At 38.8% G+C, this 143,161-nt stretch overlaps 8 protein-coding genes across 11 annotated transcripts; 5 read left to right on the forward strand and 3 right to left on the reverse strand.

Annotated features, from left to right (window-relative positions):
- Nucleotides 1-1,628: 1,628 nt before the first annotated feature.
- On the forward strand, nt 1,629-28,525 carry mertka (c-mer proto-oncogene tyrosine kinase a). The gene is made up of 19 exons (XM_015362987.2): nt 1,629-1,916; nt 4,113-4,497; nt 6,112-6,212; nt 6,738-6,911; nt 12,869-12,955; nt 13,136-13,251; nt 13,796-13,988; nt 14,574-14,719; nt 18,693-18,831; nt 19,034-19,184; nt 20,804-20,892; nt 21,377-21,472; nt 21,808-21,888; nt 22,358-22,450; nt 22,672-22,790; nt 24,010-24,119; nt 24,639-24,798; nt 25,052-25,188; nt 25,618-28,525. The coding sequence occupies exons 1-19, from the start codon at nt 1,829-1,831 to the stop codon at nt 26,051-26,053; spliced, it is 2,901 nt and encodes a 966-aa protein (XP_015218473.2). The 5' UTR covers nt 1,629-1,828; the 3' UTR covers nt 26,054-28,525.
- Nucleotides 28,526-29,386: 861 nt separating this feature from the next.
- Nucleotides 29,387-46,979, forward strand: tmem87b (transmembrane protein 87B). Of its 2 annotated transcripts, none has more exons than XM_069179687.1 (20): nt 29,387-30,281; nt 32,177-32,237; nt 33,570-33,661; nt 34,044-34,178; nt 34,956-35,009; nt 35,311-35,364; nt 36,866-36,959; nt 37,251-37,312; nt 38,319-38,502; nt 39,207-39,306; nt 39,737-39,830; nt 40,085-40,155; nt 40,833-40,942; nt 41,024-41,082; nt 42,578-42,681; nt 42,777-42,847; nt 43,659-43,726; nt 44,213-44,265; nt 44,510-44,540; nt 45,381-46,979. In XM_069179687.1, the coding sequence occupies exons 1-20, from the start codon at nt 30,132-30,134 to the stop codon at nt 45,420-45,422; spliced, it is 1,689 nt and encodes a 562-aa protein (XP_069035788.1). In that variant the 5' UTR covers nt 29,387-30,131; the 3' UTR covers nt 45,423-46,979. The 2 variants fall into 2 exon arrangements, with proteins under 2 accessions (XP_069035788.1, XP_015218474.2); XM_015362988.2 differs by lacking the exon at nt 40,085-40,155 and adding an exon at nt 40,514-40,585 and having other exon boundaries at nt 29,389-30,281; nt 40,834-40,942.
- Nucleotides 46,980-55,855: 8,876 nt separating this feature from the next.
- Nucleotides 55,856-71,729, reverse strand: LOC102694635 (fibulin-7). Its single transcript, XM_015362705.2, has 8 exons — nt 71,294-71,729; nt 68,695-68,857; nt 65,454-65,624; nt 59,837-59,962; nt 59,073-59,210; nt 58,429-58,566; nt 57,741-57,879; nt 55,856-57,123 (listed from the first exon to the last, which is right to left on the reverse strand). The coding sequence occupies exons 1-8, from the start codon at nt 71,366-71,368 to the stop codon at nt 56,751-56,753; spliced, it is 1,323 nt and encodes a 440-aa protein (XP_015218191.1). The 5' UTR covers nt 71,369-71,729; the 3' UTR covers nt 55,856-56,750.
- A 4,974-nt stretch (nt 71,730-76,703) lies between these two features.
- On the forward strand, nt 76,704-88,423 carry LOC102694834 (zinc finger CCCH domain-containing protein 6). The gene is made up of 12 exons (XM_015363204.2): nt 76,704-77,136; nt 80,286-80,466; nt 81,163-81,282; nt 82,518-82,755; nt 82,870-83,003; nt 83,453-83,581; nt 83,719-83,833; nt 84,374-84,483; nt 84,770-85,002; nt 85,145-85,653; nt 85,985-86,209; nt 86,521-88,423. The coding sequence occupies exons 1-12, from the start codon at nt 77,051-77,053 to the stop codon at nt 87,984-87,986; spliced, it is 3,546 nt and encodes a 1,181-aa protein (XP_015218690.2). The 5' UTR covers nt 76,704-77,050; the 3' UTR covers nt 87,987-88,423.
- Nucleotides 88,390-98,263, reverse strand: LOC102695029 (catenin alpha-3). 3 transcript variants are annotated; one of them, XM_069179854.1, is made up of 8 exons: nt 98,184-98,263; nt 97,563-97,767; nt 96,281-96,464; nt 92,680-95,970; nt 91,683-91,874; nt 90,755-90,927; nt 89,652-89,769; nt 88,390-89,476 (listed from the first exon to the last, which is right to left on the reverse strand). In XM_069179854.1, the coding sequence occupies exons 2-8, from the start codon at nt 97,763-97,765 to the stop codon at nt 89,279-89,281; spliced, it is 4,359 nt and encodes a 1,452-aa protein (XP_069035955.1). In that variant the 5' UTR covers nt 97,766-97,767; nt 98,184-98,263; the 3' UTR covers nt 88,390-89,278. The 3 variants fall into 3 exon arrangements, with proteins under 3 accessions (XP_069035955.1, XP_069035957.1, XP_069035956.1); XM_069179856.1 differs by lacking the exon at nt 97,563-97,767 and having other exon boundaries at nt 98,184-98,244; XM_069179855.1 differs by lacking the exon at nt 98,184-98,263 and having other exon boundaries at nt 97,563-98,156.
- An 804-nt stretch (nt 98,264-99,067) lies between these two features.
- Nucleotides 99,068-108,821, forward strand: ttl (tubulin tyrosine ligase). Its single transcript, XM_069179918.1, has 7 exons — nt 99,068-99,715; nt 100,479-100,557; nt 101,461-101,693; nt 101,815-101,950; nt 102,314-102,583; nt 102,873-103,016; nt 104,116-108,821. The coding sequence occupies exons 1-7, from the start codon at nt 99,547-99,549 to the stop codon at nt 104,231-104,233; spliced, it is 1,149 nt and encodes a 382-aa protein (XP_069036019.1). The 5' UTR covers nt 99,068-99,546; the 3' UTR covers nt 104,234-108,821.
- A 1,631-nt stretch (nt 108,822-110,452) lies between these two features.
- On the forward strand, nt 110,453-120,591 carry polr1b (RNA polymerase I subunit B). The gene is made up of 15 exons (XM_006638656.3): nt 110,453-110,655; nt 111,565-111,732; nt 112,114-112,260; nt 112,353-112,485; nt 113,131-113,267; nt 113,773-113,996; nt 114,644-114,815; nt 114,908-115,079; nt 115,162-115,443; nt 116,253-116,386; nt 116,680-116,850; nt 117,379-117,535; nt 117,869-118,065; nt 118,389-118,642; nt 118,913-120,591. Exons 1-15 carry the CDS (start codon nt 110,479-110,481, stop codon nt 119,793-119,795), a joined length of 3,408 nt encoding a protein of 1,135 aa, XP_006638719.3. The 5' UTR covers nt 110,453-110,478; the 3' UTR covers nt 119,796-120,591.
- On the reverse strand, nt 119,967-123,919 carry nanp (N-acetylneuraminic acid phosphatase). The gene is made up of 2 exons (XM_006638814.3): nt 123,679-123,919; nt 119,967-121,542 (listed from the first exon to the last, which is right to left on the reverse strand). Exons 1-2 carry the CDS (start codon nt 123,766-123,768, stop codon nt 120,907-120,909), a joined length of 726 nt encoding a protein of 241 aa, XP_006638877.2. The 5' UTR covers nt 123,769-123,919; the 3' UTR covers nt 119,967-120,906.
- Nucleotides 123,920-143,161: the final 19,242 nt, after the last annotated feature.

A 143,161-nucleotide genomic window follows, 5' to 3' on the forward strand; every position in this document is an offset into this window, starting at 1 on the left:
TCATCAGGTGTTAGATGTGTCCAGTTTTCACTCCCAGAGGACGACATGGCCAAAGCTTCAGCCTGCAGCATCACAACTTCAGGTAACAGATGTTAAACACATTTTCTATCATTCTAAATTACTGTTCATGAAGTTATTATACTTGATTTGTGTCACTCTTTTATGAATAGTGCTACTATTTCTGTTACTATACTTTATATAAGGAAGTGCTGAATAGTATCAGGGCAGGTGGTAATAGAGATGAGAGTTTTATAGAGTTTACATCAGAATGTAATACTAGTCAAATGTTAGTCAATCCTAGTGATTGACAAATAGCCAAAACGTAGTACAAAGAATCAATATGATAATCACTATCACATTCAGAATGGACTCAAATCTTTAGACAGAATAGTAAGAGCTCAAAAGAATAATATCTCATTACATGCTTAAACAAAGGCAAAGCGTGGTCCCCATATAATATCCATCTACAAACTATACTTCCAAAACTGACAGGTTAAAGGAATGTCAAAACCATGCCTGTACATTACAAGCACTTGAGCACACACCCTATTGTATGGGTGTGTTTCCTATAACCTGGATTGAGCTCGAGTACTTCGAGCTACAAGGTGATAGAGAGTAGACATGGAAAAACATCTGCGTGAAACGTGAACTGTACCAGAACAAGAACTTTCATCGACCGCTGAGATAAGCAAACATGCTGGTAAGTCACCTGCGGTTAATATAGTACAAAGGAACAAATAAAGGTCTATCCCGTGCTGAAAAGAGAAGGAAGAAAACACAACGTTTCGGCTGTGGAGCCTTCTTTTGGTGTAAGGTTCATTTACGTTTGACTGTTGGAAAGGTGTAGTAAATGCAAATTTCTTTTGCAGGGTAACTTAAACGTTCCCGAATTCCCTGCTAACCTAAATGCTGATCTAGAAAGGAAAAGAGGTATTATTATATGATTTTTAATATTCTATATACATAATATAGATGATAATAATATCAATATTATTATTTAACCACAGGTTCAAGAATTTGAATCCCAGAATAGAAAGTCACTGATAAAAGTATATTCCTAATATACTGTTTGATGTTAGAGTCCAAAATGTTTTTTTAGAACATTCAATTTGATAGCGTTTTTTACAGAACTCTCTTGCACTGATTTCAAGTACGATGTAGGAGGTAGGATTATCAAAAACATGTACTTGACCAAACAAATCCAATGCAAGTTTATTCAATTTATTTCCACACATGATAGGATTGATCGATATTGTGCAATGACATAGAAACAAATTATATGACATATTAAATGATCTGAAAATATTCTACATTAAATCATGTGTTGTGCAACAACGAGAGCACATGTTTCTGTCATATATAGATACAATATGATGTGTTTTGTTTATGAGTGATTCTAGAAAAGGGCATCTAGGAAGTTACAGTTATGTTTTTATGTAAGTATTAAAAGACTTTAATGTAATAAAAAAAGATGAAAATAACGTAGTTTCATACTTTTACTGTAATTATGTGTTGCATGATTACGGGATTCCCATCAACAAACACACACAAAATCCCTCCCCCAAACGCGTGTCTCAGTCCAATTCACGTGACGTCACTTACCAACAACTTTAGTTTGTCCCGGAGAACGTGAGGAATGAGACCTGATGCGGACTCAGCGGGAGGGGGGGAAGATCTTTAACGATTGTCCTGTTACATTGTTTTTAAGATCATGCTTCAGACGAACACTTCATGATTCCTTTTTAAACTTTCAGGGTAACATCTGCTTTCTTAACATCGTGCATAAAATAATAAAATTGACGTAGCAGTCGGACGACTCCGGCCAAACATGGGAAAACCGATCTCCAGAAGCTCTAGTCTGAGCATTGTGATGATATTTTTAAATGTTTGGATCCTATTTGGACAGTGCACAGTAGGTAAGTGATATATAAACTTTGAAACTTTGGTCTTGCATCTGTTGAGTTTAGTGTAGAAATCTGCCGAGCTAAGCGATCGTAAAGTTTAAAGGTTTGCAGGGATTAGTGTCTGAGTGGAAATGTGATGTGTGCGGCTCAGTAGTATGCTTTTTCATTTTAAAAAGAGGCATTTAATTTACTGGGCGCTCCTTTGGTGTGTTCATTTTTACATCACCCTTCTCTGTATAAAACGTCGAGGTTTTCGAGCTAAACAGTTTAAGATTGGAAAGAGAGCCTGACATGTATATTCTAATGAGCTGCGGCTCATTCATTACGCCAGTCACAGCATCAATTTAAGACTAATGCATCTAAGGCTGATTTTTTTGGTGATCCTTGTCTGAACATTGCTAAATGTTGAACATTGTCTGAACATTTCTAATTGCAACGAACTAAAGGTATTGCACTAACTGTGGATGATCCAGAGATACGGTACTACAGTGCTAACTAGAACGCTTAAAATTTAGCGCACCACTCCGTATTTAATCCACAACGTCGTTGTGATAGACCCTTCAGCGACACTCAGATGCGTGCATTACCAGATGTTGCAAATATGTTAGTACATGTCAGTCTTTATTGTTTCAAAGTAATCTTTTCTGTCGCTCTCAGCATGTAAGAACTCTACTGGTGCCTTTTTATTGTACATCAAAGCACAGCCAAGTGGGAATGATTAGGTTCATTGGAAAATTGGATCCATCTTAACCAGCTGAAATAGCAGTTTCCTATTGATGTGCGTCTGAAACACGATTAAAAAAAACAAATTAACAAAATGCAGATCTAAGGTGAGGTATATGGACAGGTTGATTCTTTGCTGACTGTTCAAAGGTTATATATAATATTGCGTGTGATAAGCAACTTTCTGAACTTTGAGTGCTTAAGCAGCTAGTTAGGCCTGCTGATGCTGTATTTTGATGAATAATGATGTGATACGAATTTCAAATGGTTATTGTGCAGTAGTATTTTCATGGCATAACTTAAATATGAGTGTCAGAAATCAGTTTGTGTGATAGATGTATCCTTCATGTATCCTATGTAAGTTGATGGATGGTGTTGTATTGTTTCCTACATAATGTTTATTTATTGGAAAGTCAGTTCAGTTTGCAGCCTTGGATGTATGACATAGAGTGACTCTGGTTGTTGAGCTACTGTAACATCACATCACGATGTTAGAAAACAGCAGTCATTTATGAAAGTAAACTATTTAAATCTCAAAATCTTTCAAAACACGTTTAGACCAAGCTGAGTTCCTTGACTTAAAATAGACCCCTGTACTAGAGGTATCATTAGAAAGAAAATAATGGAAGTCAACAGGTCTCACATGGGGAAATTTTGACTCGCATAAAAATGTTGACTAATATTCGTATAAGCCGAAAATGAGCAAATGGAACATTACTTCCTGTCAAAGTAATATGCTTCCTTCGATAACAGGTTTCCATTGCAGGAATGTGAGGATTTCCTTTGTGATCTAACATAAAATATGTCAATTGGATGCAGAAAAGACATGTAGCTGAAATGTTATTGCCCTTAGTCATTGAGAGTAGGAAATTATCTGGGTATTCACTGTTCAGGAATTTCAGATCTGAAGAACTGCACACACTGCAGGGAGGAGAGTGAAGGTTTCTTTTATTTCCAAAGGCAAAAAACAAATTTCTTTTTACCCAGTTAACAAACAATTCATTACCTACATATAGTGCTTAGCATCTCAAACTGCTTATCATGTAAGTGGGGACCTACTTCATCCACTACTGAAGTTCAGCCCCTACTGGGGGACACCGAGCAGACCCTCTGCTCAGCAGGTCAGGTAGAGAAATGAGAAATTACTTCACCAGGTGCATTGAAAGGAACTTTTAGGTAGGCCCGATTGTGCAGACCCCCAGTAGAAATCTCTGGGATACCAGGGTTGATTCTTTGAATTCCTGGTTCTTTAATGACCAGTTGGCAGGTCAATGTGACCACCTGTCATATATATCTGTTGTTGAATCCAATAGCATTATATTGGATTTGAGGTTGTGGCAGATTAAATCGGATCAACTCACCAGCATTCACAAGTCTAATCATTTAATTTCAGCTTAATAAGAAGATTAAATGTTTGTCACTAATGTGTACCATACATTCCTGTCATTGTTCCAGTTAACACGAGACTTTGACTTGTAATTACAGAGGGGCAGAGTAAAGGACTTGGAAATATTTCTCCCACAGCTGGGGATAGGGCCAGTGTACCTCAGTCTTGGTCACGTCAGCCCACTGAAGGAGCTCCACTGGCACCCATCACAGAGTCCCCTGTGGTGCAGAAGAAGGTCTCCAATGTCCACTTAAAGCCGGAGGACATTGAAAAGCTGAAGTTCAAGCCAACAGTGGGAAATGTGCACCTGTCGGAAGGCACAGAAGTGAAGATTAACTGCTCCATTGAGGTCCACGACATTTCTCCCAATCTGCACATTCAATGGTGGAAGGATGGCGAGGAGCTCTCGGGGAGTCAGCAGGCAGTATTGAATGACCTGCAAACCACAGATAAAGAGGTGTCCACCATTCTTTCAACACTGAGGTGACGACAACAGACTTCTCTTATTAACAGTGTTTCTCTAACAGATTTTCTCAGTTCGTATCCTGTTTTTGTTCCACCTGAGTGTAGCCATCACTAATGTTAAGCAAACCTTTAACTGAATTAAGTGTCTGATAAGACCAGCTTTTAATTAATTTCAGGTTTTCCCGAGGTATTGAGAACTAAATTAGGACTGCCATTTGCCTCACATGGGAAGTGAGGAACTGTGGGCAGACTCCTCCAGTGTATCCACCTTCAAGCCACTCGTCATTTAACACAGCACAGGCTACACAGCCCTGCACTGGAGGTGCAGCTCTCTTTCACAGAACTGCCTTCAGTTCCCCAGGAGGCTGCAGGGATGGCCGTCTTGCTGAGAGAATCTTAGTTAATCAATCTCGCACTACTCTTGACTGTGCCCAGTCAGTCACACACTATTTCTGGGAAACCCAAGTTTCAGACAGATAACCATTCTGGTTAAATGTTTTTGCAACAATATAGCCAAAGCAAAGTACTACTAAAGTCTCTCTCTAAGGGGAAAAAATTCTGTAAGCCTCAATCATTTCAGAGAACAGCTGTAACACATTAAGTGAGTGGCCTGTGAGGACGAGGAAGGAATGTAAGGAATGAAAACCTCTGGACACCAAACTCCTAATCAGCTGTCTTTATATTTGTTGCTCCTTTCCATGTTCTGCCTAAGCATAATAGAAACACTAGATTAACCGCATTCTTGCAGGTGTGCATTAAATTGTGTCTACTTCTGCCTGTACATAAATATTTGCTAATCATTCATATTTTATCACTGGTTACCATAGGTGCAGAAACTTTTAAATATATAAAATTCTAGAATTGTATATAGAAAGCAAAGAATTAAATGGCTGACACAAACCTCTTGACATTTACTCATTTATACTTAAATAGTTTACTAGAATGCAGTTTATTGAAAATTTCAGCAAAATATTTGGGTTTCCTAATGTAAAGGCATTTCATATTAATAGGTTTATGTGATCTTCTTAAACTATAAGTACACAACAGCAGCCCTCAAGGGCCTAAATCCTGCAGCTTTTCAAATGTCACCAAATTATAACACTTGAAGACATTTGAAAAGCATTAAACTGGTCTGGTTAAGCTATTCAGTTAGGTCATTATGTGCAGAGGTGGAAACGAAATGCACTAACATGGTGGTCAGCTTTGAATAGAGCTGTGTGCCACTGCTTTAAACACTGTGTTTTACGTCAGGGGGGTCAGACTCAATTTTTGGAAGGCCTTTGTGTGTTCTTGATTTTGTTCTACTTAAGATTTAAGATTTACAGTCGGTGTAATTGTGGTCAGTTGGTCTTTTAACCAGACTTTAAGATGTTCTATAGGTAACAGTGCCTTCTATGATGTGAATGTTGTGAGTAAAAGAAACAGTCTTAAGAAAAACCCTAGATATGTCCAAGAAAACAATTGGGTTAATTGTTCAATAGACTGCTGAGATTGCAACGAAAAACAGAAGATACTGAATCCCTCAGAGATTGAGTTAGACACCCCTGCTGTATGTCAAATAATAACATTGTATTTAAATAAGATGTCACCATTATGTGTTAATTACTGTACCTAGTTCGTCTTCTGTTGCAGTATTAAGAATGTACAGCGCTCTGATGATGGGGAATACTGCTGCATTTTGAGTATCAGTGATACACTGATAGAGTCTGATCGCATCCAGATACACATTGAAGGTGAGTTACCTTCCTGAAAGCAAACCGGGCTGTTTATAATATGTGTAACATGAATAGAAAGAGATGACTTGTGGTTATTTGTATTCAATAGGTAATATGTTTTGTGCAAGCTGAATTAGTCCTGGGGCTGCATGGTGGTGCAGCAGTCAGCAGTGGTGCCTCTGAGTGCTGGACCTCAGTTCAGTTCCAGACCCGGGGTGCTATCTGTCTAGAGTTTGTATGTTCTCTCAGTGTTCGCGTGGGTTTCCTCAGGGTGCTCCAGTTTCCTCCCACTGTCCGAAGACATACTGATAGGTTAATTGGCTTCCCGGAAAATTGGCCCTGGCATGAGTGTGTGTGGCTGTCGTCTTGCCTTGCGTAGAGTGCTGGCTGGGATAGGCTCTGGCTCCCCTGCGACCCTGAATTGAAAGAGGAAGTGGGGAGAAAATGGAGGGATGAATAAAGCTTATCCTTAAAAGAGCCTTTTCTCAGTGGTGTTTTTAGGAGGCAGGTTAACAACGTGTTGTTTTATGGCTTTATGTGTAGGGTTGCCGATGTTCATTAAAGAACCAGAGCATCTGAATGTCAGCAGAAACACCCCTTTTAACCTGACCTGTGAGGCAGTGGGTCCCCCAGACCCCGTCAGGATCGAGTGGCTGCAGAATGGGGTGAAAATCAACACCCCAGCATCTTTCTCCCCTTCATATATCACCGTTCCAGGTGAGGAGTACTTCTGTAAAGAAATCCAAAATTGAATCTTTTTGTGCAGGTTATGCTTTACAAAATGCATTTGGTTGTTGTAAATTCTGTCAGAACAAAGAATCGTTTCATAGGAAGCACTCATTGGTCCAATTTGTAAATGTGTGAAGGCTGAGTTCATACATTGCTAGCATGAGTCTGTATTTGTGTAAAAAATCACTGGTTTTCTCTTATACTGGAAATAATAATATTCAGGAAATAGTTATCTTTTTGGCAGTATTGTTTATAATGTTTTAAAATGCTAGGAGAGAAGGCATGACCACATAAATGGTTGATTTTGAACTGACGCAGTGGATAATACACAGCCCTGAATTATGCTGAAGGAGTCTTTTTTTAGTAAAAATTTAGTATTTCTAGTTTCTAGTCAGTGATGACCATGTACATAAGATCCAAACTTAATCTGAAACATCCCCTTGGAAAAAAGGTTTGGGTAACTGAGACTGACATGGTTGTTAAAAGCACTGCTGCAGCTCTGTATGAGACCTTGATAAACGTGAAGGTAACTGGTAAAGGCCTTGTTAACATGAGTGCTCAAAATAATTATAGTTATGTTGAGCTTGTAATTAATTGAGTCTTAAGATGCAAACTTAAACTGAAACTAACAAATGCTTGTATTCTCCTAAATGGAATTATCTGACATTAGGGTTTTCAGCCCTGGATTTGGGGCCCTGTGGGGTTCCTGAGAGGCTTTCTAGAGAATAAACCCTACGCTGTCACACAGTAGATGTGCTCTTATAACATTTTTTAATAATAATTATGATAATTCTTTACACTTATATAGTGCTTTTCTGGACGCTCCACTCAAAGTGCTTTACAGGTAATGGGGACTCCCCTCCACCACCACCAATGTGCAGCCCCACCTGGATGATTGTTTGTGGATCTGTTGACCAAACAGCTTTTCTTTTAATATTTAGTTGTAATATTATTTACACAAGCTTTATTTACACAAGCTCTAAACTTAAAATTGAAAGCGTGTGTGAATAGAGAATTACTGAAATTACTTTGTTTCCTGAACAGGCTCATTCAGCCAGAAAGGTTGAAAAACTCAAGTAATTGTTTCAGTGTTCAGGCATGTAAAAAGAGAGATTGTTGTGCTGTGGAGTTTGGAAAATGCCTTGCTGAGTGGTGTTGGCAGTGCAGAGGTCAGGCCTGTGCTGTTTGTTGGAGGAGGTGGGTAGACATTGGGACAAAAGCCTTATTCATGAGCCTGCCTGCCATGCCTCTCATTACCAGACTTAGTCTGTCTCAGAGGCCAGTGGTCTGTAAAGATGTTGCTCTGTGCTGTATACAAATGCATAACTGCGGGTCAAGGTAGCACGAAAAGATCTAAACGTAGAGTACCTGAGCAGTACGGTACAGTGGAGTTATCAATCAGTGGTTGCCAGTGAAAGTCTGTTTTATCACAGAGTCGGGAAGGGAATTCCAGTTCTGTGTGCTGAAGTCCTAATTATTGTTATTTCTCTGCTCAGATGGTTACATAACCTCATTAACTCTGAGGGTTTGGGAACTGTTTAGAATTAAGGAGCAAGACAATGTTATCAACTCACACATCCTACTGAAGGATGGCAGATGTTTGAAGCATGACGTGATAAAATATACTGGCCAGCAGAATTTTCCACACTACCCTGTAATTTATTCAAAAAATGCTGCAAAACATTACAGATGCTAAAGGGTGCTCTTAACAGGGAATATATTTTACTTTTTTTTTCAATTAGTGTAGTGGAGTTTTAATCCTTTCCACAAAAGGATCTGGAGAACAACATCTTGAAGGTCAATAAAAGTAGTAGATAACAGAATAAAATGAGCAAACAAGTTAAACAAATTTGGCTCATAAAGTATTCTCCTTTTGATATGTCTGTGCAAAGTCAAACTGTTCTCTGAAGATCTCTGAGTCTAGAATTCCTTGAGTGTCCTTGAGATAACCGTGTGCTGTCTATTGTCGGGTTTCTTTCCTTCTAAGATATGACCCAGTCACTGGTGGACTGGAGCGATTCTACATTTGTAATGCCAGCGTCACACTACATGACTCGACACGGCTTCTAGTCAGAGTGCATGTCAAAATTATCGACTGCAGTTGCTGAATCTCTCTGCCTTTTCTGTCCTAGAGGATGTCAAATTATACGATTAGGAATCGCAGGCAGTGACTAATTACACGATTCTCTTATGACTTTTCATTGTATTGCGTCGGGACCAATCAACATGGAGCACACCAGAACACGCATCATGCTGTGACTCTCTACATATGCAAATGCATATAAAAAGGCATATTTTGACCATTGATATAGTTTTAAATTTGTATTGCAACCCAAACAGGATAGATCTTGACCAATGTAAGCATTTGTGTTTTTTTTTTGGTCTCGGAGAGCTGATATGTTAAACTTATTTCCTGAAGAGCCTCGTGTCTTCTGCTTTTTGATCCATGTGGCTTCTGGTGACTTCCAACCAGCCCCTGATTAGTTTTGTGGAAAATGGTACCTTTAATGATGTGAATTTGTGGATTAAGTTAAAGTGTTAAGTAAACAACTAAATATTTTGAGTAATTAACTGGAAAAGTCCTAAAGAAAAACAATTGAGAAAATAATTGTTTAATAGACTACTCTGATTGGGTTAGTCAGAAAAAAATCAGAAGATACTAGGCTACCTGCTCTAGAGTTTTCTTGCAAGATTGTAATAAGAATTTTTATGCTTATCATCCTTTGAGTTACAATTGACACCTTAAGTGGTATAAAGCATAAGATCCTTATACAGCAGTACATTTCTGTTCTCTGCTCCTTGTTTCTACTTGTTATCTATGCATAGTATAGTCTCCAGCTTTGATTACCAAACTGTTTTCAGAGACCTAAAATAGATGTGCAAGGTCTAGCTGTTTCATTTGGTGTTTTTGGAACAGAAGCAGCTGAAAATTGCTGTCTAAGGGAAAACATCTGTTTTAAAAAACCAATGTGTTTTCAGTAGGTAATTTCACTCTATATTGTTGGCTTCCATCCTCACAGAAGCATGTCAGAAAGTTCAGTTTTGTCGGTGGTTTGTGATGTAGATCCACATATTTGAACAGCTTTAAAATCGCAGTACTTTTCTAGATTTCTAACAGGCTTCATACTGCCTGACTTCACAAAAATGTTTACTGTCAAAAAAGCTTCAAAACTTAAGCTATAACTTAGAGTAAATGTTTTAACTGAAATCATTTGGTACCTTTTAATTAAAAAAATATATATTTTAGTGTATTCTCTTTTCACTGTTAAGTGATGCTATACATTGTGTATGATTATTAATTTAACTTTAATTTCTTAATAAATAATAACTATTTTATTGGAGCTGGATTTTTCCATTTCCATAAAAGTATGCTTTTAATAAGGATCATATACACAGGCTTTTTCTCTACAAAACTGGTCTAGCAGTGATGCAGAAGAAAAAGATTAATAGAATTCTTTAGAAATTAGCAAGAGGTGTCACAAATTTCAATAATACTTTGCTAAAATGTGTCGTTGCTTCTGCCATTAATGGTTCACCTTATAAGTAATAAAAGAACAACAATAATAGTAACATTTTTAATAAAACATTTAAAAAGATTTAACCATCTTAAGGGAGGTTTATATTGTCCAACAGTTAAGAATGATTGTTTTGCTGTGAAAGAAACAATGACGTTGTAAGATTTCTCAGAAATTTATAATTAAAACATCTGGAATTATTGACATTAATATCACAAGCAAATAAATGCTACTATACTGTAAAATGAATAATCCCTGGCTTTGTTAAATGATTCTCAGCAACAGATTTAGGATAACAAATAGCACATTATAAGCCTTACTTGCCTCCTTGGAAAATAATTGTGGGCAATTATAAGCCAGAAGTGGAATGACTGGCACTGTGTGGGTTATGTTAGAGTAATGGAGCTGACCTGGCACTGGATTAGCGAACATTGTCTTGCAGTCATTGAAAGAGGCAAATATCAGAACACTTACGGAAGAGTCCCACACAGTCCATTACTGACCGTTCAAGGTTCAAGCCCTGAGCATATAAACCTGCGACCTTTCTTGTGTTTTTTGCTACTGTTTATGCCAACTGGGAAATAGGAAAAAGGGGTAATAAGAAGAGGAAGGAATAAAAGATTGCATTGCCTGTGTACCTCTAGGACTATATTTATGAGAGAGCAGTTATTGTGGAGGATATGACAGATTCAGGAACTCTAGGAACATCCAATGACAGCTGGGAATGTGAGGTTTAAGGGCACAGCCTCCCACTCTCATTTCCTTTATCTGATTTCCTGCATGTTTAGGGTATGTAAACACAGGAGTTCTATCTTCCATCCTCCTACAGCTTTTATTTTTTGTTCTTAATGTCTCCACCCTGAGGACCTCACTCTAAACCCTCTGTACCATTTCTGGAATGTGTGCACGCCATCTCCCACTGACTGCATGTACCTTTCTCAGGGGCATTCTGTTAGTATCTGGTAGTTGTATGGTAGCTGAGCCAACAGAATATAGTGCGTGTGTGGGAGATTAATAGTCTCACAGCTCCAGCTTCCCAGATCAATTCCAACTTCCTAAAGACATGGCTGGCTAGGTTTGACTGTGAATTCTATGTGGCCATGTGCTGGATTGGTATCCCAGAGTCAGTCCTGCCTTGGCACCCTGTGTTTCTGAGATAGGTGTCAGCTTTGCGTCAGTATCCTCACAGAACAAGCATCTTTCTGCTGAGGGATACATAGAAAAGTGATAAACATTTATTCCTTCCTCTTGTGGAGAAGGACTTGCATCTAGCAATGACAAGAAGGTTTCCATTACTTTACTTTTCTAACAGATATTTTTCCAAACTGGGTAGACACCTTAAGTCATTAGGTTGCATTTAATGTACTAAAGTACAGGGTATTACATGCTAGTAGCAGAAATGTGTATTGTGTATGTGAAAGGCATGATACTGAGCTTGAAGAAGCTACTTAAGATAAAGAGGTCCTCTAGTTAGAACTACTAGTTTTTACTGCTTTAGTTAAAAAGTAAAGCGGCATAGAATTAATCTTTTTTAATACCTGCTTCTTAGCTGCATGATGAGCAAAAGGTTCAAATATAACAATACATTGCTGTAACTGTGGTATTCAACTTTTAACAGACCAATAATGCCAGAAGGGTTAACATACTGAAGTAAAGAAAGAGCTAAATCCTCACCCTTTGCCCTTCCTCACAAACACATACCCACCCTTAGAAACAACACGTGTTTTGCAGAAGTGAAATAGTTGATATGCCATAAACAATGCTTGCATCCCATGTTTTACTTAAGTGAGACAGAAGCAAATTAATATGGAAGTTAAACAAAAATGTGTTTAACAGAATTCTTAGGTAATGTTTATTTCTGTTAATCACTGTCATATTACAAGGTGAAATGCTGATTAATTTTCCTGTAAAGTATTTTTATTCAAAATTTATTTTTTGAAATACTGATTTTTACCTATTTTTACTAAACATCCCAATAATTAGGAGAACATAAATGTTTGGGAAATATATAAACTAATAAAGCAAGTATTTGAGGAAGTACAGGGGAATTTTACTGAGGAAATGAATGTTGAAATCACTGATTTACTCTACATTAGCATCTCAGACCATCTGTGTTTCTGCTTGTAAATGTATTTTTTTAATTTAATTTGTATTCTCAGAGCCATGTCAATGAAAAAAAAACATGAGCTTGTACAGGTTTTTTTTTTTAAATCTTGAAAAATTCATTTTTGTATATGTGTTCAGAGATTTGTTTGTAAACTACTTTCAGCCTTCCAAACCTGCTTTTATCAAAATCACTTGCTTTGAGTACATTCTTCATAACCACAGCATCAAAAGAAAATACAGTAGTATCTCCTGTCTCCTTGCGTGGAAGAGCCCTTTTTAAAATAGTCTGTAAGACCTGCTTTTTGTTGTGTCATATGTCCTCAGGTATAGAGGAGGCAACACACTTCAGTTGTGAAGCACATAATGACAAGGGACTTTCTACTTCAAGAGAAGCACAGATTAACATCAAAGGTAACCACAATGCTAATAACCAAAGATATTTCTTTCCTGCAGTGAAATTATTTATTGTACCTGAAAAGGTGTTAGTTTGCCTGAATTTACAGTCCATTCGTAAATTAGTCTTTTGCAAAAGCCAAGGAAGGTTACATGCATTTTGATTTTTTACCTGCATTTTTTTTCTTCTGAATGTAGAAGCTCCTTCACCACCTACTGATCTGTGTGTGACAGCCCGAGCGTCTCACAGCTTGCTTCTGAAGTGGACACCTGGTCATGATGGCTTCTCTCCTCTTAGCACCTGCCAAGTTACAGTAAGCCTTTCTTGAAACTGTGAGCGTATAGGGGCCCCAACAGCCTCAATTATTCGAGCAAAGCTTGAGCCTGGCAGTCCAGCTGTCTGTGGGCATAGCCATTAGCTAACTGTACCCACACAGCCCACTCGGGATCCCCTGAGTGACAGGTTCCACGCCCTGACTTGTGCCACTTTTGGGTGGGTTTGAGACGGTATTCTTTCCACACTAGCACGTCCACTCCTGGGAACTAATGAACTCTTGCAAGTCTGCAGAGTCGTGAGACATACCAGTTCCCCTTTAAAGCTCCATGGCACTCACATCATGTCAAATGATGAATGGCTCTCGGGGGTAAAATATTTCAGTAATGCTCAGTTGGTGAAGAAGGTCTAACATTTGCGTCAAGTGTAATGCTAAGCTGAGTTGAGTTCCAAGTTGGGAATATAACATTTTTATAATGTTCTATGTTCTGTGATTATTATCAATTCCAAAAAAACAGAATTATGAACCAAACATGTTTGTTCTGTTTTGTGGGAATGTTAAATCTTTAATCATGCTTTTCAAGGTGGAACAGATCCAAGAGGTTGTGATTCTAGATGGCGTCTCCCAGAGAATCATGAACATCTCTGTGCCACCCTTTGAGTGCAACATCACGGGCCTCCAAGCTGCAACCTTGTACAATATCAGTGTGTCCTGCAGGAACGAAATTGGATGGTCCCAACCCAGCTTTTGGATTGAAAGCAATACCACTGAAGGAGGTAGGGAAATTCCTCCATGCTTGCTTATTTAGAGAATTGAAAAGCCCTGTAGTTCCTGTAACAGGCTGGGTCTCTTACCATTATACTCCATTGTCATTATCTCAGAACACTTAACTCCTAAACGGAAGAGTTTCAGAGTCAAAGCATGCTGTTTTAGGGTGGAGTGACTTTAGATTTCCTTTGTATTCCTAGAGGCACAGAAGTTATTTTAAGCAGCTGATGGTGATGTTTTTGATTCATCCTGGAAATGTATTAGAGTCTGTTATGATCCTATTAGTATTTTTAAAGAATTACTTCGTTGTCATTTTGGATTTTGGCTAATGGTTTTACCATAAAAGGCTTAAATCTTAGCATGGCTTAATGTTTTTATGATTATTTTTCAAAGACTTTGTTTGCGCATCATCACTGTTATGAATGTTTTATTCTATGTTTAATTTAATCTGTAGAAGACGTTAGTCTACAAAATTGAAATAAGGATTGTGAGCTTGTTGCATGGTGTCTTTATAAAGATACCCTTTAAACGTGTGCTGGCACAAGTAGCACAGACTGGTTACTTCACAGGAATGGGGTTTGTCTCCGTTTCAGTTCCCTCTGTACCCCCGTGTAATGTGACGGTGCTGCTCAGTGGGTCCGAGCTGTTGGTGACGTGGGAGAGCCCTCCGAGAGACAAAATGAATGGAGTTCTGCAGGGATATGACCTCCTCATCAGCAGTGTGGCAAAAACATATACTGTAAGCTATAATACCAACTTTGTAAAACAACTTAATGTACAAAAATCTTAGTACTAGACTTAAATATGCTACTTTGCTTAATTGAGTATGTGGTGCGTTCTCACTGGTGACTATGTGAGAATTCGCCATTGAATAAAATGTTGGATCTCTGCAAGTCACAAGGATGATTTCTGTGAGGTTTTGAAATATTTTTGCTGAAATCTCTTGTATTCTTTAGTAAGGTTACTTTAAGTTGCATTGTGGAAGGTGATGGGGATGTTACGTGGGATTCAGCTGTGTGTTCTGTCATGCAGGTCCGCTGGCTGTCAGTCTGTTTGAAATCTGGAGACTGTTCCACACAGGAGTGTGCTGGAAGTCTTGCTTACGATCCATTGGGTTAATTTCACTGGGGGTTCCTAAAATTTTGGACAGCAAGAATAAGAGATGTAACAGGAATTCATTTCCGTGTGCTCTGTAGAACATGTTCATACATATAAGTTATATTTTCATAACTTGTTAACATATAATTTATGTAGTAACTGGTTTCAGAAATCCTAGTCAGGCAGCAGGACTGCAGAGTAGCCCTTTGCTTTCAGCTCCCTTCATTCAGAAAGGTGGACTCTGGTATTCCCCACAGTGTATTCGAAGACCTGATTAAAAGGGTTACCTAAATTTAAGTTTGTTGCTTTGATCCTTCTATTCACCAGCTTTTATTAACACAAAAATAAAGTCCCACATATCACACATCGTAAAGAGCAAAGGGGTTTTATGTTTTATTTCCCAATCTGTAAGAACTGAAATCTTGTGATAGCTGTTGTTGTTTTTTTGTGGCTTTTCTTCAGTAGGACAAAAAATAGTGCTGACGCCCACATTCTTTTATTGAAATGAAGTCTGACTTCCTTGTTCTTGTCTCTCTAACGTTTTTTAGGTTTGTCATCCTTGAACATATATGCCCCTAGTTTTGCATTTCACGATACATTGGTACTTTGTAGAACATCCATTTTTGGGGAGTACAATACAGTCTATTTTGGGCAGTCTAGTGACAGGGCAGGCTAAGAGCTATTAAACATTTTACTGTGTCCAAAAGAAACAAATCCTGCAAAACTGAAATTTAATGTAGACCTACAATATCTAATCAGTCTTCGGATTTCTTTAGTTCTTTAAACTAGTACTTCTTGATTTGCTGCATGTTTTCAGTTCTGTTTATGATAAATATAAGTCAATTATTAAATAAGTTAATTTGCTCTCCATTGAATAGAAATGTCCTTTTAATGAGCGTTCTTTTTCTTAAAGAAGGGCTGGACAGCTTTCGGGACTAATGGAAAAGTAAAACATTTTCCGCATCCTGGAAAGATTATACTGCTGTAACATACAGGAGTTTGGGGAGAGCTGTTATAGAATCCAGTCTAAAATATAAGGCATCAGTACATTATCATTATTCAGCATCTTGACTCATTTGTTACAAGAAATATTTTGTAGTTCAAATGATTTAAAAAAAATAATTTGTCATTTTTTATTTGGACTAGCTGTGAGGTTTGGATCTTATCCAGTGCTAGTAAGCTTAGAAATGGTCAAAAAGTGTTTCTGTCTGCAAGAATTATAGGACATCTTGATTATTATATCACCTAATTGTTTGATCAGTTTATGTGTTAACTGTTAAATCCCTTTTTTCTTACATATGTTGTTTATTCATAAAAAAGCATTATTCAGTATTTGATTCATCAAATAATTTTAATACTGTCCTCTTCACTTGGACAAAGGCACCGTGAAGACACCAAAACAATCGACAATATTAATAGGTGCAGGTAGATAGCGATGATAAATATGGATAAAATGTAGAGCTTTCCTTTTCAAGACTGATATCTTTTAGGAACACATTTGATGTTTTTCACTTGTTTTCATAATAATAACAGCCACCTTTATTCTTTATTCACTTTTTATTGTACATCATCTCAGGATATCTTACTCACTAAGATTTGAAACATTAGTAAGATTTTTCACTTTGAGTTTTACTAAGCTGGTTTTACTTTTAGCTGTCTCTCGACCACAACTTTTAAAGTGTGTCCAAAACCTAGTTGGTGTTTAGAAAGCTGATGTTCTGCCGTGTACTGATGCCATGTGCCATTGCGCACTTGTTTTGGGTGCTGGCAGGAGACCCGGCATGCTAGGATTCACGGTTTTTGTCTGGGGAGATTAGGCGTCTGTGTTTTGGTTTCTCCTCACTTGCTAACTGTAAGTTGAGCTCGTTTGCCGGAATTCCGTGGCACAGCCCTATTGTGCTGACTGAAAGTCATTGTGTGCATGTTAATGTGCTGTTTAAGGTCATCCAATTGAATTCTGCTTGAGTGGGGATAGGGAGTGAATTGATGATGCGTGGAATTTTACTGCAATCTGTGAATACAATAATATTATTGAAATATAAAGAAATAGATGATGTCATGCGCAATTTGACTTACAGTGCCTGTTTTTTGTTTTTAAGATACAAGCTCATGTATTTTGCCCCAGAAAAAATGGCTTCAGCTAAACATAAGTAATAAGTCATGTTTTCAGTACCTCTGTAATCCCTGTGGCAGTGATAGAGAAGGAACAAGCCTGAGCTGCTTCCTCCCAGCTTCCCAGAGCAGCACATTTCCTTTACACTTGTCTATTGTAAAGAGGAAGTTTGCCCTATTAAATTAGTTTTTAAGCTGATCGTAGCTGACTCATATGAGAATGAATGGAAAAATAAAAACAATGGACATTATGAATTCAGTGCTCCTACTATTATTTAAACAGTGTAATCCGTGTGGTGTAAACAGTGATTCACATGGATCAGAGTGAAACATGAGGAAATGTGGATTAAGTTTAGCCCATTCCTGAAAGTCACCTGTGATCTACAACTGGAAAGGGCTGTGACAGTTACACAAACATCTTTGTCCGCCTAATAAAAGTCTTCTAAATTTGTGAGTTTTTAAGACACTGAAGGAAATTTCTGAAGGAAATTGAATTTTTGCACTCTCTGGAACAAGTCGTACCTGATTAGTCTTTTTTTGTTTAGTAATCTAATAATGCCGTTGTTAATAATGCAGATTGAAATATTTACAGAGATCAAGTGTGGAAACTAACTTAATACATGTAAATATTTTTTATGTCTTTTAAACTATAAAGAGTTTTAATTAGACGTAATGAAAAGGGCTTTTCTTTATCTTTATCGAGACATTCTAGACATGATAGGTATAAATATTGCCTCAAGATGCTTTGATGAGAGTTTAGTATAGAAGTGTTGAGTACCCTGACTCAGTAACCTACACCTCCATTTCTGTCCATGCAGTCAGCATGTCTGTGAGGAACGCCAGCACCGAAAGTGTGATGACATTAAGCAATGAGCATTTCATTATCACATGCTGTCTCCTCTGCCTCTGCACACATGGCACTGTTCCTGTTTTCTTTTTTCACAAGCAAAAAAAAAAAACAAGCATGATTGTAGCGCATATCCGTTATTAGTAAATTAATCTAAATGCTGGCCTCCTTTCACTAGACCACATCTTGAGCAGTGTTTAGAAGGCTCACGGCAAACCCACCAAGATTCTTTCATTGCCCTAGCTTGTTCCATTGGAAAAGAAACTGCTCAAAAACTAAATGGTTTTGGCTACTTCTCATGACCACAGGATTTTCCCATTCTCCTTTCTGTTGAGCTCTTAATCGTCCAAAGTAATTATTTGCTTAATTACCATTGAAACACATGTTTTGGCTCTTGAACAGCTAAAATATGCTGGACACGAGCCCTTATAACCAGTGTCAGCCTCTCCTCCTTTTAGCTGAATCTAATTCTTGAGTGCACTCTTTGTTTTCGGATTTTTTTTTTTTTTTGGACTGCTGTCTGACAGATGAAAAATGCAGGATAAACATTTCTGATCACGGAAAGACAAATTTTAACGAGACTCTTCAAATTTTACCCAAATTCACATATTTGAAATTATTTGCAGGGTATTGAATAATTTTTCTGTTTTCATAGGTCCGCAAAGGGCTTGTCAAAGCAACTAACATTTCCTTGGAAACTTTCAACATGACCTACAGTGTTCAAGTGGCAGCATATACTCAAGGGGGGACAGGCATCTTCAGTGATGCGGTGCAGGTCTTTTTACCTGAGCGTGGTAAGATAATTAAGAGCCTTAGAGGAATTTATACTTGTATTATTAACACACAATAATAACTGTCTGGAGAACACAGCTGCTTGTAGATTCTGGCTGTTTATGAACAGAATAATAGATAAATGCAGTCCCAGAGCTTGTGTGCTTTGTATTTGCAATTTCTCCTTTGGAGAAAAGAAGTGATTGGCTTTCCTCTGTGTTACAGACCCCAGGTTGGCTCCATCTTCTCTTCCCCCGACTGGAAGCTCCAATGCAGTGTACATTGTCTTGGGCATTGTGTGTGGCATCTGTCTCATGATGCTCATCTTGTGCTTGGCAATTTTTATCAGGAACAGATCCATGGACACCAGGTTTGGGTAAGAGAAATCTGAAATCAAGAATTCAGAATTTTGAGTCCTTAAGTCCATCACCAGTTAGAATCTGGGAAATGTCATTAGTCAGTTATAATAGGACCCCCGTAAACAGCAATGTTCAATTGTCCACAAATCTGGGAGAATTGTGTAGACTTGTTGGTGCAACTTGCTGAGCCACAGCGACACTAGTTTGACCTGCCATGCCTTTAAGCTTGTACACATCCTTTTGTTGGTAGGTCTGATGCTCGTACTGGGCTGCGTGTTGGGTGGACATAAAAAGTTAAAAGCAACAGGTTATGAGTTTTTTTTTTAAAAACAGTGTTGGTACAATAAAGCACCAAGCTTCACCTTTCATGTTGTAAGAATATTTTTCTGAAGTAGTCTCTATTTTGAACACGATTTCAGTTGAGTTGTACTGTGGCTCAGAGATCTTGTCAAGTCATCATCACAAGGATGATTATTTCACAGCATGCTTTTTAACGTCTCTCTGTGGCACCAAAGGTTTGTTCTGAATTGTTTTTTTTTTTTTACTATTGGCTAATCTTCTTATGAGGCTGGAAAACCAGATTTTATTATTCATTTACACAGATGTCACCCGGAAGCCTTTCTGCTTAAAAAAAATGTGCGCATATGTTATCAAGTTTTATATTACATACATTTTTCATGTAAGTGGTTATCAAAATAGGATGAATTAGTGGAATCAGTTATTTTAATGAAGGATGATTTGGACATTTAACAATTAGTTTCTCAGTCACAGTCATAGCAGCGTGCACTTTTTAATCGGTCAGCTTGCTCTTTAAAGAACATCAGCCATTGCAGATGTGCTTGGTCATGTAGAATGTTCGTGCTGGACCTCCTTCATCATTCCAGATGAAAGAAAAAATGAGGTGGCCAGGATTCCACAGGACGCAGTTGTTGGTCAGAATTCTCTCTTCCTGCTTTTGTCATACAGTAATAACAGTTCTGGAAAGATGGTCAGTTTCCTCAATACGGATTCCTATTGCTGAAAGGATTGAGTGCAGCAGAACAGTGAATTTACTCCAGACTGTTTTCTAATAATGGCAAAGCACTTCCTATAATTACTGCCCACACCTGTGACTGAAAAGACGTCATGGCCTTGGAGTTTTTTTCAGCTAAAGTTGGTCAAAAATGAAAAACAACCCATTTTCTGGAGTGACTCAGGACAAGCGACGCTCTGACTCATAGTTGCCATTCAGGATACTGATAAGGGAACTTCATCATGCAGCTGTTTTGTCACGTCAGCTGTTTACTATAAAACACAGCCATTGAGATGGCATTTTGCCAGGTTTCAGTTTTACTATTAAAGATGAAGAATGGCGAGGAGGAAGCGCACTTGTTAGAGTAAAGGTTTTCTACCAGGAATCAGGTGACCCCTGGGGGCTGTCCGACACAAAAGGAAAATTGTTCACCTTGCTTTTATACAGTGTACATGCTCTGACCACACTCACCATGGACCTTTTGATCTGCAGCTCTGCTTTTAATGTTCTAATTCAATCTCAGGATTAATAACAATTGTAAAAATCAGTGCATACATGAGTGGTAACATTTTTTTTTAAGAAGTGTCAGTAACACATGAGAAATACCTTTGACTGTCCCCACAGACGAGTTATTGGAAACGGAGAAGAGATGCAGCCAGTCATACTGTACAGAGCCAAGAGATCCTACAACCGGAGAGCCATTGAAATGACATGTAGGTTATTGGTATATGTAATTCTAATAATGTAATGGTACATTAAGTATAATGCGTACGAATTTCCTAATAATAATATTTATAATTGACAAAATAAGTTGATTGTGGCAGAAAGATAGTGCAGTGGTTAACATTGTTGCCTTGGAGCGCTGGGGCTCTGGGTTCAGTTCCGGACCTGGAGTGCTGTCTGCGTGGAGTTTGCATGTTCTCCCAGTGTTCGTGTGGGTTTTTTTGACGGGTGCTCTGGTTTCCTACCATGGTCTGAACACATACCGTTAGGTAAATTGGCCCTGGTGTGAGTGTGTGCATGTCTGTGCTTGTGTCTGTGTGTGCCCTGTGATGGACTAGAGTCCCTCATGACTAGTGTACCCTGCTTTATACATGGTGCCCCTGAATTGGATGAAGAAGTGGAAGAAAATGGCTTGATGGATAACAAGCTTATTATTATTCATGCAGTGTGTTTGCAATGTTTTCTCCCCTGCAGTAAGCAACCTGGGAATTAGCGAAGAATTGCAAGCAAAATTGCATGATGTCATGATTGAGAGGAGCTTACTTTCAATAGGAAAAATCCTTGGTGAAGGTAAGAATTACCCACTCTCACTGTTATCTTACTGGCTCCAAAGCTGACTTCATCTTTTGGCATTATTTTATTTTGAATTTACATTTTGCTTAATCCTCTTGTTCAGCTGCATTTAGAAAATGTCAGATTGGGGAGGAAAACAACCTCTTCTAGTACTTGTATAAAGTATTTGAAGGTTTATTTAATCCATTTACTCTATTTTTTGAGTGCTGGAAGTAGTCAGGATTGTCTGATTCATTTCCACTTTTAGTGAAATTTACATTTATTAGTTAAACTTGGAGGATGGAGATTTACATTAACAGAGTGCCTTATTTTACAACTCTGTTTCCCTACAGGAGAATTTGGATCTGTAGTGGAAGGTCATCTGAAAAGGACTGATGGAAGAAATGAAAAAGTAGCAGTGAAAACTATGAAATGTAAGCCGTGTTCTGTCATTAAGGTTTCACTAGCTGTCTAACCTTGGCAAAGATGCAGTGGATTTTGTTAAAGGAGAATTTTAATGCCATTTAAAAATGAGGTTCTGGTGATGCTGAGATGATTGAAAAGCTCATTCATTCTTACAAACTCCTATCAAAGATATTCACAAAAAAGCTATTTTAGAATTCCATTTGATAAAACAATTATTGCTGTAACATCTGAAATGTATACAAATCCAGTTGAAACTGGATCTTAAACTTATTTTTAAGATCAATCTAAATTCAAAAGAATATATTCCAAGTAAAACCTCTTCAAAATATAGTCTGGTATAAGTTGTTCTCTTTTTAAGTGTTGCTGCATTTTAAGGTGTCTGCACACCCCCTTTTTAATTCATTACGTACCGAGTGTTTTCAGATTCTTTTACTTTTAGCAGCAGAAGTATTATTATTTTGCCTTTTGTTCTTGTAGTGGATAGTTTCTCACAGCGAGAGATTGAAGAATTCCTAAACGAAGCTGCCTGCATGAAGGATTTCCACCATCCCAATGTCATCAGGCTGCTCGGTAGGTGGGAACAGTGTTCAGTAACTGTGAGGGTCGAGAAAGTAATAGAAATCAGCAAATGCTTTGGGGGTGATGATGTTTTTGTTGAGAATGAATAAAAGACAACATTTTGAACTCTACAGAGTAATCAATGGATATAAGTCCACCTATTACAGTGCTCTTTTTTTCTTTCTGTAGTTTTATTTATTATTATGTGGAGAAATATTCTTTATTTCATGCAGGCGTATGTTTGGACGTCAGTTCCACCCACTTCCCCAGACCTATGGTGATCCTGCCCTTTATGCAATACGGGGATCTTCATAGCTTCCTACTGCGGTCACGACTGGGAGACAGTCCGCTGGTAATGCCTGCTTTTTGCTGATGTATTTATTTGACGAGGATTGTAATTTGGCAGCTTCTGCTGGTGGTCGAAGATGATGGAAGGCGATCTTAAGCTTTGAAAGCCAAGACAGTCTGCTTGTTTGAGTGGGGGTGATGCTTTCCCCAGTACAATGTGTTCTAGATCTAATTTAAGATCATATGAAATAAAAGAATCGTACCGAATGGCACGGTGGCTCAGTGATTCAGCTGGGGCCCTTGGTTTAATTCCAGACCCAGGGTGGAGTTTGTATGTTCTCCCTGTGGTCACATGGGTTTCCTCTGGATGCTCTGGTTTCCTGTCACAATCCAAAGACGTAACAAAGACATACAGTACTGATAAGTTAATTGGCTTCTGGGAGAATTGGCCCTGCTGCGAGCGTGTGCGTATCTGTGTTTGTGTCTGTGTCTGGTCTGCAGTAGACTGGCGTCCTGTTGTATCCTTGAGACTGTGGCTTGCTGGGATAGCCCCCAGCTTCCCTGAGACCCTGAATTGGATGAAGCCCTTAGAAAATGGAAGGATGATTCTTACTGTCAGGTCACATAGTATATATGTAAAACCACTCTTAAAGTTTTGGAAAAATTACATAATGTGTGAGGAGTTTGTTTGGTGCAGAAAAAAAACAAATGTAATCTTAACAAAAATGCAATATGTGTGGTGGAGAGCAATAGCAGATTGTGCTGTCTGAACGGGTGAGTTTTGAGGAGATGCTAGAAGCTGATAAGTGAACATAGTTTACTCATTATCTATCAATTGGCATTGAACAAAGAACTACCAATGATGCTAAGCCACATTTGCATGTATTAGCAGCAGAAAAGTATTGTAACGCATACGGCCATCAGGGTGTGTAAGAGCCGGCTTACCAGAGCAGGTGACGTCGCCGCCCTTCCCTGTGATAGCAGGACCACAGCCCCTGGGCTGTGGAGAGATCTCGCTTTAGCTCACCGGGCTGGGTCCCTGTTGAGTGACGCGGGAGTCCCGGGTTCGATGGTGGGGGGCCGACCTGATGCAGCAAGGGCGCCCGCCTGAACCCCCGTTGCGTTACAGTATGATGTAGATTACTTAGGTGAAGCATTTTGTAATTAATACCGTATATACTGGGCATTTACAGTGTGTCTGGAAATTGTAACTGGAAGTTTGTCTTTACACTCACTGTGTGTATTTTGTTAATTTGATTGACTTTTTAATCATTTTTTTTTAGTACTTACCACTGCAAACGCTGTTAAAGTTCATGATTGACATTGCCCTAGGAATGGAATACCTTAGCAGCAAGAATTTTCTCCACCGGGATTTAGCTGCAAGAAACTGCATGTAAGTCGGAAGACATGCCTCGCTATGCATTTTGAACCAACACGATTGCCTTGTGAAAATCTCAATTTTGTTACTATCTGAAATACCACAATAATTCAGCAATGAGGGAATGAGCTAAAAAGCACCTAGATAGACCGATGTATCTGATAATGACCCATTACATTACATGAGTCCTTATTTTAGTTTCCAAACCGTAAGCCGTTAGATCAGAGAGAAGAGAAGTCCTTTTAACTTTTTTCTTCAGCTCCATAGTGGAGGGAAAGACCTATAGTGAATTAGTGACTTTGAAATAGGGCAATCAAGGAAAAGTTCAGTTGTGCAGTCAGAACAAGCCAGTGTTTTGACAAAAGTCATTTTCCAGCTATATAGAAAGAAGAGCAAACATTGTTTTGGTTTTGGGGGAAAAAACTTTCTCTGTCTTTCATTTTTGTTCACTATGTTCCCCTAAAACCATTTATTTGTCTCTCCGCTGTTCTGCTTAGCTTCAATCATGACAAGTTTTCTTGATCCATATTGCAGGTTGCGAGATGATATGACTGTCTGTGTAGCAGACTTTGGCTTGTCAAAGAAGATCTACAGTGGAGATTATTACAGACAAGGAAGGATAGCAAAGATGCCTGTTAAATGGATTGCAATTGAAAGTCTAGCAGACCGTGTTTTTACTGTCAAGAGTGATGTGGTAAGACTTATTTCTAGATTTCTTAAAGAAATGTAACTACATATATTTGTTTACAGTGGCAGCTAAATAGTACAAATTGTGTTCCTCTAGACCATTTTCAAATGGCTTGTCAATTTAAAGTAACATTTTCCTAGGTGTCATGTCTTCAATGATTATTTTAAGACTTTTGTAGTCTTAGACCACAATGTTAAAAAAAAAAGTAACATGGTCAGACTGTTCATTCGAAAGCACTTTATTTTATAATTGCTTGCAGTGGGCGTTTGGCGTGACAATGTGGGAGATTGCAACCCGTGGAATGACCCCCTACCCAGGAGTCCAGAACCATGAGATTTATGACTACCTCCTTGAGGGACACAGGCTCAAACAGCCAGCGGACTGCCTGGACAAGCTGTAGGTGTCGACCAGAGTCGGGGGAAGAAAGGAAGTGTGGAGCAGGGGGCAACTGGGGGTTGCCAGAGACAAGCAGTGTCTCAACCAAAGATTGGGTTCTGTTTCAGTCAGTGTCATTCTGGATGAGTGTTTGACTGTTAACACAGGTGTAGACGTAGCAGTATTATTGAATGTCAACATTTCGGAAAATATTGTGTGACTACAAACAACTTTTTCCAGTTTTTAAAAATAGTATTTATTGATGACCTTATATGCAGCACAGAAACTAATTCTCCTACTTTTTGTGTGTTTCATGGTCTCTAGTTGATCTTAGTTGATCTAGTTGATCTTCATGTTTCTTGCTTTTAGAAAACTGCCATCTTCATCTTTACTTTGCATGTCAGGGAGAATCTCTTAAAGAATCCCTCTAACCCCCCCGTGTCTCCCCAGGTATGAAATAATGTCCTCCTGCTGGAGAACGGAGCCAGCGGACCGGCCGTGCTTCACACAAGTCAGGGTGATGCTGGAGAGGCTGGCGGAGGGGCTGCCGGAGGCATCCAGCAAGGAGGATATCATTTACATCAACACTAGCCTGCCGGAGGAGCCGCCGAGCCCAGTGATGCACCTCCCTCCCGACTCCGAGCGGGCCCCTGAGACCTGCGCAAGGACTGGCCGTGGGACCTCTGCCGTGGCGGTAGACGTCCATGAGCCCATGAACAGTGAGGACAGATACGTTGTCGTGATTGCTCCCGAGGAGCCTGTCTCGTCCGGAGACCCGAGTGCTCCTCTGCTTCAGGATGGCAACGCTGAGCAGCCCGGTTGCAGTCGGTCCTGTAGTGCGCCTTGTGCTGATCAGTCTTCGGAGGATTCTGTGATTATGCTGTGAGAAAGTGTTACTGAACACCGGTGGTTTGAATTGAAAACAAACCCTGACTGTGACTCAAAAACATCCTGCTGAAGTTGTGCTTTTTTTTTTAATAAGCAATCCTCCCGCTGCTGAACCAACAGAAGAATCTGATTTCACCACCACATGGTAAACCAGCAGGTGTTGTTATTGTAGGCCATTGAGTCACGTCTGCAAATAAGCCTCTGGCCATGTGGAAGGCTAAACAATGAAGAGCTTTCATTTGTTGAAGGTTTTGCCGGCAAGTGTTATCTCTTCCCGATAGAGGCAAAAACTACCAGTTGTTTTATTGATGACTCAAAATGAGAGAATAATGGGTAGTAAGTATTTTTACAGTTGTTGTTTACTTTCAAAGGCCAGTGTAATGGATGTTTGAAGTATTGTTAACATTTTTATGAACTTTGATTCTTTCAAATATACATTATTTTCATCTCTAAGCTGTGACAGCCCATATGGGACTGTCATTATTCTCTGAAGCAAAAAAAGAGCTGGAGACTGCAGTTTTTCTGTCCATTTTCTTGTTCTTTATTGAGTTTCTTGCAACATCACGATTTTCCACATCTTTCCATTGTCCCTCTTTCTGTTCTTCACTGACTCGTCCTTTTCATATAAATTTAAACTGTGACAATTCACACATCCCATCGCAAGCAATTACAACAGGTGCTAACTAATTACATAAGTGATCTGTTTACAACTAATTTAGTCTCTGATGCTGCCTCTGTGATGGATTGTAGTTGCAGCCCAAGCAGTCAAGCAAGCTCCTTCGTCTGCTACACACTTATATGTGGAGCTTTTGGGGAATCTTCTCACATCATGATTCATACCTGTCAAGCCATGTAGCTTATATGTAAACTGCTCTTACAAACTGTCATACAGAAAAGTAAAAACTCCTGGATTAATATATTTCATGTCTTACATGTAAAGATTTCATGTTCTCCCAACATTCAACGTGGGTTTTCAAAGAAACCTCTGATTTGATTGGCTATTTGATACTGTCCCTTTCTCTGTAGCTCTCTAATGGCTTGCAATCCTGTCCAGGGCAAGAGCAGTCATGTGTACCCTATGTTTATGTAATAGGCTGCCAGTTTGCACAGAAATCACCAGGATAAGCAGGTTGAGCATTTTGGGCTTCCTAACATTTTATACTTAAACAGTATTTTTCCCCAGTTTCATTGCAAAAACCAATTTACGAACAAGAATACAAACTACGTCTCGTCAATACTCATTCTCTCCTATCCTTGGTATAAATAAGTGTCTCTTGTTCTCCAATCTAAATCTGTTCTCTCATAACCTCTACTGCTGTACTCAGATTCTTGTGCCAGAGCTGAGTTTATAAGGGAATCCTTTGGGTTCACTTATTAATAAACTTTTTGGATTATGAAATTAAGTATGTGAAAAAATAACTTGAATGTTACTCTTTTCAATGTACTTATTTGTCTTTTGCCTGTTTCTTACACCTAATGATTAGGAAGATATTTATATTTTTATTTTTTTAAATGTCATTTGCTTTTTACATTTCTTAGTATGGTTTACCATGGACAGCAGTATTGATACAGACTTAAAACTATGAAAAAGTAATCTCAACAGTTACAAAATGTACTGTATGTGCTCTTTTCCATCTTTAAATTGCTGTCTAAATCAGTCTTGTGAAGCTAAACAATCCTTAACACTTCAATATTTTTGTAAGATTTTATACCTAAAACTTAAAAATTAGTACACTGTACACTGAAGTGTAAACTGAATTATATCTGATTATGCAATTCAGTGTGCCAGTTTCTGTATGAAGAATGATATGTATATTTTTTTAACCAGATCTCATTGGTAATTAAGTATGGCTCAGAACATGCTCACCAGTTCTATGACTGGCATTTAAGTTGCAAAGATTTTGTTATTTAAACAAAGGAGACCTAAACTGTGATGATAGTGTTCTTTGGTGCAATGCGATTCTATTCATTGTTTTAGAATCTGTGTATATTGTATTTTCTGAGAGGATCTTCAATTATATCTAGACTTTTGTCTGTCTAAATGTTTCTGTACATTTATGGTGATTTGAAAATATTGATAGTCTCAGAGTTAATGTAAAACACATTAAAATGAACTTTTTGACTGCATATAATCTGTACCTTCCATGCAAAATGTTTTATATATTCCTAACAAAATACTATAACAAATTATTTTAACAAATATTTGTAAGACCTTGCATTATTTAAGTATGTTGATTTTTTTTCTGTGTATACACAACAAAATTTCAGTTGTTTTTCAAGTGAATCTAGTATTCATACATTACATTTACACGACAAAAATACCGTTGTCAAATTTCGAATACCCACCAGACTTGATGAAATGTAAACTATCATTTTTTTTCCCAATTTTAAACGAAATCGTGAAAATATTTCAAATGATTTTATTTCGTGGTACAATATGGGAATTCTAAAATTCGAATAAACTGATGTTCTGGCAGAAAGGGTATCGCCTCTTTCTCAGTGGTAGAGACACAGCTCTTTCTCCATCTGGTGGTAGTTTCTAGCACTTTTGACGGGGGTGAGGGGTTCGAATATTACCCAACCACTGTTGCTTTCGACAACTGTCACAGATTGCACGGTGACATCATCTTTAAATAGTGAACATGCATTACGTTTTATCGGATTAAGTGCAATACACCAGCCGACCAGCAAATCCCGAAACCAGTCCTTGCAATCATCTTTACACAAAAAAAGTGTCTGGCAAACACCAGCTATTAGTTTTCATTATTCGAATTTCTGCTTGGCAGATTGACCAAAAAAGTATGCATTTTAATAACTGATGCATTTTAGTGCAAGGTTAAAGGTTGAAAGAATAGCTAGAAAGGTCTTGACGATTGAACAATTAAATCCTGACAACGATGTACATACAGTACACGCTACTTCTTAAATTAAATAGCAACGTTATGGTTCCCGGTCTTAATACTTTTGATTTCAACAACAAAAGGAAATACAATACAAACAAGAGTACATATAACATACCAATAAAATCGTCAGGGCTACGTATTGCAATACAAATACACTCTATGAAAACCATTTAAACTGTAAATAAAGATAAGGTCCGCACAGCCATCATGTTTTTACATTTCGAAATAGTCTGCAAATACCCCTTTACATCTATTTTTAACTGTTCAAACAGGACTCTTCTCAGACCATTTCACTTTATGTATTTAATAACGTGCCCCCATTCTTAATACTGACCCTACATTCACAAGTTCCGCTAATCAAGGAGCTCGCCGTACGTCAGTGGTCACATGACCTTTAGTGGGCGGGCACTAGATAGGAAGTGATGTAAACGACGGATCTAGAACCAAAACAATGCTATTTAAACTTGTATAACCCTTTTTTTAATCAAGATTCAAAAACCTAGATTTACCATATTCTTAATGTATCCCAACACTTTTGATCAAATGTTTGCTTTTTGTAAGGTTCCAAAGCATGCATTTTTTAAGGAATGATAATTACTGGACTTTGGGATAAATTGACTTTTCTGTGAATACTAATTGATATGCAGATATTTCATAGTAATGCGATTTTATATCTGCAATAAAATTGTTTCAAACGAATGTAACATTTAATTGTTTCAAACGAATGTAACATGCAATACTATTTACTTGGACACTAACATTCTGTTGCAACGGCAGATGGTAAGACAATACGAAAACAGGGTATAGACTTCAGGGTGGACCACAGGCATTGCACAGGTTTTGGCAGTGACTTCATTCTAAGCAAAATCCTTACTGAATTAGCACGACTTGTTGGTGAATTAGACCTGGCAAAAATAACCCCCTCCATGAATATAGGTTCTGTAGTTAAGCTTTACATTTCCCAATTCAATTCTTTAAAAACAATCGGTGAGAGACCGTCTTTATTGATATTTCCAGTTCCAACCACAACTGGAGAAAATCTGTGTAGGTCTATATCCAGCCATCTCTGCTCTCTGCGATCGATTAGTCTACCTCGGTGCAGCGGAATGCAGGTGAGGCGCTGACGTCGCCTTCAGGTGAGCTGGCAGCGCTCCTTCGCATCCTGATTGGAAAATGGCCGCTGCGGTCCGGTGGGCGATACAGAGCAGCCCATGGAAAACCAGACTGTGGTTTGCACTGCTCGCAAGGATGCTTCTGTGGGCTACTGACCGTGGAGCTGAAGCTACCCCTGAGCCAGGGCAGTGGACGTTCACGGTCGACAATGTAAGTACTTTGAGGAAGAAAAGCGAAAGGGGAGGCTGGCAGGGAGGGAAGACCGCTGCAGACTGAGCCTTGAGTTATGAGCCCGGTGCTGCTTGCAAATCCGACCCCGCTGTTGGAATCACAAACAGGCCCCGCCAACGCCGCATAGGAAAGGACTGGCATTGCAGATTTGAGCAAAGCGACAGAAAAATCCAACGTTACTAGCAAACGTCCGGATCTATTATCAGTAGCATCTAGAGATAAGATGTTTTCGTTAAGTTAAGACCCTTAATATTTGATTTTATCGGACCTTTAAGACTTAACATGTCATGAAACTCCTCACAAGTGTCACGGATGTGCAGGACTGTTTTTAAAATGCAGCCCCAGAGCCGAACTCTTTGTAAAATTTCTGAATGAAGCGAGGTGAAGGTGTGCAGAGAAAGAAAAATAATTAATGTAGGAATGCAGGACAGTCCTTTTAGCTGTCTGTTGCTTTTGCTTGAATTTAGTGTGGATGCAAACGTTTTACCGATATCGCAGAAGTTTTAAATTTAATCCTATTTTTAACAATGCAGAAAGGGTATAGCTCAAGACAGGACTAGTCTGGTTCCCGTTACGTTACGAGCTGTCATATACCGTGTCCCTTGTCTGAGCAGTGCTGCCTGAATTTCTGTGCCTCAGGCTGTGCATTGAGGTTTTATCTTAATTTAACAGCACCGTTATTTTAACAATAGTTATTTAGTTTTGTCTAAAAGATTACATTTAACGATATGACGTTATTTTTCAAACGTTTTTCTTTAACGAACATTAGAAAAAATTGCTGTTACTGCAGATACAGCAGACTAGTTTATTGTAGTTTGTTTTAACTCATTATTCATAGTCATATTTTGGTCGTAGAAGGTTACACTATTAGTAGAAGGTTAAAGTATTAGTACTAAACATGTATATTAAGACTTAGGTTTAATATGCGGCAAGTTTAGTATTTTTTGTAAAGATGGGTGGAGAGCTTTCATACATTTATTTTTATTAAAGGAAGATCTTTAAATTTACGTTATAACATGAAGTCTTTCAAAGTAAATTATTCATGCCAGGTTCCCCTTTTACCGCTATGCCTGTGACAGTGCAAGTATCCGATTACAGAGCCAGCTAACAGATGCCGGAAATACTCTTGGGTCACGTTGATCCATGTCATGTGTATTCTGTGTAAATATGTCATGTGGGAATTTAAGCCTTGAATTGTGAACAGTGCTTTCTATTATATGGGTTTTCGTACTGTAATTCCACAAAATGGCAGGCAGTTATGTGTTTAATTTAGTTTTCAGATCCCTGGTGTGCAGCTAGAAATCTGGACTATCCATCCATTTTGTCACAGGGGAGCTGTTTAGCAACCACCAGGCTAGCAACGCATGCTATGGAGGGGACGCCAGTCCATCACAGGGCACGCACAGACCCAAACATATACACTCGCCCTAGGGAGATCTTTCCTTGAAGCCAATTAACCTACCAGTACGCTTTTGGACTGTGTGGAAACCAGAGCATCTGGACAAAACCCATGTGAACACAGGCAGAACATACAAACCTCACACAGATAGCACCCCAGGTCCAGCATTGAACCTATGACCCCACCACTGTGACGCAGCAAGACTAACCACTGTGCCAATGAGCCCCCCTTATGTATAATAATTTTGAACAAAAAAAATACTTTGTTGTATTAGACAAGAGTTGTTTAGAAGTGTAACTGATACCAGTTCATATGAAATATCGGAGCTTGTTAAAACGTGTACTCACATTAAAATGTAGTGTAATATTGTTCCTGAAAACCGGTATGGGGAGAACAGTGAAGTTATTCATAGCGCAGAGAGAAAATTGAGTACTGATTTTTTTCCATTCTTAGTTACCATTCCCGTTTGTTTCAGACTTCAAGGCCACTGCTCCTGCAGAAATCCTTGTTTGAAAACACCGATATTTACCTTAAAGGTACAGTATGTGCTCTTGGGTTCAGCAGAGAAAATGTATACATTTTGCACGTTGGAGTGACTTTTGCAAAACAAAAGGTCAATGGTATATTTTTATTTCACTTCACAGTAATGCTGTTTGGTACATCCACGTCTAGGCTGATTTTATGTAATTGTCATCCATCAGGTTTCCAATGAATATGATATAGTACTGCAATAACCGCTAAACTTGTTAAACAGTAATTATTGACTGTCTAATGGATTCTCGTTAAGCAAATATGGATCTTTCTTGGATTCTGAAACCATTCCTTAGTATACCAGAACTTACTCTCCAAAACAGTTGCTGAGTTTAGTCACTGTTAAAATATAGTTATTGCCAATCATTTTGAATTGTATTTTAAAGTTTGTTAAAAGATAGATGTTCGTGAGTAATTTCAACAGTTGTGATTTTTTAATGACATCTCAGTATTTCTTACTCAGCAAACATCCAAAATATTGCATCACCAAGCATTTTCCGTGGTCTCTGTTTCGTGTTTCACAGTGACAGTGTTTAAAAAAATTACACTTTGTTTATAAAAAGTTACTAACAAATGCTTCTTTATTGCATGACAACTTAGCGATGTGTTCATTGTCCTCTGGGTAAAGGATTGTGTATCAGTGTAAATTTGTAGATATATTTTAGTGGTGATTATATTACACCACAGCTATAGTGTTTTTAAAATAATATAAATCAGGGAATCTTTTTTAACAGTTTCTGAAAATAAATGTGCGATATTTAAACATCAACTGGTAAACCAAAGGACTGAAATGGCTTGTGATCACAAAGCAGCATCTCCTATCAACTGTGCATGTGAAGCTGATGTTAAAGTATACTCGGTGACTAAGATGTGAAAGATATGTGAAAAGTGTAAAGCTCATTTTGTTTTAGAATTAAAAGTTGTTTAGTTTTTTAGCTACAAAAGAGAATTGTCGAAATGCAAACATTAATGTTCTTGTGACAAAGAGTGAAACTATGGAACATGCATGTTTCTGTACTGGATGTGTGTGCTGGAGTGTAAGTAACTCTTCTGTCCTTCAGAAACATATAGCTCTGTCAGCATGCGTAAGCTGCAAAGAAACTGTTGCTTAATTTCTGATCCACTAAATTAAGTTAGTTGGTCTTATTATTAAAAAAAAACCTGTGTGTAAAGACTTTCGGCTCAGCGGGTGTGAAGTTTGTATGTAAAGCTGAGTAGAATCATTTGGTTTAAATGAATGAAGCATTTTTAAAAACGTATTAAGTGTTGTAAAATAAAAGGATACTTTGAGTACATCTTAAATTGCTTTTCTCCTTATTCTGATGTCTTTTTTTCAGTGAAGTCCTTTCATTGTCCGGAAGTGACGAGATTAACAATCAAGTGGTATCTAAAATATTACCCCTGTCACAATGAGTTTAACAATATTGATGTAAGTAAAAGACTAACATTTTCTTGAAATACTACTAAACAGACTTCCTTCCTAAGATAAGTTATACACACTATACATCTGATTGAATGATGTACAGTTAGACCAGTTTTGAAGTGTTTTAATGCAAGGAAATGTATTTTTTATAAATAAATATGAAGAACATGACATAGTTCAGCATATCTGATACCAGTATTCATTAGTACAGAGTATTAATCATACAGTGTATCTCTCAGAAAGCCTTAAAATATTAAGTCTTCACGGGTGTGATAACATTCCTCTTAAAATTTTAAAAAAAGGGTGATGTGATGTTTGTAATTGGTGTTTTAAAACTGAAATGAAAGCAATTATTATATCTACCTTTATCCTTCTTTCCTTTTCTTAGGAGATGTATGATAAAACATATCTCAGTCGTGGAGAAAGTCTTGATCCAAACCCTTTTGGAACAGGAGAGTATATTAATCACACATACCATAATGTTGTCTGCCATAACGAGCTGCAAGTCTTTCCAGTGTTAAATGTAAGTATATTAAGTTCACTCCTTTGAAAAGTTTTACATCCATTTGTCCTTTTTTGCTTTGAAGAAAGGACATGAATAGAGCCATGGATTTTGTTTGTCTTTATAATAGTGTTTCAATTCTTATCCTCCAGGTGTCTCCATAGTCTCTCTGATTAAGCAAACCTAAGCAGGAAAATATTATTTAAATTCAATGAAGTCATATGTTTAAATAAAAAAAATAGTGTCTGAAGGGGAGCATAGGGGCTAATTAAGAAAAACATTCATTGAGTAAAGCATGCAAAATTATGAATCTGGTTTACTGTACATTCATGTCACAAAATGTCACATTTCACACTTAACTGCAGTTTAACTTTGGGACACACTTGAAAGTCACAAATAGACTGAAAATTAACATAACAAAAACATGCAACACAAAATGTTGATATTGAAAGAAATGAGGCCAAGGCCACCACAAGAAAGTCTGGAACACCGATTCCTTGTAATATCTGACTTGACAGAGGCATGTGTCTGTGTTTTCAACTTTCACTTGGAAAGAAACCTGATAACCCCAAGCTGTGTGCATGCCATAACAAACATAATAAAACATGATTACATTTCTTTCATAGTTTGGTTACATTTCTTTTTACCCAACGGAAGAACTTTTTTCCAAAACATCCTGAAACAAATGCTTTAAAAAAATAATTTAGACCTTCAGTACAACATAAAACTTATTGTTCTAAAATGTCCCTTTACAGTACTTGTATATTTAAAATTCCAAACTGCCACTTTTATTTTCAGAAGAGTAATTCATTGCCACGTTCAATCTTGCCACCCTCAGCACCTGCTGAAAAGGTAAATGGATGTATACTTTTGTATCAGATGAAAAGGAATGAATCTGAATTAAGTACATATTTTAATTTTTAAGTGTATTTAAATTCTGGTATTGTACTTAACCACTGTTGTGTTTTTGTTACCCACTAAAAGCTAAATGCAATGAATCAATAATCAATCCATAATAATCAGCTTTTATCTTATTTATCACAAATTCCCTTCTCTTTCAGCAGGCCATTAATGAATGCAACCAAATGAGTGCATGTTGATGGAAATCTTTGTGTGTTTGTCTCTGTAATAATTTTTCCCCCTCTTCTTTCAGTACACATTATCTTCTACACGGACACAGAATGGAACAGCTGAATTTCACTCTCTGGTAAAAGCCCTGAGCAGTTACAGTATTTATTCAGTGCATGTGTAGCATATTATTTTACTTGGTAATAATTCAAACTGTTTTTCAGCTAGTTATGTTCAACAATATTGACACACATTTTTAAATCAAACATTTGAGGTTTTTCAAAAAGCATTGTGAGCAGTGTCAGAAATTGGAACCATTATTTAATGAACTGTTTTGTTATTTAAGTATTGTACATTTTTAACATCTAAGCACAGGGTGACATTTGTGGTGACAGATTTCTCATCTGCCAGCATCACTCTATAATTGGAGATGGTATTCCGTAAGAGCTGCTGTGTGCTCTGACCCTTCACGCTGTTTAGATAACTGGGTCTGTAAGAACTCTTAAATTTTAGCACTAACTACTACTTTATCTCATTGATATTAATGTGCTTGGATGTTTGCTTTGCCATATTCTGGAGCTCACTTTTTTAATATTTACAAAAATACAATAAACCCTCCCTTTACTGGACTTGTAGGGGAGGAGGAGTATGTGGTATTGGTGGGTATCCATTAAATTAATGATGAGAGATTGTGACCTCACAAAACACTGATATAGTTTCTTTATCAATTTTTTAAAGCCTTTTTATATTTATTCTAGCGTTTTAATGTTGTTCAATTATGTACATGATGTCTAATGTTACATCTCCCTGTGTTAAAGTTGAATTTTCATGCAATCATTCTTCAGCCGTGATGGGAAATCAGTAATGTACGGTGTAATGTAAAATACTTTGCTACGTTAATGGTATTTTACAACTACTTTCCTACTTTTATTTCTGCTATACTCATAATTTGTCCTGAAAAAAGTATATTATAGTGAATACCTCAAGAAAACCATAAAAGTAATACCATAAACTCTGCTTTGGGTCAATAATTATGGAGAGATTTGTACTTAAATGAACTACTTTACTGTATGTCCGGAATTGCAGGGTGGTCCGTTAGTGTTTGCAGACCACCCCCCCACCAGATTTTGTCTTTAAATCCAGTGTGTGTTAAAGAGAGGGTTTACTGTATAAAAATATTTGAGGCTAAGAGAGCCCACAACTGGTTCTTTTGGTATATTTTATTGGTATACTGCAATTTGACTGCTCATCCCAGTAACAAGCCTCTCTCTTTCTCTGCACAGTTCAACCTGTGGATAGAAGTGGATAGACCTACATAAAGATTTGATTTTGTTTGCTAGTCTGGGTGCTGACCGGTAAAGTTGCTTGTTCATAGCACAGGTTGAGCTTGGTGGCTCAGACGTGAAAAATGAGCTTTTATGGTTCATGTGACTATCAGAGTGTAACCAGGACTATCAGGCAGTAAGAAGTGGCAGAGCACTACTAGGGTAGGTGGACATTAGTCAGCCATGGTCCTCAACAACTCCAGTATTGTGCCATGCACACATTTGTATACTCATAACAGACCTTGGTGTTACTAAACTTGGATGTTGTTTCTTCTGTGCAGACATAGGTTCATGCAATCCTCATTCTCTCCTTAGGAGGATGTTATAGTCACAGCATGGAGAGATGGGCCGTATTTATTAGTGGTTTCTTTTAAAACATATGATGGAAAAGCAAACTGGAATTTGTCAGGTAACTATCTTATTAACCAGATTGCATGTGATCTGTTGTAAATAAGTAATGTAATAAGGAAGTCTCAACAAACTAAAAGTCCTGAATTGTGACCCATAAATAGCCAAGGAGCAAAAAACAACAGAAAAGTTTCTGTATAAGTGTGTGCCTTACTTTTAAGTGATTCATGTCTGTGTTAGTAGATATGTTACATTGATAAATCGGTTTCTCAGTACTAGTTGGAAGGAGTTTGAACACTAATGTGGTGTAACACTTGTTCTTTTTGAAAATAAAGCAATCCTTTTCTTTTAGTGCAAGTAACTATGAAAGGCAGCCATGGATATATATCCGTTACAGAATGGCCACTGATGATTGTAAGTATTTTTTCTCTCAAGTATTTTTTCTCCATATATTATGTTTTTTTCAGTCATATATATTTTTGAATCCCTTCAGCATGCTCACTTTATTTAACATTGATGTTTGTCAGAAACCTCCTGCCCCACTGAAAGCTTTAAACGTCATGAAACATTGTTCATACTGCATTGCTTTGCTCTTCCGTAACTATGGTGCCTTGATTAGTGCTGTTAATCGGTTCCATGGGTCAATATCCAGGTTCATTCTAATATGGCTCCTATGAAGTTCCTGGCACCTCCCAAATTTGTAATAGATTGCTTAGAACCACCATCTTGGGTATTGCTGTTAAGCACAGCAGTACATCAAATAGACCAGTACAAACGTGAAAAAAGCAGAAAATCATTCATTTAAATGAGTCGACCCTCTCTAGTGAGCCATATCGGGGCCTGTCTGTTAGCTGCCCACTGCTGGACTGAAGGAGGTGCTGCTGTGTTTTGCTCCATCTCTAGGTCAGAAGCATTTGTATTCACCTGCAGAAACACCTGTAGCTTTCCTTTAGTGCTTGTGTGCTAAAGAGCTTCTCAGTTTCAATCACATCTTCCTCAGTTTTTCTCAGGACACTATTTGTTATTTCTAATTTCTCTCACAATTGGCATAAGGTTGCAGGGAACTGGAGCCTGAATTAGATGAACCATTTAGAAAATGGATTGATGGATGCCTGGATTATACACATCAATAAATATAAACAAACAGTATATATATGTAGGTACAGTATAGTAAAAACTTTGTTGCACCATAAGCTTTGTCTTATGCTTGGTTTTTTTTTAATTACATTTTCCTAGAGTGTTAACCAAAATAGTGCTAAGCTGGGTACCGTTAACTGAGGCCCCATAAAATTGACTTTCAAAATCACTGCCTCCCCTTGTCGGTTTTCTGGTAACGTCACAAGCCTCTCACAGCCTGTGTTTTTTCATCATTGATGAGATGAAATTCATTCTCTTATGAAACATTGTTGATTCATTTTAGTTCTACATGGTGATGTGCATCATCTACATTCTTTATGGAGTGCTGTGGTTTCTGTGGTCAGCGTGCTATTGGAAAGATCTCCTGAGGATCCAGTTTTGGATTGCTGCTGTTATCTTCCTGGGAATGCTGGAGAAAGCAGTGTTCTGTGCTGAGTATCAAAATACCAACATTGTAGGGTCAGCATGTAAGCTCCATTGTTTTTTCTAGACAAAGGGTTGCTGAGCACTTTATCATGAAATTTAAATACTGACATGAACCTCTCCGTTTCCTTATTAAGATCCTGCTTATTTCCTTTGTCCTCTTCTGATGCTAAGAAAGATAAAAAATGTGCCAAGCAGCTTCAGTGATGTAGTTCTAAGGACTGTGCACAGAAGGGTAGAGTTAAGACTCTGGCTCTGCAACTTGTTCTGGAACTGGAAGTTTGTGGGCTCAAGTCAGAGTGGGGCAGTACAAGTTGTTTACTTGAGCAAGTTACAGTACGTCTTTCCAATTGCTTTTGTAAAGTACCCAGCTGTATAAATGGGTACACAAGAAATTTGCTATGAATAAAAGCATCAGCTAAATGCCCACCTCTTTCATACCTTAGAACACCCTTCTTTAACCATATACAGTACATGATCTGCCTCCTGAGTCCTTAGATCTGACAGCACTTGAAGATAAGGCAGAGAGTGTCATCAGCAATTTGAATGTGCTCTTTGCAGGTATTGAATATGTTTTATGTCTCTCACAGCATGATAAATCAATAACAGCACTGGATTTGAATACCAAAATGGAAATTGAGTCTACGTTTTGAACATTTAATGTTTTATGTAGACCTTTAAGTGTGTGCACATATACTGTATTAAAACTAATATCTAGTTATTGTTCTTGATTACTTAATCTTCTCAGCGCAAGGACTGCTGATCTTTGCTGAACTTATTTCTGCACTGAAACGGACATTAGCACGGCTACTGGTGATCATTGTGAGCCTAGGATATGGAATAGTCAAGTAAGTGTCTGACAGATCTTTTATATTTACTGTATCACCATCATGTGTCACAGTGGTCTAGTGGACTTGAATATTGATCATAACCTAAGTATTTTGAGCTTTATATTTCTCAGAATTAAGTCTTATTTTTTTACACACTCCAGGGATGCCACAAAATCAGCAGAGAAAACACAAGAGAAATATTTAAACGGGAAGTGGCAAGCAGCCACCTCTAACTTTGCGGTCAGCATTGCATTCATTGGCACACAAGTGACGGATCAGCCAAGCAAAGCCATATTAGTCATAAAATGTGCATGCCTCTCTGTGGGGGGAAGTAAAAGTCCACTGTCAACTTGTACATAAAATTCTTGCATCTTTTTATGTTGCTTCTTTTTGAAAGACCTTTTTTGCACACTGCCTGTAATTTTCTTAATTTTTCTGTCCATAACAGGCCCCGACTAGGAACAGTGATGCACAGAGTTGTTGGGTTAGGAGTTCTCTATTTCATCTTTGCAGCTGTTGAAGGAGTTTTGAGAATAACAGGGGTAAATTATTTTATTTTATGCGATTGATGAAGTGGAAAAATAATTATACTAATGTGTTAATATATGCTGGTATATATATCACTATCCTGATTATAGAATGTTTAAGTTGTTTTGTAATCTATTTTTTGCTGTTAAATATGAAATATATCGATGCAAAGCCAAGTCTCTCAATAAGTTTATGGTACTGGAATCTTTTATGTCTGGAGTACTGAGCATCCTTGCTTAATTTCAAATTTGTTTTCCTAATTTGAAAGGGTCGCGATAATGCTCCTGCCCTCATATCAGAGATTGTGTTAAACATGTTTAATACCGGCTTTGTGTGGTTCATATCCTTTTCAAAATGTTTTTGGGACATGGAAAAGTGAAGGGATTTAGTTTTTTTTAAAAAGCTAATGCAGCAGGAGTTTTATTAAATAATATTGCTGTGAATAGACTATTTATTCACAGGGAAAATTGGGCCACAGTATTTTCTGAGAGTGTTCATAAAGAAGGCCATTTCAACTTTAAAATAAGATGTAGTTTTCAGGAGTTTCAGACCTTGCAAAATACTTAGAAGAATCAGGTGGAGTGTTTTACACTATCTGCATGCATGTTTTATACTCTTCCAGTGTAAATTTTTTAACAATCCAGAATTTACCACAGCTCTGCCACTGAATTCCTCAGTTTCACATTTTCTTTCTTAGGCAAAAGATTCTGACCTTGCCCTTCTTGCCAGTATTCCTCTGGCTTTGCTTGACTCTGGTTTATGCTGGTGGATATCCTTTTATTATGCTACTTGTTTCTGTCAGTTGCTTGTGTTGGTGCCTATATAAATACAATTTCTTTTTCTTTTTAAAGATTTGATTACAGTACTGGCTTCTTTACTCTTTACTTTAGTTATGAAACTGATTCAACTGGGGTAAATGTCCTGATGGTGAAGTATTACAAGCGTGTGTGGTCAAACTACATCTTAGTGTTATGCATTTTAGGACGCTGTTTTGTTTTTTCCTTGACCATTTTCCACATATTTGTCAGTTTGGCTCAAACCCTAAAGACATTAAAATTAAGGAGAAATCCAGTGAAGTTATCTCTTTACAGGCACTTTACAAATACATTAATATTTGCAATAATAGGTAAGTATTCCAGTGCAATAATTCATTTGAATCCAAAATATTTGGATGCACAAAGAGCTAATGTCCGTTTTCTTTTTACAGCTTCAATAATTTTCATGATATGGACAACAAAAAAGTTTCGATTGGCAGATTGTCAGTCAGTGAGTACTGTGAATTTTGACAGTTCATATCACGTTGATGTTGGTAAGACAAGTGTCTTACTCACTATTGTAATTATTTAAGGCACTACACAGCACTATATGATATTTTTTGTTAAATTAAAAACTTTTAACTCCTGGAGAAAGTTTATTTAATTTCTTGTGGATTCATTATTAAAAATGAGTTGGGCAAGTATTTTATGAATGGGATGAGGCTATTCAGCTCATCCTTCTCATTTGGATGCTAGTTGTGCATTAATCGCATCAATATGTTGCTTGAGTGATCTCTGGTAATGAGATTCAACACCATGAGTAGATAGCTTCTTGTATTCAAATCTCTACAACCCTGTCGTCTTAATCACTTAGTTTCTGCTTTAATCGTTCTGTGCCTATTGGTCTTAACAACATTGACAAAGCTCTCCTTTAATTTTCCTTTAAAGATCTTACCTGGATCATGTCCTCTTGTAGTGTCCTTTGTTTAACACACAAGATATTTCAGTTATTTTAACATTCGAAATGAATGGACAACAGAGGATCATGATACTAATAAATGGAATGGTAGCTTTTACTGGTATAGATTGGTATTTATGGATGTGTTTGCACAGTTTGTGGTTATCATACCCAATAAAAACCCCCCAGTTGAGTGGACACAACACATATATTACAGCTTTTGAAACTGGGATTTATTGGAGAACTAGGCAAGATCACATGATCGGCAATGTGCTTGCAATGGCCTGGCTGTAGACTGGTACAGCTGGAACTGGAGTGGGCTGATATTGGAACCAGAGGGTTCTGGCACTACTCTTCACCCCTTGGATTCCTCAGGCATTTGGGCACCAAAGGGACTGAAATGTAGGGAAATAAGCTGTAATGTTTGTATATGTAGAATTTTTTAACTTCCTTTTTTAAAATCTGCCAGGCAAGGTATGTCACTCTTGTTTGTATTTGAATGCATTATTAACTAAGAACCAGTGGTTGTCTCCTCCATTGAGATTAGAGTGTGGTCTCACCTATAGTGGACATTTTTTAATGAAATTGGATTTCTTTCTTCCATGTCTATTTTTGAATGCATTAGGCTTGGTCAGTTTTAGTAAGTGAGTATGTGAAGTCTGGATGCAATTGTGGGATCTGGAACTCATTTTCAACTGTACATCACATTATGTAGATATTGGTGCTTTGTGTCTTTGCATTAGTTGTGTTTTCAGTGTTTTTAGCTACAGCCTGTTTATTTCTCAACCACGAAAATGTTCACAGTATATTAAAGAAGTCATATGATGTCATTTGGTATGTTCTCAGTGGGAATGTTTAATTATGTGTTTTTCGTACTCAAGCTGACGTCAGAACTGACTGACTATTATCCAACATCTGTTAACTATTACAACCTCCCCAATGTGTAACAGTATGATACTGTAAGTTTTATAATATAGTGCTTGGTAGTTCTTTAATGCAGCATATCATCCATGTTTACTTCAAAGTCAATTTCTTTGTGTGTCTGCAGGACTGGAGAGAGCTTTGGGTGGATGAAGCCTTCTGGAGATTCTTGTTTTCCATCATACTGTTGGTAATCATGTTTCTGTGGAGGCCATCCGCAAACAATCAGAGGTCTGTATACAGTATAAATCTGAATGTTAACCAAAACCCTGTGCTGGCTGCCTCCCTTTTAATCTTAAATTAAATGTGCGTTTATTTTTCCAAAGATATGCATTCACACCATTAATGGATGACTCTGATGAAGAGATTGAAGAGTTTTTGCTGTCAGATAATTTAGGTAGGTTCTGCGAGTATTGCGATGTACCTGATCATATAGTTGTGGGGGTCTGTTACAAAACAGCCAGAGATATATGTGAAACGTGAGACTTCGAGATGGTTCCAGAACTCGCTGGATGAAATTTTGGGGATCAAGAACAACCAAACCAGCCTAATAGGAATAATGTCCTTTCTTCCTTAGAAACCCTTCTAATGCTGTTCTACAGGTATATATTCACTTGGTTTGGTACAGCTATTAAGACAATGTTTTAGTTTTTAATTTGGCATTTTGTTTAAATAGGCTTATTCTCCTGGATCTGCATCCGTCATACTAAATATAATGCACTACTAAAATGAAAGCAATTGTGGCTCCTATGTCGCTCAGTAGACTCATAGGAACAGGTTGTTTGGTTAAGTGCTCTTTTTGTGGACTTGGGGGTGGGGGATAATCTCCTTCACCTTTCTTACCATCACATAGAGAAACTGTGAAGAGACAAAGGAAACTGCAAAAAATGCATTACCATTGGAGGTAATAACACAATTACAAAATTTAGAGCTTAAATCATTCTAAAATGGACTACCATACACACCATCATTTTAATAATAAATCTGCTGCTATAATTAGTAATTTGGATGATTTCAGAACTGCTACAATAAATAAAAAATTGTGATTTAAATTATATTTTCATTCAGGAAATCTGGTAATCTTAAGAATTAAAATTTTGAATATCCTGTAGGAAAGGGTAAACTTTTGAAAGCTTTGTGTGTGTGTTTTGTGCATTTGTGCTTTCTGTTTCTGTTACTGGAATTTAATATATTGTGTTCATTTTTAGCTGATGGCATCAAACAAAGATCATCAAAAACTGAATCAAATGGGACATCAAACCCTGTAGCTCATCCTGTAAGTATCAGTGTGTCTGAAACAAATTTGTCATCTTTAGGGAGTGATTGGGGGAAGTTTTTGGTAAAGAGGTGGGTAAAATAAAAGCTGTTAATTCCCCCGACCCAATATCCTTCTGTCTGCTTTCCTCGTCCACGGGCAACAGAAGAGCTGCAGTCCCCCTCTTGAATGGAGAGAGGCGAGACAGACTGATCCAGGCAGGCGAGGTGCCTGAGGTAACACACCAGAACCCCTCAGTGAGTGGAGTCTGCAGGGAGGAGGTGACCAACTCCCCCCCTTCACCACCAAACCCCATTTCTCTGCAGGCTCCATGACGAACAACCTGAAGGGTGGACAGGGCTAGAGCTAGTCTGCCTTGGTCTTGTCTCCTTGTTCGCTAGAGAGCCTCCTTGCTACTCTTTATATAAAATTTGAAATGAAGTTATACTGATGAAATTTAACAAGTGGACTTAAGTCTGAGGTTACCTTGTCTTGTTCTCTTTAAAGGATGAAGACTTAAGATGGGTGGAAGAAAACATTCCATCTTCACTTTCAGATGTGTAAGTATAAGTGACTGTGTGTTTTTTCTGTTAGCTAGACTGTTAGGTGTGCTCTCTGAGTCGGGTGTCTCTCGTTCATATTTCTTTTTGCTAAGAATTTAGAACTGTAATTGTACTGTTGACCTCGAATTTTAAAAGATGCCATGTTTCATGCAAATCTGCTTTGCTTTCTCAGGTAATTAGTGTTTTCATTTTACCTTGTCAGTTCATAACAATGCCCAAAAAACATTTTTGCCAATTACAGAGCCCTGCCAGTCCTCCTGGATTCAGATGAGGTAAATTAATCTTATCCCTATCAAGAATTTAAAAAATGCATGCATTTTTTCCTTTTCTTGAAATTTAGGAGCACTAGTGCTAAATATTTTCAGATGTTCTTTGTAGAAATGTTCATTTCCACAACTATATTAATCCTTAAAGAAATCATTCTATCAAACTTTTCAATGCCAAATGTAGCAAAAAAATTAATAGAAAAATATCTACATTTGTTACGCACAACCAGATTAAGAGGTTTCATACTATTTTTATTTGGGAGTATAACCTAAAATTGTTATAATCACGTGGAACAAATTCTGAGGTATTTTTAATATTCAAGACTTTTTACCTTGTTTACTGTTGTTCACTGACATGAATAGGCAGAATGGAGTTTTGTCTCATGTTTGGTATTATCCAAGTGTCACTTTGTAAACTACACTTGTTCAAAGCTGTACCATGGTTGAATGAGCAGTCTTGACTTGACGATACTGCTGCTGTTGTATAGCTCCTTATGTAAAATGAAACAAAGTGGATTGGACCTAATACAAGCAGATGATGATAGGAATAAAAGATCAGTTCTGCTGTGTTGTGGGGCTGTGCTCTGTACATTAGAAACTAGAATTCATATTTATTTTTCTTTCCTTTTGGAAGTAACAAAGATGGTACCCTTAATGGCCATAATAACATTTTTCATACAGTCTAATTTAATGCATAGGTCAGAAATACACTGCATATGCAAAGAGCTGATTTGCTAAATGCAAGACAACCAAATATTTTATGGACTTGACATGCCAATGCTTTTAATAAATAAGTGTGTAATACAAGCACATTGTAATTAGTAACTGTCTTTGTTTTCACCCTAGGAAATAATGACAACAAAATATGAGATGTCGAAGATGGAGTGATATAAACGGCTGTTCTCTGTCAGTGGTTTGCCTGGCAATAATGATGACCAAATATATAACAGATTGCCTGGTCATTTGATAATTTAACTTAACGTAATGAGCCTCTTCAGGGATTGCACACTTTTTTTCTTTTATAAATATCATTCATTCTCCATTTCATTCCTAAGCAATATACAAAATGTTTCCATTATCATTTTTGAAAATGTAGTTATGAATACAGGTGAGGTCTTAAATATTGGATGAAGTCGTAAATGCGCTTTCAGTATTACTGGTGTTCCATGATTTAAATTGGAAATGGGTCATATTTGACAGTTTGTCTAATTTTTGTGGGCCTCACAATAAGGAAAACCTTTTATATGCAAAACTGAGTAGTATGCAGTTCAGGCCAAGCAAGGAAAATAAAAAAAGTCACTTTTTGTTTTCTTTCTTGGACTTTATTTTGCTCTTACATTTTGTCAGTTCTTTGTCCAAAATGGAAGAAAAAAGGAAGGATTTTCTCAAAGCTCCTAAAATACCAAAGCTAGACTTCTATAAAACCAATTACACCGGGTCTATGTGGCTGTCATTTTTATAGCATATTATTTTGTGAGGCTGTGCTGAACAAAATCAAGATAACGTCTGACACCAAGATATTTAACGGTTTGCATTTCCTTTACTGGTGTTTTTCTGCTGTGTAGTAAATATAGTCTGACATAAGTGTTTAATCATCGTGTTTTTGTCTGAGTTGTGTTTTGGAATTATGTTTGGATTTTTGTTCTGCTCCAATTTGAGAGTTAGAAACAAACTTTTTACTCTTTGCATAGCAGAGAGTATTACGTTGTCAGAAAATGCAAAATGACAAGTTTGCATTCTTCATGGTTTTTCTGTTATTTGCCTTTAAAGCTGTTTGAAGTGTGCTTAACCCATTGAAAGCCTTTAGTATAATGGGTTTTTTTCTTTGCTTTTGAGGAATAGTTTACGAAACTCAGTTAAGCCATTTATCACTGATACAGATTATTTCGTCTTAAAGCAATGGTATTATTAAATATGAGGGAACATTTTTTTTTCTCGTTTTAATAAAAAGTGCCTCTTTTAAAGTCAGCCTTTAAAAGTATGTATATTTCACTGTATTGGGAACACTTTACAAAAAAAATAGGTAATTATCTTTATTTCTACTGTACAAATCCAGTAAATATGAGCAGTTCAGTTGAACTTTTAGGAGTACAAATGTGACAGGGAGATATTCTGCAGTTAAAACACATGCCATGCCATGGTTTCTGAGTGAATTGCACACTGCAAATTTTCTTTTTTCACCTAAACAGTGTTTTTATCTAGTGGGTGGTAGGTTCACCAAAAATATTTTTTTCTTTATTATTTATATTTTTTCTCATGCCTTCCATGTTTTACTTTTGCTATTGGTATTGCAGTGATGTATTGCACAGAATATTGGTCGTCAAACGCTCTGCTCTGCTGATGCAGTTGTGTTTCCAGTTCTTTTCCATTTCATTGAATGGGTGTTTTTTCAGTATTAATTAAATTATTGTAAATATGAAATAAAACGGTTTTATTGGAATTCAACTGTTCTGCATATGCACTTTTCTTTGACTGGATGAGTCTTAAAATGTTTTTTGAGGTTTACAAGGCTATGTCTGTTATGTTGTTTTATTTAACAAGAATAAGGTTCCCATCTTATGTTCCTGTGTGGTTCCCCCATTCTTTACCATCATGTGGAACAACACAGGAACATGCTGTAAGATGGAAACATTTGTGTGGTCTCAAAACAGGCTGGACTTGGTAGGAGGTCCACACTGTCTCCTGCAGCTGTGCTGCAGTCTGGTGGGTCACTGCTGATGTGCTCTTTACTGCAGAGTCTATATTCTACAGATCTGGGCTTCATGCTTGATTTTGACACTGAAGATTGTGGTCTTGACATCCTGGAGTTACAGATTGTAAGTATGGTTTGTCCTATTGATAGAATCACATTCTCGGGACAGTCGTGGATTCTTTTAGATCCTCTCTTTTAACCACGTTAACAGTGTTATTGATGGACACTGACTCCTTAGCGCCCTATTTCAGGTATTTGGAACTAGTTTGTTTCCTGGTTTTAAGAAAGAAAATTATTTGGACGTAAATAAAGGAGGACAGAATTCAAATATTTAAATTTAAGAATGGAAAATTTAATTGGAATATTGTGATAATGATGGGTCTAAATATTTGGAATACATGCCGAACATTATTTTATTGTCCAGTGATGCCACTGATGGTGCAAAAAAAAACCAAGATGCAGGCCAAAGATACATGGACTCATATGAATTCTCTGATGTATGAATTCAGCCCGCTTTGATGAACTTTGTACTGTAGAGCGAGATTTACCTTGCCCTCTAAGGGGATGAGTCAACCCAAACCATGCCAGGAAAATGCACCCATCACCTTAACCCTCCAGAACACGTCACCCTAGGCAACAAGCAGTCGAGCCTGGAGGCTTCTACTGGCCACACATGTACTCATCTGCTTGTTGCAAACAGGGTGAAGGATGACTCATCTATCCATATAACTTTCTTCCACCACTCAGTCGACCACTGCCCGTGTTTTTTGCACCACTTTACTTGCAAACATCTATTTTTAGCTGTACTAAAGGGTTTATGCACCGCAGCCTTTTCGTAGTATCGGTCTCTGTGAAGTACCTTGACAGACTCGATGAACTGCCTGCTGCCTGCTTCGACTGGCATTTGCAGTCAGCTGATTCAGAGCTGCTTGTCCATTTTGCATCTCGAACCGATGCACGGACATCATGGTTGAGGAGTATCCACTTTCCTCCACTGTTGCCCTTAGTTGATGACACCTTTCCCTCAGATTTCCGTGCCGACATCACCCCAGCCACTCCTTCTCATGAAACTTCAGCACATTGAGCAGTTTCCTCACTGAAACTCCTGCCAAATGTGCCCCAGCAATCACCCCTCTCTCAAAGTCACTGAGATCTCTTCCTCTCGCCATGTCAGCCAAAATAATGGGCACCTGGGCCTGCCTAGCATTTTTATACATGACCCTCAGCATGATGGGATGGCACCTGTGTGAAAGCACCTGTTTCAAATATGCTTGTATCTACTCAAGTGTTTCCTTTATTTTGGAAGTTACCTGTAGATTGCTTTGTATGTTGTAAGGTAGAGCAACACCTGTAGTATTGTCATGTGTTAATATATTATTTACCACTAGGGGGAAGCATGGGACCAATTCTCTGATTTCCACTCGCAGTATTCAGTTTTCTTTAAAAATTAGTTTAATACACTGTAGTTTGATATTATCACTCTACACCACCATTTAATGAATAACCAGCTTTATTAGTTGTGTAGAAACACCTGCTAAAAGTACTTCAAAAATGAAATAAAAGTATTTTTTGTGCTTCCAGAAAAAGTCCTGGAAAGGACAACACTGAGACATGATGATATGCTAGACGAGGGTGAAACACCTGCTGTGAATATCCCACCCTCTACCCAGAGATATTTCTGAGATGGTCACTGGACATCGGCTGCAAACAATGGAAAAATTAATCTGAACAAATGAGCTTCTGGCCGACATATTCTTTGGCACAGTGGGTCTATTTTGTGCACAGAGCTGCTGTGATCTTGGGCTGACAATGGTTAGGTAAAGAGAAGGCACCCCATACTGCTTGCATTTAAAAGATTTCAGCCATTAACTACAACTAAATATTAGGAATTGTGACACCTTCTTGTGAACCTGTGAAGATCACAAAAAGGTCCTGGCAAGTCTGTGAATGCTGGTTGATGCCCATAAGAAGAACAAGGATTGCCTTCATTGTGGAGAGCTGTCAAGATAATGGATGAGTTCCAAGGGTGATCAGTAGAACCTTTATAGAGACCTCCTTAACCCCTCTCTCACACTGTTAGGGTTTTAAAAAAAATAAAACCCTGTGAGTCTTGTTTATCACTGTGAAGGATCCTCCTTAATGATGGAAGGATGCATACGAACGTATTAATACAAAATTCAAATGTTGCTCAAGAAACAGTTTATGAAATTATAAGTGGTATCCTTATGGCATGAATGCCCCAGTGACTAGTAGTAATGGGTCTAGTAGTAATGTTCTTTCTGACATGAAGATGTACAATCAAATCAAATCTTTTTGGGGAAGCTGGATTTGTTATTCTTGAGCAAGTCAGCAAGTTCTGTTGCATGAATCCAAATATTTGAGTATCGGTGTTGTCGATGTAGATGAACATTTGTACTTGGTTGACTAACCTGGTATAATAAGAAAGGAAAATTGGAGAGATTTTATAAGCAGCGAACTGGGAGCAGAGTTCAGAACCAATAGGAGACAAAGACATGTCAACACTTCAGAAATGCATTTGCCTAGGAAAATATTGAAAGGCCCAAAATTTGTTCCTGAAGTCCAAATCTAGGAAAGCATTGCAAAGTGGAGAAATTAAAAAACTGAGGGAAGACAGTGCTCTTCAGAAAGCTTAGTAGAACCAAGATTCAAACATGGAAATGGTGTATACAGTACCAACCTACAGGCACAGCTGAAAAAAGGACATTCAAATTTCAGAGGCAGAACAGAATATTGCAATGCAAGCAACAAATAACAATCAGCATTTTTTAGGACTAGCTACATCAGAAGCACTCTAAAAGCTGGAGTAATTTTGAAATAAGAGGATTATTAATACAAAAAAATATTCTTTGCATGAACATTGCATATGGGATTTCACAATAGAAGAGATCAATAACATGTCCTATATTTTGAATGACCAACAACGTTGGGGGTATTTTAGCATAACTGACAGTGAGAGTCTACATCTTAATAGTAATGAATTTCTGGAGCCTGATATTGCAGTCATACTTCAGAAAATGAGGGATGTTCTTCCTAAACCACTAACTAGGAGAGTTCCTCAGCCCCAGGCCTGGGATCTCCTGTATCTAATGGCTTGTGTTTCAGTTGAGCTGTGAATTACCAGTGCTACTGGATCCCTTTCATTATTTTGCTCAGTTAATTAACTTTAATTTTCTCCTAAATTTCAGAGATACCTGACTTCTAACTTACTGTTTGTCAAACAACAGTGTACAAAACTTACGTGTGTCTTCCACGTTCTTGCCCTTATTTTGGACTAAATAGATCTTAAAATGTGATCAATTGCCGGTGAGCTGATAAAAGTGGTGCTAACAACGTATCATTCTCTTCGCATCCTGTAGAAGTCCAATCGGTAGTCTTACATCTGTTATTGATACACAATAGATCTGAGCTACAAGAATACTTACAACGTTTTAAGAAACAGTTCACATGGGTTAAGAAAGTAAAGATATTTGAACAAATAACAAAGTCAGCTGTTAACAATAAAATATTTGACAAGATACATTCAGACTTCCAGAACCTTTTGCTAGGGTGCTTTATAAAAAGTTAATTCTCAAATTGAAATCCATAGTAATCCAGGGTAATGTCTGAACGTGGATTGAGGTTAGCAAACATGCAGTGGAAACAGTGTATTATCTGAATATGTGATAATTTTTTTTTAAACCGTTCAGCCTAGAAAAGGGAGAAGAATAGATTTTACCCAAATTTATAAAATCAAAAATATCTAAAAAGGCAATTCAGGAGACCACGAGTGGAGTACCACAGGGATCTGTATAAGGACCACTGCTCTTCTTTTCTAGATTTTGATCTAGATTCTGGTAAAGCTAGAAAACTGGTCAAATTTGCAGATTATAATTAGGAGGATTAGCCAACCCTTTAGAGTAAACAAATGGAAATGACATTTTTTGGCACAGGCTTCCCTGCTGGGAGGTTGAGGCACAAACTCTGGATTCCTTCAACAAATCGTTGTATGACATTTTAGAATCAGTTAGTTCCTAAACTTTCAAAAGAGCAAGACAGTCTGAATGACCTCCTCTAGTTTGCAACCATTTTCATGGTTTTAGAATACTGTATCATCATAAAAAGAATATGGGGTTTTCCCCCTTCCGGACAAAAACAAATCAGTTTGGGTTCAAGTTCTCAGTCCCTCAGAACTCAAGGTTCATGCAGTGCTGTGCTCAGTGGAAGACCGGGCTGTGGAGAGCTCTCAGTGACAGCAGAGATCATTGCACTGCTGGAAAAATGTTTTTAGCTTGTGTTCAGAATTGTACTGTGGCTTCTGGAACGTGTTTCTGCATTAAGCACTGATAGTTTGTGACAGTCCTACACGCTCTCTGTTCAAACATAATACCGCAGGGCCATTTTCATTTTAGGGATCATGATTTTTAGTTTTGGTCCATGGGGCTTTCGTGTATTTGTTACTAGAGAAATTATTCTTCTATTCTTACTCAACAATGTTTTTTGTTTTCTGTGTGATGCTGTTCAGAACCAATGAAGTCTGATTACTAGGATCTCCGTAGTTATATAAATTCTTACCACATTTTGGCTGAAAACTGCCTCCCCTTAAAATTTAAGGCTCCTTTGTTTCACAAGTGTATTCATTTTGGCTAGTTTAAAGGTAACGTTTGATAAAATTGTAAGGAACCCCACATGTAATTTTGTATGAGATCATAAATTGCCCTAGAGGTTTCTGACAGAACTGCAATGAAGCAATTGTTTTAAATGTCTGAAACAGATCCAACTTTTATAAATTTTGAAGTAAAATGATTAATTATTTGCTTTTTGGTCATAAAAACCTGCTAGTGCTTGGTAGAAAATGGTTTGCATATGTGGGTTTGTATTTGCTTTCAGAGGTTGAGGCAAAACCTGGTGTTACTAAAACATGCTTAGTTGTTTATATCAGTGCTCATGACATGTGCTCTCCCTACAGGATAGCCCCCAGAACATAACCCAGAGATAACAAATGACCCTTACAATGGTATCCTTCATTGACTGCGAATAACATTCACGTGCAGTTGCACTATTAAACTGAACGACCCTGAGATTTTATTTTTATGCAAAACTTCCTTTATAGATATGTTCTTTCCTCAGATAATCAGAAAAATCTGTTTGGCAGATTAATGTCTGGGCATGCATTGAATCAATTATTAAAGACTTAAATGCAGCCTTTTTTCTGGGAAATAGCTACTGTTGAGAGAATGTGAGCCCTTCACACTCGAAGAGATGTGTTGGGTGGCATGATGTCTGTTGACTTTACTCCTCTTTTTCTTTTGTTTTTCATTTTACACGTCCATTATAATTTGGTTGCCAGACATTAAATGAAAAAAATCCTTTCTAAACCTAATGAGGTGTTTGTATTTTTAATTGTGAAAATGATGCATTTGTCAGTTACTCCTACAGAGGTTTTGCATTTCTGATCCGAATAGTTGGTATTACAAAAATTCCACGACACAGCACTCATTTCTCCTGAAAGCCAGCACATATTTCCATCTAGAAATAGTCTCCATTCTTCTTCAGATCATCAGCTTATTGGACATTTTTCAAAATTATTAACTGGTAGAAAGAGAAATGTAGTTGTCAAAGCTATTTGTCCTTCTCGTATATCCAATGACCTCCTGTTTCCTTCCACAGCCCAAAGACATACTGGTAGGCTGAGTAGCGTCTTGGAAAATTGGCCCTGGTGTGAGTGTCATAATGTTTGGGTCTGTATCTGCCCTACGATGGACTGGCGTTCCACTCAGGGTATATGCTGCCTTGCGTCCTTACTTGTTCAGATAGGCTCCAGCTCCGCGGTACCCCTGAATAGGATTAAGTGGTTAGAAAATGGATGGATGAATGGATACAGCTATTAAGAAATTCAATTCCACAATTCATTATGAATACATCCGATTCATTTTACAGTGCCTACTTTGTGTTTTATAGTTGAAATATGGTTAACTGTTACATTTGTCCTTTATGTTGTTGCATTGGGGGGTAAAGGAACAGATTTTTTTATACCGTTCTTGTATTTTTCTTCTGCTTCTTTTGTGCAGTTCACTCTGTCATATTCGAACCTTAAATATCATGTGACTGATACAGGTTTATGGCTTTTTTCCATTGCTAATCTGTAGTTTTTTTCAGCCTTGCATTACATTTCTTTAAATATAAAAAGTTTTTTTTTTCTAGGATGCAATATAAAAATGTGATTGAAAGGCCAAGCATTACCCACGTTGTTTCAAGAAATAGGAAGAATTGTGAGTGGGATTTTTTCTTTTAGGAGTATTCAATTTGTAGAATACAGTTTTTGAAAAAGAAGCTCTATGTGATGTCGAGTACTTGAAATAATTGCAGAATAGTAGAAATAATGTAAATCACAGAATTCTATTTTGTGTAAAAATGAAACTCACTCCAGGGATTGTAAAAGTGTGGTCTAGAATAGCATAGTGGTGTGGTGAATTCATGATAAGTGCTATGGTATGTGTCACATGATAAGACTAGTGAAGGCAAATTCATGAAAACACATTGTCTCCTGAATCCATGTTTCAGGAGAAGCAGTATGTCAAGAAAGTATATGCAAAACTAGCACCGCTCAAAACAGCTAGAATCCCAAATACTCTACATCTGCTGCTGGACTGAAAGAAATCTTTGGGCATGCAGTCATTCTGTAGACTATGTAATACAGACAATGACTGATAATGATTTTATAGCAGTAAAATATACATTATCACAAATTAAGAGTTTTTTAACCTTTTATGTTTTAATTTAGCCAGTTTCTGCCTTTTCATTTGGTTCATCAATTCATGTAAATTGTATGTTATGTCCAGTTTTCACTGTTTCCTAAGTTACTAAGATTGTATTGTATGCTTTACAGGGCAGAAACTTTTAGTTTTCCTTCATGATGTCCAGCAGGGTTTCCTATATCCAAAAGTCTACCTATTGAGTGTCTGAATTGTTTTTCCGAGTTGATATTTTCCAGGTATTTCTTGTCGGTACAACACTCTAAACTTAAGTGCTTTGCCAAAGGAACTAAACGGAGGGGAGAGTTTGTTTTGTTCATTATTTACTGTACCTGAAACTTAAGTACCATGTCTTGCAAAAGTACTCTGCCTCCTTCCAATGATCTCCCATTTTGTGCAAATAACATTTTTTCATTTTTGTAGTTTTTGCTGACATTTAACTTCTTTAACCCATAAATGTGTTCACTTTGAGAATTCAGACTTTGGTTAAAAATATTCACTTTTTAACATAATTTTAATTCAACAGAATGGGACGTCATTGAAAAGGGGGTGAGTATTGTAGCAGACCTACTACTAATTGCTGGTGAGAACATTTTCTCAAGTTCATGTTTGAAAGGTATTCTTTGCAGCCAAACAAAAATACAAGTATTGCAGTATTGTTGTTTGTCAATCAAAAACAATATGGACATAGATGCAATGATAAAAACATAAAGCAGCTCATGAAATCTGTCTGCTCTTCCAGTGCTGTCTCATTTCAGAGCTACTTATAAGACCCAAGAATGTGCATCTTCCTTCCTAAACAGCGTGTGGTTCTTTCCAACCCTTTTATTGAGATTTAAAGCCCAAGATAGTGGAAAACAGACTAGACACATATGGTTGACATTACTCTTTGTTTCTACAAATACATAATTGAAAAACACATTGAAGTATATTTTCATTTCCTGATGCTTATTGTTTCAGTCAATATTAAATACTTTTGGCATAGTTATTTCTAGTGCAGACTGCTGTCTGGCAGGTTCTTCAGTCGATCTCTTGTTAGAAAAGGAAACCTTGTGTTATTTAACCTTTAACAAATTAATAGCAGATAGAGGCTTTTCTCTTAAAAACACTATGAAAGTTGAACAGACAAAAACACAATAAACTACTGTTAAGACGTAATTGGTGTTACTGGAAATATTATTTTATTTGAAAATGAAATCAGTGCCATTTTTGAAAGGTGGAAATGGTTTTCCTTCTGAGCTGTTCATCATGTAAAAGGTACTGGTTACTGTTTGTAGAGCAGAACTGCAGTCTGGAGTCTGCAGCCTCAAGTAGTCAATAAATTGTTATAAGATTAGATTAAAGAATTAATACTATCTGGATATCCTTTGCTAACATGGATGCAAGTTCTGCTGCAACTCCAAAGGTATGAGCTAAACACATATCTGATAAGAACTGGAGCAGCGGTTAAGGGTTAAGGGTTCTGATGTATCATGGGAAGGCTCAGGGTTTACATCCCCAGGCAGGCTGTGGCTGTAGTACCATCGAGCGAAGGACTGCTCCTGAATAGCTCCAATAAAGTTACCTGCTGCATAAATGAGTGCCAGGGTAAGTTGCTTTCAATAAAAGTATCAGCCAAATAAATCTGTAAAAAAATATATATATGTATTTTCTGTGTTCCAAGATATTACAGCGGGTATTACTTATAAAATTGGGAATCCCAAAAGTGAAAGAGGAATTTCGGCTTTTAGCCATGTGAAAAATAGCGCTGTGATCAGCTGCAGCACTGCACACTGGCATTGACATGCAGCTGTGGTAAGCACTGTGGAAAACACTTTTATTGGAATGGGTGGACACCAACACGGGTGGGTGAACACAGAAGTATAGACTACAAGATAAACAATTATATCGAACTTTATTTCTTTTAAAACATTACAGTTTGTGCAATACAAAGGCTGGTTGTAATGCAGTACCATATTACAGGCAGTGGGATGAAGTTAAATATCTGTTAAATACTGGAAGCTATGTCCGATTACTGTAGTTATGACATAACATAAATAAGAGATGAAATGTGTCCAAGCTGATTTACTGTGTAATCAACTGCTCATAAAAATTCTGAGATTTGCTTAAATCTGGATAGATTTCACATGTTGTGGTCATATAAAACTACAAGAGACGCTAGCTTACATAAATTAAAAAAAAACAGACTTGCTACATATAACAGAGATGAATAAACACTACTGGTAATTATCTGTCTGAAATTTCCATTCATTATTTTTTGTTAAGATTATTTCCAACAAATATGTGATAAGGGAATAGTCTATCAGTGAATCAAATCTATTCCAATGTTCCACTGATTTACACACAGCAGTGCACAATCAGGAAAGAGACTTCAAGCCACAGAAATTGTTTTGGCCTCAGACCTGAACTACTCAAAGGGTGAGGTGTGTAATTCTACAAATTCATACTCTGTTGATATTACATTCATTCTCGTTACCCCCTAACTAAGTACAAATCACACCAAATGTTCTTTAAATGCTACTGACAACAAAAGTACAATAATTTTTTTTTTATTTCTCACTTCCAGCCCTATTTTATATATATATATTTTGGAATTAGTGGTAGCTAAATTGATCTCAGGCTGGTCACTTAGCTTATTGCTAAGTCTATTACTAAGTGTGTTTTGCCTGTGGCATTTCAGGAATTGGGGTGGCATGAAATAATGCAATAGAGTCCTTAAGAGTCCATGCTTTCAATTGCAATAAAAAGGCAGAGGCCGTGTCCTCAGTTCCTTCAGAATTCATAGGGGGAAACGAACACAGTGACCTTTGCCACGTGTTTAGCCTGGAAGGTGCGCTCCAGGTATTCGGACATGTCCACCTCCACCTCTATGTCCTGCATGCCCTCCAGGGCTTGCACAAGGATCAGTTCTCCAGTTTGCCGGTCTGAGCGCTGCATCACAAAGTGCCCTTTGCTGTTTCCTCCCACGATGCCAAAGCGCAGGCTGTCCGGGCCGGGCCGGCCAGGGGCCGCCGCCGTGGCCATGCGAAACAGAGTGACCGGCGTCTTCAGGTTGGAAGGCAGGGAGAGGTAGTGGAAGGAAACAGTCTTAGGTGCCAGGTGGCACAGCCTGCTGTCCATTGGGCACGGGTTTCGCTCACACTGGCTGTCGAATGAGAAAAAGTGATGAAATAATGACATTTTCCTCACAAGCGCAAAGCATTTTTCTGAACTGCTGGAAACGTGGAAAAGATAAATTATAGCCATTTGTAAGGTTAGTTTCAAACCTTTGACTTTAGTAGATTTTTATCAATTATAAATTATAAAGAAATTTGCACTTTGTTATGTCTGAATGTTGTTCAGAATGAGCAGAGCAAACTGCAGCGAACATTTAATCATAAAGAAACAGCAAAACCATATTGATGTTAGGCACTAACAGAAGATAAATGCTGTTTTCAATGTGCATTTAAATTTATAATAATGAAATAATTAATAATTTAATGAACAAAGAAGTTTGGTGACTGTTATTGCTGGATTTTTTTTTGTTTAAGAACATTTGTAGAATCACAATGTGCATGGTAGTTAACAATATGCAATTTAGCACTTAATGCATACGTTAGTGTTTTGAAAGATGAATTCAGGATTCCATCCTAACTGAACGTGTTCCAGGGATTGTAGGGTCATATGGTCACATACACTGGATCAAAAGCCTTTGAAAGACATTTTGTTGGTGCTACCAATTACCGGTGTATTATAATACTAGTGTGAGAGTGGTGCTCTTACAATGACGATGTCTTCACATAGCTGACGTTGCCATGGGACTTGGGGCACTCTGGGCTCACACAGTGGAAGCCCCCTCCTGTATTAATGCAAGTTGTGCCCCTGGTGCAGTTGTGCTGAGAGGTGAGGCACTCGTCGATGTCTGCAAAACAGGAGTTTTCAAGACAGGGCAAGATGCAGACACGAGTCCCAGTTTCGTCATGAGATGAGAGAGGCAGCTTTTCGGGAAATCTCTTGAATACACTCAGTTTATAGACACATTTCCCCGTTGCACCAGCGCACAGCTGTTCCCAAAAGATGTGAGATCTTTGACATTCCCCCAGCCTGCAAACTGTGAGGTCATTTGCTCCAAACACCTCCTGGAAGCCAGAGTTAGTGAGAACCGACCAGGTTAGAGGAGTTAATAGACTGAATTTGACCAAACCGCCGCTCTGCTGTTAAATGGCCAGAGCACATTTATGACATGGCTGTGCTTTTCTGACAGACAGACAGTAATAAGCCCAAAGCTTTCCTTTCACTTCTTTGTGATTTACAACTGGAGCCCCAGCTCATGTGACCTCATGAGTCCCTCGGCAAATAAATCATCGTGTGTCTCCCCAAGCACAAGGCTCCTGGCCATGAATGAGGCTTCTGTCAAGCTGCAGGGGAGACCACAGGGCACTGAGTGGGGATCACGGCTTTGGCGACTTACCCTCGCAGCTTCGGCCATCGCCAAGCAATTTGTATCCAGAGGGGCAGGAGCAGCGGTACGAGCCGGGGATGTTGACACAGGCGTGCACGCAGAGTCTGGCAGCTCTGTCTAGCTTGTACACCTCGCACTCGTTCACATCTGCATGCAAACAGAGTTTCATAATGCAACATATGGCTAAAATCAGGGCCTGACGCCAGGGGTTTAGTCAAAGGAAAAAGTCTTCCATATTCAGCCCAGGAGCTGAGTCTTCATCTGCATGCCTGCTTGGGGCCCAGGAGGCAGTGTGTTAAATGGTTTATTGAAAGTCAGGGAGCTTAACATCCCTGGCAAAACATGGAAATAGGAAAGGGGAAGCATACAGTTTTTCCATTTTCCTTTGCTGCACTTGGATGCACATTTTACCTGGCTAGGGAGCTGTTGTATTTTTTCCTTTACACAGTATTTTATTTTACATCTTACAAGGATGACTGCAGCTTTCTGCCTGCCCTGAGCTGGCTCTTCTTTTCCTGCAGAAGCTGTTTGCATGTTGTCTCATGCATTCATTCTGGCATTACTGGGAACCGAAAGTCTGAAAACAAGGTAGCTTGGCTAATGTGCACATTGGCATTTTGCTGCCAGGCCAGAAAGGCCTTTATGTGGCCTACCTTGGCAGATGCTGTTGTCCGAGGTGCCGCTCATGTGAAATCCGGCGTCACAACTGCACTGCTGTGTCCTGTCCACCTTGGCACAGCGGGGCTTTCGGCTGAAGGCCGGGTCATTCATCACGCTCCATTCTGGGGGTGCTGAACACAACAGATGCAGCTTTACTCTCCAACCTCCACTCTACAGTAGATGACAAATATGATATACTGCTGTCCTACTCTCAATAGTATTATAATGTACATTTGGCTTCAACAGGTGTGGAAATACATAATGACCTCATGCTCAGGTCTATATTTAGAATTTTACATGCTTATACTCTGCCCTTTTACAGTAAGCACATAAATAGCTGTTCATCTGGTATGCAAATATTTATTGAAGAAGGTAAATATATGCAATTACACACACAGGTGCAATTTTCTGAGCATTTGTGTAGAGATTTTAGTAAGTTTATGCTATCACTAATAATAATGGCCTAGAAACAGCGCTGTTTGATGAATGAGGTCCTGGAAAGGATTTAGCACAGTTTCTTTCTAAAGCAAGGCTTCCTTTTCCTGGTCAGCAAGGGCTGCATTCCCGCACAAGATTTCTCGGTCTCCACCGTTAGATAATTAACATCGGCTTATGATTTGTTGCGAAGGGCTAAAGGGATTCCAATAAGACTTTATTGCACCACTTGAAGCTTTGGACTTGACTAGATAATGTAAGGAGACCTTGAAAGTCCTGGATTGTGGCCCCACTGGACTGGGAGCAGAAGAGTTCTACAGACCTGTCTGAGTCTGATGTTGGCAGTGAGAGCCACTCCAGTTCTGAGGACAGACGCACTTGTACTGGTTGACACCTTCCACACAGCTTCCTCCATTCTGGCATGGGTTACTGGAACATTCACTGATGTCTAAAGAGGGAAATGGGTTCAGCTGGGTTTCTCTTTAATTGAAGTTGACCGACATAGAAACAGGCTGATACAGTATGTGGGTCTGTATCCCTGCTAAATCTAAAAAAAGCGAATTGTGAGGGAACTGTTTTGAATCTCTGTCAGGTGTGACACGTTCTTTATGTTTTGCGATCACAGAGGAGCTGTAGCTCTGAGGTGAATGTGTGTTTAATATTTTAAGGGTGTTGTTTTTGGCTTGGAGAATGCACATTGGGAGAATGGAAACGTGTGCAAAGAAATGACGAAGAGTGAGTAATGGTTATTAAAGGACGGAAACAACACTTCATTATTTGATAGAAATGAGAAAGAAGCCTTTTGGATAAGCCACACAGAGGCCTACCCCTGGCTAAAGAGCCCAAACAGGGATAAAAATCACCACAGAAACAGACACAAACTTGGTGCACTGACAGCTGTCATTTTCTCTGGAATCATGTGGTTAGGACTTTGTGGTTAGACCATTAATGGGGGCAACACCTTGGTAACATTCAGACATAATTCTGCTAGTATACATAGCAAAGAGGGATTTTGTTTAACTCAGAACCTATTTTTTAAACAGCTCTGTCAGTAGCAGCCTTGGGGACTCCTATTCAGTAAATTAGGATAACACTCAATATCACTCTCTAACAGCTATTTGGAACCAGGCAAATTGATTCTCATAGATGCTTCCTCCAATATATGAGTGACCTCTTCTTAACAAAATAAATGTATTTTCAACTCTTAAAAAAGTATTAAATGGGGTCCAGAGCAACAGGGTTACTTTGTGTTTTTATTTTTTAACGTAGTTTGCAAAAACTCTGGACATAGAGAAACCACAGCTGACAAATCCAAGTCCCCCTTATCCCAGCTCTATACATCTACCTAGTAGATTTTTCTTTTTTGGGGACAGAAGTGAGATGAGGCAATAACAAACTGTGCTTTTGCATTTTTTTAAATTGGTCACAGCAGGGCAAAAAACAACTAAGCCTGAATACAAAAACACTCTGAGGGTTTGAAGTATTTTGTTGCAGTATGAAGCAGATTGCGCCCAGATAAATAAATGATCTTAGGACATTGTGGGTATGGCACATGGCATTGTGGTCTACTTATGGCCTTGTAGCCTTTTTAATTTTTTGTGGTTCTACTGCATTGCAATGTTGTTCTACTTTGTCCAAAGCTGTGAAAACACAATCCCGATTTTTGAAGTTAGCAGCTGTATTAGCTAATGAGAACCATCCCAGATGTTCTTAATTAGGAAGTGGGGAAGCCTATGTGCTTTGAAAGTTAAATTTGTAACATATCCGAAGTATGTAAAAACAAGTGTGTCTAACATGCAGGCGGTGTGTAGTCATTCATCTTTGAGTACTTTATTTCTGCACATGAGTTTATTAAACCTTTGAGTGTCAATACTCCAAAACAAATCTATACACATTCAGTCGTTTTTTAAAAATTCATCACATAATGGGCGACACGACATACTTGCCAGGATAAATTACAGAGTTACACAGTAACACAGTTGCTGATGGAGACTGGTGACTTTCAAGTCCTGATGAGTTGCAGTGAAAGGCTAAATCCAGCTGTGACTTTTTAGCCTTTAGCTGAGTAAAATAGGTTTTTCACATGGCTGAAACTGACATCAGCTTCATTACTTAAGTGAAAAGGTATGTTTCTGAGGAGCATCTGAAAGGGTGATCAAAGTACAATTCACCAGTGTCTCTAGTATGTGATGCCTTTCTGTCGGTTCTGCTCAGTTTTCTCACTGTTGTCTTCTGTATCATCCATCCTTTCTCTAACTACTTCATCCAATACAGGCTTGCAAGGAAGCCAGACCCTATCCTGGCACACAACAGGAGCGAGGCAGGATACACACTGAATGGGACACCAGTCCATTGCAGGGCACACACTCACACTCACACCAGGGCCAATTAGGGTCTTGGGAGTGTAGAGCACCTGGAGGAAACCCTTGAAACCCTTGAAAACACGGCAGAACATGCGAACTCCACGCAGATAGCACCCCAAGATCTGAACCCAGGGTCCCAGCAAGTATACGGCAACTATACTGCAAAAAACGACCAGCAGTAGCTGTTCTGTAGCCTTTTGTGGCTTAAACTGTATTTTCTGTTGATAATAGTTTTAGAAGTTGATCACTGCCTACTGCTGTCTGAACTGGCACATTCGTCAGTCTGTTGTGGCCTTTAATTACGCATCAGAGGATATAAACCAATAATCTTTTTGAACATTTTTTTTAAGTTTACCTTAAAATACCTAGGTCTGATGTCACAAAGTGCTGTAGTTGTACATATGTGACTGTGCTTAATTTGTGTTTTTAATTATTTACCTTCTAGAAAAATCTGGCATGTGTCACTCCCCCAGGGAGTGTGTGCACCCCAGGGAAAGACCCACTCTCCTCTAACATACGGTGTTGTGCAACAATCATGGAGAGCAAGCTGGGGTATGCAAAAAGACAAACTCATAATACAAGAAATTGTATATGGCCAATAAAGTGATCTTAAAACAAATCTTAATCTTAAAGAATGTTTTCTTTACCACTTTTTTTGTTGTTGTTGTGGACTCTTTCCTTTCCTTTGATATAAATAAATCACACAATAGGTTTTTTTTTACACAAAACAAATAACTAAATACAAAGAATGTAAATGCATAATAGCATAATAATAAGCAAAAAGCTGAAGAGTATCTTGACTTTTTGTTAAGCATAGTGACACTTGATACACATGGGTCTACCACTGCAAACTACATATTCAATACCACAGTATACAATGTAGGAGCAGGAATCCCCCACTCACCTCTCACATTCAAACGGAAGAGACATGGTGACCTCCTGGTTTCATTTTTAATGACACTTCATAAGGATCTGCACTATTATGGCTGTGATTCAGCCCATCTTGTTCATTTGGTAATTTAGCACCAAAGTCAAAGTATAATTTCAGCCAGCCATTTTTCCCAGGAACAGTGTCTTGTTCCAGATGCCCCACTACTCTTTGTATGCAGAAGCCTTTCCTGTTCTCCAATCTAAATGAATTCCCCTTTCGTTCCAAGTTCAAAATACTGAAGAGATTTAGAGATTTAGCTACACTCTCGGTCTGTATTTGACAGTCTTCTGAGACCAGGAATCATTCCGGTTGCTCTTTTTTGAATTATCTCTATAATTCTCTTCATAATACACATTTTGGGTATATGGTGACCAAAACTGAACACAATATTTTAAGTGAGATTTTACTAGTGTACTGTAAAGCTTTTTAATAACTTCACATTGGCTTCAAATTCCACTTGTGAAATTGGAAGAACTATGTTTGCAGGTCTTTGTGTCTTTCCTTTTGAAGCATGAATTACTATTGAAGAGAAGGAGACATTTGTGAGGTTTTCAAAACCTTTCAGAAGGTCTCCAGATTCATGACATATGAATATCACTGTCTCTCTCTCTGTACAAAGTTTGATAAAGGGTTCCATTGTCTGTTAGGTCAGCATTCAGTGTGTAACAGGTCCTTCTGACTGACTAAAAGCAAATAAATTATTCTTCTAGCAGTTTTTAATGAACACACTGCATCCGATTTGCAAGGAAAGTAAATCAAATTAAGTGTTTTGGTAACAAATGAGTCATGTTCATTACCCTTGCCAGGGCATGAATATTTTTTCAGTGCATCCCAATTATACATGGCTCTGCTCTTACAAGGACAGCGTTGCGCATTGGTTCTTATATAAACATGATTTCAGAGGAAACATTTTTTGTTCTTATATAAACATGATTTCAGAGGAAACATTTTTTGACACTCATAATAAATCTGGTGGGTCTCCAAAGACAGCTTTGGGGTAGCCACTCAAATTTACCTCTAGCGAAGTTAATTCTTCATGTAGCTCAAATTTAGAATTCAGATGTGTCATTCCCTGGCTGCAATCTGTTAGCCAAACAGCTCATTGCACAAATTTAAGCAGATGTTCATTTTTCTTTTATCCATTTTTGCATTATATTATGTTTCACTAAAGCTTTGCAGTAAATGACTACACATTCCACACAGTGCAATATGTTGTACTGAAGTTGAGGACTTGTAACATACTGCAGCTAAAACTATCACAGTTTACACTATCACAGTAACTGTTATTAGTGTTGCTCATGCAGTGATAGAAAAATCACATTAATATTGCTTTACTGTATATACAACCACAACAGAAAGTTATGCATTTGATTATTATTGAATATATTAGTACACATACAGTAATGCAAATTGTTCAGAAAAGGCATTTCACAGCACATTGTATAATATGTATTAGCAATACAAAATGTTGCTGTAAAAATGCCGTGCAGTTGATTTCTTCATTCCTTATCCTACTGTGTTTATTTAGTTTTAGAAGCAGCACATACTTCAGGAGTGTACAGAGCACAATCAAGGGCTACTTCACCTTCCTGGATATTTTTAAATACAGTCTTCTTGTTTATATTTTTCTTTGGTTTCAATGGGGTCTTTAAGCGGTGCTCCAAATTTAGACTGGTTGCATGTGTTTCAGTTTGAGAACCTGAACAGACATAATACTGTACCAAGCTCAGTATTTTTTTATTTCATGGGAATGCTATTGAGAGCACACCATACCACTAGGAATTTCTCAGTCTTTGCCAGCAACTCAGGCAAGAAAGCCATCAATAGCATGCTTTGCATATTTCTAGACTATTAGACCATGAACCTATTTAGTGAAATGTACACGGAATTAACCCATGCCTACTTGAACTTGCCATAAAGACATACATCTTCAATCACATGAATGCCGTGAAATGTGAGTATACTCAGGTGTCACTCTAGACACAGATAGATACAAGACAGGAAGATAATCTGTTCTTAGCAAGGAATGCAGTACAGGTGTTTTTATATGCAGGAATGTAATGCCACTTTAACGAGAGCTTCATTCACTGCAGCTCTGTTACGGAGAGCCAAAGAAAGGCCTCTTTATTTCCTTATCTGTCCGTGTGCCCCCCTGTGCTGTTTTAAAAGCCCTACTGACAATCCCACAGCTATTTCACAGATGGAGTTCTTTTATTCATCCAGGCATTCAGGGCATTTCTGAAGGTCACAATGAATAGCGAAGCAGGATTTTTCCCAATACTGCACAATAATAATGCAGACTTTACAGTGCGTCTGAAAGAACGAGACAGTTTCATCTGGTGAGATATGCCAATCTCAAAGACACCATTTTAAAGTGTGTTGGAATAACTATCTTCACTGACATTTAAAGATCTGCAATACGTCTAATCCAGTAATTGTAACAAAATTCTGTGTTCTCGGCAACTGCCTGACTGCAATCTGGTTTGCCTTCAGAGACAAAACAATTCAAGGTGTTGAAGTTTATGTTCTCTTAGTCAAGTTGAAAAAGTAAGAAAGAAACTTTCAATCATATTTAATGGAAATGTGAGTTTTCTCTTTCTCACCCTGTTATTACGAACAGTGAAGACTGAATTAGATCTTGGTACCTTTGCATACAGTGTTAACTCCACTCCAGCTTCCATTTTCTTGACACACTCTGGTACCAGGTCCCACCAGGTGATACCCAGAATTGCAGGTGAAATGAACTTCATGACCCAGGAAGTGCTTCGATCCAAACTTCCTGCCATGCTGTGGAGCCTCCAGTGTCGGGCATGTGACTGCAGGGAATAAAACAGAAAATTTCTGCTTGTCCTGTAGAATTTCATTGTTAATGACCTAACCGAACCCCTTTAATTGAATATTATATGTTATTCAATATATTATTTAATAGAAGATAGCATGTCTTATTTCTTAACTTACTTAGCAATACCTTATTGTTTCTAACCAAGCTTATACTGTAGTGGTTGGAAACCTTCAACAGGGGACATTAGCTGGTCTTGACCACTCAAGGAAATATTCTGCTAATGAATATAAAAACGTAACATGTTATCTTATTCACAGGGTTTTCTTCTATAATGTTCTGTTATACCTGTACGTTTTATGTCATTTGTTCATCTATGCATTTTCACTGACTGAATGAAACATTTGGTCCTCAGGAAAATGATAAAACTGTGTTCTTCAGCCAAACGTTAATCTAGAAATATATATATATATATGTTGTCACAGGTGATTGCACTAATAGGCTTAATATGTGTCTGATTTTCTACTGCCAAAACTGAAAAAATATTTTCCGTTAAGTTGTCTTAAATTTCTTAAAATGTCAATCTTTTTCTGATTCTGGTCAAATCAATAGTTGCAGGTGGTAGTTATTTCAATTAAATAATGTGTGTAATAATTCATAAGAGTGGAAGAAAGAAATCCATCATCTTCATGTATATGAGCACCTTAAATTTTCAGTAGTTCATAAGTGGAAAATTGTTTTTAATTGGTAGAACTAAAGGAACAGGTAACGGGTTTTGTTCCCTGCTGAAAAGAAGAGAAAGGCTGAAACGTTGTGTGAATAAATCCATTACCTGTTCCTTTGCAGCCAGCGCATGCTGACGCAGCTCCCTACCTGAACTACTTCAAGGTCGAACTAAATACCATAATACAAAAAAATGACATAAAATTCCAAATTTTATTCATGGAAATGTCAATTACTTTGATTAATTAAAGTTCTGTTTTTAAATATAACATATTCAATATTGATTAAAATAGTTAATTAGGATTTATAAGACCTTATTATTAGACCTTACTCTAAGGTAAGGTGCATATTCAAAACTTGTAATGTGTGCACACACTTACAGTATGTGTACAAACAGATGAAGAATTTATTTGGTTTATTACAAACACAGTTAATATTGTACCTACTTTAAAGTGCCACTCCAGTACTTGTGTTGCACCAAAAAATGATTTCAGATACCCTAACTGGAAGAATCTATGTTTGTATTTCTCTCCATTGGAAATCACACTGATTCTTGTTTTCTTTAGCATAGGTGGCAGAAGAGTGTACAGTAGATAAGTGTAAACCAGTAGCATGGGGCTTCTAAACCTGGGGTGCACACACCCCCTGCGTGTGCATGACATGCCAGATTTTTTTAGAAGAGAAATCATCAACAACACAAATTAAAAATCAGACCTAGATATTTTGAGGCAAACTTTAAAAAGTGTGTCATTCTTCATGTATTGTTAATTTGACTAATTTTACTTCTCTCTCATTCTATACTTGAAAGGTTGAAAGAACGGACCGACTTTATGATTTTTGATCAGGGGTGTGATAACATACAGTATTTTGAGAATCTGTATGTTAAAACTTTGTGTTTTAACACAAAAAGGACACGTTGTGTCCTGTTTTTAAAATCAAAGATACAGTATGAGGGCCTGCAAGCTCAGAAATTCAGCACTGTCCCTACTAATCTCCCGCACACCTGGGCTGCAGGTCGGCCTCTGCACAGACAGATTGAGGAAGTCACTGCACTATTCTTCACAGCAGCAGCAATCGAATTGAGGACTGTTCTTGCTAGCACTTGGATAAACTGGCAATTCTTTTTTTTTTGTTTTATAAATAATCTCATAAGATTATATGCACATCTTCTTTCTGAAATGAGTTTTCCTTGAGTAGCGCCTTTTGATTCAGACATTGAACTGAAGTCTTCCCAGCTTGCACTCACTGTGGGATGTCGATGTGTTTGCGTGTTTAGTGTTATATTTACATAACCTAATGTGAACTATCTTTTTCGTAAACTCCAAATCAAATAATAAAAACAGAGTCAACTATTGTACTTCTTTTACTCTGTTTTGTTACAAAACAGACTACTGTAACTCAGTAAGCTTCATACACGCGAGTAGCATGATGCATGTACAGTAAATGCTCCCCAGATTAAGTTGCTGTTTCATGGGGTCATAGAGTCCATCATGACTGGTTTGGAGATATGAAAGATATGATTTATTGTCCATCAGTATTTTTCTCTAATTTATCACATCACAATACAGCATATGACCATAAACTCTGCTCTTTAATGGTGATAAAATAGCCTAAAATACAAAGAGAGCTCTAGAGAAACCAACCGCTAGTGGGTGTCCTGGGCGCTCAGAGCCAACAGAAAGGACTCTTTGTGTTAGCAACAAACAGAGCAGTGGGAGTCAGACAGGAGGCTGCAAACGTCTCAGAACAACAGGTGCCCACATGAACTACAACCATCGTCACAGCGTGGAACACAACAGATGCACAACGAGCCACAGGCCACATTCTTTAATTCAAGTAATGTCAGCCATCAGCTGCAAGTAGCAGGACACATGCTGTCGTGTGCTCCCACCTTTTCTCATGATCACCTGACACAGACTAGCTCAGGAATTTGTACTGAAACATCTGGGAGACAGCACAGTAAAAGTGGACCGGTTTGGTCTGGACAGTTGCAGCTTCTTGCATATGAAAGGCAAATACTCAGAGACATTGGGCTGAATATGTCATTATATCAAGACAGTATAGCACTTACTTGTAAGGCAAGTTGGAATATCAGTGTAAAATGAGGCTCTATACATCATTGTTAGGTTAACTTGATGATAACTTTTATTTTAGGCATTTTTAAAGGCCAACATGTGCACCAAGTAGTTCAGCATCCAAAGACAATTGGGACAACCAATCTGATCACATCATACATTGTAAAGTTCAAGCCGAGACTTACAAATCTGCTAAACATTTAAGGCTTTTCCCTGGAGCATAGTACTATAATGCCATCTAGCAGAATCAAGGCTGCTGGCTGGCCAGGCTTTCTTGGCAATATGCATTCCTCTGTTCAGTGTATTTACCTGTATGTTGGTCTGCTGGAGGGAACTTGGACACAGTGTTCTGCAGAGCTGCCAGTTTGGATTTCATAATGCGGAGCCCTTCAGCAAACCGCGTTTCCTGCCCTTTCAGAAACTTTTCCATCTGACGGATCACAGTCACAATATGATGCTTGTCTATGCAGTTCTGTCCAAAAACAACACAGAAGATTTTTTTTAACAACCCTAAAACGTTTTTAGGTATTAAGTCATCCTTCTGTTCTACTTCCCTAAATAAATTACGAAAAAGCAAACATATGCTGCACTGTTTCACAAATTTGTCAAACATATTTACCCTCATACGCATTCTGTGAAGATGCAAAACAGTCGTAATGTATCCAATTCTAACCCTTATTTACTGTAAATTACTATATTGCACGGGTACATAATAGGCTTCCCAAATATTTAGAAACAGGAAGGACATGAATAGTTAATGATTTCATTTTATTGTTGTTGGTTGTTGGTTGTTGCAATTTACGTCAATTGGTTTAATAGACAAGGGAGAGCATTACACGGCTATGATACCTTGTGGTTCACTGCGCACATACTGTATCTCTGTCCTTACTGATGCTGTTCTGAAACACATGTAAGTGAGATGAGTCTGCTCTTTAATAAAGACAGACAGGATAGCAGATGGATTAAAGCTGTTCAACAGATGCTGCTGGACCACAGTTCAAATGCTTGTCCTGTATATTTTGGATGACATTAAGTAGCTCAGACCAAAAGAATACTGAAAAGTACGCCTTTGTATTAAGCTCAGCCTTTGAAATCAGGTTGATTTCAAAACAAAAAAAACACTGAAAATGAAAAAGTACTATTTGAAATTCTGTAAAAGCAATTCAAATAACTCTGTAGCCTTGAAATGGCTTAGGTGGTCGTTCTCTAGTCCACATTGACAAGAAGACACAGGACGTGAAAAATCAATACTTGCCCGTTCCCTATGAATTAGACTCCTTATAAGTCATTTATTTTCCATGTCAAAGCATGACAAGTGAAGTCATATACAAGATGCAAAATAAAATTCTACTTCATTTGAATTCTCAATTGAAGATTAAATGAGTCCACTAAAAAGTTTCTTGAAGTCCACAGAATTTTAATTTGAGGAAAAATGCTTCACCTTTAATCCACACAGCACTTTAAATTTACATGGCATATATAAGGTGTCTTTCAGCTAGAAAGTATTCATGCTGTCTTCTGCACATAAACTTTCAATGGCGTACTGACAAACTACAATAGCTACTACCCATTTGAAACAAAGTAAAACACTAATGTCTCAAGGAAAGCTGAGCACTAACAATCTCTTTGTCTCACTGGGAGGCTCAGAAGTGGAAACAATCCCCCCCAGAAAATGATGGTAAACAAGCAGGATTGATGCCACATGAAAGAGCTTCATATATAATACAGCATTTGTATTGCCCTTGACAAATAAAGAGAGAAACAGCAAAGAAATATACAAGTAAGATTATTCTGATGACACACAACAGACAGGCAAAAAAGCCATTTGTACTATTTATCTTCCAGCAGTCTGCTCCCATTATATGATCCTACTGTCCCAATACTGTGGCTGTGTATGAGCACATGTATAGAAAGATTTAGTCTTCTGTAAACGTCCTACGGACGTTTTAAAAGAGGTAAATTTCTAGAATAATATTACTATACTATTAATATAAGAGAAGGTTTATATTGCACAATGTGTAAGCAATGGATTGAGTGAATTCAAAAGCACTTTGGAATCCTTTATAATGAAATGTGCTATATCAATGCAAGGAATTTGCTGATGAAGCTTACAGTATATATCGAGGTATTTCCCATTTTTTTGGTTTTGCACTGCATGGTTTGTCAAGTTACAATGTGTTTGAATTTAGTTCAGTGTCTAAATTAATTCATTCAATGTCTCCCTAGCAAGAATGCAGAGAAGCCCACCTTGCACAATTGTGAACACACTCTTTCACAAAACCTGTCCAAGCCCAGTTCCAGCTTGATTTGCAAAACTCGTGTTCCAGAAGACTTGCATTCTAAATGTAAACATCTGAAAGAAATCCCCTGGCTTGGGGAAGTTTAATTGTATCCAAAATCCCTTCACAACTTCATTTCATATAAAAGAGATTATTGCCTTTTTTCTTCTAAATCCATAGCTGCAATGGCAGTAGAAAATAAAAACAAAATAAGTATTATCCAGCAAACAAAATATAGAATTTGGAATTCATTTTACTTTGTTTTCTAGAACTGCGGTTGGTGATGTGAAAGGAGTTCTGTCTTAATCTTTATGGATTAACACAATATTCAGGGTATTTCACATAGTTTATATATATATAAACTTTTACAAGAACGTAGTGTATAAAAGAACAACAATAATCAGTCATTATGAAAAGGAAAACTGCAGTATGACATTTAATTATTTTTTTCTTAGAATATCTCAATGAATGCGTGACAGAAAAAATCTGAAACACGCAGTAGCAAAAAAAAAACTTCGTAGAAAACCTCGGATTTATAAATGCAATCTGGTTTAGACTGGGTTGGCTTTAAAAAATGCTAGTGACAATCGCATTGTACTGTGCAGCGAATGAAAGATGGAAGTACTAACCTGAGCTGTGTGAGACTGATCAAGCGCTGTTAAACACAGGAGCAATAAACAGCTGTAGCGGACACCCGCAGTCATGCTTGCAAGTCCGAAGAAGTTTTTTTAACGAATATTTCACACTCGAGAAACTCAAGGCAAGGTAATACATTAACTGTTTATTGTGTAGAAAGCTGTGTTGAACTGCATTCCTCCTCAGCAAAAAGAAGACGTTTTGCGGCTTACAAGTTTCAAGTACAAGCACTGATGCTCTGTGTATGTGAACTAGCAGTTGTGATGCTGTGCCGTGTTCTTTACGCTCCAGGAGCCAGGGAAAAGCTAAGGCTGCTACCTAATGTTCTCAGACTCCCATGAACGATTGATGTAATCCCTCCCACTAACACCCCAACACTGCGCTAAATTCCGAAAGTTTTTTTCTTTACGTCTTAGGTCGCCTCCATCAGACAGAAGAGCTACCATGTGTGGATTCGTGGGGTAGGAAAACTCAAATTCCCCATTCCTAACCGTATGTGAACATTATTGCCTTCTTTCTAGAACAATCATTGGATTACACGTTATTCCTACGAGATTGTTATGAGATATTTTAGGGAGTCCATTCACTCAGAAGACATTAGAAAAAGAAAAAGCCTATCCTCTGTTAACATGAAGTTTGTTTTTAATTCATATTAATTAATTGTATCCGGGCTATTTTTTTTAATTAAATACAGATGTTAAGATTTAATCTTACGCTGTTTCCCAAAACAATTCTATTTTAAAACCCTCTACTGCTTGATGCACAACTATAAGCAATTTCCTGTGAATGCTACTGTACATGTTGATAAAAAATGCAAGAAAATAGAACTAAATTGTGTGTAGCTGATTGCTTTGTAATTGTTCCCAATTTCCTTTATATAGTTTCCAAGACCTGCTTCGTGTTTGTCTTGGAGCAAAGACAGTCTGAGTTTAGAAATCATCGCACTCAATAAAACGGAGAACTTTCAGCAAATTTCTGAAGATCGTGCTCTAACTGAGTAATTGGGGAGACTTTCTACGAGACTGCAGGGTAAAATCCTACTACACATTCTTTTCTGATTCACATAAAATTGGAATCGTGGGTTCTGGTTCTTTTACATCCTCCCTAGTCAAGTGGGATGAGCACTGTGCACTTCTCCGAGACGCGCACTCTGAGAATCAGCTCTCATGTTCTAGAAGGCCTGCAATGCCTCAAGCAGTGTGGACTCTGAGAGAAAGAGGGACTCTGCTCTTCCTGAGACCACCACAAGCTCCCAGGCAGCAGGTACTGTAGATCACACACTAACCTGGTGTTGCTTGGCAATAAGCACTGCCTCTTGAGGGATCCCTGTCACTCTGCGTTAATGTCCCAGACCTCAGGCGATGATGTCTGCACTCATATCAAGGCTCAGACTGGGTTCTGAACAAGTGTTATTGCTGGGTAAGAAGTTCATTAGCTCCTGCGGCCTTTTAATAGAAGTTTCCATCACTACTTGAAATGCTGAAATACTTACAATAATTACATTTTACGCACCCTTACCTTCAATAATTCAGAAAGCACTACTGTACCCAAATCTCACTGTACTGATGACTGAACAGAATATTAGTTTCAGAACTAGGGATTTCCTCCTTTCTCAGATACCAGTCTTGATTAAACTAGAGAGGCACCAGTTGCATTACCATCATTACAGATAGTAATAGTTTTGTTTAATACACAGGATGTAAAAGTTTCAAGATGGCTCTCTTTTCAATGTAAGAATATATTGTAACGTCCTTGCTGCTGCCGCCTCAGGTCAGCCCTCCCACCACTGGGGACTCGAACCCGGGCCTCCGGCATTACTCAACTGGGAACCAGCCAGCTGAGCTAAAGGGAAATCTCCCCTCAGCCCGGCGGCTGCGGAACCTGCTACTCACAGGGAAGGGCGGTGACGTCACTGCGCTGGTAAGCCGGCTCGCACAACCTGTAATGTCGGCCGTATGCATTACAATACTGTCTAGAAATTCCAAATTATTTCATTTTGCAAAGATATATGGTAACGCACTCAATGTTTCAGCTCCTTCGTGGAAGTGTATATCTTTGGAAGCGAAAAAAGTAGATGTCCTGCCTTAGATGCTGCTAAAAAAGACACATTTGACACGATGATTGACTTTGCCAGTTCATCACAGTAATGATGATTCCGTTTTGAATCATTTTGAATTAGAAAAGGAAACTTTTTTATCGTGCTTATTAGAAAAGGAAACTTTTGTATCTTCAGGGACTCCTGTATATTCATTAGTCTTCACTGTGAATTTTACAATGGAGACATTACTTCCAAGACACTGAGAGAGTTTACTGCATCTGCATGCCATCTGTGAAGCTACAAGTATTATTGAAAAGTAGAAAGAGAAACACACAGCAAGTTTCAGTTCCAAAGTCAAGATGTTTTGTTTTAATATTATTTTTAATAATAAGAAACCACACATGGATGCATGTTATATTTTCTGTTGCAGAATATTTGCAGGAGTTGCTCTTTAAGCAACAGAGTGCACTAGTGCTTAGGTTTGCCCATGCCTGAGGGTACGGGTTCAGATCCTGAGAGGAACGCTGCTGTTGTACCCCTGACCTTGTCTCTCATCACAGATGCTCATGTAGCTGTCCTGTAATGGCCCTCCGGGTTATCACTATGTATGAGGCTTGGTTATCACTGAACCAACCTAGTGAAATATGTGATGAGTACAACCTTGAAAAAGTTAAGACAGTGCTTGTGATGGGATTTGCCAACTCGTGCCACATTGTGTAATGATCAGACCAGCTGTAAGGCTAAGCCTGTTGCTGTTGAGTCTTACACAGCATGCCACTTGTTTTATTTTCCTCCATCTGGCATATAGATCTACAGTATTAAAGCAAAAACTTTGTTTTAGCAGCAGTTTTTCTCCTATCCAGACCTAGAGCATATCTAGTTCTATCTGTAACAGCCTGCACATGTGTGCAGTTTGAGGTGTATATTGAAACACAAAGTTTTTGCTTGAGTGTATTATATTAAACAGACCTGTCAACCTTACATGTCTACATGGATACTGCAGTTTAACGTTTGTGTAATACTGAATTGAATGGACACTTGCAACATCTGGATGAATTCCTTATGCATTCTTAGTCAGTTGCCCAATGGAAGCGTCTGTTTCTGTATATTAGAAATACTCACCGCTGTTTATTCAGCAGCAGTATTTTTCAATACATACTTTAGATGTTTTTCAGAACATCTGATATGGGAGCCTGGTACAGTTAAAGAAGTTTAATAGCATATCCATCTGAAAGCCCCTTCCAGCACTGATACAATCAAAAAGCATTCTGGAAGAAAGCCACTTGATTATCTTGTGAAATGAGGCATTTTATTTATTCAGCCTTAAAGCAAATGCAACATTCTCAAGACGTACAGATGTTCAAAACATCCTTTGGAGTTCATTTGGTGCTATGTCCTCTGTCTTCTTGAATGGCAGATCTTACATGTACTAGTTCAGTTCTATTCCAAGACCAGCTGTGAGCTTTGGAGGATAACAATAAGTTTGATTCACCTAATAAAAACAAATTTTCCATTCAGCCTTCTATTTTCGAATGCAGGCCTGCAGGGGAGCCAGGGGCACAATCACAGGCAAACTTGCCAAGGCCCAAGGCCACAATTGAGCCTCGGGCCCCAGGGCTGTGGGACACCAATGCCAACCACTGAGCCGCAGTACTATAAATCTTTTTTTATAAAGGTGGAGCAACATTCTCTTTCTAGCCAGCTGCCACTTTTGTGACCTTTTTCTGTTCAGTCCTTTTTTCATTAATCCACATCACCAATTGTATAAGTACTGACTAATGTCTATAATCACAGAAGTAATAATGCTACTTACAGTATGTACGGTTATTCAGGTTGTCCTGTAATGTGCAAAATGCCTTCTGTAAACTACATAGAAGCCTGATAGAGTTTGGTTCTCACACAAAATACTCGTGAGAACAAAACAGGGCCTGTCTCTAGCTTCTGAAAGCCTCTTTCTGAAGGTAAAAACATGTAATTTTTCTGAAATACATATGTTCAGGGAAAGCCCTTCTTCAACCATAAAGCAACACACTTTGGAATTTGGGATAAGATAATTCCAGGCAAGTTTTCTCTGTAACCATACATCGAGGACAATAATGTAAAATCAATAATAACCTCTTATTTTAAATTATTAATACAGAATACATTAGCAAATAGTAAATAAGATTGATACTGCCAATGTTCCAACTTTGATGTGAAGAAAACAATAGCACCTTGTTCCATGTTGTTAATGAGACCCGAAGCCTATCATTTGGGTGGACATTGCTGTCGTTGTGTTATTGTGGTTATTTTTCCTTTTTGCAGTGTAAAGGGTAACCATTAACAATCCCCACATGATTACAGGAAGTATGTAAGTGTTTATAGGCTCAGAAGAACAATGTTGTTTTAAATAATGTAAGTGTACTGAATAACGGAAAATACAACTGAGAACTAAATAGGTCTGTTTCACACTCTCCCAACAATTTTAGTAATAAAAAGAATATTTTAAGTGAAAATCGTACTAAAAGTTAAACTGGGTGCTTAACTGGGGGGCGGGACTCCAGTTAAATAGTATTTGTTTCATTGCACGTGTTAATCACCGAATTCAATTAGCAATTCAGAATTGTTGATTCTGAATAAAAGTTGATCGCTGACGCCATCTACCGTTAAAATCTGTCAGCTTTTGAAAACGTGTTTCTTCCTGTGGGAGGCACCAGTGACATCCGATTTCCCGCACTAAATGTACACGAGTTACGACATTTAAGGTCACGAACCTGTAACGCCGATTCTCATTGGGAAAAAAAAAGTTTCAGTTTCAGTTAATACGTTTATCTATTCTATTCATGGTTTCATCGTTTAAAACAAGGAAATTGTGCACATAACACAAAATTGAAAATAAAAAAACATAACACGCATCGCTTGAAAACAATCGCCTTCACAATCTTTTAAAGACGATTTGCAAATCTTTGACTTCTAGTCGCATAAAAAGACGTAAACGATCGATAATTGTATCTCTTGTGCTAAAACAGGAAGACTCCCTTTTGTAAACATTTTTATGTAACTTGCTTTGCATAGTACTAGCCGAACCTGTGTTCTACTTTTCCACATATCATTCCGCAGTAATGACGCAACGACAGTTTTCATTGGTGGGTTTTCTTTTCTCTCTACCAACCTTGATTACTAAAACCACGCCCCCGGATTCGTATGACATTCCTCTTAACCAATAGAAGAAACAATATTTACATAATCCACCGAAGGTAAACGCAGCTATCCAATCACAAATACCATAAAGCGGATATTTGGGGTATTAGACTGATCCTTCGGGACTAGAGCAATAAGTGGAAGAATACAATTGGCGTGGTGAGGTTCAGCGCAGCCATTTTGACAATGCGTTGCGGGCGCCATGTTTGTGTGAAGGAATAGATACTACCGAAAATGATAGAATTTCTTGTTATTTCACCCTTCGTCTCCAAATTTTCAAGAAAACAGTCATCCGGCGGGACATTAGCCAAGCGGGTGTATCAAACTCTGTTACAGTTTTAAAACAACATCAAGTGATTGATAAGAGACTGGATAAAGTCTGTTGTGTTACTCTGTCTCTCACTAAAGTAACCGTGAGTTTTTCAAACTAATGTAATCCTTCATCATCTCTCACAATCCAACGTCTCCTTTTGAGTGACTGAATGCAACTCACTCTGGTTTCGGGAGCAGTGCAGTGTCGTTTCCAACCATCATGGCTTTTGCGAGCCTTTTCGCCAATCCCCCAAACCCCGTTCTTGACAAAAACATGACAGACTCTGAACTTGCAGGGGACGAAAGGTCGAGTAACATTCTTATATATCTAAAAATTCTTCTGTACGATTTTTTTTTAGTTAGTTAAATGCTTGTGATTTTTGTTTTGGTGCGTTGTCTCAGAAATATGGTATTGTTGAAACGCTTTCTTGGTAATGGTGAACTCAGGCCTTCCAATCCTTGTACTTAGAATCTGCATGCGTTTATTTTTTATATAGTGCGCTATATATTTATATTAATACCAGTATTATTTACGTTCCATAAAATGCACATGTCATGGTAAGTTATGTTGCTCATTTCACTCTACCAGCGCGAATAGGTGGAACTGTTGGTTTTTTTCTTCGCTGTACAATAGTGTTAATTTTTGGCAGTGTTTACAGAGATGGGTCAACCATTTTGAAGTTCTTCCTTATAGATGCTGGCTTTCATGTTAGGTGATTTTTTATGTAAATTAAGATGACGCATGATAGCCGCCCCATAATATCCATGCGCACTGAGCTCCCCTTGTGAAGAGTTTGTCTCCAGTACAGGCAGTTGGATGAGAAACTCGAGGCTGTGCATTGTAGGTCAGTGTCGGTTAATTTCAGCTGTTCATTTCATCTTGTAACCATCTGATGCAGGCTTACTTTCCCTTCCACTCACATCCACCTGTTCCTTTGGTCAGAAGGGCATGCACTAGCATAGAGTTATTGAATTTACAGTGGAGTTGAATTGTTGGGATTTTCTTCCGTTTGTTGTCTAAACAGATTTTTGTTTTGTCCAATTTATTTCCATGTATTTCCATTAGGTAGGTTACATATATGGTAAGAGCTTAATCTTCTTTGTTTCATGGTGTTACTTGGTTTGGAATGTGATTTAAGCAGGTTACGTAAAAATAAAGAGGTTTTGTAGCTGTTTAATAGTAGCTAACTGAGTTTTGCAGTTGTATTTTAGTGTTGGTTTTTGAAAAAAGAACTTAACTGACATAACCTGTCGTAGAAAGGTTGTGCTTATGTGATGCAAGATTGTCTCATCATTGTCTCAGTGATAGAACTCTGGGTTCTCCAACTCAGTTCCTGGAGGGCAGAATGTCCTTCTTTGGTCCAGTTTGAAGAGTCAGTTCCACACACAGAGTATAATTATTTAAGTTTTCAATAGAGACTGTTTTAATAAAGTTTTATTGCTGATTAATCAAAATATTTACCTAATCAAGGGTACAGTTACCTAGATATCACCTTGAAGCCAGATTAGAAGCCTTACGTTGAACAGTTAACCTAAATAATTTTGATAATTATTATCATCTATGTAAGTGAGAATTGGGGTGGAACAGAAACCAGATGATAGCAGGGCCTTCAGGAACTGAGTTTGAAACCCCTCGTTTAAAGTTAACCCCTTCGAGCCTATTGGTCTCCAACCATGAAAAAATAAGATTTAAAAAATTGAAAATTACATGAATGACAAGTGAATTACTGGTATTTGCAAGTCATCAAGGAAGTATGTGAAGACTCCAAAGTATAGAAATGAAATGCTACTGCAGAAAATCTGCTGACTTTAGTCATGTACTGTATATAGAAAAGGAGACCCGTATTCTGATCAAATTTGAGGAGAAATGAGTTGTTGATCAATTCCTATTAGGCAAAGGGTCCTGCAATTAAATACTTCAGCTCTATGTATGTTTATCACATTTAATGTACTTTATTCTCTAACAAAAGATGCTGGTCTTTTCTAGTGTGTACAGGTTTTGTTGTTAAAATCTTAACTTCAGAAACAAACGTCTTGAATCTCCAGTGTTTTATGGTCCGTTCACACTGGAGCTTTTAATCATAATCTATTAACTTTGGTTTTTTAGGAGGGTACAGTCCAAACGGACTACAGATCACAGGGGCAGATAGATGTGACACTCTTCACTTTATTAACTTGAATGTGAACCTTACAGGGGGCTCAGTTTGCAAACAGAAAATTAATATGACCACAGCATTGAAATAAAAAAAAAACTTTTCCTGGCATTACAGCCAATGTTTCAACACAGCAATACCACTGGGATAGAGATGGGCACGAAAGAAGGCAGAAGAGCTTTTAGAAATACAAATTGCATTCGGATTCAGATGCTGTCTGATATAAAAAAGACGAGCGTTTTCTGTTTTTTCCACAAGCTGAAAAAGGGTTTGTGAGTAGATGTAATCAACAAGGGGGCAATGTAAGAATGATGCCACCAATGTATTTTGAAAGAAGCGCGTGCTGTTAAAACATTGGGTGTAATACCAGGAAATTTTTTTTTAAACAGTGTATCTAGTGTTACAATCTACACCTCATATCTAAAACATAGTTCACATTATTTTATAACAATATGAACACAAATAGACCAAATCCCTAGGATACAAGGAAGTGAAACTAGAAAGCGATCTGCAGTCCACTTCCTAGAGAACTCGGTGCAGCTAGCATATTTTCCAAGTCAAATGAACCAAATTGATTTAATCTGAAACAAGCCCAGTGTGAACATACCTTTCATCTAGAGTGTCATGAGACGCATTCAGGGGTCAGGAATATTACTGAGGGTTTTTTCTTCCTTTTAGAATTATTTGTAGTGGCAGCATGTATGCATTCCTCAGTTTTTGTTTCCATTTTTTCTGAGAATTATTTCAGACGAGCACAGTGAATATACAGGGAAACAAGCTAGGGTTTAAAGAAACATTCTCACAGACATTGATGGCCTTGGGACTAATCTGTAGGTAACTCTCTCACTAGATATTTGTAAACCTAGAATGATATTTGTGCATCTATAATAGAACCAGAAACATTTCTTTTGCAACAGATACTAATGGCCTTGAAGTGGTATGAATCCCACTGTAAGTTAAAACATTTTATTAACGGGTTTATGTTATAAAAAGGGTGTTTAAAATGTGGTGGGTGGCCTAAAAAAACTCTTGTCCAGCATGAGGTTTTCAAGGAATTCACTTGTGATCATTTAGAAAAGGACATAATGATATGCTCCACCTCATCAGCTTTAAATAAGTAGTGTGTCTGACTGGATTATTTAAAGGGTAGAAATTGCTCATTTTTTGTATACAGTGTATAAATGTTTTATTGAAGGTTACACTGCCTCAACTTGATGATTAAGCTATGTAAAGACTTTCTTCTTCAATCACTGTGTCTTGTATATATGATTATTAAATATGTGTTCTTTTTCTTGGTCAAAGAGAGGACGGTGAGCTTGAAGATGGAGAAATAGACGATGAAGGGATTGGCATTGAGGAGGAGGGAAAAGAGCTGAAAGAAGAAAAAGAGAAAGAAGAAAAGACCCACAGGCGGTCGAGGAAGAGACACCGAAAAGAAAGAGAAAAGAGGAAATCCAAGAAGAGGAGACGGGACAGACAGAAAGTAAGCCTGCACTCGGCCTAGTGTTTGTCGTCCATGTCGTAGTTTACAGCCAGGTAACCTTGTAAAGGCATGGCCCCTTCTTCTTCTTTGACACTGGGTATGTCCACCCTCAGGCAGCCAAATGGCATCGCATTTAACTTGCATTAGTTGCCATCCTTTGAGTGTCGCCTAGGCACAGTATGAAATAAATTTGACCAATGAACGTGTACAGTCAGTGTTGAGGAAAATTATCTTTAGAAAATCATCCAAAGCAGTTACAAGTTACTTGTATTAGGGATTTGTTTTTAAAAGTACCACCAAGATGATGTGGGGAAATGAATTTTAAGAAGTCGTCAGTTTCAGTGATCTATGTAGTGTATAGATCAGAAACCAACTTAATTGCAAAAAGTATCCCTTACTTTTAAAAAGTAACGTATAACTTTAATTTATTCCTTTTAAAAGTATTTCCCAGCACTCTGTACAGTGTATGTATAGATAGCAGCAAATTCACGGTAAATTTGTTATGGAAACAAAGTTCTTTATTAATGGTTTTAAAATAATTAAACCAAAACTGTCAGAGATGTGTTTTCTTGTGTTTATTTTCTAGGTTTGTTGCATATTCATCCCTGCAAATGGTAAAAATGTTGCAGAGACTTAGCATTATTAAAAGTTAAAATATGTCTCTGACTGTATTTTGTGCATATGTAATTTTTCCAGCATCATTCCCCCTCCAGTGAAGATGGTTCGGGCAGCTATGACTCTGATTATGAGCATTCAGAAAGGCTGCACAAGAAAAACGCAGGAACATACAGGGACTATGACTCCCAGTTTACTCAGGTAAAGACATCTCCTCCCCTCTGTTTTTACATTTTGGATTGGAAGTACAGGTAATTGTTTCATGACCGTTTTTATCCTTTTTTCTCAAAATTTGCTGAGTATGATAAAAACATTTTCAATATTATAATATCCACTTTTGAGTTTCTGTTGAAGTGCATTACATACATTTTATAACAGAAGATTGTTCTTTACCCACATATGATTTTACAGATTAGAATAAGTCTTGTACTTGTTTACACTGAGAGGCTTTATATTCCATCATATACACTTTTGAGGCAATATCATGTGTTGTGGTCTTAATGTACACTATATCAGTAAATAAGCCATTACTGTTTTAGTGATAAAATTAAATAACTCGAAGTAGAAAATAAAATGAACTGTTCTGTATATGAGGTGTGATTGTGACTTGTAATGATCGTATAGTACGTTCTTCCCTTGTCCAAGGAGCACTTTCTTGACCAGCAGTCACAAGAACCAGTGATGTACATACTTTTTTTGTTACAGGAATTAACAATGTTTTTTTCCATTTGTCTTTCAATTCTCTTGGATGATGTTGTCTTAACCATCTTAATAGAAATTGTAAGGGTGTTGAACTAGTCATGTTGAATAATTTTTGAATGCATCATTTGTAAAAATATTGTAGCAGTTTAATATTTTATACGATACGTGTGCACTATGAATGCAGTATTATCATCAGATAGATGTTCTGTTGTACTTTTTTAGTTATAGGTTTTATTCTCCTTAACTTTAAAAGATTTATTAAGTAACACTAATAATAAGTCATTTTTGTTCAACAAATTTGTGATTAGTTTATGCCATACTTACTATATGAAATTCCTAAATCTCCACATAACTGGTTCATTTAAACATATCATAAAAATGAAGTGTTGCTAAATTCTACATGTTGTAACACAGACCTAGCATTTTATGGTGCTAAACTATTTAAGTACATCAGAAAAAATATTAAAGTGGTTTATGTCCAATTATGGGATTTTGGTACTTAATTATCTATATTTTCATGAATTCAAGTGTCACTTTTACAAGTTCTTGTCTACAAGTTAACATTTTGGAACTGTTTGTGCTCATATAGCAAGGGATGAGTATATGAAATACATAAAGACATTTTTATTATCAACTCAGTGAAGCTCATAGAAAACTGATACATAACTAAACACTACTAACATTATAAAGTGGCAGTCTTCAATAACTGTGTACTTTATCACTGTTGTTTTTAGCATGGCCAATCTAGTGGAGGTTACATGAAATGTCAGAAGACGACACAACATAAAAACAATGAATTTGACAAGTTCAGTGACTATAGTGAGGAAAAATATGACTACGAAGGCGACGACAATGATTTTGCTGATGAATTGAACCAATACAGACAAGCTAAAGAGGCCACAGCCTCAGGACCCAACAAGGGTCCCCCAAAGGAGCAGATGAAGAAGCTGAATATGAAAGGAGTACAGAAAGGTAAGAAGTCAGATTTTTTTCAGACGGCCGTGACTTGACATGACCTCATGACGTGTTCTGTATGGCGAAGGGAGAAGACGGCCGCAGGGTAAGTCCCATGTGTGACTATTGCAGGTCCAGGCCAGAAGGGCAGAGGCCGGGGTGCAGGGCGTGGGCGTGGCATGCAGAAAAACAAGAAGCAGAAAGGGAAGAACTGGGGAAGAGGGCGAGGCCGAGGGGCAGACCAGGGGGCAGATGGGCTGAAGGAGGTAAGGCTTCATCCATCCGTGTGGCTTAGGCCTGCGTCTGTAGGAATGTTGCAGACCCAAACTGCAGTCAATAAGCCGTTCTTTCTTGGTTAAGAATCTTATCAGGTCTTAATTTTCAACCCTAAACCAGTTTGTTCAACTACATCAAAGCTTGAAGAACGTCACAGGGAACGCCACGCTATTTTAAGAAGTCTATTTTGCATTTTCATTTCAATTCATGTCCTCATTTAGATCACTGGAGACTTGATTTGTGGATGACCTTTTGATGTCGGGATTCCTTATTTCAGTTTTGTCACGGGTAATGGTTTCTTTAGCTTCTGTGTTTTAGTGTAGCTTCAGTGGTCCTCAAGGTTTGAAGCTTTGTAATAAAATGGACATCCAGTCAGTTAGAAATGTTTTTTACATGTTGGGGTTAAACAGTTTACAGTATGTATTTTCCATTCTTATAGGAAGGAAAAGGTCCAGCTGTTATCCAGAAGAAACGTCCAATTATGACCCAGGAGTTTATTAACCAACACACAGTTGAACACAATGGAAGATATATTTGCAAATATTTCCTGGAAGGCCGTTGTATAAAGGTAGAGTTTAGAGTAAATGGTTCCACATTTTTTCCTTTAGGAGAAGGTTCAAAGCTAGAGAAATAAAACCATATATAACTATGTTAAATGTAGTATGTAACTATTTTATACTAAAATTTTCCAATTTTGTCTTTCAGGGGGACCAGTGTAAATTTGAACACGAACTTGTTGTTCCTGATAAGAAAAAGGAGATTTGCAAATTCTACCTACAGGGATTCTGTAGTAAAGGCGATAACTGCATTTACATGCACAATATCCTTTACTCTTTGTTAGCAATGTGTATTGTCTGTGGGGAATAGTGCAGTGTCTCAGTTGAGTTAAAACCCAAACAAATACATTTTTGGATTCTTTCTTGTTGACTACAGTATTCCTTTTCTGTATTTTTCAGCATGTGCATTTGAAATGGTTTGTATACCTGTGACTGTTTTCTGTGACCATTGGCATTCTGGTCCATTCAGCGATTGTTTCCCTTTCGATGTGTGGGTATGCTGAACAAAGGTTTGCAAAGGGTGTTTCTGTAATAATATTTTAAATAAGGCAAAATATTCAATATATCAGCAGCCAAAGTAGTTCATATGCATGTAATTAGGTGAAACGGTTGCACTTTTTATTTTTGTGGTTTTCTTCCAACATTAATTTGTTAAAAATACATTATGTAATTTAAGTGCAGTTATAGTTTTCAATATTCGTTGTTTCCTGGCAGTCCAAAAATGCCCTAAATAAACTCCAGATTTATTGTAATTATATGTGCATATTTACAAATGTGTGCTTTCCTTAACCCCTGGTATTTACATGAATATCCTTGCAAGTTCTTTCACACTGGAGCAAAATGCTATCAAGGAGATAACTGTAAATTTTCCCATGATCCCCTTACAGATCTTACGAGAGAACTCTTGGAAAAGGTTAGAAAAATGCATGGATATTAAAAACGTTCCTTTGATGTATAACATAAAATAACACCAATTCTCTTTTTGTTACAGTATGTAAATCAGCGAACGGACTAGAAAGTGAAAGATGTTGTTAAACTAACATCAGCAAGAGCTTAATGAATTCTTCATGTATCTTCAAAATATTCATTAAAAGATAGAGAGAATTAGAAAATTGAAAATGCATCGTTATGGTTTAAAAACACCTTTACTTCCACTTCAAATGAATAACTTTTAATTACACCACATTTTTCCTGTCTAGGTTTTGAACACTGAGGAGGAGCCAGTAAATGAAGATGAACAGGAGTTGGAGGACTTGCGGAAACAGGGCATTGCTCCCCTTCCGAAGCCGCCTCCTGGTGTGGGACTTCTACCCACACCTGGTCCTAATAGCCCCCAGGAGGGCAGCCCCTGTAGCGGACAGAAGAAGATCCCCTCCTTATTTGAAATTGTTGTGCAGCCAACTGTGGATCTGGCACAAAAAATTGGACTTAGGTAATTATAGGAAACTGAAAGTTCCAGCATTAAATCTGTGTCATCCATAGATGAACCTCCTTGTTATTAAAGAAAGAAAAATGTTCATTTCTATTATTGATACATGATTTTGACCAATGCTGTGGATTTTGTCTTATTCTAGGCCCAATTTCTACAACAGCTCCTCCCCTCCTGGGCCCCAGTTCCAGGGAAATGGTCCTCCTCCTCCGCAGATGTTTGGAGGCGGCACTGATGACATGCCAGGCCCCAATATGATGCCCCCTGGACCTAATGGACCACCAGTTCCTCCTCCTGGGTCTCCAGGGTCACTGGGGCCAGCTCATCATGGAGGGCCTCCGGGGGTACACTGTCCACCAATACCTCAAAGTCCTCCTCGTCAGCCCGTACCACATGGTTTTCCAGGGGCACATGGCCCGCCAATGCATCCACCACCCCCTGGGGTACCCCCAGCCTTTCACGGGAATTCCCATGGAAACAGATCCCGAGATACCCCCCCACAGACTGCACCAGGCCCACCCTTTCAACAGATGTCAGATCATCAGATGCAGCAAAACATTCCTTTTCAGGCAATGCCGAACACCACGGATTTCTTCAATAACTATTACACCAACCAAACTGTTCACAGCCTAGAGACCGCACCACTTCAAGAAGGTACTAGCACTCTTTGTTCTTACTATATTTTGACAGTGATCATGATGTTTTTTGAAAGAAAAAATGTTTTAGAAATTATAATCATGTACTCCCTTTTGGCTAACGCATGCCTTAGCAAAGACTGCTTGCATTCAAAAAGTAACAAGAAAAATTAATTGGATCCGCTTGCACTTTTTAAAGAAAGCCTTTGATGTGAAAATTTGTTTTTGGTGTAATATGCTGTTAGCTTTTCCAGTAAGCCTGCCTCTCCATTGTTTTTTCATAATACTGCTTTTTAAAGACTGCAAAGATTAGTATTGCTAACTCACCCCAACAATTCTGTTCTACACAGAAGAAGCTCTTAACATGGACCAGCTGACTTACAGCTGTGTCCAAGACAGTCAGCACAGCGGCACTGACTCAGACGGCAGCAGTAACCATAAACCCCCAGTTCATGTGCCAGACTTCCTTCCGGCCATGCAGAAAGCACTGTTCCTCAGACTGAGTCAGAAGCAACATGAAGGGGATCATCAGAAAGAGGAAAATAAAGGACAAAAAATGTCCAATAAAGAGAAAGGTGAAGTATATCCTTCAGTTTGGGGATTGATATTAATATGATGTTTTCTACAGAAATGTATTAGAATATTTCGGAATCCCGGTGACTTGAAATGTGTGGTATAATTACAGTTCTCTCTGTATGAAATATATTTTAATATATTTCAATTAGAAATATATTTTAATATATTTTATTTTTTTATTAAAAGTAAAAATACACCCCTTACTGCATCAGGTTTCTCATATGTTCCAAAATTTGTGAAGTGATGATGTCTTACATATAATAGTATTATCTTTCTAGTGATTGCATGATTTTTGCTGAAACTCTTTCAGATGATGCAGTAAACTGGTATTCCAGCGATGAAGAGGATGGTAGTAGTGTAACGGCCATACTTAAAACCCTCAAGAAGCAAAATGAGATTATTAAAACTCAGCAGCAGTCAGTAACACAACAGACAGCTTCCCAGGGTCCTTGTGATCCACGACTTCAAAAGGACAAGAACATCCCATGTGATCCACGGACAAAATGTGACCCAAGGCACCGTGCATCTGGAGAGGTGAGAAAGTCTGGAGATGGCACTGTAGACCCAAGACTGGTCCGAGATCCGAGGAAGATCAAGCCTTCTGACCCCAGTTCCACAAAGCCTGACGTTCACCACTCTCATGGTTCGTTTGCTCACAAGCAGCAAACTGGAGATGATGATGAAGAGGGTGAAAGAGAGCTCAGAGAAAAGGCTGCAATAATCCCTCTAGAGCCTTTACCTGGCATTGCGTTAAGGGACCCTAGATGTCAGCTAAAGCAATTTAGCCATATCAAAGTAGACATTATCCTGTCACGACCTGCATTTGCAAAGAATGTTGTATGGGCCCCAGAAGACCTAATCCCTCTTCTTATACCGAAGCAGGAACCTTCCATCAACTTGCCACTTCCTCCTCTCATTGCTGACTCCAGACTGAACAGAAATAACAGCGTTTTAAATGACAGCAATCAAAACACACTGCTTCAGGACCCGCGTCTGGTGGGGGGTAGAGGGAAAGATAATTTTCATAAAGCGGGCGGGCACACGATCAAGCCCTTGGAACCGAAGTCTTCCCCTGAAAAACCCCTGGATCCTCGACTTCACAAGGCAGTAGATCCCAGGGTCAGAGGGCCCTTAAACATAGACTCAAAGCACTCTGTGGTGAAAGATCCAAATACTACTGCAGATCCTCGGTTGCAGCGTGGAAGCATTTCTGCCTTCCAGACATTGGGTACTCCCACTGTTAAATCAGAACCAGAAAAACTCCCACCGTATGCTCCTAAACTGTCATCTTCTAGTGGAGGACTTGGTAGCCCAACAACACTCCTAGGAGGAATCAGCTTGTATGATCCCAGAAACCAAACATTGCAGTCTTCAAAGGATGACGTGGAGAATCCCAAGAGGTTAAGTATTCTGAAACAAACGGTTAAACAGGAAAATACTCAGTCATCCCCTTTAGCTGCATCCAAAGCTGGAGCGGTGCCAGATACCAAGACAACAGACATTTCTTCAGATGCTACTGTAGATAAATATAGCAGCTACAATAGGCAGCGACCAACGCCAATGGCGGCACAGTCTTCTACAGCCCCTGCAGTGCACAACCTGCCTATTCAAGCGTTAGCTGGTTTAATTCGGCCTCCGTATAGTGACCCCAGACAGAGCAGACAATCTGGACAAGTGAACGCACCTCAGGAGAGCGATACGAATGGGGAATCGGATGATAAACCCCTCAAGGATGTTTTCAAGACTTTTGACCCCACAGCTTCCCCTTTTTGTTAATAGACACTCCAGCAAGAATTTCTTCATTTCAGATAATGTATGCTAGAATTTTGATGCTTTCGGCCCCCAGGCAACTTGTTGAGCTCGATATTTATTTATTTTAATTGTAAGTAACTGTTGCACAGACCCCGTGCTGTGTCTTTAGTTTTGTTTTCACTTAGATCAACATCGTAATTGTAGTGATGTATTCTAAAACTCAACAGACTGTGTAAAATTATCACAGATGTGTATGTGATGGATCCAGTAAAATTTATTTTGTCAGTAAATGTGTATCAGAGATGTATGCTATTGAAGTATTATGGTTTTAAACACTTTTTTGTGGAAAGAATATAAAACTGCCACTTTTATAAAACTGTACAGTACTTAGCTGATATTTAACAAGATACCAGAGATCTACCGATAATAGTGTTAAACAACAATTATCATGTTTATTTTTCTGCACTAACAGATCAGATTTGCAACACATTGGTTATATGACACTTTTGTTTTACATATTTATTGCACATGACCATGAAGAATGTTAGAACAGTAAGCAATTTGCAAAGTATTTTTCCTTGTTTCAGCTGGAAAATCTGTATAAGGTAAATGTATGTTTCTGTATGAAGTCAGATTTTTTTATGATGTAATATGGCACATTGTATATTGCTTTTTTGTAATATAAATACTGTACTTGTCATTAACTTCTGATAAGTTTGATATTTTTGTTGCTATTCTAAAATTATTTGACAAGAACAGAAATGTCATAAAGTTGTGGTTTTAGGACATTTTAACTCGAGTCTTCAATAAAAGGATATAGATAGAGAAATGTGAAAATTAGCATTGCACAGTCATTTTATTTTTTACTGAAAATAATTTTAAAATCACATTAAAGATTTTCGAACAAAGCAAAAAAATCAGCTTTTATTTGATAAAACTGCAGTGTTTGTAGTGGGACTAATTTAACAACTTGTCAATGGCTGCAGATAATCTGATATGAAGATGTTGGAAATCATTGGCGTTCTTCAGAAGGACATAATATAAAAAGCAACATTTGTAAAAAAGTTTCCATCATGTTAATTGAGTATATTGTAAACCAATCCAATGTGTTTATACTCTGAATCTGAAAAATCACAGACCTCCATTTGACCATACAGTAAACTTATTCTGATTTTGTTTTGCTCTAGAGATAATGCTGCAATGCCTTGCTTTCAAACTTTCCAAACTACTGCTATTGCTTTTAAAATTGTATGTTATGATTGGAGGAAAAAGGTTTAGAACAGAAATGCTATCATAAAGCCCGATTTCTATAGAATCTATAAGGATTCTTGCATTTTGATTAGTGCTGCCAGACTGGGTGCAGCATTATTTAAAGATGTTTTCCGAAGACCCAGCTCATCCATTTCAGGGTTCGAGGCCTGCCGGGCACGGTGAATTTGAAGATTTTGTTTCCACCGAAAGCACAGTGCTGCTGCCTCAGCTTCGTCTGTGTTTGGTGGGGGTTGTTTCAGTCCCTAGATGGAAAAGGGAGAAGAGAAAACTAATGTCATGGAGTCTGTTTCTGATTAGTTACCTTTGCTATCTTTTCAGTTAAACTCAGGTCTCAAAAGATATAGTGTGAGTGTGGAGAACATAAGATAAAAAACTGAGTTGATTAGTGTGTACTTGTAACTAGCTATGGTATTTCACCTTGATGCATGCTGTTTCTGCTGCTTTCATGCCTTGCAGAGCTGTGTGAAGGAGGTTTTGAGAATTCTTCACCAGAATCTCATCAGATGTCCTGTCTCCTTCAGTCGCTGCTTTCACACTGTAAAAACATCAAATCCTGGTAAATTCTATATGTTGATCTCATACTAGGAATCAAATTTGCTCTTAATTGTCATGCTTCATTAATTTCATAACATAACATAAGGGAAGTTTCTAACAAGAGGTGGCCATTAAGGTGATCTTGCTTATTTTTTTAGTAGTTAATTGACCTGGGGACTAGACTTTGTCAATACTTCAGAGGACTGTCAAGGCTTGAATTGTGTTCTCCAGTAGTCTTTTCTGTTGAAGAATAAAGAGATTTTTTATTTAGTGAAGAAAATTCCTTTAAGTCCAGAATTATGCATAGTCAATTTTCTTTTGGTTGGTTTCAGAGCACTAATGTCTTTGTGCTCTGCAGTTTTTTGGGTTGTTTTATTTGTTCTATCTGTTCATCCTTTAAGCATATCGTTCTAAACGGTTTCATTGAGGTGTTCAAAAACCAGTCTTAAAATACCCTCTTCACGGGGTCATTATTTCTGCCTTCTCTTTATCAGGAAAAAAAGGTTTGTAAAACCACTTGAAAAGAACCCGATTCTGTGTCTGATGTTTGTTGCCATGAAAGTTTTTTCCAGTCAGAAGGGCAGACACATTTCCTGTCTAGGAGGACTTGACAGACCCCTCAAGCTGTCCACACTACAGTATAGACAACATCTTCATTGGCATGCATGTCACTGCAAGCTACAGTATGTTATTTCTTTCAGCAGCGTCTAATAATTGCACTTGCTAATACAGTGCTAGTCGGCCACACTGCAAGGACTGGCTTGTGTTATACAAAACTGTTTAAATCATTTGTAATGTTATCACCACTTTGCAAAAACAATTTTGAATATCTAAATTTTCATTGCTTATCAGTCAAACAAATCCATAAATATAATCCCAAAAAGAGACTAATATTTTATTACAGATTACACAAGGGCAATGTTAATCAAGCTACCACAGCATGAGTGAACAACATCTGCATTAATTTGTAAGGTAGGAAGTCTAACCTTGAGATGATGTTAAGCTGGTTGGAAATGGTGAGAATCTGCTCCACAGTGTGTGTCAGCTCTGCAGAGCAGTGCCTGTCGAGGCAGTGATCGGCAATGATCTGAACAAACTTAGAGATCAACTGGCCATTAGCAGCAATGCATTTGGCTGATGTGATGAACTCATCTTTGGTCTGAAATCGACAGAACAAAATGAAAGTAACTTAAAAGGTGTAAGCAATAAACATTTCTATTGGACATTGTTCTTTCAGATTGCTTTTTTGAAAAATAACCAGAAGCTTGGCTGATGCCTGTTGAGTGATTATTTACCGTTTATTTTACTTAAAGTTACAGTCTTAACAAGATAAAAGTTTAGCTTTGACTCAGCAATGCTCTACAGTAGATTCTGAATTTGTGGCTTAGAGTTCACAGCCCGATTCTAAATTGAAACAACATTAAAGGCATTCCAAATGGGAAAAAAAGGGTAGCTCCTTCCTTTTGCCACCCAAACCTCTCTTGAAAATCAAATCTTAAAATGAATTTAGACTAAGCCTTTAAAAGCCTAAAAAAAATTTCCCCCAGCATAACTCAGGCGAAAACGTTCCAGAGCCCCGCTGACTAATGCGTCAGGTCTTTGTGAAAAGCAAGAGCAGCTTACACCAGACAAGGCTTGTATTTTATGAGCTTTAGAAATATTTGCACCCTGCTCCCATCCCATTCTTGCAGGATTTACATTGGTTTAGATTGTAATGAATATGAAGGTACCTGATATTATACAATACATGTACTCTCTTTAAGGTACAACAGCAGCAAATGCAGTAGGGACTTGAACCCACAACCCACCAGTTTTGAGTCTGAAGGTTTACCCACTATGCCCCTCCTCCTGTTCACTATCCTTGTATTAAAATACACTGATATGAGACCACAGTGTTTCTTTATGTTATCATACCTTGATGGGTCCTTTCTTTTTAAGGTATTGCACCATGTAGTAAATCTGAGCTGCCATCTCTTTGGTAACTTGGACAATCTTGTTGTTCTCATCCTGCCATTTGTCTGTTTCTTTCTTCAAGAAAAGGGCTGTGTCTGAAAGGGAAACGGTTGTGCTGCTGGTTCTGATTTCTCTGATCGGTGCATTGGAATCCTGCAAAAGACAACAGCTAATTCACGTTCAGCGCACATACAGAACAACTGTTAGTGGCACTGATATACTGTATTCTTTATTTTCCTTCCTGGAAGTTACATTTTTATCAGTCAAATCTTAGGTGGAGCATAACAGTGATGAATACTTTATTTGCTTATCAAAATACTTTGCTTTGGACAGCAGTACAATGAAGTGCATAATCACGGACAGATGTTTTCGATACTATTTAGTTACTGTAGTTGGTTGAGTTAGACTTTCTAACTTACAAAAACTGCAGTACATCCTGGTGAAATTACACGTACACACTTATCAATTTTTTCCTCTAGGAAAATCCTTAGCAGCTCTTGGCCGATGACATTCACACTTTAATCCTGTCATCTGAGACTAAGCAACCAAGTTTAGGTCTGCTACTAATTTCACTGTTTATAAAAGGATCATTTATGCCAATGGAACAAGTAATAGGTTAATTCCATGCTGAAAAGAGAAGAAAGGAAACACCTTGTTCATTTATGACAATTATAGACTCTGGTTTCTTTCCATGTTTATTGAAACTGATTTATTGAAAAAGATCCTGCGCTAAAAAGGCTAAACTACGGTTGACAGCATTACTGGTTATACTCTTATACTTCTCAATTTGTTTAAGCCATAAAAAATCACAGGCGTGTTCTAGGTTTTTCTTGTTTTCAACTTAACTACATGAATATTGAAATTTATTTCCAAAAAATGCTATAAATTTGCTCACATTCAGTTGCTATTATGCTCAGTAGAAAGGATGCAAAATGTTTAAAAGGTTGTAATGTACTACCTTCTCAGGTTCATGTTTTTGGATGGGAGGCCGATGAATGTCTTCTTTATCACTATTCACTGGATTTTTGGTCTGCCAGGAAGAAACAGTATTTCCTTCAGGTTTTTTCTGTCTATTATGGGCCAAAGAGTTTTCAGCAGATACATTATGGGCTTCCATTAAAGATCTGCATTGGAGATGCTGTCTTATACGATTTTTTGTCTCCTGATGAATTTCATTTACTTTGTAAATTTCTGTCACAAGATAATTTGCTTTTGCAGACCAGTCTGTTACTCGGATTTCTAGACTTGGTATTTCATGGAAATTCTGAGTCTCAATGACCTCTCTTGCTCTGCTGATAATATCTGTTGTTTCAAAAGACAGGTGCTCATTAATGAATTTTAGATTGAGTCGGACTCTGGGGTCTCTAATGTAGTTCAGGCAATCCTGCACGTTTTGACTGGTAACTTTGATATTTTGTAAGAGCTGTTCTGCTTCTCTTTCAAAGTTCCTCTGTGCTGATATCTTTTCATCTTTATTACCTGTGGTAGCCAGAATGGATAAATGGAGAATGTTTTTAATTGTCTCTTCATATTCTGTGTTAATCATGCCAATGAGAGCACATAGCATCTTCATTTTAATCTGAAGCTTTCTTTGTAGAAGTTCAGATTGAGCAAACCGATTAATATTAGACAGAGGTATTCTGCTAAGGCCATCTGCTGACTGAAGGTAGGCTTCTGTAAGGACCTGTACCTCCTTTTGAAGGTCCACAATCTTTTTGTTAATATTGTTGTCTTTACAGATAAAGGTGGACAATCTTGCAGCCTCCTGGATTCGAAGCGAGTTCTCCGAAAAGATCACAAGTCTTTTCTGTGGAGTAACTGTATGGTCAAAACACTGCCCTTTATCGTTTAGTGTTTCAGCCCCTAAGAGTTTATCAAGTGAGTTTAATAGAACCTGGATGGACAATGACCACAAGATACAGGGACCCTCGAGTCTGTCAGAACCTGCTGGTAAAGCACTAACTACTTCAAGTAGATGTTTAGCATTAGCCTGTGCCTTCTTCAGCTTACTGTATAGCATAGCAATGCTTTCATGAGGTGCAGTTCTTAATGCACAATCAATGTCTGATGTTGGAGAAATGATAGCTGATTGTACAACATCAGAACAGGATTGTATTATTTTGTTGATGTCTTGCATACTTTTGCTGATGTTCTTTTGTGAGTGGTTTTGCAACATGCCATGGACTGCATGATACCAGCCTCCAGCAGCAGGCAGAAGTATCTGTCTCAGTTCAGTCATTCTGTCAGAAGCTACAGCTGCGCGCTTGTACATTGTCTCTGTATCCAGTGCAGGGTTTATGGCTGCCTCTTGAGCAGTTTTAATAATTATAGGTGTCAGTGAGATGATGTCTGATTGAAGAGATGCAAGTTTTTGAATGTCCACAGATTCAATAATAGCGGATGCCTCTTTTGCAGCCTGTAGATAACAGTTTGAAAGCTCAAGAAGAGCTTTGCATGCCATGTTAACAGTAGAGATATCTTTTCCCTTTGTTGCACTGAGCACATCACGTATGTTTGGTAACAGGTCCACATTCTGCCAATTTTGGTCAGACTTTGTTATGTCACTGAAAACTGGTATGCTGGGATTATTACTGTGTGTATGTGCCTGTAACATAGGTTTGATGAAGGCTTTTTCAGAACACTTGTCCTGACACTGCAAGGCAGTGTTTTCATTTTTAATGTCCCAGGTTGAAAATCCAGCTCGCTCAGTAGCATCAGTGAGCTGGGCAAGTGGGCGCTGGCGGGCTTCTTCTCGTAAAGGGCTAAGGAGGTGTGGATGGCTGAATCCATCCAGGCCAGCTCTCAGAATGTGGATCTGCTTGATTGACTTCAGAACGGTTTCTGAAAACAAGCTGAAGGGTTTCACATCTGAGCAGTGTTTTAGGCAGTGATGCACAGCCAGCGTTGTATGTGAAGCACAGTTTTCCACTTGTTTTATCAGGACCAGAAGGCCGTTTCGGAAAACCGGGTTGTCACTTTTGTCCACGTGCCTTTTTGCGGTTATAACCACATAGTTCATCCGCCCTATGAGCCTGACCGAGTGCTCTTCAAACTGACTGGCACTTTGGCTAGTATGGGCCTTTTCACATTCCCTCTTGTCAGTCATCAGCTCTTGAATGCAAAGATCTAGAAGCTGCTTTATGTTGATGACATCAGTGAGAGAGCCCAGGAGCTGGTCGACTTCTTCTGCCCACAGCCGGTATAATTCCTGGAGCTTCCCCAGAGCTTCAGAGCACAGAGAGGTTTTACCCAATTCTAATAGGCTTGGCACAATGCTGTCCTTTAGCTGCTTTAAGCGTGTTCTTGAACTCTCGATGTTCATGATGTTCTTGGTACCAGTAGAGCAAGCGGAAATAAAACCTGCAACTTGGATCACACGATCAGCATGTGCGAGGAAGGCAGTGAGAGGGGGCTGGAGGTGATCCAGCTCACTCGAGTCATTTGTAGACTCTGTGGCCACACTTATAAGCTTCTCAAAAAGAGTGTTGGGAGCTGTAAAAACATCCACACTTTGATACAGAATGGCTGTGAGTATACTGTTGTCCAGGTTCTGTAACTCATTTTTCATGGAGACACAGTTATCTTCAATATCTTGCTGTGTTTGTTTGGAGTCAGGAGAATTACCTAAAAGCTTTGCTTGCCTGGATATTTCTGACCAGTGGTGTAGGACACGTTGGCAATATTTAATCACAATAAGCTGCCTTTCTTTCCTGGAAGTGTTTGCCACCACCATGCAATAGATCACCAGATCTCGCAAAAGGCTGTCAAAGTCACTACCCCTAATTGATGAACAGCTAGAGCTGGACAATAGCTGAAGCAGCCCCTGCAGCTTCTCAGTGTAGTACCCTTGAGAGGCAGAAGTGTTTTCACTGAAGTTACTTTTCAGTAGCAATATTAACTCTGTTATGGACGTATCGGCTTGATCGAGGACGTACTTCTTAGCAGCGCGTGCTTGTTCATTTTGGGGGTGTTTGATGGTGGTGTGCATGGCTGTGTACAACATGGAAATGCACTTCTTGAGGGTTTCCAGGGAGTGAACCAGATTTCTCTGCTGAGCAGGATCCCGCAGTTCCTCGAGACGCTTTTCTGCCAAGTTGTTTAACAGAAGCAAAGCTTCTGAAAAGCTTCGGAATGACTTCAGCAAGGATGGTATATCCGGAGCCGATTCAAGCTGCGTGAGGCAGTCCAACAGCCAGTGAGCTGCTGTGACTATCTCCCTCACAGCAGCATCATCCTCCACTAAGAGAATCTAGGAACAGTAGAAAACAACACAGTAAGAATGTATTATCATGGGTGCTGAAGGTCTGAGGACATAAATGATAACATCATTCCAGAATTATAAATGAGTTTGCTTTTTGCTGAAAATGAGTGGATAAAAGAATATTTCTGAGGGTACATGACTCACACAACTTACAAGGCTGAATAAATATGTTGGAATATTTTTTTTTTCATTATAACCATTTCATTATAACAATTTCAATCCTATTCCTAACTCCTAATAACGCCAGATAGGTCTTTTTTCACTGTAAGGATCATGTGCAATCACAACTGTTCCTAACCTTTAAAGTTCCAAGTAAGACATTCTGAGCTGAGATGATCAGCTCCTCTCTGTGGTCTGGTGAGGTAGGCTGAATGTTGAGTTTCTGGGCAGCCAGTAGTAGGTTCTGTCCAGAGGCTAGCACACAATCTGTTGCTGTCCCCATTTCTTTCCTTAGGATGTCATCTTCTGATTCTTCTGCCAACCTGAGAAAAGGACAATGTGTTGCAACGTAATGCTGTCATGTTTTTCTTCCCTGAATATTTATATTGAAATATTGTTTTATTATTTCCAGTAGGGGGCTGCTTCAGCATGCGTAGGCTGCCAAGGAACAGGTAACGGGTTTATTCCACGCTGAAAAGAAAGGAAACACAACGTTTTGGTCGTGGTGTGAGCTCATGCCTGAAGAAGGCTCCACAGCCGAAATGTTGTCATTCCTTTCTTTTCTTTTCAGCGTGGAATATTGTTTTATGATACCAATCCCTTTATATTGTTTGTATGGACGTAGTAAAGGTCACTGGGACTAGCTGGTTCAGATAGTTTGAGCAAGTCAATCCCTGTAGGATCCCTCAGTAGGATCCCAGTGGACAGGGTCAGCACTTCCTGTTCTCTGTCAATCAGGAGTCCTGCCAGTGGCAGCCGCTCCAGAAAACTGCACCACCTTGTTCCGCCCGCAAAGCAACAGATTGCTGGAGCAGTTCAGCCAAGTGCTCTAACCCACCTCAGCCGCTTTGAGAGAGCAGGACCAAGGTCTGACCAGTGGACAAGAGCACCAGTGGTCTGTCAGTGGCCCCTGGTACTGCTGGCCTATCAGGCTTTGATACAGGAGCCAGTGCTGGAGAAACACTCCAAATCAGCAACCAAATGAACTAGAAATGACCTGCTCCCGTTTGTAACCTTTCTTACGTTGTTATATGCTTTTATACAGAATATGTCCCCTGTGGTCCAGCATGCTTGAAATACTGTACGTGCAAAAAATCTTGCACATTTAAAAAGATCCAGAAAAGACATGAGGAAAAAAAGAGCAAATAAGCAAAAACATGGATTAAATGGGCTGCCTGCATTTGAACAACAAAGTGCTTCTTGTACGCTAACCAAGACATTGATCCTTCTGAAAGCTTTACAGCAGACTCTCATGGGAACAACATGGATGTATATAAATGTGCTCAAATGCATTCCACAAGTAGATGGCAAATGCGAGTGATAAAACTTGCAACTTGCTTTCTAAATGTGATGTCCCTTGTCCTGGCCTGGCAGAGGAATGCATTCACGCGTCGCGGCCGGGGCTGCGGCTCTCGCGTTACCTAGAGGCCACGGCAGCCAGCCTCCTCATCGCTGCTGCCACCGCTGCAGCTGCCTCCTCCAGCGGGGCCGGCGCCTCTCCCCTGCCCCCCCGTCCGCCTCCCACCAGCAGGCGGCACACCTGAGCGGCGATGGGAGCGACCACTCTTTCCACGGACCTGGTTCTTATCGTGCAGCTCGTGCCGCTCTCCCAGAGGGACGCCATGCCTGTCAAACCCAGAGAAGGTGTGTGTGTCCGCGACCTGGAAAGGTTCTCCGAGAGCAACGCGCAGTGAAACGTCAATTTTCGGTTGCAAGGGGCGCGGACTGCACAGCATGTCCACACTCTGTTTCTATGAAGTAACTCACTTTAAAGAAACATTTGAATAAAGAGTCTTTTCAAGGAAGCTCATAAGGATACAAGTGGGAACTAATGAATGCTATTTACCCACAAGACTATATAAAGAGGCATGCATTTTCTACAATGTACTGCTGCACCGTGTGAGATCTAAAACTGGGAAATGCATGAAATACATTATCTGTAACATAGTAGTCTGAATGGGCTTTGCGCAATGCAGTCGCTTGCTTCATTAGAAATAATTAGAAGAAGAGTATCAATGCCAAATTTCAACAGAACCATTTACCTGAGCGGTAGAGTGGCTGTGTTGATTAGATGTTGGTCTTATCCTGACATCAGGGTTCCGGAGGCCTGCTAGAATGGCTGAAGCGTTGCATAGCAACTAGCTGTCAGCTGACCCAAACAATGACATCATCAAAACTGAACACCCTGATTGTGCTTAATTTGAAGTTTTTCTCTCACATTCTGTTGACGTTGGCTGTGATTAATTAAGAATGTAACACTAGTAATTGAGTAATACTGCCTTATATCAGTTATGTTCAGGTCCAGTGAACAGTAAATCTTTTTTTTAAGAATATCTTGCGTCCATTACTATCACAGCCACTGCTCTGAAAGAGACCTTGCCAAGAACACATTTATATTTTTGGTTTGTGCTTAATTCAAAACCTCAAGTGGCATTAAAGTCAATATTCCTTTATCAATAAAAACGTTTACAGAGCTGGGGATGTGTGGATGCTTGTTCTACTACTAATTTTGATATTTTTATTATATTATTTAACACATAGGTTATACAGAGAAATATGTTATTGTTTATTGTTTAAAGTGAAAAACATAATCGGACATCTATTTAAAAAATGTCTGAGAGGAATACATTAACCAGGAGTCAGTTTAGCTATTGTTGGGGGCAGACTTCGAAAGGCTGAAGCAATGCACTTTGGGACATGTAGTATTTTCAATTAGTACACCAGAAAGAAAGCTGCTTGGGATCTAAGACTTTGCACTGATCTATTTTTAATCTCAAAATGTAATGAAGACTCTTATCACAGCAGGCTGCACTGGTTAGTGATGCTCAATGAAAGCGCCGCATTTATCGAACAGCACTTTGCGGGCCGAACGTCAATACCCAGAAGCCCTCGCGCCTAGCTTGTCTGCGGCTGCGCGGAGCCGGGCCATGTGACACCGGGGGCTGACAGCTGGAAATGGGAATAAAGGGAAAAGCAGGCTTGGGTGGATTCAGCAGAAGGATGGGATTTAAACGATCGTAAATCTCGCTCTTGAGCAAAACTTGGAATTACTGGCCTTCTAGTAGTGGTCTTCAAAAAATCATGCTGGTCTGCCCTCAAGCATTCTGATGCTCTGATGACGTTAAATGAAGAAGGTGATTTCAAATAAAAAAATTAGGACAATCAACCGTGTAGCTTCTCGGGACACCCAGATTTAGTCTTTGATAATTATTATTGCGTGCTTGAAACTGTAAGTGTTGAACGGGCAGCATTATGCGTTGCAGAAGCCCGGAGTGTTTCTTATGAACATTTTCCGGCACTGCTGTTGCAGATAGAGATGACTCACGCTCCGGGGTACTTTGGTAAGAGTTACATTAAATTAGGTTTCGGTCAAGTTACTGTTATTCTGAATTCTGTTTGTATAGCATGAATATAACTATGTATACATTCGTCGCCCGAGATGAAAATAGTAGTGTTTATGCTGAAGTTTCCAAAATCCTTCTTTCTACTGGACAATGGAAGAGACTAAAAAAAGACAATCCCAGATTCAATTTAATGCTGGGGGAGAGGAACAGACTGCCATTTGGTAGACTCGGTAAGTACTGTAATGTATCCCTCCCAGGTTTTGAAAAAAACACCATTATTCATGTCTGTCAGGGTTTTGTCCCAGTACTTTCGATTCCAAGCGTTGTTTGTTCATAGTTAACGTTTGAAATATAGCTTGAATTAACGATTTATAATTTTTAACCGGAGATTTCAAATGATAAAAATGTTCTAAATTGTATTGCACATATACCGGTTATTTCATATTATTCATTATTATTATATCTAATGTTTGGGGGGAAAATAAGTTTGTTAAATAATTTTTAATTCCTAAACAGTAATTAGGTTGAATAGATTAAGGCTCAGACATCCGTAATAGGAATGCTATCAGAGGACAACAGAAAGGGTAAATTAAGCATTCTCTGTGAGAATGCAGCCCCAGCAGCGTATCTTTAATTACGAAGACTCCAGTTATTAAGTTGCTGTGCTCCAGCGTCTGGGAATAAATTCACTTTGGATGAATTTTAGAGATCACTCCCTTGTTCATGTCTTCCTTCTATACAGTGAAGTTTCAGTGATCATTCTAGTACTGTACTGAACAAGGTTTTCTTTGACAACGAAGATTAGCATGGCAAATTATGCATTTATAATTGTGACCCTAGATGACTTATATTTTCTGTGTCAGTGTGAGATATATGATATACTAATGATAATGAGTAATGTCATAGTGGTTTTTAACTTCAGGTGAAAGACAGCTCATGTTCATCTACAATGGTACTGGGTTTTTATTACTACAACTGACTTTTCGTCATCAGGTCATGAACCCGGATTAATGCAGCTGGTGAATTATTATAGAGGAGCTGACAAACTGTGCCGCAAAGCATCTCTGGTCAAGTATGTACATTACCTCCTATGATTCATTTTAATTATTAAAGTGCTTTTCTTATGTCCGATAAAAAGATTGTGTTGGGAGACTTTGGCTACTCCATGTTTTGAAGGCTGATGTCACGTGAATGAAAATGCCAGGGGCCGTGATGTGAGAGAAAATCAAATCAATGAAATCCAGCCCACTCTGGCACGATAAAATGCATAAGGCATCAACCTGTCAGAGTTCCAGCTGGCACCTTTATTCTGTGTTACTGTCTTTAGACAGATTATTGCTGATCAATGCAAATTTTTGTATGGTCAAGGACACCCCCAGTGTGCAAGATCAGTTTTCTTTCACATTGCACCTGATTTGAACCAAATTGTATATCCACTGGGCAAGGGCAAGAATGGGCTTTTTTACAGAACTACCCGTGCGTATTTCGGATCTGCCTCGGTGGAAAGAACTAAGATCTCTATTTTTTTTTTCTGATGAATGTAGTGAAAGTGCTTAGTGGTCTGCAGAGATAAGGTTTCTTCTTTAGTTTTAGAAAGGTTCAACCTGAATTCGTTTTGGAGAAATGGACAACACTCGTGACCTTTTAAATTAAAAATCTTCTTGAATGAGCATGACCCAGATAGCTGGTGAAAGATATTTGACATACCTACAAAGCCTAATGAATTACTTAGATTCATTATTTGGTGTGTATAGTTAATCAAATGCGATGCTTGGCTCATGTTAATGAATCTTAGCAATTAATAGTGGTATAGAAAAGGACCAGTTGTACTCTAAAGCCCCAAAGACTTTCATAGTTGTCTTTCTGTGCCTTAGGAGCCCAATTGTCCACCCCACAATGAAATATTTGAAAGACAATTTTCTCACAGCGCAAATCAGGTCTCTGGTTCCTTATTGTAAACCTCACATTTTTGCAGGTTAATCAAGACGAGTCCAGAGCTGTCAGATTCATGCAACTGGTTCCCCGAGTCGTATGTGATCTATCCCACCAACCTCAACACCCCTGTGGCTCCCGCCAAGAACGGCATCAACCACATGAAGCACCACCCAAAGACTGATGAGAGGGAGGTGTTCCTGGCCTCCTATAGTCAGAAGAAAGAGAACGGCGAGGGGACAGTGTGGATAGCAAAATCCTCCGCTGGCGCTAAAGGTGGAAATCCAGCTTTCTTAGCAGTCCTATAACTTTGCACCAACACCACAGGCGTGTTTTGTGTAATGCACAGTCGCATACTTTAATAGTCATGCATTGTACTTGTATCATGTGTTTTCAGGTGCTGGAATTCTAATCTCTTCGGATGCTAATCAGCTGTTGGAATTCATTGACAATCAAGGCCAAGTTCATGTCATTCAGAAATACTTGGAAAGGCCTCTTCTGTTAGAGCCCGGGCATCGCAAGTTCGACATCCGGTGAGAAACGTTTTTCTTTTCTTTCACTTTCTTCTGATGTGCTAGACCACTTCTATTTATTTAAGGAGGTCAAATGAGATGTGTAGTGCATAGCGGTTTCTGCTGACACATTGTGAACGCAGAGCACAGGGTCTATGGGGAAGAATGAAAGAATCTGAGAGGAAATTCTTGTCTTTTGTACTTGAGTCTGCAAAGATTTTGAGCAGGGTTGGACATCGTGCATTTTCATTTATTTGTGTATTCGCTCATTTGAGTGCGTTGATAGCCACCACATAATGAGTTCTGACTCACTCAGACAGCTATTTAAAATGCAGGATATTGGAGTACTGAGTGGGAGGCTGACTGTGTACTCTCTTCTCTCAGGAGCTGGGTGTTGGTAGATCACCAATACAACATCTACCTCTACAGAGAGGGCGTGCTGCGCACCTCATCCGAGCCATACAACAGCTCTGATTTTCAGGATAAAACCAGCCACCTGACCAACCACTGCATCCAGAAGGAGCACTCCAAAAACTATGGCAAATATGAGGAGGGAAATGAGATGTTCTTTGAGGAGTTCCGTCAGTATTTATCAAACGCTCACAAAGTAGCTCTGGAGACTTCAATTTTACCTCAAATCAAGCAGATAATAAGGTAACTGCAGCTTTTGTGCAGCAGCATCTGAAATTAATTCAGGGCCTTTTTTTTGCAGTTGTTCTTTTTGGGGTGAAACATTACCCCCTTATCATAGCTTCTTAAGTACCATATATCCATTTGTTTGCAAAATCCCATCTGCAGAAATAAGGAGCTGTCTGAGCCTGTATCATGTTTTAATACAAATGCTTTGAATTTGTTTCAGTATAATTAAATATGAGAGGAGTGTAGGCAGCTTCAGATGTACCGTCTGTCTTATTGACTCTTTCACTGTCATCTCGGCCCACAGGTGCTGTCTGACATGCATTGAGCCGGCGATTAGCACGAAGCACCTCTCCTACCAGAGCTTCCAGCTGTTTGGGTTTGACTTCATGGTGGACAGCGATTTGAAAGTCTGGCTGATAGAGATCAATGGAGCACCGGCTTGTGCCCAGTAAGACATCAACACGAGTCTTTCACTTCATTCCCTTTTTGTCAAGTCTAATGCCAAGTGGACCTACAGTATGAGTAATGTCCATAGTTGTTAGGTTTTATTTAAATATCTGAGTGTCATGCAGGATATGTGACAGCTGTGTTATATAAACCTATGTCTTTTCAGCTGCTGCCTTATTTTATTTATTTCATTTCCCATTGTTTGTCCTCTGGAACCTTTGCAATTTAGATTCCCCACGCTGCTCCTTAACATGGACTGTTATGATGCATAGTTTGCACAGGAATGGTTGGAGTGCTCAGCTGCAGTGCGATTCTTGTCTGAAAATTAATCGGCCTAACAAACAATGTCAGAAGTTTTCCCTTCTTTTACACATCATTCCAGTTTTGTAGAATTTAATTTTGCCCTGAAACCCTTTACTTGCTAAGTGAGCAGTGCAGAAGCTGAGTTATAACCTTCAGTCTGTCCGTCTTCCCTGTGCGCCAAAATCAAATGGAAGTGAGATAGATAATACTGTAAAAAGTCAGCCTCTACATTTAAAGTGTTTACACTGCTTAATTATCCAGTACTGCTGAGCCACTTAACAAATTGGAGAGCTTTTCACCCAATAAAAAACAATTGTGCAGCTAGCTCGTGCATGTTGAACATTCAGAAAATGATGTTTTTTATGTTTTTCCTCTTTAGCATGAACATAACATAGTGTAACAAAAGACTACAAAAGCGTCTTTCGCCTGGTTTAAGTAAATTGATTTGAGATCATGGAAACTCTTTCCATAAACTCAAACAGCTGATCCCTACTCACCCTCCAGCCACACTGAGAAAAAACTGAGAACTGAAGTGTAAAAGACAAGTGTTTTCTTATGAGTAATTTCTGCATTTTACAAATTGAATTTTTAAAAGAAACAAGACAAACTGAAAGCTTGATAATGTCAAGATCTGCATGGGGTTTTAAGGATTGGTTTCTTAGTTGAACGTGTTTGGTTTTTGATTTCCAGGTCTTTAACTATTGAGGAGTAACACATAGTTTAGAAACCTGTCAGGACTGCAGACCTATTGAACTAGACGCATGTATCATACTATTTTTCCACTTTGTGTTTTTCAGGAAACTTTATCCAGAGCTCTGTCAGGGGATAGTGGATGTAGCAATCTCCAGTGTCTTCACCTTGAGTGATTCCTCTTCAAAGCAGCCAAGCCAGCAGACCACATTTATCAAGCTGTAAACAGAAGATATTGAATATTTAGTGATCAGGCATCTTTTCTTTACCCACATCATGCTCTCCTGATAACTTCAGGTTTTGCTGGTTTTAATCTGATTGGATTTTAGGGGTCCAAATTGCATAGAGAAAATCATGGAGAGGGATTTGGACTGTTCTTCAAAATGATCCTTAAGTTGTGTTGCTGCTAGTGAGGTAACGAGTATTCACAAGAACATCCCATGGAGGAAAGAGGACCTCAAGATTTTCTGTAGTCGATTGAACTAAATGAATTATCAAACTGTTGTCTGTGCTATATAAGAGTATTAACAGTCTCAAAAATAAATGTAGGAGGCCTGCATTGGAGGTGGTGAATGTCTAAAGACAGAAGTAGAACAAGTTATGACAGAAATGAGCTCTTCCAAAAAATGAATGTCAGAAAAGCACTTGAAAATTGTTGGGGATTTGTGTTGATGGAATAAAAGGTATACAGTACTGCCATCAAGATTTTGAAAGACTGGTTATAAGACCGGCTTATTTTAATTTATCATTCAGCACCTGTGATTCTAGTGCCTTACATCCCTGTCCCCATATCCTAATCAAAACAGAGCTACTGTAGCCTAATGTTATTTGGTGTGTAATGCAAACTAGTGTTTTGCAGGTATGGGTCATACTTTTGTTTCAGTACCACTGTGTGACATTTGGTTAACCTTCACTTGCCCTAGAATTCTAAGAAATTTTTTAAATTCCACTGATCCCAAAATTATTGTGATTGCTCTGAAGTTAAACTCCTGTTTTGATAGCCATCTTTTTAAGATCACTTTTTCCTGCATGCTTACTGTGACGCAGGTTGGAGAGGAAAACAATCATCAGCTTATAATAATGTTGAATTATCAGCTTTGTGTCCTCCCTTTACTAGATTCTGGATTTTCAGAACAAGATTTGAACAGAATCTAGCAGAACGTGCCTGGAAGAAAACCTCACCAGTGCAAACGACCCTGAAGAGACTGCGGAAGCAGTCAGTGAAGTCATTAATACATGATCAATGAAGCCTCTTAATTTCACGGACAAAGAAAAATTCCATCAATATTATGACATCCTTTAAATATATTCATCAGTAGGAAGTACTGAAGGACTTAAAAACGTGTTCCATGTCTAACTAATCTTAAGGATCAAAATTATTCAGTGGGGAAGAAGAAGAATTAATAGTAGTGTTAGTAAATGAAAGATGGAAGCTTTGAGGAGGTTCTAGAGAAAATGTAACCTAGTTACTGTGCTAAGAGTCATTTATGTTGGCTTTATAGGTATTATAGGTTGATACTATTGTAGCCTCATTTTCTTTTTTTGAATAAATGCAGGAGGTACTTTTCTACCGCCTCAAGAAACAGTGTTAAGACTAGGCTATTTAGATTAGATACAAGAAGTTATGACTGCAGGCCATCATCGAACACAAAAATGTTAACCTCAAATGCTATTGCCTTTGTGTTATGACAGCTGTGGAGCAGTCAGTGCGTGAGCAGTAACACTATTTAGAATCTCATAGTCAATGAACTGGACAATGAAGGCCTTTGTTTTCCACTCCTGCTGTACATGCTGTCATGGTTACATTGAGCTCAGGTGCTTATTGCCATTCCTCATGGAAATGTTTCTTCAGGTCCCAGTTTCACGGCATTCCCTTGTACCCTGAATATCTCCCACTGGCCACAGTAACACCCATCAAACAATGTTTGGAGCCCCTGTAAGCAGCAGGAACAGGGAATGGCTACTAAAAGGAGCCACAAGGGACCCTGTCTTGGACCCATCTGCCGTTTGTGGGAGAATATCCAGTAGTTTGGCAGGTTTTCAAGCTACAGATTGTTTTTTCTTAAGAATGTGTTCTTTCTATAGTCAATTCCCTTAACTTTGTCTGACAACCTATGGATTTCAAAACAAATGAACGAGGTTTAAAAATCTGAAATTGGGAATAAATGTCAATTGTTTTATGTTTTATTAAGCAATTCAGTAAGTCTTGAAGCAATCTTAGGTTCCCGCATGAACTCTACCAGTATAAGACCACCACTGAGCAGAAGTAGTTTTGCTTTTTCTAGTATGAAGGAATTTTGATGTGATTGTTCTTTGTAGATTGTTGTTAGCACGCATGTGGGAGTGCAGGCCTAAAAGCATGTAATTTCTGTGTGTATATTTGCAACTGTTTGTCTGTTTATGTGAAGTACTCCAGTCTCGTGCTCAGTCTTAAGTAACAAAAATATTTATTTTAAGATTAGTAAAAATTCTGTGTTTTTCTATTTCCCTTTTACAATTTTAATTATGGTAGATGTTATCTCGGTCTCAACACAACATTTCCGTTTGATGTCCGAACAAAATCCATATATTAAAGATCAGTGAATTAAAATTTGTTACGAAACTCCCATGTGCTCCGGTCTACTTCAGGTGTTTTATCAAAGGTTTCTTTCAACTGTTTGTGCTCAACAGCAAATAATTTAACATGAATTTTCAGATGAATTGCACTAGGTCTTTTCTGTGGTGACTGATGTTACACTGAATTTCAAAGTAATAGTCTCGAGAGGTTTAGAAGGATAGTGCTTAATATTTTATAGGAAATACAGTGCTTAAGGTAATATTACATCCTTTTGGGACATCATGGCTTTGAATTGCATAACATTAGTCACCAAGGAATCACCCACATTTTTATGTATTAATGAGCAATTGAGGAAAAGTTTTAAATATGCTTATTGCATAATCTGTTTTTTACTTTGTTCATTCAGAATTATAAATTTGTAGCTCTATGTGCTGTGCAAGAGCAGTTTTCCTAAATGGAATGTCCTCTTGTGATATGTGGAATGTAGCCAATCTGTGTCACATTGGACCTGGTTGTTCTAAATTCTGAACTGTAACCATTTCTACCCAGTGGGCTAAATTAAATAAGAGTCTTGTTGGTAGTGATCCTTCATTATCGACTCAGATTGATTGTATTGGAAAAAATGATGTCCAGTGAGATTTCCTGTGTATCTAATTTTTACATTCTGATTTTGTAATTCAAAACCATTTGGACTGTGCAAGGTTGTTCCCTGCTAAGTGGAGTAAGTTGTATTGTTGGAGGCTTTTTGAGGAAGATCTACCTCACTTTTGTTTTAATCATTTTTATATCATATTTATGTGAATCGTGACAAAAAAGTTATCCTATAGAGCTAATTCTGCACTACAACAACAATCAAAGAACCATTTCTTAAATTATCACGTGCAGGTGGAGGAGTCAGCCACATGTAGTCTGTAACTACATTTGTTGTAGTTCCAGTCCTGTAGGGCTGGTTAGAGGGGTGCTCTTTCATATGAAGTGTACAGTGGGACTTTATTGAGCAGTACAAGAAATGATTGCAGAAGACTGGAGTAAAACACATTAAATGCATGTTTTCTGATGTTACATTATCTTCAACAGAATTAATAATGTCTGAATGTGTAATCAGAATTTAACATTAAAAAAGCTGAAAGGGTATTTGTCTGTTATCTAGATATTGTACACCTTATTGTTTTGGAATATTTAAGAGTGACGTATGGAGGGGACAATCCCTGAGGAAATGTCCCTGTCTTAAGTATTTTAAACCATATACAATTCACAAACATTTCCTATTTATTAACCTTAAAGCAATGATTCACTTTTACGCTTTTCATCTCTCCTTGATTAAGAAAAATATGAAAGTGAATTCCTGGTGCTCTGGTTAGAGGGTGTGAACCAAAAGACGTCTTAGGTTATCTCTATTGAATTAACCTTATTTTTAAGGATATACAGTACGCAACACAACACTGCCATTTATCACCATTTTAGGAAAAGTTATGCTTTGATGTGATTTGTGCATACAATATGGTATTTTCTAAACACTTGCCTCTTTGGCAGAATGATCTTGTTCACAAAACTCTGTTTTTCACTGCATAACACCATTTTTATTTTCTCATGGAACACAAATGACTGGATTAAATAAGAACTTCACTCAGTAGCAACTACTTTTCTTTGGCCTCATACAGTGGAAGGAAAACCACAGTTCTAGTATCTCTGTATAAGCCATCTTGGCCCTACTTGTGACCAAAGATGATCTGTTAATTTTTGATCGTAGTTCTGAAATCAGAAAGCACATGTGAAGAACTGTACTGTATTCAGCATCCTGTTTGGGTAAAACACCAGTACACTACTGAGCAGACAATCAAGGCATTACACCTAAGTGATGATCAGTGTTTTTGATATGTAAAAATGCTGTATAACAACATCTGTGCTGTACTGTTTTGACTCTGGAGATCAACTATAAGGTTAAGTGGAGGACTACTACATTATTCTGCTATACATGCTGCCAGGTGTGTGGATATGCTGTACATATCTGGATCCCAAAAAATTTTTTCGTAGCACTTTGCTGAGGAAAACTGCAGTGATGTATGTCAGTCACATGATAAACCTTTTGAGTCAGGAGTTTAAATCATACAACTGTAGTATGCTATACTGTATGTAGTATGCTGTACATAAACTGTCAATCAAATACTGTGTTATTCTCTGAAGAGATTATTGCATGGTATCTTGGCATCTGTATTTAAAACACTATCCATGAGGAATAAAGATGTGTTCTACTGACTTTCTCTCCTTGTGTTTGCTAATGTAAAGCTTTCTTTGTACAAAACAGGGAAATAATGTTTGCTACCCCTACAATATAAATGAGATATTCTATTAATTTCTCTAAAAATCTGTTTCTGTGGAGTAGGTTTATAGTCAGTCCAAAACCATCCAGCAGTTTAAAATTGTAGAGAATTCTTCACAAACCTCTTTACAAGCATTAATTTCCTTGTGGTTTGTTCGGTGAAATACACAACCAGGGTCTCAAAGTAGCACCAAATGTTGAAGAATAGAATTCAACTCCCTATCTCTGTTAATTCTCTCGGGATACATTTTGCATGAAATGATTATGCCCTGAAGAGAATTTTAAGACATTCACTGTTCTTCAATACATTTCTTCTCTCTTTAGAAGTATGCTTCCACACATCGTGGTGTAGTTGTGTACTGTGGACTACTGTCCTTTAGTTGCTAAATGAAGGAGCAGAGGTGAGAGATATGATATACAGTGCCCTTCAAATACTGTTTCAAATGCTTGCATGGAATTACCTTAGATTAAAACTAATATGAATGATAAGATTAATATAAATCTCATGATCACAAGTACAAATAGCCTGACAATAAATCAAAAACACATTTTTATTTTGCTGTCTCAATGTTTGGAGAGCACGATATACAGTATAATATTTTGACAATACTGTGTGTGTGTGGAGGTGGGGGGGGGGTAATGACATGATTGTGACAAATTGAAACATCTTTTGAGATAGGATCTTTTATATTTCATATGTGTTGAGAGCACACGTTTTTGCCCTCCACCGTTGTTCCAGTACTGTGTCCTAACCATGCTTACTGCAGTATCAGTGCCTGTCTCAGGTTTGATGGAATATAAAAAGAGAACTGGGAGTTATTATGCAATGATATGCAATGTGGCCAGCTTCTTGCACAGTTACAATAAAGTTACAGGTATAAATAAAATGATATGCCTTGTATATATTGTAGATGGATTTTTCTCTTCAGCTCACTGACAACATCTCTGCAGGGGGACTTAAACAAACAAACCTCTGGTAGGATTACAGTCACATACTACATTATACACGTGTTAGCAAAGCTCATATCACGTTCATAATCACATGACTTCAAACATACAAAGGAACAAGTAATAGTTTATTCCATGCTTAAAAAAGAAGAAGAAAACACAACGTTTCGGCAGTGGAGCCTTCTTCAGATGTGACGTGTGCATTTTCTTTCTTCTCTTTTCAGCGTGGAATAAACCTATTACTTGTTCCTTTGCAGCCTACGCTTGCTGACGCAGCTGCCCACCATGACTTCAAACATGACAAACAACGCCTAGTTGCGCTCCCAACCTTTAAACATGATGCTCCGGCGCTTGTCGCTCGTTGGACCTCTCTAAAGGTATTCAGTTTCATACAGTACGTTCATACAGCAAGGTCCATATGAACCCATTGCAGTTTTATTCTCAGATAAAGTCTAAATCCCGAAGCACACATTCTCATACTAGAGAACCGCGGGTGTCTAAGGGACCTAAGGAGATACGAGCTATGCTATAGCTCCCCGAGCAAACAGCCCTTTGGAGGACCAACAGCAACAGCAAGAGCAAACCGATCGAATCTGAGTCAAGGAAACTCTGTGGTGCTTCCGGCTGCTTCCGCTGCCATTAAATATGGAGTCCACGTTAGGACGGGGTGGTCCGTGCTCCGGTCCGAGTCTGAAGAACTTGACTGAACCGGGTTTCGGAATTCCTAAAAATGAGCAGCATCCAGCTGTGCAAGAGCTTTGCCGAGCGCACATTGATTCGTTTGATCAAGCGGTCACCGACGGGCTTTGTCGTGTTGTGCAGGTTGGTGTCTGTTAGTTTCCCGTACTCCAGGTTCACGTGTTTACAGAGCTGAGTATCCCACGTGGGGCGGGCTTGTGCAAGAATGCAGTTATTTTGTTAAAAATACCACTATACAATTTAACAAACTGGTAAAGGTGTGGGCAGATGCGAGCCAGTAGCGTCATAGTCCTAAAACAATACGTTTCTGACTTACTTTTCAGGTGCTTAAAGTAAGTAGTGAATTATTTCAAGAGCTGAACAGCAATGACTGGGCAGGGTTGATAGTATTTTAATATTCCTCATTTGTGCAAAACAGTAAAATAATAGGTTGTTTATTATTAATTATAATATTACTGCTTTTCTGGACACTCCACTCACAGCGATTTGCAGGTAATGGGGACTCCCCATCACCACCAGCGATGTGTAGCCCACATCTGGATAATGCGACGGCAGCCAAAGTGCGCCAGTACTCTCACCACACATCAGCTATCAGTGGGGAGGAGAGCAGAGTGATGAAGCCAGTTCAGAGATGGGGATGATTAGCAAGCTATGACAGGTAAAGTCAGGGGGGGAATTTGGCCAGGATACTGTCCAAAATCCCTACTCTTTTCAAGAAATGCCCTGGGATTTTTAATGACCACAGAGAGTCAGGACTTCGGTTTTACATTTAATCCAAAGGACGTCACCGTATAGTGACACAGTAGAGTGTCCCCATCACTGTTCAGGGGCATTAGGCCCACACAGACTGCAGGGTGAGCGCCCCCTACTGGTCCCGCTATCATCTCTTCCATCAGCAACCTTAGCTTTCATTAAGCTTTGCTTTGTGTTTAACAAAGCACGTTTCGTCAGACTTCACCAAAAAAAAAAACAGCCTTGTGCATCCAGGTGGTGTTTTTATTATGTGTTTCTGATTTCCTTTTTCTTTTTTAGGCCATCCCGCCACTGGAGTTCATGTTTAAGAATGATCGTATTACCCTGGCATTTGAGGAGGTCACAATCAGCAACCCGGTGGTCACTAAGGGAACGATCTGTCGTGACCTGAGAGTTTTCCCTGCAGAATGTAGGGGTAGGCGCACCACCTACAGAGGGAAATTAGTAGTAAGTGTCACCTTGACTTGCTCTTAAAAATCACGCACATAAGGAAAAGCAATTCGTATCTCATAAAGGTGTTTTACTGTCCTTTGTAAACTTAACATAACTACGGTGAAAATTGCATTTTTCGACAACTTAACTACAAGTTAGACAACTGTAACGGCTAATTTCACTCCTCATTGCATTTAGTTAATTGATTGAACTTGTATGCAGCTGGTTCAAAATATATGGTTTTATAATAGATAATAATAATAGTTATCTTAACCATGGTGTGTTATGTGAGAGCAAACATACATAATTGCTAAAATGTTCAGTATTGAATTTATAGTAGCGATAATCAGTCAATTTTGATGATATTTACTTTTTTCTTTTGCTTTGTGTTTCAAGGCAGGTGTCAGCTGGTCAGTGAATGGCATTCCCAAAGGGATTATCAAGCAGTCTCTCGGTTGGGTGCCAATCATGGTGAAGTCCAAGCTCTGCAATTTGCACGGTCTGTCTCCAAAAGAGCTCATTGCACATCATGAGGAAGCAGAGGTTGTGAATTGCTTTATGGACATGTGAACATCTTTTGCTGCATGATCCGTTCCTTCGGTTCAGTTTCTAACATCGCCTTCTGTGTGTGACAGGAAATGGGAGGGTATTTTATCATCAATGGAATTGAGAAGGTAATTCGACTGCTGATCATGCCCAGGAGGAACTTCCCTATTGCAATGGTGAGGCCTAAATGGAAGAGCAGGGGCCAAGGTTACACACAGTACGGTAAGATTCACATGTCTGAATTTCCCAATTAGACCGTGAAAACCTTTTATTTCAAACATTTTATTTATTTTGTGTAAATGGCACAAGAGACTAGCAATTAGCACAATATGCAAGGACAGCAGACACAGAAGACTGAAGAAAAGGGGTAAAGGAAATAAATGTCATTTTGGCCACTGCAGTGTGTTCGTGGACTTCACCACAATAGCATAGATAGTCTTTTTAAAATGTTTTAATCCTTCATTGCTGATAGGAACAATTGTTCCGTGGCACAGTGATACAGGGTGAAATTTTAGGGAGCTGTCAGTGTTGCAGACAGAGGCAGAATAGGATGTCACATGTTTTCTGTAGTGTGGGATAGTGGTGCAGTGTTCAGCATTGGCGCTTCGTAGCGCTGGGGTTTAACTCTGGACCTGGGATGCTACCTGTGTGGTGCTATCAAGAAAATTGGCCCTGGTGTGAGTGTACATTTTTGTCTGTTTTTGCCCTATGAAGGAGTGGCATCCTGTCCAGGGTGTATCCTACCTTGTGCCTATTGCTTGCTGGGATAGGCTCTACTGCGACCATGAATTGGAAAAAGCAGTTGGAAAATGGATGGATGTTTTTTGTAACTTGAATTTAACATTTTGACATGTTTTCTCCCTTCAGGTGTTTCAATACGCTGTGTAAAGGAGGAACACACAGCTATTAACATGAATCTACACTATCTGGACAATGGAACGGTGATGGTGAACTTCATCTACCAGAAGGAGCTCTTCTTCATTCCTCTGGGATTTGCCTTAAAGGTGATTTTCAAGATTGAGGTCTTACGTTGTCCCAGTGGACTCAAAATATTTCCAGATTTCTTAGATCCATAGTGAATCACATCAAGGCCAGTAGCAATGTAACAACTGCATGTATGGGGAGGATACAAACTGTTTCATGAACATTCTGCACAACATAGCAATGGAATTATACACAAAATTACACAGAACCATCACGGTAACAACACTACACACCAGAGGTTCCTAGAAAGCGTGCTGCGATTTCCCGGGCTGCTGATGTAGCCTGTGGTGTGCACTGTCGTTGCCCGTGGGGAATGTATTAAGCACAGTCCTTTTTGTGTATACCACACTACGTGACCTCATGCTATCGGTTTTATGTGAAGATTATTTGAAGCGGCTTGTTAACTTTGTAGGCCCTGAATAACCTTCCTAAAAGAGGGAAGGTAAATGTGATGCCGTCTTAAAATGAGAGCGGTGCTGGCTTACCAAGGTGCTAGTGATGTTGTTCTGTCTCTTGTATGCCTAGGCGCTGGTGGAGTTTACAGATTACCAGATCTATCAAGAGCTGATCAAAGGGAGGGAGGAGAACTCTTTCTACAAGAACTGTGTGTCAGAGATGCTGCGCATGGTGATGGAGGAGGGCTGCACCACCAGGAAGCAGGTGCTGAACTACCTGGGGGAGAGGTTCCGGGTCAAGATGCTCCTGCCGGAGTGGTACTCCAATGAACAGTGTGCAGAGTTCCTTCTGGGGTACGTCCTTACTGCAGCCTGGCATTGTACCGGTACTGGAATCTGAAATCTGGAAAATGGGCCCTTACCTGGTGGCACGTGTGCATTCAGTGCTGGTTTCTTAGTCATACTGTGGTATGACTTAGCCATACTCTGTTTTCTATGTTTGTAGTTTCTTTTTCCTGCAGCAGATCCAGCTCCCACAGGGACAGGAGGGTGGCAGACGCAGTTTCATTAGGTCCACTAAAACTGGCTTTGTGCCCTTCCAGTTATCAATCGGGGAGTTTGTGATTTTTACAGTTACACACCTTTGTGTACTGGGGTGATATCTGGAGATGTGAGCACTGCAGATGCCTACGGGTCTGTGCACAGAAGTACTCACTGGTTGTCCTAGCTTAATCGATTTTGTTAAAAAAAAAAACTTATGAGAATCATGAACAATTCAGAAAAAATCTGATCTTAAAAGAGGCATTTGATGAACAGAGTTGTAGTTTAAAGAACGGACTCTGTCTCCCTTTGATGCCTTCATCGACATAACTATTTTTCTAACAGAGCCATTTAATTCCCGGCTCAGGTGTGCACCACTGGTCCCATGAACTTTGTACTACCTATAGCCTTGAATAGCGTTGTCTGTGGTACTACCTGCATTTCCTTCTTTCTGGCTGCAGGCAGTGCCTCTGCATTCACCTGAAGTCCAATGTGGAGAAGTTCTACCTGCTGTGTTTGATGACGCGAAAGCTCTTCAGCTTTGCCAAGGGAGGGTGCATGGAAGAAAACCCAGACAGCTTGATGTGTCAAGAAGTGCTTACCCCCGGCCAGCTTTACTTAATGTTTTTAAAAGTAAGCCTTTCCTTACACATGATCCTATGATCTTTCTTCCGGTCACCCTGTTCCTGTGTTTGTCTGAAAATGAGTGCTCCTTTTTTTTACAGGAGAAAATGACAGCTTGGTTATATTCAGTGAAAATTACAATGGACAAAAAAGCACAGAGAGGCAACTGCACGTTGAATTCGGACAGTCTTGCGAAAATATTCAATTCAGGGTTTGACCTGACCAGACCCTTTGAGTATCTCTTGGCCACAGGAAACCTTAATTCAAAAACAGGTAAGGTGTATTACCTAATACTAGTTTTATGTGTATTAAGTGTGGTGATTACACTTTTTACATGATATGTGTTTGTTTTCAGGGCTGGGGATGCTGCAGAACTCTGGCCTGTGTGTTGTGGCCGACAAGCTGAACTTCATCCGCTACCTGTCTCACTTCCGCTGCGTGCACCGAGGAGCGGCTTTCTCCAAGATGAGGACCACGTCCGTCCGTCGGCTTCTGCCTGAGTCCTGGGGGTTCCTGTGCCCTGTCCACACCCCTGATGGAGAGCCGTGTGGGCTGATGAACCACATGACTGCCCAGTGCAAGATTGTGTCCCAGGCCCTGAGCACGACTTCCTTCCCTGCGCTGCTCTGCTCGATTGGTGAGTGTGCCTTTCAGAAGAACGTGTGGAGCTGCCCCCTTCTGCATTCAGTTTTCAGCACTTGACCGTCCACAAAGAAAGTCAAGGTGGAAGAATTTTAGGCTGTCATAAAGGTTTAATGGTCCTCAACAGGGAACAACAGCATTGGATTTACGCTGATGACTCTTGTTTAACACTGTTCGTAAAGCATCTCTGAAATTGGGCGTTAAGGCCCAAGGACACTCATCTTGAAGGAGTGTTTGAAACAAATTGAGAACAGCGTTTGGCTGTCACATCATTAGCAGAATGTTGACCTTATTGCTGGACGAACTGCTATTCATAAATGTTAATGACTGCAAAATCCTATTGATGAATACCTCCCAAGGTCAGATATGAGCTAGTGACAAACAAAAAAATCAGATCACAAGAAAGTAATGTGAATATTGTGCTTAAAAAGTTCACCTTTCCCCCAGAAATGCAACTTTTGTGTATGGTATATGGTTTTGTCTTGTAGCTACACACTGGGATTTCGTTAAAAGGTTGTGATAAAGATTTTGTTTTATTTATCACCGTTTGGTTGTTTAATAATATCACGTGCCCCAAAACACCCTTTCCCTTACCTTGTTTCTGTTGTGCTGCCATTCTAATCATTACTCAATTTGAAACACCTGCCAATGGCAATCAAGGAACAATTCTGCTGATGATATCATCGAAAAGGAGATGGAATGCATTCTTTGAACTACGTCTGTCCATCAGATGCTTTGCAACGTACTTCTGTGAATAGAGCCCTGGGTGTCTGTATGAGTTAGTGCTGAGCTGTCTGTCTCCAGGTGTCACCCCTGTCGATGGCACCCCCAGCCAGCCCTACTCCGAATGCTACCCTGTAGTTCTGGATGGTGCCATGGTGGGCTGGGTGGAGAAGGACCTTGCGCCAGCGGTAGCCGACACCCTACGTAATTTTAAGGTAGGTTGAGTGTTCCTGTATACGTAAGGCAATATCTTTCCTTCCTTATCAAGACTGGAAGCATCACCTTACATATGGAAGTACATGAAAGCTGTCTAAGGACCTAGCTTCTGTTTGTCATGGGAAATGTTGAACTTTTCTTTTAAAATGAGATACATGGGTAATGGTGAAAGAGTTTGTTGAGACGGAAATTCGAATTCAGCCATGGCTGCCTGCTGTTTTGGTGGATGAGGCCCGGCAGTGTCCTGCAGTCTGGAAGAGGTTTGTCTGATGGTTGTCTGCCCACTGTGCAGGTGTTGAAGGAGAAGAGGGTGCCTCCCTGGACAGAAATTGTCCTGGTGCCCATGACGGGCAAGGCCAGCATCTACCCTGGGCTGCTCATCTTCACCACGCCCTGCCGCATGGTGAGGCCAGTCCGCAACCTGGCCCTGGGGAAGGAGGAGCTGATTGGCACCTTTGAACAGGTACAGCACAGGGCCAGACAGAGCTGCTCTGCGCACATCAGCTTCTTGATACCGTTAGACAAGGGGATGCAGAGTTTAAGCACAAAAGGGATTTACTATAGGTAGCTGTGCTGCAGTCTTAAGCTGAGTTGTGGGGAAAAAATAATTATTTAAAATATTTATTTAATGTGGACTTTCTCCTGCAACAAAGTCTTGTCTTTTCTGTTTTTCAGCATCAAATGTAACTTTGCAGCTAGTGCATCTTGACACAGATTTTCACTTGAACCTCTATAGTTTTACAGACGACGATTAGCTGTAGTCTTAGGCCTGATTACCTAAAATAACATATGCTGTCCAGGATTAATGGTAATGCAATTAATGGTAGGTTCTGTGAAATCACTAGACAATCTCGTAATCTTTCGAGTACTGATATTTTAAAGTTTGTAATTAAGGTTACATTATGTATGTTCTGTTTCTGGGATGTAATGATTCATATAGCAGCTTAACTAAACAGGTGTAACTGAAACATGTACTTATCTTTTGTCCTAGCTGTACACAGACATTGGGATATTTGAAGATGAGCTTGTGCCTGGAGTGACAACACATCAGGAGCTGTTTCCTCACAGCATGCTGAGTGTGGTGGCCAACTTCATTCCTTACTCCGACCACAACCAAAGTCCTAGGAACATGTACCAGTGCCAGATGGGTAAGACAGCCCTTAGTCATTTACACATTTGGCTTTGCCAGACACACAGTTGCAGGTTTTAAGTGATGTAATTTATGCCTTCTTGAGAGTACTTTAAGTTTTCAGATTGCACAACTTTGAGTATTATATATTATTGCTGGACTAAATACTGTGTGTTACTTAATGCTGAAATGCTTGTGGCCAAGGAAACACTAAACCAGAACATTAAAAGTGTTTTTAATAAAAGACTATTGTGTATTTAGTAGGTTTTAGTAGTGAGAGGGTTTTGGTCAGGAATGGTGTATTAGGCTAAACTTAAGTAATGTGTGCATTATATGTATCCTATCTTCCCAGGCAAACAGACCATGGGATTTCCGTTGCATTCGTTCCAGGAGCGCTCTGATAATAAGCTTTACCGCATTCAGACTCCCCAGAGCCCTCTAGTCAGGCCCTCCATGTATGATTACTACAACATGGACAACTACCCCATTGGGACTAACGCTATAGTGGCTGTCATTTCCTATACTGGGTATGACATGGAAGACGCAATGGTAAGCTGATGGACCAGAACGGCTTTTTGTGTTTAAATCCAAGTAATTTCATAATTGCATTTTATGAAAAAAGTGTTTGAAACATTCTGTCCTTACAGTTAAGATATCTTACAGTACAGCGTGTTTTGCCTAGTGGACGTGTATCTGTGGTGAGCATTTTAAGCAGGGTTTTCCTTCTGTCCAAGACTTTCTCTTACAAGAAAGATGTCTGAAAAACAGTGCAGTCTTATCGGAGCGTGGCTTGGAGAGAGACCTCACGCTTGCCACTGTTTTCTACCACTATGCCTATAGCAACTACCACTTGCTCATTCTTTGTGATGCAGATTGTGAACAAGGCCTCATGGGAGAGAGGATTTGCTCATGGCTGTATTTACAAGACTGAGCTAATAGACCTGGATGAGAAGGTCAAGGGGGGAGAGAACTCCCTGGTGTTTGGAGTGAAGCCTGGAGATCCGAAGGTGATGCAGAAACTGGACGATGACGGCCTCCCACCAGTTGGGGCAGTATTGCAATATGGAGACCCTTTCTACAGCTACATCAACATCAACACCGGCCAGAGCTTTGTTAATTTTTACAAGTAAGTTGTCGAACAGAATTTAAAGCAGAAACACGTTAGCCTGTGTGATCCCCCAAAGTGCGTGGAAGGAATTCTATCAAGATTATATAAGCAACCAAAGTAGTTACTTGATTTGCAGTTGTGAGTATGAAGCATTTCCTCATTGTTTTTTAACTTAAAAATAATGCTTAAGTTGAATAGTACTGGACAGGTTTTCACAATATGCATTATTATTCAACATTGTTTCACACAAAACCACTTTAACCAGAATCCCAATTTCCTCTTACCTAGGAGTAAAGAAAGTTGTGTGGTGGACAATATAAAAGTCTGCAGCAATGACACGGGCACGGGGAAGTTTAAGCGTGTCTGCATCACCGTCAGAGTCCCTCGCAACCCCACCATTGGGGACAAATTTGCCAGCCGGCATGGGCAGAAGGGCATCCTGAGCCGGCTGTGGCCCACAGAGGACATGCCCTTCACCGAGAGCGGCATGGTGCCCGACATCCTCTTCAACCCCCATGGCTTCCCCTCCCGTATGACCATCGGCATGCTGATCGAGAGCATGGCGGGCAAGTCCGCGGCCATGCACGGCCTGTGCCACGACGCCACGCCCTTCACCTTCTCCGAGGAGCACTCGGCCCTGCAGCACTTCGGAGAGATGCTGAAGGCGGCCGGTTACAACTACTATGGGACAGAGCGGATGTACAGTGGGTTAAGCGGCTTGGAGCTGGAGGCCGACATCTTCATCGGGGTGGTCTACTACCAGAGGCTGCGGCACATGGTCTCGGATAAATTCCAGGTGAGGACTACGGGCGCCAGGGACAAGGTCACCAACCAGCCAGTTGGCGGCAGGAACATCCAGGGGGGCATCCGCTTCGGGGAGATGGAGCGGGATGCCCTCCTTGCCCATGGGACTTCCTTCCTGCTCCATGACCGCCTCTTCAACTGCTCGGACCGCTCGGTGGCCCAGGTGTGTCTGGATTGTGGCAACCTGCTGTCCCCTCTGCTGGAGAAGCCCCCACCCTCCTGGTCTGCCACCCGCCAGAGGAAGACGGTCTGCGCTCTCTGCAAGAAGAGCGATTCCATCGATGTTGTCTCCATTCCTTATGTCTTCCGCTACTTCATAGCCGAGCTGGCTGCCATGAATATTAAGGTCAAACTGGACATTAAGTAGCCCGTCCACTTTTGAAGTACTCAGAATGGAGGCTGTGGAGGAAACGAGGCCTGTGGCTACTTTTTATAGGATTTAAACCTATTTAACTGGGATATGAAATCATGTGAAATACCTTAGCCCAGTCAATGAAGCATGGCATTTCTAGTGTATATACGAGACTGACACGTAATCTGTTTGCTGTAATATATTATTTTTATTTTGGAATCAAAGTATATTCTGTGATAATATACTTTCTATTTAATAACCTTGTTAAGACAGTTTGATCTCATCAGCGTCCTCCAAAGTAGAGCAACACAGTTTCTGTATTGTGATAAAAAGGTGGAATGAAAAGTGTGTTGTGAAAAACAGAATAAAGCAAACTTCACCTACTTCAGTCACAGTTATATATTCCAGTGCTGGAACGGCTTTTGCTACAGGCTTGTTCCTTCTCTCTAGATGAGATGCTGCCATGAGCTAATCATTTGTAATCTGCTGCAAAAAGCAGGTTGCTCAGTTTTAACTTAACCTGTGCCCTACAACTAGTGTACTTTTGACAAATTATGTAGTATGCTGAAAATTAGCACTAAAGATTCTAAAATGGAGTATATTCCTGAATATGCAGTTAAAAGATTTTCAAGGCATGCCACAGTAACCGTTGAGAAAAACACAGTTCTTTCAGTGAAAATGGGAGCAAGAGTGAGGTGGTACCCGCTGGGGATGTGTAAGAGAGGGAAGAGGCAAAAGATATGTTTGCAGCTTTTGCATTTAATATTGATTTCAGAAAAAAATAATTGCCAATAAAATTATTCAAGTTCAAGACTTTCTTGCATACAGTTTTTCTTAAGTGAACCCTGTAATGCTGTACAATCTACAATCCTAATCCATTCAATTTTATATACTAAAAATATTTGTAGTGTCAAATATCCCAACATTTTTGTTAATTTTTATTGCTTTCCAAAAGTGCCTAAAAACAATAAATTTGTTTTTATAACCTTTTCATAATGTCTTGGACCTCAGTTGGACCATTAACCCCTTACCTGTACTCATATTTCTTATCCATTAGACAGGTCTCAATCCAACAGCTTGAATGCATTATTGAATTAATATTTTGATTTTTGTTTCAAAACTCAAGTTAAACCAATTTCATATCTTCCAGGATTCGGGGTAGTTCAAGCACTGTTGCAATGGTATAGTCTGGCGTAACTGCAGAGGCAGGTCTGTCGTTGGCGCTTACCCACACAGTGGCTCTGACCCCTGCAGTGCTGCCGCCTTGAATGTCCGTGTCCAGGGAATCTCCCACCATTATGCATTCAGAAGGCTTCACTGCCAGAATATCAAAGCAGTGGAGGAAGATGGAAAGCGCAGGCTTCTGTTCGGGATGCTCTCCGCCTACTACCACGGCATCGAACAGGTCGCCACACTGCACGGCCTCGATCTTCTCTCTCTGCGTCTGCGAGTCGCCGTTCGTCAGTAAAAGCAGTTTGTACTTCTTCCGCAGCTCCTCCAGCGTGCCTCGGACCGGGTCCGGTACTGCCAAGTGCTGCAAGCGCGTTGTTTTCCAGAGCTCGTAACACGCAGGCGCTAATGTGGGACTGGGACTCGTACCTTTGATTTCGCGTATAGCTTGATCCCAGTATGACGTTCTTACGTCGTCGATAGTGCTCACGGTAGGGTCGAATGATTCGTGCAGTAGCTTCAGTTTAAATCTGTCGCAGATTTCACCGATGTGGTCTTCATGGCCAAACGTATCCTTCAGGAGACGATGAACCTGTTTCAAATGGAGAGTGTTAACACGGCGAAAACTTTCTAAACGTGCCAACGGACATGCGAAGATCAGAAGTCGAGAAAAGGAAGGACATACGATGTCGCCCTAAGAAAGCGAATTCATCTCCTTGCGCCAATGCATCAATTGCAACGAAGTTGCGTATTTAGCATGGAGTTGTGGACTAAGATCAGTACTAGCTAGTACCGCACTATTGCGGGACCAGTCCCAGCTGCCTGATCAAATGCGACAAAAAAAAAGAACTGCAGGAACAAAGTCGGAGATCGGCCGATCCCGTTCTTAGTAAGGTGATACGGGTTAAGCTGTTGTTCTACTAAGCAGAAATTAAAAGGGTCTCGGATTCAGAATATCTGAATTATTCTAACTGGGCCAATAATTATATATTTCAAATATTTTGCCTATCATATCAATCTAAAGTTGAATGCGCCTGATAATTTAATGAGTTTTTTTTAAATAAAAATTGAGATATGCTACAATTCTTCAGATGAGAGTGTGTAATTGGCTAGGCGATGTTATATCAATTTCAATGCACTAAGTGACGAGTACAGCTGCTGTGGGGTATCACAGAGGCTGTAATTCTCTATGATAGGCCACATTTATATGTACGGGCTACGATACAGCTGAGGTAAACCTCGTGACCTTCATGTGCTACATTTGATGAACATTACCTGTTAGTGTTTCCTCTTTATCTGTGTCTGATGTCTGTGGGCCTTGACAGTTCAGGGCAGATATTACAGTTCTGTTGAATAATGATGCTGGTTTTCCGCAAGTTAAGCTACCGGACCCCCGACTACAATCCAAGGAAAGACAGGGGCACCCATTGAGCCCTAAATTCTCGTCGCTGTCACCGCATCCCCTCACACATACAGAGTTGTGTTTCACAGTAACAGAGCCTCGAACAAGCGGGGTTTTTAAAACAGCGTTTCGTTTGTCTCTCATTTGGTCTGAGTAAGAGCCAGAAGCATCTCCGTGCTGTGTGCTGTCCTCCACAAGCTTGCTATATGTTTGGACCGGGAAGAACCACCTGGCCCGTTTCCAAGACGTTCAACACACTGGCTGTTTCGACACCGTTATCACTGGACCACAGCCGCAGGAGAACCGGTCATAAATGATCACTTCTGAGAAGACTCCAATAAGAACATTTAACTTAATAAAGCCTTAGATTTAAATACAAAAAAATATTTTTTACCTGCTTAAACCCTATTTCTTAATATCCCTGCTGCCGTCTAACCGCTTTCTTCCAGAGTAATTCACCTTTTATTATATATCTATCTGCCTGTAGCAGACTACAAGCTCTGCGTGCACTAGTAGGTGTCAAAGAGAGGCCACCTTCCCTCATGATTAGAACATCAGACACAGGTTTATTGTGCTGTGGAAGGAGTACAATTGTTGTTGAATATTACAATAAAGTTCCCAGCGAAGAACGCTAAAACCATTACGTGTTAACGTAATAAACTGCTCCTACATGCCATCCTGTGCTCCGCCTAGTACGGTACTAAATTGCACAGTCCGCAGCCAGAGCTGTACTAACTTCAGTCCTGCACTTTGATGTCCTCTAGGGCAGCAGCTGTTAACTTTGGGTCTCCTGCAATTCGGGACATTTCTAGTATTGACTTTAAAGCGTTTTGGTATTTACCTAGCGTAGCGGAGTTGCATGCTAGGCACGGGATCACCCCGTTAGTGCTCTGCTTTCGGGTCATTTAATGAACACACTGTCCGATTGTTCTTATTTTTATTCACTTTATAAACCCACAAGCCATAAAGCCCGCAGCAAACGTGGACAAAAAAACGTTTTTTTTCTATTTCCGGAAACGTGCGCTAGACGTCTCCTATCAATGCATGCAAGCTCAAATAATCGAGCTAAACTAAGGAAATACATCAGAATTCTATAAATTGCTAAGCAAACCACTACACAATATATGACCAAATAATTAAAATACCATTACAGTAAAAACAAAAGCAGACTATTAGATTTTTGTACCACAATCTTAATCTTAAATCGCAAAAGTTGAACAGGCTGACCCCATTATATAGTGTAATTTGGTGGATAAAAGTGAATGTTAAAATGTACAATTTGCAAATCCAACTAATGACTCGTCTCATTTATTTTTATTCACTTACCTTTTGAATCGCTATTTTACCTACACCGGCTGTGTCTATGAGAGTGTTGTCCAAGTCAAACAAAATAGCCTTTAATCCATTACTCCCCATTCCTAATGCTTTGCTAATATAACACTAACAAGCAAAAACAGATACTACTGATAATAACTGCTGCTAACGTCTAAAAATGAAAAGCAAAAGCTACAATATTTACAGTAAGCCGGAAGCAAAGCGTGGCACGCTTGTAGCATGCCTTCGCAGGTGCATATGGGAAATGTAGTTCTCAGTAAAAGGGAGAAATGCGGAAGGTGAAGGTCTGCATATTATCTTCTCACTTTCAGAGCGGGGTCTTTAATAATGTCTCATGTTCTTTGTGCTCTAGATCACTCCTGTTGTTTTGTCTCTTATTGCTCTGAGCATTGCATTGTGGCTAAATACACACGTCTGAGCAGGACTGAGAGACATTTTGGTATATTTCACATACATTCTTAAACTGTTTATAAGCATGCATTGTGATCAGAAAACTAAAAACTACTCTATTCTATCTAGACTGTAGGAAATACTGTCATACATTTTAAAACAATGGATAGAATGGTTAGCAGTACATAAATACGAGTTCATGATTAAGATCATGCCAGAGGAAATCAAAGCAATAATTACACATTCCTCTCTGTGTTGATCTCCAGAGTGTATTCGTCCATGCAGTGTCCTCAGCTTGCCTTCTCAGCAACCATGCTGGCTGGGCAGAAAGGGTAAATAGCCACCTGAGGTATGCTTTATGATAGCTCTTTTTATGATGCATATCACTGTACATTACAGAAATAGTTCATTTCACAAACATATTCTGATAAAAACAGAAATATGAAATGTATGTTGGCCTGCCCAAAACAATTACTAACCAACAGATGGTTTGAACTTAACATGGCACAGGAAATGACATCCTTAGTAAAGCCAACTCTTCTAATCAGCATTTGAATATCAGCCAACAAGTCAGATACTGAAATGTGCAGTGCTAGTATCACATTTAGACACTAAAAATACATGAAAATACATGCAATAGCAAAAAAGTGCTTAAAATCTTCTTGATCTCTGTGTGCACGTTTTATGTATTTCAACAATCAAATAAGAATATACGCTGAAATGCTTTATGTCCTTTGAATTTAAAGTAGAATGACAATATCCATCCATCCATCCATTTTCCAACCACTTTATCCATTATAGGGCTGCATGTCAGCTGGAGCCTATCCCAGCAATACAACAGGCACAGGACAGGGTACGCCCTGGATGGGATGCCATAAGCTGGCAATATATACTCCTGAATATCTATTAAACCTTTATTTGTAACTTAATCACTTAATCAAAATCATATGATTGGAGTCCAGATCTATATTCTATATTCAATGCTGCACATTGGTGGTGGTGGAGGTTTCCCCATTACCTGTAAAGCACTTTGAGTGGAGTGTCCAGAAAAGTGCTATATAAGTATAAGAAATGATTAATTAAATTAAACTGTTTCAAGTTTTTTTTAAGTAGCAAAACTAAATCACTCCTCTCAGGAACTTTTTCTATACCCTCAGCTCCATACACACCATAAACAGCCTCCATTATTAAAGGGATTTTGCCCATTAACACACTGCACTTTGAAACCCCTGCTAAATCCTCCATTCAGCTCATGTTTGTTCCCCATCATGCTGTTTTCAGTCGAAAGATGGTCTTTGTTGATCAAATCATCAATGTCAGTTGACTTCAGTGGTTCAATTGTGGCGACACCAAGCAATGACATCAATCAATCAATGTTACCTGGTCATCTTTATATATGTTCTTTCACTTTTTGAAATACCATTTCTAAATTAATCATGCTAATAGCTACAGATCTTTGAATTCCCCTTAAGTACTGGCCATGGGGGCCACTAAGGGTCAGAGGTACTCAAGGCTCAAATACTGCTGTCAATATGTAACCCTAAGGTCAGTAACATGAAGACAATGTTATGTTTCACTCAGGCTTATAGTAACACAGGATGCTTATGAATTGAGAAATACAAAAACATGTTTTCAAAATCTTAAAGGTTGGAGATGATAATCACATGAAAGATACAAAGTATTCCAGAAATGAATTATGTTATCTACGACTACAGCATCTATAAATTGATATGTCTATGACGTAAATACAGCCCTAAAAATAAATTCTTCAACTTGCATGATAAAAAACCTTTTTCGGAATGTGGTTCCCTGAAGTCCTTCTGATTAATCAGATAGGCTTTATGAAAATATTCTGAACTTAAATACTAACAAAGCTTGTATTTTACAAATACAGTACTTTATTAATGTATACTGTGTTTATAAAAGGTTTAGAAGAAGCCTAAGGAATGGAAGAAATAATTATTCATACTCAAATTTATTACTTCACTTTAATTCCTGAACTCTAAACATAAGCAATTAAAAAATATATATACTTTGTCATATATTTTGTATCTTTCTAAATGTGCTTAACTTTTAAAACTCAGTACAAAAGGTAATAATAGTTACAATAAGCACAATTCTAATATATGTATATATTGTATGTACATTGTAATATGTAACGTATAAGAGTAGATGGCTTAAGCAGTGTTTAAATGTTTTGTAGTAGTTTTGGGAGATTTAGTTTAATTCTGAAAACTGCATTTGTGTCACAAATGAAAACTTTCAACCTGTCTGTACTAACATAGGGATGCATAACATAATCCTGTCCATCCATCAATCCATTATCTATCCACATTATTCAATCCAGGGTTAGAGGGGAGCTGGCATCTATCCCGGCAAACTATAGGCGCAAGGCAGGATACACCCTGGACAGGACGCCTGTCCATTGCGGTTCTGACTGAGACGCAGACACCCACTTGCTCACACCAGGGCCAATTTTCCCAGGAGCCAGCTAACCTACCAGTATCCCAGTGGACTGTGGGAGGAAACTGGAGCACAAGGAGGAAACCCACACGAAAATAGAGCGAACATGCAAAATCCACTTAGAGAGAACCCAGGTCCCCAGCACAACTTGAACCCTGAGTACAAAAAATAATATGAAAGCTCCAGATGACCCCGTAAAGAACATGCACTGATGCGGTTACAAACAAATACAGGATACAAAACGGGCAATGAATAAGACATGCTGCAAACAGAATCACTAATCGCCGAGCCAAACATTGAAATATTTACGACCTCAGTTATGTCCTTTCAATCCTTTTTAATCTCTCTGCAAGCCTCTTATTTGACTTAAAGCTGAGGTACACAATGTGGTAATACTAAAGTAATTGAAAAGCCATGCACTTACTGTCTAAAGGTTTGCGTTTTAACTGCAGGCAGCAATTGAGTAAATCCGCGAGGTTCCCCCGAGTGCCACACTTCTCAGAATCTGTCTTGTAATGCTCACTAGGGGGCAGTAGCTCCCTACTTTATTGAATTAAGAAATATATTTGAACAGGGGTTTCGAGTCCTGGTCCTGGACAGGGCTGGTGTGTCTGCACGTTTTCAAATTGTCTGCAGCACCTGAAGAGATGGGAGAAGTTGAAAAATAAACATTTTGATTTGGCTTTTAAAGAGCTGATATGGAAACCAGACACTCCAGCCTTCCAGGACCAGGACCGGACAGCCTAGATCTTACTCTGTCCTGAGTTATTTGTTTGACTTTCATGGTCTTAAACACAAATAGGACCAAATTGGAACTGACTAAATCTGAAATGATCACAGTGCAGTTACCTCAAAACATACTATACAATGTTAACCCATTCATTTAATATTATGACAAACAAAACAAGCATTGCAATGCAGCCCCCCAAAAATATAGATTTAAACATTTAGAGAAAGAACATTTTAAAATATCACACATACTTAACAAAAGATCTATACTGTACTCTTTAATTGTTGTGAAAATTATTATATGTCACTGTCCATATAAATGTTTTGTATGTCAGTTACACTTTTTAGCATTATTTTATTAAACAATAAACAGAGTAAATATAATATTGATTATATTAATCATTTGTAAGGTCTGTTTTTACTTTAATGGTGGTTACATTCAAATCTAGATTTTTTTTTTGTGGAAGTATATTTCATGTTGGAGTGTTAGAATTATTATGCATAGATACATAGAAATGTAATTGTCCTGTAAACCATTGCACATAAAAACAATTCTCCTAATATTGTGTAGATTCAGCGATTCAAATTTGGTCTTTTTATTTTTTACAGAAATGGAGGACATATATAAGAACAGTATATGTATCTATATATTACACTATATAAAAACTATTACAAATGAGACTGTTCAAACACATCTTGCTTTTTAGTTGTTTGAAGACCGATGATCCAACAATCCTACCAAGGTGTTTCTTAAAGGATCTTTCTTTCAGCTTCAGTGCCAGTTAGAGATGTTTGTTCCAGACCTTCTCTCTGTGTGTCTAAATGCTGTTTTTAAGTCCTTGTATCATCTATTTTGAGCATGTCCACTGGATTAAGTTGGTCAAGACATTTCAGGATTAAAAAAAAACGTCCTTATATGTTAATAATAATAAAAAAGTCTTTCATCTGAAATTATATAAGAGGAAAATGATATTCGAATAGGAAACTTCATATAATCTTTGATGCAGTAGAATAGCTCTGTTTCAAGATCTCTTACTACTTGAATTTTGAATTGCTGAAAAACATTTCAGGTTGTCATAGAGCCCATTTCCTGGCTGGAAGACAAGGACTGTTTGTAGTTGCCATTACTCATCACCTTAAATCATTGCCATTACTCATCACCTTAAACTTTCATTGGAATACTAAGCTCAAAGAAAATAGTTCGGCGTTCCCGGGTTTCATAGTTTGTCTTCAGTTTGTCGCTCACATTTTATTACAACCTTGCCATACCTGTGAAAAAAACGTCTGACCAAATGGGTGGATTTTGAACTTGTAATAAATTTGGCTGTCTGTATTAATTTCAACCTGGTGAAACACAGCTGAAAGAGTTGGGCTACAGTTGAAACATAAAATGTGGCTTCATTTGAATCACTTATTTTTTAAGTAAGTGAACTTAATAGGAGACAAAATGTAAGTAAAACTGACAGCATGCAAGTCAGTAATAATGTTTTGCGAGCAGACATTGCTATTGTAATATAATAAAGCATGCATACCTCCAGATTCCATTAAGATAGTTTTCCTCGGCATTATATAACTGGTTCCTCTCTCGTGTGTCCTCATAATTGGCTATCAGCCAACAATTCACACGCAAAATGTGCCTGCAACACTATTTCTATTCTTTCTGAATCAGAAATGACACCAGACTTTTCTCACGTACGTGAATTGCTTTCATAGTGCAGATGTTTGGCTGTATGTAAGCACATTTGCATAAGTCAAGACCTTGTGTAAATTTCCGATATAAACTAAGAATCAGGAAGCAGTGTAAGAAAACTGACCTACTGCAATTGCAAAAACGAAAACATTTCCAGTAGTTTATGATCAGGAGATAAATCGTGTTGTATATAGTTGTAACATGTAGAGAAATTCCAAACAAACATCAAAATGTTGCAAGTTTCTGTTTCAATCTGTGGAAGAAGTGGTTCCAGATTTTTTTTTACGTGCTCAAATACACTTTAGCAGCATAAAAGCATATGTTGCAAAGGAACAAGTAATAGGTTTATTCCATGCTGAAAAAAAGAAGAAAGAGAACACAACGTTTCGGCCGTGGAGCCTTCTTCAGGTGTGGAAGAAGGCTCACACCTGAAGAAGGCTCCACGGCCGACACGTTGTGTTCTCTTTCTTCTTTTTTTCAGCATGGAATAAACCTATTACTTGTTCCTTTGCAGCCTACGCATGCTGACGCAGCTACCCACCTGAACTAAAAGCATATGTTACAAGCTACGTTATTTATAAAACATAAACCAAATACAAAGAATTAAATTCAGAAATGTGTTTAAATATAATTATATAGAATGGTCTGATTAAAAAAATGCATAAAAATGGAAATCTATGAAATGTTGTAATTATTGAGGATATTAGTGTTATAATTTTCCTGAATACTATAGCATTAAATATATATATATATTTTTAAGACCGAGAAAATGAAATAGATTTGAAAACAGTTAAGGATTTCACCAATTCCTACATTCAGTTTAGTTGTAGTTATTTGTTTCTGTCATTCTCTGAAAATCCCATCGTTTAAAATGCATATCTCATTCATTACATTCTAGTTAGATAAAAAGAACGGTATGAGTTTCAAGGACTGGTGGGTAATCGAGCATTGTGTTAGCTTTCCTGTCTGCAGACAGGTGATGTGAAACATCTGTGTTGGTGGTTATTACTACTGCTTTTTATCTTTCTTTACGCTACAGCTAGAAGCACAAATAAAGATGATATTCAGTATCGCTAGAAAAATTCAGATGAAGCCTTTTTCTGTCGCTTTGTCTTCCACAAAGCCTTTGGAACCTGATACCCTCTCTCTGTTGCAGTCACCCAATATTGCTAGTTCCTTTATGAATGCTGGGTTAGCGAGTGAGTTACTGTACTGTAGGTCTCACCGTCATTTTAAATACGGTATTTAATTGGGGTATAGTTGCCGATTCGGTCTGATTGTGATTGTGAGTAGTTATAAATTTTGAAGCCACCTCTTAGAAACTTCCCTGTAATAACTCCCTGAGCTCTAACTTAATAAAAGGCACTTTCACCGGTTAAATGCCGTGGGACCCCATCAAGATCTATGAATTTCAAGAAAAAACTGGACAGAGATTGCAAAGATGATAGACGTGGTTGCAAGAGTTTATTAAAGCATCACTATTGCACATTACAAAGATATATATTTAGGTCAATGTGACAGTAGTAGTAAGGTTTTACACTTTTTGCATAGTATTGATACTTCTACAGTCTACAGTAAAGCATCCTTAAGGTTAAAGTATACTAAAGATTGGCATTTTAAATGTACTCCACACAATTTACATTTTAGACATGTTTTAACAGCAGTAATTACTAATACTTGGGAGGGTCGTTTCTTAATCTGCAGTGTTGCGCAATTTGCCTCATTTTCAACAACGCTCGAAATATGTATATGGTTAAACTGAAAAGATCCAGCACCTCCCTCTGCTGCGCTTTGAAACAGTCCTGCTGGGTCCGGGCTCTGCGCGTTAAGGGAGCACGGTCAGGGCTAACAAGAGACAGGGAATAAGTCGACAGGGAGGAAACTCATCTGCTTATCTAGGAAGCACGGTGGCACCAGAAAGCCTGGATTAACTCCAGCTGCGTGAGAAATTAAGTCCCACGGCTAGTCCCTCTTGCTAACCCGTACTTGACACCCCGGGAAACTACACGGTCTGTGGTGTAACGCGATTGCGTGAGAGGCCAGAGGCGCTCGCCTCGGCCAGACGGGGGGCTGACACGTCGCCTTGCACGCCGCGGCACCGGCTGGCGATGGGAGCAGGTACTCACTTTCAGGCTGGACAGGGTGCGCTAGAAGGGCGACAGCGGTGGGGGGCCGCTGAGAAGAGAATGAAAAAAAAAAACCCCACCTCCTTTACAAAAAAATAAACGCAACGTGTGAAAATTGAGCCAGAAATGCCCCTGATGTTAATCTGCTGTTAGCGCCGTGGGTGTGTGGAGCTGCTAACTGTCTCAGCCAGCCTGTGTGCGTGACAAGGAGATGCAGAGAGAGCGTGTTAGCAGTACCTGGGTCAAGGCTGGGAATGCCACTGTAATCTGATCTGCTGGGGAGTCTGTCTTCTTTCCCTCTTCATTGTTAAACTCTAAGGCCTTTGAGAAAATAATAGAGTCCTTATCACATCTGCTTTCATCATTATACCCTCCATTATTATGGTATATTCCATTTACATACAGTTTATTAGAAGGCTAATATATCATTCTACTAGAGTGTTTCATATGAAACCTGGAACACCATGTTTAATAAATAGTTTTTGCTTTGTGTTTGCTTTAGAATTTGATAGCATACATTGACAATTCTTTAAAACACTAAGCCCATCAAATGCACCTTTTTTTCACTTTAGAAGAAAAATGCATTATCTTGTACAAGAATACAAGAAGACCCATATTTTAAATTCCCAAAACATTTCTTTAAGATAATTTTTAGATCAACAGTTTTTAAAATGTATACATATGTGTAGCATTTAAAAATCTTGATCTGTGGTGCTCCTCAAATTCATAACACTGCATTATGCAAGATATTGTGAAACAGCATCCAGAATATGAAATATAATAGGGTACATTTTATACCAGAACAATTGAAAACTTTACATTGTGTTCCAAAGAGGAAAACCCACATGGAATAAATGTCATTAGAATAGAATGGTAAAGAGTGGTTCCGGGACAAAATGTTCCAACTAAATATGCAAATTCAGAGTGCATTGGAAGCTTGACATCAACAGCTGTATACCCCGACCTGCAGTTGAATATGTCCTGGCTCTGACTGCAAATTGCCTGACAGACCAGTGAGATTATATCAAGCATGTAGGAATGCGTGAGAAGTAGTCTATATGCATGACAATTGACCTGCAAGGTGCTCTTAGTCACTGCGATGGGTGTATCTAACTGCACATTCATCTTCACCTGTGTTACTCCTCCTAAATATATAGCCATAAAATATATAGCACCTCGTAAGCCCAGTAACATACTGTATGTCTATCGTACTATAGTCTGATTCGTAAGTACAAGGCAGCTGTTTCCTCAAATTGGAGTACACCTAATGGCTGTAGCCAAAATCTCCCTTTGAACTCATCAATAGTAAAAGCTCTTGCAAGTCTTTTTTTAGACTTTAGCCAAAGATAACATATTAGATGGCTGCTGCTGAAACAAGCTCAGATTACACATTATCTTAAACATCAAGGCAGTTTGAAAAAGACATCACAGATTTAATTACATGTGATATGAGCGGTTGTGTTTTGTTGGATTTAGATTAGCTTGTATAGTTAAATATTTTAGGCAGTGTAATACAGACACAACCCATCCAGCCTTTTTCTAAACCACTTTGTCCAGTACAGGCTCGTGGGGAAACCAGGGGCTATCTCTACAAGCAATGAGCGCAAGGCAGGTACACCATGAGTGGGACACTGGTCCATTGCAGGGCACGCACGAACGCACACACGTACGCAAGCACACCAGGGCCAGTTTTCCCAGAAGCCAATTAACCTGCCGGCATGTCTTTGGACGCTGGGAGGAAACTGGAGCACATAGAGGAAACCCATAAGAACACAGAAGGAAAATGCAAACCACACACAGATAGCACTCCAGGGATTGAACCCAGGGCCCCAGCGCAACACAGTGCAATTCTAACTACTGCACTACTGTACTGTACAGTGCCCGTATACACAAACACTTTAGAAAAGTCAACTGCAGTTTGAGCAGTAAACATAACCAGTAGTGTTGCTGTCTGGTCCAAAAATACAGCCTGAGATAGGTTTTTAAATCAAATCAAAAGCATAGTGTTCGACAACACAGAATGTTAAAAACGTAAAAAAGAATCTATTAAGTCTGGAAAAATAAAAGAAAAATAGACTGTAACAAAAAAACAAGCAGGTGGCTACTACCAGCAATAAAAATGTTATTAATTTAAGCCAAAGCATGAATGTAGAGCTCCACACCTCTATGTGCTATACTACTGAAGACTATTTTTATTCTGCAGAGTGGTTTTCTTTTCATTTGGAAATGCTGTACCTACATTCTGGACTGGCAACCAACCAGCGCTACTACGATCAGGGAGAAGATATGTTCCGGCTGAATTATTATGACCGAGGATTGAACTGCAGCCTCTCATTTTAAAGGTGGTTTCCCAACCGCAAGAGCTACAGCATTCGATTACTGAACTCCAGTCATGCGATTTCAGTTTTACAACCCACTCCCCCAGTGCATGCAGACAAGAAGACAGATGAAGGTCCTTAGAAAACGCCAGGTTAGCGTTCTGTTCTGAAACCCTTCACCATTCCTTCTCATGGCAAACTGCCTCCAACAGGAAGTATTCAAATGGAGGGTGTGTGTTTTAAACAAGGTAACTTTTGTCAGTGCTTTACAGAAGACTTCTCAAGCAACACATATCAAAGGATATGGGCAAAGGAATAAGAAAAGTACAGAATATATGTATTAGATTAATTTAGTAATGTACAGGTAGGGCTCTTATTGCATCACAGATCAGAACGATGATTATTAAGGAATTGAGTCTTGACACCCTTGATCCTAGAGAGATCAGGGGAGAATGAGGAAGTGGAGGCTGACTCCTCTCACCTTCCCACCTTCAAGCCACCTGTCTTTTCACACGGGAGGCTCAGCGCCAGCTGAAGGAGAGTCGAGTCTCTCGCCAGCAGTGCATGGGACGACACAGGGGTTGCTGTGTTGCTTCACCCCCCTACTTTTGTGCTCAGTTGTGTGCCACCAATTGGTTGCTTCCTTTTATTATAAATATGATCTTTCCCATCTTCCCTTCAAGTGCAATTTTCCTCATGATTTTTTTTATGTATAAACACTTATTATATTAACTGTAACTGTCCTTTTTATCAGCTCTTGAATGCTATAAAATAATAACCTAAAAGCTGCTTAGGTCTGGTTAATCTTGAGGTGCAAGACCTTTCAGGAAAACCACATTGGTGCAGTAAGGAGTGTTGGTAGACCAGTAGGTGGCGCTCTTTCCTCTGGACCAGTTTCCAGTCCCATGTCCTAGTATCCTGATCAGTAACACTATACTGTAGGATGTGTCCTTGTTCAGATCAGGGGTTAAATGGAGATGCTGATTATTTGGCCATTAAAGAATCAAGATCATAGAAACAATGTGGATTAATAGAGGGTCATCTGTACGGCAGTAAGAATTTAAGGGATAGCCATTGTCAATTTAGGAAAGTAGATTTAGATCCTGCTTAACAAACTTGATTGACTTCAACAAGCAATAACAGTAATGGATACCAACAGAACATATTATATGATGTATTTCAGAAGCCTTTTAATGATGTTCTTCCAAAAAGATTAGCTCTCAAATCACAGGCAATGGGCCTTCAGTACATTCATTTAGAAGTGCTCAATGGGCAGGAAACAGAGGATTCAGATAAGCTTGGTATCAATAACATCTCATTTAGATGATTTGCACAATTTGCTGCTCTGGTATTAATCCAGACAAGTGCAACTAGATACAATCCCAACTGTAAAGAAATGTCCTATATTAACAAGCTGAAAGAATTAAACCTTTTCAGTCTTGAACAGAGAAGATTACAAGGCAACCCGATTCAAGAGTTCACAATCCTCAAAGGCAATGACAAAGTCAGCTTAGTGGACTTGTTTAAAGACAGCAGTGATACATGAAACAGAGAACACAAGTAGAACGTAGGAAGTATTTTTAAAAATGAGGAGGCACCTGTTTTTATACAGAGTTGTGGAAGTCTGGTCCATGCTGCCCAGCCACCTTGTTGAACTTTCGTTACAAACTACATTTATTGAACTGACTCACTTTTATCCCCAACAATCCCCAGAAATTTGTTTTGTTAGGTTAACAAATACAATGCGGTTTTTGAACAAAAGAGCTACGTAACAGCATAGAAAGGTAGTGATTTCTGTGCATCACATTTCCCTTGTGGACACTACACTGGTATTAAACAGATCTGTATTGCTGTGCTCTGATTAAGCTTTAGCAAACAAATGATGTAAGTGGAAATCCTTTTGCTTATATTGAATCTGTTGATTCTGTCAAAATGTGAAGCCGGTTCAGAACTGAGCTAAGCTGTGTTTTAAGAAGACATCAGTTGAGAAATGCCTGTCAATTCTTTTTGCACTTTTTCCTATGAAAAACATTTTCCAAAATTATAAAAGGAATTATTCCAGGGTTTGTTTTGCTTGCTGGTTCCACCTCACTGCCACCAGAACATTTCTGGTCTATTTCAAGTATACACAATCCCCTTTCGTAATTCCCAGTCCAGTTTAACACAGACAACTTATCCTTTTGGAAACTCCCAACAGGCATTTATGTTGAAAAACATCTTGTTAATTCAATCATTTTTATGTATTATTTCACTGCATGTGATTCCAAATATGTTTTAGTCATAGCTATATCTGTCACGGGATGAACCTTGGAAAAAGACCCATGTGCGCAGCAGTGGAACAGGGGATTAGCCTGAGCTCAGCGGTTCAGGAGTCGTATAGAAACCAATGCCCTCAGGCAGGGGACATGGGACGACCTGGGTGCCAGGCGGGTCTCAGGACACCCGAACGTCAGTGCTGAGCGAAGGTGAATGAGTGACCCGGAAATATATAGCCCCAGAGAGAGAGACACCGGAAGGACCGCAAAGCACAGGAAACTAGGGACAGGAGAGAGTGACACAGAGTCCTTGGATGTGCAGAGTTCAGCCAGATAAGAGGCCCTTTATCTGCGGCCTGCCTTAGGCTGACATTTCTTGCAGGAGAGCGGAGAGCAGGAGAGCGGAAAAAGACCCATGTGCGCAGCAGTGGGAGAGACACCGGAAGGACACCGGAAGGACAGCAAAGCACAGGAAAAGCACAGGAAAAGCACAGGAAACTAGGGACAGGACAGGACAGAGTAGGAGTGTCCTCTGGCTGCAGAGGGCATGACAATATTCATGTCATTCATTGCTGAAATTACCTATTTTGTAGGAAAGACTTGGGAAAAAAAGAGAGTCCATCAAAATCCCCTTCCCTGGGTACATTCCCAAAGTGTTATGTGATATGTATGGAAATTATTGTGCTGTTGCCTGAAGCTACTGTGAACAGTACCAACTGTCATTCAACACCTACAGATCTGCGTGGGCTGAAGCAGTTTCTATTTTAAGGCTGTGAGACTCTAGAACGAGCAGTCTAAGGTGATCAAGAACAAGAAAATACACAGCCCATGAGTTATAAATAGAAGACACTGTTTATAAAGGTGTGGTAATCAGAAAACTAACCACATATTTGATGAAACATATAATCAGTTTCCTTGATGCAATTCATTCCAGAACTGTGGTTTGTGCTGTGACATCATGTTGTTGTTGCTCTACCCACATAAAATCAGGATTACAAAATACCCTGGTAACAAAATAAGATAAAATGAATGAATGCACTGAAGGCACAATGAAATAAAGTACAACAATGCCGCTGTATGGTCTTGACTTGCAGACCACCATGGAATACTTAAAAACTTTCACCTTTTCAGTCAGTTGGTTTCAATAGAGACTTGAATATCAATACATTGACTCATACAATACATTGATATGAGCAACATTAAATAGACTGTTTGGTATTTGTAACTCCTGAATGTTCGAGTTAATTTCCATATTGATGGTGATTAGGAACAGGTGTGTGAAATTGACTTGATGTTGTTATCCTTCCCGGACTTCCATTTAATCCTCTGAGGAAGTGTTTTCCAGTTTATCTGGAAACTGACTGGCATGTCTCTGAGGCTAACCATAGGTCCTTAGACCCAGCTTGGAAAGCAGCGCTTTGAGAATCAGGAGTCGTTGTGCCTCTAAAAATAAAGCCTCATGGACATCACTACAATACAGTGGACAGCTTGGTGGAGTTTGGGAGAAGATCTTTGTGACTTTGCTGCTCAGCCCCAGGGGACCCAAATTCAAAACTAGTCAGGAACTCCAGAACTACTGCCCATGTCCCTGAGCTCCTGACTCCACTGCTCATCAGAGGGTACAGAAGAGCGTGGAAAATATTTCTAAACAAACACAGACAATCAAACAAATGAAAGTGAAACTATTAACACACTAATTGGTAAATGAACAAAGGAACACATCAGTGTTTCAAGACTAAGTGGAAGATTCTACATCATGAAAATGCTGACTGGAAGAAAATTATCTCATTAATCACATCAATCACACTTCATTCAAAAAGCAGCTTTCACAGCAGACCACTGCAAAGTATTATATATATACAATAACAAATACAAAAATGTAAAGCAGTTTAGGTTGACTCATCACTTTCTGTAAACAGTTCAGTGAAGCAAAGAAAAGGACAGCAATGCTTGGATATTTTTAAGAATGTAGTACTCAAATTGCGGAAAAGAGTGTTAATGCTCTTTGAGTATTATGTTAAGTTTAAGTCACTATACTTTAAGAGAACGGCCTTCAAAACTGCTGCAGTTACCCCTGTGCCTAAGAAACAAATATGGCTCTGGACAACCTAAACAATTTTCACTCTATATCTAACTTTTCTTGCAAGAATCTTATAACGTGCTGTTACCATCTAAACAATGGTACTACGAGGCAAGCACATAAGTTGAAACTGTCTTTAAGAGCCTTTAAGATAGAAAACAGGAGTTAGTTCTTTACACAGTGAACAATGAGGATCCGGAGCAAATGCCCTTAACACACAGTGGAAGCTGACAGGAGTACTTCAAGAAAGGCCCGGAAGGGATTCCTGGAGACTTACTAGTTTTGACAAAACAAACAGGTCAGACAGAATTTCCTTCTTTTACTTGTAATTTCTATGTTCTAACTCATAGCTCATGAAAGCCCAGATCCTAAAATTGAGTCTTTATTTGAAGGTTAAAAATGTTTACTGAATCAAAAATAAACCAGGTAGAATTCCATAGCTTTGGTGCAAACCCTGAGAGGGCTCAATCTCCCTTAATTCAGAGCCTTGTTCTTAGAACAGACAGAAGACCAGCATATCTCGAGTACCCAGTGAAACAGTGCAAGATCACAACAGATCAGGTGCAAAATCAGGGCAGAAATTAAAGTAATAAAGTATTCCAAATCCCCTTTAAACCTTTGAAAGAAGTGGCTTTCTTTGGGTAAAAATGAACTTACATGATGTCTTCTCATTTTAGGTGTCTCTGATTCTTTTTTAGCCAAGGTGCTTATTACTTCTCTTGTATTTGAGCCACAAACCGACTGTCTGCCAATGAAAAATAAAAAATGAAAGCACACATCTTTTGTTGAGAACCTCTGGAAATATGTTGTTAAAAAACTGTGAATGCTTGGTTGCTACTCAAAGAAATTGGGTTAAACTTTTGGAAAGATTGGTTTTATGATTATTATAAATTGGGGAATGTTTTTAAAACATTCTGAGGTAATGGGATTTAAGCATGAAATAGACTGTATATAGACTATATGACTCGAACTTTCTTGTAGGAAAGTTTAGTCATATGCTGGTTGTCTCAGAGTTCCCTAATGAAACAAGACAAAAGTGTTTCCTAAATTTGGGGTTACTAAATTTAGAAATCTGGCGTGCTTGAAATTACTACCTTCTGAAAAAAAACCTGGTGGGCATATATAATTGCTTGTCCATTATGACTGTTGGACAATTTTGGAGCTCCCACAAAATTACTGTTTATATGTTCTTAATATTCCATAGTAAAAAAGAAAAGCTTGGACATGAATGTTAAAATAAACAATTTAAAAATGTAGTAAGTGAGAAAGTCTACTACAAATGGGTAAAGAACAGTAGAACAAACAAGGTACCAGAGCTTGTTAAGCTCTAAGTAGAGTAAAACAAAGTAAGAGACAAACACCTATAAGTGTTGTCAGCCAAGCGCTGATGTATTAGTGACAGTTCAGCTTTTGTTTTTTAGTTCAAATAAAAGCATGTATCAACAGCTGAAATATTCCTGTTCCCAGATATATCATCAGTTCCCAGGCTTGAGGTCCAGGATGCTGTTAAATGATTCTTAGACTCTGAACCTGACAGGGAAGAAGGGCTTCTGAAGTCATCATTACTCTGCTTTCTAACCTGGGTGAGGATGAAGGAAGTCCCATTCTCGGTGATCAAGGGGACCTCTGTGTGTGTTGGCATGACCATGATTCAGCACACAGGGCTCCCAACAAAGGAGCTTTTCTCTGCCCTTGCACCTAAATAGCTATAATATAGGAAACACTGTTCAAGGATCCTGGTAATGGAAAATTAGTGTTTACCAGCAACTGAGTAATATGCTTAATATAAGGGGGAGGAATGATTTTCCACAGAAAAAATACAAACAGTGTCTGTGGACCTCTAAGGTCTGTGTCTGTGCGAAAGAATACAGAAGACACTGTTTAAGTTCTCCCCTGTTCTTTCCTATATGGTTTCAGAAATCTGAGACTTTTGCTAATACATTATCTTGACAGTTTTCCTAAAAAACAAACTCGAAATGTTTCCTTCCATGACGTAGAAGGAAATACAATGTTTTGGGACTAATGTAACTTTAGCAAAGGAATATCCAGATTTGTACACCACAGTTGGGCAAATGTGTTATTGTAGATGTAACCAGTGTCTATTTATAGCTTTGTCTGTTCACAGTTGTAATGAAGGATTCCATAGTTTAATACATCTCTGACTGTCTGGTTCCAAGAACATGTCTACTGATTTGTTATCTCCATAAACATGTGGTGTCTCTTTCCAGTGGAAATATTGAAACCTCTTCTTTCTGCAATAAAAATCATATCATTAACCTCAGTTCACCTGTAACTTATTTGTCGAAGCCAAGGGCGTTTCACAGGCTTAACATTAGCTCTGGCATTATGTTTGGTCTCATAACTATCACAGCTTACACCCACGAGGAAGTTTTTGAAAGAAATGGCATTTGTAAATGTCATAAACTATTGAACACATGCCTACAATAACACAGACTCAAACAGGTATGATTACATTGGCAAACTATCTGCTATAAATTTAAATTAATAGCAGAAAGCTTTTCAGAGAACTGCTTTGTCTACCAATACTTTTTTCAATGGCAAAGTAATTGTAAAATAATTGTATGTATCACAAGAAGCGCATCATGCATAATTGCAACACATCCTAAGGTCATCAGGAAAATGAAATTTGGTAGCAGGTGCACTGACATTTCACTGAGTTGACATGACAGGTAATTTCAATAGAACATTAATCATCAGCAGGGGTTCACAAAAAGAATGTTTCTTGAGGTGCCCACGTATAATTACGTGCACATTTCAAATATGAATTGAGTTCCTATAAGAGGAAAGAAAATAGTTTTTGAATAGATTATATTGCATATAAAAGTGTGGGTTAATAAAGCCTGCTATAAAAGCTAATGGGAGACATTAGAAATGTATGGAAGAAATGTCAATACTATATTATTATACTGTGATTTTCTGAAGAAAACAGAATGTTGATTGATGTTAACCCATTAGGAGTACAATAAACATAAACTGGTCATATTTGGTTATATGGACTCTGAAGGGATTAAGCAATTCTTTCCCTGGATGCTCTTGTGGAGCTGCTAGTGGAGCTGCAGAGCACCCATGACAGGAATCCTGCTGTAGCTGCTCCATTATAATGGAAAATACACTTTGGGTTTCCAAGACACAAGAAAAGCAACAGTGTCCTGGACGATGAGAAACGCAGCTGCCTCCGTTTGCTCCATCTGCTTGAATCCATATAAGAGGACAAGTAAGGATCTGGTTTGGATCAATTTCTATACAAGTTTGTTTTTTTTATTCATGTAATTACCATTGTGTAGTGCGTGGGTGCACATTGTGTGTGGCTTGGATGTTGCATGATTAAAAGGGCTAAGTATTACCATGTGATCGCCACTTAGCTCATAAGGGCTAAAAGTCAGTTTTAGAGAACAGATTGTGAGATTAAAATATTTACATCCTTTCTGTCTGTGTGTCTCATGGAGATAAGTATGTGAAAAGACAAATTCCTAAGACAAGAAATTGTACATGGCCAATAAAGTGATTTTATCCTATCTAAATGAACAAAGTAACAACAGCAGGTTCAGGCTGGTTCAGCTATTAGGTCAAGCTCTTTGTCATATCTTGACCTCCAGGGATGCAGCTTAAGACAGGAAGATTCACTTACCGCAAACTTTCCAAACAGCAGCAAAGCAGTGAAAAGCAGACCAAAACAAACATGGAGATTCACATGAATTCCGTGTGAGCGAGAGCTCGTTTTATTGCAAGGGTTTGTCTTTGTTTTCTTAGCATTGCCCACAGTTCCCACCATACTGCCCCAGGGAATGAGAGGCAAGAAAGCAAAAACAAACAGAAACACATTCGGCACATTATCCACATTTCTTGTTTATCACAAACAAGTTGATTTATTTGCTTTGATAATTCAGTAGCTGTTACAAAAATGTATATCTGATGTTGTCATGAAAATATTTTTTATCCACTTTGTTGTAGGCTGGGCCTTATTCTGTTGTCCTTACATCTTGTTCATTCTATTTTGAACCATGTATTTTATTGCACGGTGAGGTGGCCATTTTATAATCCACATTTTAACAGCATTCCATAAAGAATTTGGGGTGAATCTGAGTGTGGCCATCTCATCCTCCTGTGGATGTGAACTTTGGGGTATCACAATTCTTTCCACCTGGGACTCTGGAATCTGATTGGGTACATTATTATTGCTGTTTCAAAGCAAAAGAAACATCTTTCAATCCCCCAGATTCTGTCTTCAATGCCAGAAAGGTCCATGTGTTGTAGGCTTAGATTTGTTAAAGACTGTTATAACCAGTAAGAGGTTTGTGGTGTTAAAAAAGTGGGAGTGGAGATGGCCATCCCACGACGAAAATTACATGCTACCTTTTCTGAAAAACCATGCTGTTGAGGCTACAGCACCAGTCACATCCTGTCCTTTATGGTAGGTTACTCTTTTCTCATTTCTGTTATTATGTGTATTATTCTTTGTAGATTTCATTTTGTGGTTTTATAGGATGCTTGGCTTTTGCTGCAAAATCCCACAAAAGAAATATTATCCTTTGATTTTTATTCCAGAAAAACATGCTCGCCCATCAACACACATATGCATTAGGTCTTCTGTTAAACTCCATCAATACTATTGCGTGAGAGCAAAACCTCACTTGGTTTCAAGAGGTAATGATGATACTGGATACGTTGAAAACAAATACTGTAATGTTCTTTTCCTTTTCCTATTCATGTAGCCAATTTTAATCAAATACCAGGAAGTTGTAAACAGCTTCGTAATGGGGACAAATAAATTGCACCAAAATCTTAACATTTGCCAGGGTTTTTTTTAGCTAGAAGGGACTGAAGTTTAAAAAATAAACAAAACAACATTTTGCCTCTGCACAATAACTACAACAATAACTTACAGTAATTATGTTTTACTAAAAGATGTAGAATGCACAAGTAAAAACATCTTTTATAATGCTAAGTGCAACTATGGTCACAACAAAAAATATATTGAAGCTCTGGAATCAGTCCAGAAAACAACATCCAGATAGCACTGAGGGACTTAAAGGGACGATTTACACAGTGACAAGAACCTGATCTTTTGATTCTTGAACAGAGATGATTATGAGGAGTCCCAATATCAGTACTGCATTCTAAATCCTCCAAGACCCTGTCAATCTGGAACATCACTTTTGTCAGGACCATCCATGTTGTCAGGGCTGGAAGAGATCCATGGATCAATGAGCCAACAAGACATGCCAAATAGCTGCCTCTTGTTTGGACCTTTCTAATTTTCTAATGGAATCCATGGAGCACGCATTAGGCAGAAAACAAAATAGCCTGGGACACATAAGCCTTCCATAGTCTCACACCAGGCCCTTCTAATCTATTTAAGCGTTTGAAAATTGATATACTGCATGCCTACTGTACCTCTGTGA

This window comes from Lepisosteus oculatus, chromosome 17 (genome assembly GCF_040954835.1).
Source record: "Lepisosteus oculatus isolate fLepOcu1 chromosome 17, fLepOcu1.hap2, whole genome shotgun sequence".
Classification (NCBI taxonomy): domain Eukaryota; kingdom Metazoa; phylum Chordata; class Actinopteri; order Semionotiformes; family Lepisosteidae; genus Lepisosteus; species Lepisosteus oculatus.

Excerpts from the sequence above, each read along its gene's own strand:
- mertka (XM_015362987.2), top strand. The coding sequence starts at position 1,829 with ATGGGAAAACCGATCTCCAGAAGCTCTAGTCTGAGCATTGTGATGATA. Across the intron at positions 12,956-13,135 it reads AGCACAGATTAACATCAAAG|AAGCTCCTTCACCACCTACT; the intron begins GTAACCACAATG and ends TTCTGAATGTAG. Across the intron at positions 13,989-14,573 it reads AAGCAATACCACTGAAGGAG|TTCCCTCTGTACCCCCGTGT; the intron begins GTAGGGAAATTC and ends TCTCCGTTTCAG.
- tmem87b (XM_069179687.1), top strand. The coding sequence starts at position 30,132 with ATGGCCGCTGCGGTCCGGTGGGCGATACAGAGCAGCCCATGGAAAACC. Across the intron at positions 38,503-39,206 it reads CAACATTGTAGGGTCAGCAT|CGCAAGGACTGCTGATCTTT; the intron begins GTAAGCTCCATT and ends TAATCTTCTCAG. Across the intron at positions 41,083-42,577 it reads GATTGGCAGATTGTCAGTCA|GACTGGAGAGAGCTTTGGGT; the intron begins GTGAGTACTGTG and ends GTGTGTCTGCAG.
- LOC102694635 (XM_015362705.2), bottom strand. The coding sequence starts at position 71,368 with ATGACTGCGGGTGTCCGCTACAGCTGTTTATTGCTCCTGTGTTTAACA. Across the intron at positions 68,858-71,293 it reads ATCAGTCTCACACAGCTCAG|AACTGCATAGACAAGCATCA; the intron begins GTTAGTACTTCC and ends GTTTTTGGACAG. Across the intron at positions 57,124-57,740 it reads TATGTGAAGACATCGTCATT|CCAGTGTGAGCGAAACCCGT; the intron begins GTAAGAGCACCA and ends CTCATTCGACAG.
- LOC102694834 (XM_015363204.2), top strand. The coding sequence starts at position 77,051 with ATGGCTTTTGCGAGCCTTTTCGCCAATCCCCCAAACCCCGTTCTTGAC. Across the intron at positions 77,137-80,285 it reads GAACTTGCAGGGGACGAAAG|AGAGGACGGTGAGCTTGAAG; the intron begins GTCGAGTAACAT and ends TCTTGGTCAAAG. Across the intron at positions 84,484-84,769 it reads CGAGAGAACTCTTGGAAAAG|GTTTTGAACACTGAGGAGGA; the intron begins GTTAGAAAAATG and ends TTTCCTGTCTAG.
- LOC102695029 (XM_069179854.1), bottom strand. The coding sequence starts at position 97,765 with ATGGCGTCCCTCTGGGAGAGCGGCACGAGCTGCACGATAAGAACCAGG. Across the intron at positions 95,971-96,280 it reads TCTTACTTGGAACTTTAAAG|ATTCTCTTAGTGGAGGATGA; the intron begins GTTAGGAACAGT and ends TACTGTTCCTAG. Across the intron at positions 90,928-91,682 it reads AAAAGAAAGGACCCATCAAG|ACCAAAGATGAGTTCATCAC; the intron begins GTATGATAACAT and ends TGTCGATTTCAG.
- ttl (XM_069179918.1), top strand. The coding sequence starts at position 99,547 with ATGAATATAACTATGTATACATTCGTCGCCCGAGATGAAAATAGTAGT. Across the intron at positions 101,694-101,814 it reads ATCCTCCGCTGGCGCTAAAG|GTGCTGGAATTCTAATCTCT; the intron begins GTGGAAATCCAG and ends ATGTGTTTTCAG. Across the intron at positions 103,017-104,115 it reads GGAGCACCGGCTTGTGCCCA|GAAACTTTATCCAGAGCTCT; the intron begins GTAAGACATCAA and ends TGTGTTTTTCAG.
- polr1b (XM_006638656.3), top strand. The coding sequence starts at position 110,479 with ATGGAGTCCACGTTAGGACGGGGTGGTCCGTGCTCCGGTCCGAGTCTG. Across the intron at positions 113,268-113,772 it reads CTCTGGGATTTGCCTTAAAG|GCGCTGGTGGAGTTTACAGA; the intron begins GTGATTTTCAAG and ends TTGTATGCCTAG. Across the intron at positions 118,066-118,388 it reads ATGACATGGAAGACGCAATG|ATTGTGAACAAGGCCTCATG; the intron begins GTAAGCTGATGG and ends TTTGTGATGCAG.
- nanp (XM_006638814.3), bottom strand. The coding sequence starts at position 123,768 with ATGGGGAGTAATGGATTAAAGGCTATTTTGTTTGACTTGGACAACACT. Across the intron at positions 121,543-123,678 it reads GTAAAATAGCGATTCAAAAG|GTTCATCGTCTCCTGAAGGA; the intron begins GTAAGTGAATAA and ends CATTTGAAACAG.